Source organism: Semicossyphus pulcher, unplaced genomic scaffold (assembly GCF_022749685.1).
Source record: "Semicossyphus pulcher isolate SPU_LCO1_2020_fin unplaced genomic scaffold, fSemPul1.0.p SCAF_20, whole genome shotgun sequence".
NCBI lineage: Eukaryota > Metazoa > Chordata > Actinopteri > Labriformes > Labridae > Semicossyphus > Semicossyphus pulcher.
Genome location: NW_027211694.1, coordinates 16233499 through 16374732, shown reverse-complemented (window position 1 = coordinate 16374732; position 141234 = coordinate 16233499). Strand labels below are relative to the sequence as shown.

Below are 141234 nucleotides of genomic sequence, written 5' to 3'. Positions count from 1 at the left end.
GTGATTCTTACTCACTTAGTGGCTAGTTACTACTTTATAGGAGTGTGATAGATCCTCCATGTTTGACTCCACCACAAGTTTGACCTGAAAAATGTTTTTGAGGATACACAATAATACACATTTGTCTGGGATTCATTATCAATGCTCTTTTCCAGCCCTCTTGCTTTCAAAGTGGTGGAACCGCTTTGTCTCTGAATCACTAAGAAGCGCTGCATGTTTGTTTGACAGTACAGGTGATGCTCTCGTTCTCGCCACAGGGAAAGAGTTGACAGGTCAAACTTGGAGTATTTATTACACTTGTATGGAGGAACAAGTACCACTGTTTGGGGAAGAACCACAACTATCACATTAACCTAGTTATATTACTCTTGAACAGACTTATTGATATTGCTGTATTGTCCTTCCGCTCTGTTTTTAAATTTAGGTGAATGCAGAATTTAAACATCACAAGCCAGAGCCTGCCCAGCACATTCTACGCTGAGCTTGACCCCCATCTTCCCCGACTGATAAATATGCGAGTAGGTTTTTAGTGTATATATATATTCTGATTGGACTGTTTAAAATTAGGTTTATTCAGTAAACTTCACTTCTATTCTATTCTCCCTATTATTTTAGGGACTTCATGACATCCACACAAGGTGTACCATCCTTCTCCATGCCCTGCCTCTGTATCTGTGTGAGGAAGTCTTTCAGAACCTGCACAGTGAGTCTCCTTGAATGATTACCAATACCACTCTATATTAAGTGAACAGTTCATCAAAATGCACATTTTCTCACTTACCCTTGTTCAGTCTGTCTGTCCATATATTTGGTCTTCCCATTACTAATGAATGAGATCAGTGTTGTTTTGTTCACAGCAATACGGAGGTCTGGTAAAACATTTCCAAATATATGCTGAGCTTAGCATCGGTCCATCTCACAACACAACTCTCAAAAACATTTTTAACTAAAATATAACTTACAAACATAACTCCAAAAGTTGGAGTCAAAAAATATAGCAACATAGGAAGATCTTGTTGGGTAGAGAGTTTTTTTGGGACACTGACTGATGAATTTTCAGAATCTAACTGTCTGGATGTGAAAGTAAATCTGTTGATCTGAAACACCCCAAAAGTACTGCGTAGTAAAGTGTGCATATTTTGTTTTTTTCTTTTTAAACTACCTTCATACGAGCTGGACTAGTTTGTAATTAGTATCTCTCTTTCCTTCATTCAGGACGAGTCTGATGAACCAGAGCTTGGAGATGTTTCTGTGGCCATCCATACCGTCATCAGTGATAATGAAACAAGTCCAGTTCACTACTAAGTGGTGAAAATCTCTGTCGTCATCTGTGTTGTCACAAAGAGACATTGTGGTCAGCCTCACCAGACTTGCTTCTAGTAATGTTTGGACTAATTTGTGCACTATACCTCACCTATCCAAGATCAAGGACCAGATCTACTCTAAAATGTACTCACATTTTCTACTAAAATGTCTTTCTGTGTCTTATCCCTATTAACTGTGGCGTAACAGTGTGTAAAATGGGAGTGGGCAAGAAAATACTGTTCAATAGAAGACATTTACTCAATCTGTTAGTCACATGGTTTTAAGTTTCACAACCAATGTGTTTGTGTTGAGATTAATTAAGAATAATGACAAAAGAGACTAATGAATATTGAGTTTTGTTAACAAAAAAAGAGTTTGTTTGTGTACTCATTTTGTTTAAGTTCTGTTAACTTAATCCCTTGTGATAGGTGAATAAAAACTTTAAGTCACATGAACTAAAAATATTTGAGTTGGCTTGATAAGCACTTTAATTTAACTGTAATCAAAAGGTATGTGTAGCATGTAATCCAAATATTCAAGCTCTGAAAACACTTGACTTTTAAGTTGATAAACTTAAAAAAATTAAGGCAATTGATTGCCTTAAATTTTTTGAGTTCTGCTTACTTATTCGGGTTTACAGTGTGTGGGGGGGACCTGCAGGTACAAGGAAGGTGAGAAATGGGAGGGAGGGGTTGTATGAAGAGACTTTTCTGTGGGGAGGAGCCAGGAGAAGAGTTAGGTGGAGGTGCTGGCGATCGAAGCTGCCGTTTCTCCGCCTCTGCCCGAGCTGTCCGGGGGGGTAGTGGTGGGATGCTTTTTTGGGGGTGTAGATCTGATGACTCTGTAGCTCGGTGGGCCGTTTTAGGCCTCACTGAGGGCTCCGGACTAGGAGTAGCAGAGGTTATTAGTTTTTGTACTGTTATTGTGGGTTCCAAATACTGGGAGTTACCTGGGTTCCCCCCGGCTTCGGGCAGGGCGAGAGGCTGTTCCCCCTCACTCGGGTCCGACTCCTCCCAATACTGCTCCTCTGGGGGATTGTCCAGTTCTCCACGCTCTGTGGGTTGAGGGAGTTGGGGACAAGGGGGGAGAGAAAAGTGCTGGGGAGAAGCATGGAGAGGGGGAGAGAGGGGAGGGGGGGAGGGAGTGAGAGTGAATCCTGTTCTATGTGGTAAAACGTATGTGAATGTGCAGTGGTGAAGGCCTGAGGGTGTAGCCTAGCCCCGTATTGCGGTTAGCCCAACCTTTTGCTACCTCCAGGGCTAGGCTTTCCCCCCAGACCTCTGTGAAAGTGAGAATGATGTTTTCATAGTGGTCCAGTAATAAGTGCAAGTTATTTTCCATCCATTCACGTGTGTCTTGAATAAAGCTTTGGATTGTTGTGTTGGGTGATGATGGTTTTATGGACTGACTTAGTTTTATGACCGGTCGCATCATGCCTGTAGGGAACTGACCTGTAGCTATTGCATCCTTGATGATATGAGAATGGTGGACTGCCTGAATGAGCTTGAAATATTGCTTGGCTGTTGTGCGTGTAAAACCATCAAGTGACTGTATAGGCGGTGAAGGTGGGTGACTGTAAAAGTGCCTGTCTCTGTTTTTCTGTCTGATGGGTGCAGGTATATGCCTAGTAGTGTGGTGTTAGGTGCTAATGTCTGTTGTGTGGTGTATTCTGGACCCTACATCCCTCCTCTGCCCCTGGCTGCGCTGGTGCCCTATCCCTGTCATCAAAACACCATTGTGAACACCCACCTGAGGATCCTGGATTTGCTGGTCTTGGAAGTGAAGACGATGTTGAGGCCTGTAGTTTCTGGTTGTCCTGTTCCAGTTGTGTGTGGCGGCCATTTTAGTCATGTAGTGAAGGCTTGGAGATCCCAGACAGGTAATTAAAGTTCACTTTTACCAATAGTTAAGGATAGTTCGGTGACCCCCGGCTGGGGGGGAAGGTTAAAAGTCCACAGGGACTGCCACTCCGGTGATTCTAAAACTTAACTTTTAATACTCTTAGATTAAAAGAAATGGTGAGGGATAAAAACAGTGCCCGTATTTTTCAGTTTTTAACAATATAATTTAAAAAGAAAAGACAAGGTGTCTCGCTCCACCGCAGACAGGAGTCCCTGACATTTCGCAGCAGATGCTGCTTCCTCAGAGGGGAGTTGAGGAGAGATGAGGTCTGGAGGAGAGAGGCTCACTTAAAATGGTAGATTTTCCCTCCAGTTCAGAAAAGTGGGTGTGGTTCTGTGAAGGAAAATGTACCTATCCTGAGTGAGGGATAACAGGTGGGGGCAGGTGGGGGGTGAGGGACCTATGGTAGGAGTCAGAGGGATAGAGGGGGATGTCCTTCTGAGGGCTCATTGGTGGAGCTGTGACTGAGGAGTCGGGAGGTTGTGCTGGTTGCAGGGTGCTGCTTTGTCCAGCAGATGGTGGCAAAGTTGTTGATCATGGTGTTCTTGTAGTGGTTTGAGGAGAGCAGAGAGGAGCCAAGCTGTGGCTGACTGTGGTTCTGGGTTAGGGATCAGGAATGGGAAAGGTTAGGATTAGGGATCAGGAGGAGGGAATGTTAAGGTTAGGATTTAGGAGGGGGAAAGGTTAAGGTTGGGAGTCAAAACATTAAATAAATGTCAATGAATAGTGATGCTAACAAAGAAGAAGAGTGATAATGACAATCCGGAACATAATAATAATGGGGAGAGAAAATGATAACATACTGATGATAATAATCCTGATCGTGTGAATACTTTGGCATGATGATTGACCTTTTTTCCGTTGTGTTGCAGGTGGGGGGGCCGAGATCAGCACACAGGTTAGGTTAGGTTCTGGGGTGGATTAATACTTGTTTTTCCTCTGCAGGATTAAGGTGCACTGGCCAAGGGGTGTGCCGAGGGTCGAGGGTCATTATACCTGTCATCCTGATGTGTCGACTTACTGTGTCATTATACCTGTCATCCTGATGTGTGGTCTTACTGTGTCATTATACCTGTCATCCTGATGTGTCGACTTACTGCATCATGATACCTGTCGTCCTGTTGTGTCGACTGTCTGTGTCGTTATATCCGTTGTCCTGCTGTGTCGACTGACTGCGTCATTATACCTGTCGTCCTGTTGTGTCGACTGACTGTGTCGTTATACATGTCATCGTAATGTGTCGACTGACGGCGTCATTATACCCGTTTTCCTGCTGTGTTGACTGACTGCATCGTTATACCTGTCGTCTTGATGTGTCGACTGAAAGAAATCGACCTGAAATCTGAATTTGAGTAACCACCCCCCCTGTCGTCAAAAAAAAAGGTCAAAAACGTAAGTATGAATTCGACCTGAAATCTTAATTTAAGAAACACCCCGGCCTTGTAGTTAAAATTTGGGGTAAGAAACAGAAGTCAGAAATCAACCTGAAATCTGAATTTCAGTAACCACCCCCCCTGTCGTCAAAAAACAGGGTCAAAAACTGAAGTCAGAAAATGACCAAAAATCGACTGGAAACCTGTATTTGAGAAACACCCCGGCCCTGTCGTGAAAAATTGGGGTCAAAAACTGAAGTCAGAAATCGAGAACCACCCTGGCCCTGTCGTGAAAAATTGGGGTCAAAAACTGAAGTCAGAAATCGACCAGAAATCTGAATATGAAAAAAAAAAACCCCTGTCGTCAAAAAACAGGGCCAAAAACTGAATTCAGAAAATGACCAAAAATCGACCTGAAATCTGTATTTGAGAAACACCCTGGCCCTGTTGTGAAAAATTGGGGTCAAAAACTGAAGTCAGAAATCGACCTGAAATCTGAATTTGAGTAACCACCCCCCCTGTCGTTAAAAAACAGGGTAAAAAACTGAAGCCAGAAAATGACCAAAAATGGACCTGAAGTCTGTATTTGAGAACCACCCCGGCCCTGTCGTGAAAAATTGGGGTCAAAAACTGAAGTCAGAAATTGACCTGAAATCTGAATTTGAGTAACCACCCCCCCTGTCGTCAAAAAACAGGGTCAAAAACTGAAGTCAGAAAATGACCAAAAATCGACCTGAAATCTGTATTTGAGAACCACCGTGAAAAATCAGGGTCAAAAACTCAAGTCAGAATTTGACCTGAAATCTGAATTTGAGTAACCATCCCCCCTGTCGTGAAAAATTGGGGTCAAAAACTAAAATCTAAAATTGACTGAAATTCGACCTGAAATCTGAATTTGAGAACAACCCTGGCCCTGTCGTGAAAAATCAGGGTCAAAAACTCAAGTCAGAATTTGACCTGAAATCTGAATTTAAGTAACCACCCCCCCTGTTGTCAAAAAACAGGGTCCAAAACTGAAGTCAGAAAATGACCAAAAATCGACCTGAAATCTGTATTTGAGAACCACCCCGGCCCTGTCGTGAAAAAATGGGGTCAAAAACTGGAGTCTGTAATCCACCAAAAATCGACCTGAAATCTGAATTTGAGAACCACCCCGGCCCTGTCGAGACAAAATGGGGTCAAAAACTGGAGTCTGTAATCCACCAAAAATCGACCTGAAATCTGAATTTGAGTAACCACCCCCCCTGTCGTCAAAAAACAGGGTCAAAAACTGAAGTCAGAATTTCACCTGAAATCTGAATTTGAGTAACAATACCACCTGTCGTGAACAGTTGGGGTCAAAAACTGAAGTCAGAAATCGACCTGAAATCTGAATTTGAGTAACCAACCCCCCTGTCGTCAAAAAACAGGGTCAAAAACTGAAGTCAGAAAATGACCAAAATTCGACCTGAAATCTGTATTTGAGAACCACCCCGGCCCTGTCGTGAAAAATTGGGGTCAAAAATTGAAGTCAGAATTTGACCTGAAATCTGAATTTGAGTAACCATCCCCCTTGTCGTGAAAAATCAGGGACAAAAACTGGAGTCAGAATTTGACCTGAAATCTGAATTTGAGTAACCACCCCCCCTGTTGTCAAAAAACAGGGTCAAAAACTGAAGTCAGAATGAGACCAAAAGTCGACCTGAAATCTGTATTTGAGAACCACCCCGGCCCTGTTGTGAAAAATTGGGGTCAAAAACTGAAGTCAGAAATCGACCTGAAATCTGAATTTGAGTAACCACCCCCCCTGTCGTCAAAAAACAGGGTCAAAAACTGAAGTCAGAAAATGACCAAAAATCGACCTGAAATCTCTATTTGAGAACCACCCTGGCCCTGTCGTGAAAAAATGGGGTCAAAAACTGAAGTCTGAAATCCACCAAAAATCGACCTGAAATCTGAATTTGAGAACCACCCCGGCCCTGTCGTGAAAAATCGGGGTCAAAAACTGAATTCTGAAATCCACCCAAAATCGACCTGAATTCTGAATTTGAGAAACCATCCCCCCTGTCGTGAAAAATTGGGGTCAAAAACTAAAATCTGAAATTGACTAAAATTCGACCTGAAATCTCTATTTGAGAAACCACCCCGGCCCTGTCGTGAAAAAATGGGGTCAAAAACTGAAGTCTGAAATCCACCAAAAATCGACCTGAAATCTGAATTTGAGTAACCACCCCCCCTGTTGTCAAAAAACAGGGTCAAAAACTGAAGTCAGAAAATGACCAAAAATCGACCTGAAATCTCTATTTGAGAACCACCTGTCGTGAAAAAATGGGGTCAAAAACTAAAATCTGAAATTGACCAAAAATCGACCTGAAATCTCTATTGGAGAACCCCCCCGGCCCTGTCGTGAAAAAATGGGGTCAAAAACTGAGGTCTGAAATCCACCAAAAATAGACCTGAAATCTGTATTTGAGAACCACCCCGGCCCTATCGATAAATATCAGGGTCAAAAACTGAAGTCAGAATTTGACCTGAAATCTGAATTTAAGTAACCATCCCCCCTGTCGCGAAAAATTGGGGTCAAAAACTAAAATCTGAAATTGACTAAAATTCGACCTGAAATCTGTATTTGAGAACCACCCCGGCCCTGTCGTGAAAAATTGGGGTCAAAAACTGAAGTCAGAAATCGACCTGACATCTGAATTTGAGTAACCACCCCCTCTGTCGTCGAAAAACAGGGTCAAAAACTGAAGTCAGAAAATGACCAAAATTCATCCTGAAATCTGTATTTGAGAACCACCCCGGCCCTGTCGTGAAAAATCAGGGTCAAAAACTGAAGTCAGGAATCGGCCTGATATCTGAATTTGAGTAAGCACCCCCCCCTGTCGTCAAAAAACAAGGGTCAAAAACTGAAGTCAGAAAATGACCAAAAATCGACCTGAAATCTCTATTTGACAACCACCCCGGCACTGTCGTGAAAAATCAGGGTCAAAAACTGAAGTCAGAATTTGACCTGAAATCTGAATTTGAGTAAGCACCCCCCCTGTCGTCAAAAAACAGGGTCAAAAACTGAAGTCAGAAAATGACCAAAAATCGACCTGAAATCTCTATTTGACAACCACCCCGGCACTGTCGTGAAAAATCAGGGTCAAAAACTGAAGTCAGAATTTGACCTGAAATCTGAATTTGAGTAAGCACCCCCCCTGTCGTCAAAAAACAGGGCCAAAAACTGAATTCAGAAAATGACCAAAAATCGACCTGAAATCTGTATTTGAGAAACACCCTGGCCCTGTTGTGAAAAATTGGGGTCAAAAACTGAAGTCAGAAATCGACCTGAAATCTGAATTTGAGTAACCATCCCCCCTGTCGTGAAAAATTGGGGTCAAAAACTAAAGTCAGAATTTGACCTGAAATCTGAATTTGAGTAACCACCCCCCCTGTTGTCAAAAAACAGGGTCAAAAACTGAAGTCAGAAAATGACCAAAAATCGACCTGAAATCTGTATTTGAGAACCACCCAGGCCCTGTCGTGAAAAATCAGGGTCAAAAACTGAATTCAGAATTTGACCTGAAATCTGAATTTGAGTAACCATCCCCCCTGTCGTGAAAAATTGAGGTCAAAAACTAAAATCTGAAATTGACCAAAAATCGACCTGAAATCTCTATTTGAGAACCACCCCGGCCCTGTCGTGAAAAATCAGGGTCAAAAACTGAATTCAGAATTTGACCTGAAATCTGAATTTGAGTAACCATCCCCCCTGTCGTGAAAAATTAGGGTCAAAAACTAAAATCTGAAATTGACTAAAATTCGACCTGAAATCTCTATTGGAGAACCACCCTGGCCCTTTCGTGAAAAAATGGGGTCAAAAACAGAAGTCTGAAATCCAACAAAAGTCGACCAGAAATCTGAATTTGAGTAACCACCCCCCCGTCGTCAAATAACATGGTCAAAAACTCAAGTCAGAATTTGACCTGAAATCTCTATTTGAGAACCACCCCGGCCCTGTCGTGAAAAATCATGGTCAAAAACTTACATCAGAAATCGACCTGAAATCTGAATTTGAGTAAGCACCCCCCCTGTCGTCAAAAAACAGGGTCAAAAACTGAAGTCAGAAAATGACCAAAAATCGACCTGAAATCTGTATTTGAGAACCACCCCGGCCCTGTCGTGAAAAATTGGGGTCAAAAACTGATGTCAGAAATCGATCTGAAATCTGAATTTCAGTAACCACCCCCACATCATCAAAAAACAGGGTCAAAAACTGAAGTCTGAAATCCACCAAAAATCGACCTGAAATCTGAATTTGAGAAACCACCCCCCCGTTGTCAAAAAAAAGGTTCAAAAACGGAAGTCAGAAAATGACCAAAAATCGACCTGAAATCTCTATTTGAGAACCACCCCGGCCCTGTCGTGAAAAATTGGGGTCAAAAACAGAAGTCTGAAATCCACCAAAAATCGACCTGAAATCTGAATTTGAGTAACCACCCCCCTGTCGTGAAAAATCAGGGTCAAAAATTGAAGTCAGAATTTGACCTGAAATCTGAATTTGAGTAACCATCCCCCCTGTCGTGAAAAATTGTGGTCAAAAACTAAAATCTGAAATTGACTAAAATTCGACCTGAAGTCTGTATTTGAGAACCACCCCCCCTGTCGTGTAAAATCAGGGTCAAAAACTCAAGTCAGAATTTGACCTGAAATCTCTATTTGAGAACCACCCCGGCCCTGTCGTGAAAAAATGGGGTCAAAAACTGAAATCTGAATTTCAGTAACCACCCCCCCTGTCGTGAAAAATCAGGGTCAAAAACTCAAGTCAGAATTTGACCTGAAATCTCTATTTGAGAACCCCCCCGGCCCTGTCGTGAGAAAATGGGGTCAAAAACTGGAGTCTGAAATCCACCAAAAATCGACCTGAAATCTGAATTTGAGTAACCATCCCCCCTGTCGTGAAAAATTAGGGTCAAAAACTAAAATCTGAAATTGACTAAAATTCGACCTGAAATCTCTATTGGAGAACCACCCTGGCCCTTTCGTGAAAAAATAGGGTCAAAAACAGAAGTCTGAAATCCACCAAAAGTCGACCAGAAATCTGAATTTGAGTAACCACCCCCCCGTCGTCAAATAACATGGTCAAAAACTCAAGTCAAAATTCGACCTGAAATCTGTATTTGAGAACCACCCCGGCACTGTTGTGAAAAATTGGGGTCAAAAACTGAAGTCAGAAATCAACCTGAAATCTGAATTTCAGTGACCACCCCCCCCGTCATCAAAAAACAGGGTCAAAAACTGAAGTCTAAAATCCACCAAAAATCGACCTGAAATCTGTATTTGAGAACCACCCCGGCCCTGTCGTGAAAAATTGGGGTCAAAAACTGAAGTCAGAAATCGACCTGAAATCTGAATTTCAGTAACCACCCCCCCTGTCGTCAAAAAACAGGGTCAAAAACTGAAGTCAGAAATCGACCTGAAATCTGAATATGAGTAACCACCCCCCCTGTCGTGAAAAAATGGGGTCAAAAACTGAATTCTGAAATCCACCCAAAATCGACCTGAATTCTGAATTTCAGTAACCATCCCCCCTGACGTGAAAGATTGGGGTCAAAAACTAAAATCTGAAATTGACTAAAATTCGACCTGAAATCTGTATTTGAGAACCACCCCGGCCCTGTCGTGAAAAATCGGGGTCAAAAACTGAAGTCAGAAATCGACCTGAAATCTGAATTTGAGTAAGCACCTCCTCTGTCGTCAAAAAACAGGGTCAAAAACTGAAGTCAGAAAATGACCAAAAATCGACCTGAAATCTCTATTTGAGAACCACCCCGGCCCTGTTGTGAAAATCAGGGTCAAAAACTGAAGTCAGAATCTGACCTGAAATCTCTATTTGAGAACCACCCCGGCCCTGTCGTGAAAAAATGGGGTCAAAAACTGAAGTCTGAAATCCACCAAAAATCGACCTGAAATCTGAATTTGAGTAACCATCCCCCCTGTCGTGAAAAATTGGGGTCAAAAACTAAGATCTGAAATTGACTAAAATTCGACCTGAAATCTGTATTTGAGAACCACCCCGGCCCTGTCGTGAAAAAATGGGGTCAAAAACTGGAGTCTGAAATCCACCAAAAATCGACATGAAATCTAAATTTGAGAAACCACCCCCCCTGTTGTCAAAAAACAGGTTCAAAAACTGAAGTCAGAAAATGACCAAAAATCAACCTGAAATCTCTATTTGAGAACCACCCCGGCCCTGTCGTGAAAAATCGGGGTCAAAAACTGAATTCTGAAATCCACCCAAAATCGACCTGAATTCTGAATTTCAGTAACCATCCCCCCTGTCGTCAAAAAACAGGGTCAAAATCTCAAGTCAGAAAATGACTAAAATCGACCTGAAATCTGTATTTAAGAACCACCCCGGCCCTGTCGTGAAAAATTGGGGTCAAAAACTGAAGTCAGAAATCAACCTGAAATCTGAATTTCAGGAACCACCCCCCCGTCATCAAAAAACAGGGTCAAAAACTGAAGTCTAAAATCCACCAAAAATCGACCTGAAATCTGTATTTGAGAACCACCCCGGCCCTGTCGTGAAAAATCGGGGTCAAAAACTCAAGTCAGAAATCGACCTGAAATCTCTATTTGAGAACCACCCCGGCACTGTCGTGAAAAATCAGGGTCAAAAACTGAAGTCAGAATTTGACCTGAAATCTCTATTTGAGAACCACACCGGCCCTGTCGTGAAAAATCGGGGTCAAAAACTGAATTCTGAAATCCACCCAAAATCGACCTGAATTCTGAATTTGAGTAACCATCCCCCCTGTCGTCAAAAAACAGGGTCAAAAACTCAAGTCAGAAAATGACTAAAATCGACCTGAAATCTGTATTTGAGAACCACCCCGGCCCTGTCGTGAAAAAATGGGGTCAAAAACTGGAGTCTAAAATCCACCAAAAATCGACCTGAAATCTGAATTTGAGTAACCACCCCCCCTGTTGTCAAAAAACAGGGTCAAAAACTGAAGTCTGAAATCCACCAAAAATCGACCTGAAATCTGAATTTGAGTAACCACCCCCCGTTGTAAAAAAACCGGGTCAAAAACTGAAGTCAGAAAATGACCAAAAATCGACCTGAAATCTCTATTTGAGAACCACCCCAGACCAATCGTGAAAAAATGGGGTCAAAAACTGAAGTCTGAAATCCACCAAAAATCGACATGAAATCTGAATTTGAGAACCACCCCGGCCCTGTCGTGAAAAAATGGGGTCAAAAACTGGAGTCTAAAATCCACCAAAAATCGACCTGAAATCTGAATTTGAGTAACCACCCCCCCTGTTGTCAAAAAACAGGGTCAAAAACTGAAGTCTGAAATCCACCAAAAATCGACCTGAAATCTGAATTTGAGTAACCACCCCCCCTGTTGTAAAAAAACCGGGTCAAAAACTGAAGTCAGAAAATGACCAAAAATCGACCTGAAATCTCTATTTGAGAACCACCCCAGCCCTATCGTGAAAAAATGGGGTCAAAAACTGAAGTCTGAAATACACCAAAAATCGACATGAAATCTGAATTTGAGTAACCACCCCCCCTGTCGTCAAAAAACAGGGTCAAAAACTGAAGTCAGAAAATGACCAAAAATCGACCTGAAATCTGTATTTGAGAACCACCCCGGCCCTGTCGTGAAAAATTGGGGTCAAAAACTGAACTCAGAAATCGACCTGAAATTTGAATTTGAGAAACCATCCCCCCTGTCGTCAAAAAACAGGGTCAAAAATTCAAGTCAGAAAATGACTAATATCGAACTGAAATCTGTATTTGAGAACCACCCCGGCCCTGTCGTGAAAAATCGGGGTCAAAAACTCAAGTCAGAAATCTACCTGAAATCTCTATTTGAGAACCACCCCGGCCCTGTCTTGAAAAAATGGGGTCAAAAACTGAAATCTGAATTTCAGTAACCACCCCCCCTGTCGTGAAAAATCAGGGTCAAAAACTCAAGTCAGAATTTGACCTGAAATCTCTATTTGACAACCACCCCGGCCCGGTCGTGAAAAAATGGGGTCAAAAACTGAAGTCTGAAATCCACCAAATATCGACCTGAAATCTGAATTTGAGTAACCATCCCCCCTGTCGTGAAAAATTGGGGTCAAAAACTAAGATCTGAAATTGACTAAAATTCGACCTGAAATCTGTATTTGAGAACCACCCCGGCCCGGTCGTGAAAAAATAGGGTCAAAAACTGAAATCTGAATTTCAGTAACCACCCCCCGTGTCTTGAAAAATCAGGGTCAAAAACTCAAGTCAGAAAATGACCAAAAATCGACCTGAAATCTGTATTTTAGAACCACCCCGGCCCTGTCGTGAAAAATCGGGGTCAAAAACTCAAGTCAGAAATCGACCTGAAATCTGAATTTGAGTAAGCACCCCCTCTGTCGTCAAAAAACAGGGTCAAAAACTGAAGTCAGAAAATGACCAAAAATCGACGTGAAATCTCTATTTGAGAACCACCCCGGCCCTGTCGTGAAAAAATGGGGTCAAAAACTGGAAACTGGAATCCACCAACAATCGACCTGAAATCTCTATTTGAGAACCACCCCGGCCCTGTCGTGAAAAATCAGGGTCAAAAACTCAAGTCAGAATTTGACCTGAAATCTGAATTTGAGTAACCATCCCCCCTGTCGTGAAAAATTGGGGTCAAAAACTAAAATCTGAAATTGACTAAAATTCGACCTGAAATCTGTATTTGAGAACCACCCCGGCCCTGTTGTGAAAAATTGGGGTCAAAAACTGAAGTCAGAAATCGACCTGAAATCTGAATTTCAGTAACCACCCCCCCTGTCGTGAAAAATCAGGGTCAAAAACTCAAGTCAGAATTTGACCTGAAATCTCTATTTGAGAACCACCCCGGCCCTGTCGTGAAAAAATGGGGTCAAAAACTGAAGTCAGAAAATGACCAAAAATCGACCTGAAATCTCTATTTGAGAACCACCCCGGCCCTGTCGTGAAAAATTGGGGTCAAAAACTGAAGTCAGAAATCGACCTGAAATCTGAATTTCAGTAACCACTCCCCCTGTCGTCAAAAAACAGGGTCAAAAACTGAAGTCAGAAATCGACCTGAAATCTGAATTTGAGTAAGCACCCCCTCTGTCGTCAAAAAACAGGGTCAAAAACTGAAGTCAGAAAATGACCAAAAATCGACCTGAAATCTCTATTTGAGAACCACCCCGGCCCTGTCTTGAAAAAATGGGGTCAAAAACTGAAATCTGAATTTCAGTAACCACCCCCCCTGTCGTGAAAAATCAGGGTCAAAAACTCAAGTCAGAATTTGACCTGAAATCTCTATTTGAGAACCACCCCGGCCCGGTCGTGAAAAAATGGGGTCAAAAACTGAAGTCTGAAATCCACCAAAAATCGACCTGAAATCTGAATTTGAGTAACCATCCCCCCTGTCGTGAAAAATTGGGGTCAAAAACTAAGATCTGAAATTGACTAAAATTCGACCTGAAATCTGTATTTGAGAACCACCCCGGCCCTGTCGTGAAAAAATGGGGTCAAAAACTGGAGTCTGAAATCCACCAAAAATCGACATGAAATCTGAATTTGAGAAACCACCCCCCGTTGTCAAAAAAAAGGTTCAAAAACTGAAGTCAGAAAATGACCAAAAATCGACCTGAAATCTCTATTTGAGAACCACCCCGGCCCTGTCGTGAAAAATTGGGGTCAAAAACAGAAGTCTGAAATCCACCAAAAATCGACCTGAAATCTGAATTTGAGTAACCACCCCCCTGTCGTGAAAAATCAGGGTCAAAAATTGAAGTCAGAATTTGACCTGAAATCTGAATTTGAGTAACCGTCCCCCCTGTCGTGAAAAAATAGGGTCAAAAACTGAAATCTGAATTTGAGTAACCATCCCCCCTGTCGTGAAAAATCAGGGTCAAAAACTCAAGTCAGAAAATGACCAAAAATCGACCTGAAATCTGAATTTGAGTAAGCACACCCCCTGTCGTGAAAAAATGGGGTCAAAAACTGGAGTCTGAAATACACCAGAAATCGACCTGAAATCTGAATTTGAGTAAGCACACCCCCTGTCGTGAAAAAATGGGGTCAAAAACTGGAGTCTGAAATACACCAGAAATCGACCTGAAATCTGTATTTGAGAACCACCCCGGCCCTGTCGTGAAAAATCAGGGTCAAAAACTCAAGTCAGAAATCGACCTGAAATCTGAATTTGAGTAAGCACCCCCTCTGTCGTCAAAAAACAGGGTCAAAAACTGAAGTCAGAAAATGACCAAAAATCGACCTGAAATCTCTATTTGAGAACCACCCCGGCCCTGTCGTGAAAAATTGGGGTCAAAAACAGAAGTCTGAAATCCACCAAAAATCGACCTGAAATCTGTATTTGAGAACCACCCCAGCCCTGTCGTGAAAAATCAGGGTCAAAAACTTAAGTCAGAATTTGACCTGAAATCTGAATTTGAGTAACCATCCCCCCTGTCGTGAAAAATTGGGGTCAAAAACTAAAATCTGAAATTGACTAAAATTCGACCTGAAATCTGTATTTGAGAACCACCCCGGCCCTGTTGTAAAAAATTGGGGTCAAAAACTCAAGTCAGAAATCGACCTGAAATCTGAATTTCAGTAACCACCCCCCCTGTCGTGAAAAAATGGGGTCAAAAACTGAAGTCTGAAATCCACCAAAAATCGACCTGAAATCTGAATTTGAGTAACCATCCCCCCTGTCGTGAAAAATTGGGGTCAAAAACTAAGATCTGAAATTGACTAAAATTCGACCTGAAATATGTATTTGAGAACCACCCCGGCCCTGTCGTGAAAAAATGGGGTCAAAAACTGAAGTCTGAAATCCACAAAAAATCGAACTGGAATCAGAATTTCAGTAACCATCCCCCCTGTCTTGAAAAATAGGGGTCAAAAACTCAAGTCAGAAATCGACCTGAAATCTGAATTTGAGTAAGCACCCCCTCTGTCGTCAAAAAACAGGGTCAAAAACTGAAGTCAGAAAATGACCAAAAATCGACCTGAAATCTCTATTTGAGAACCACCCCGGCCCTGTCGTGAAAAAATGGGGTCAAAAACTGGAGTCTAAAATCCACCAAAAATCGACCTGAAATCTGAATTTGAGTAACCACCCCCCCTGTTGTCAAAAAACAGGGTCAAAAACTGAAGTCTGAAATCCACCAAAAATCGACCTGAAATCTGAATTTGAGTAACCACCCCCCGTTGTAAAAAAACCAGGTCAAAAACTGAAGTCAGAAAATGACCAAATATCGACGTGAAATCTCTATTTGAGAACCACCCCAGCCCTATCGTGAAAAAATGGGGTCAAAAACTGAAGTCTGAAATCCACCAAAAATCGACATGAAATCTGAATTTGAGAACCACCCCGGCCCTGTCGTGAAAAAATGGGGTCAAAAACTGGAGTCTAAAATCCACCAAAAATCGACCTGAAATCTGAATTTGAGTAACCACCCCCCCTGTTGTCAAAAAACAGGGTCAAAAACTGAAGTCTGAAATCCACCAAAAATCGACCTGAAATCTGAATTTGAGTAACCACCCCCCCTGTTGTAAAAAAACCGGGTCAAAAACTGAAGTCAGAAAATGACCAAAAATCGACCTGAAATCTCTATTTGAGAACCACCCCAGCCCTGTCGTGAAAAATTGGGGTCAAAAACTCAAGTCATAAATCTACCTGAAATCTGAATTTGAGTAAGCACCCCCCCTGTCGTCAAAAAACAGGGTCAATAACTAAAATCTGAAATTGACCAAAAATCGACCTGAAATCTCTATTTGAGAACCACCCCGGCCCTGTCGTGAAAAAATGGGGTCAGAAACTAAAATCTGAAATTGACTAAAATTCGACCTGAAATCTGTATTTGAGAACCACCCCGGCCCTGTCGTGAAAAAATGGGGTCAAAAACTGGAGTCTGGAATCCACCAAAAATCGACCTGAAATCTGTATTTGAGAACCACCCCGGCCCTGTCGTGAAAAATCAGGGTCAAAAACTGAAGTCAGAAATCGACCTGAAATCTGAATTTCAGTAACCACCCCCCCTGTCGTGAAAAATCAGGTTCAAAAACTGAATTCAGAATTTGACCTGAAATCTGAATTTGAGTAACCATCCCCCCTGTCGTGAAAAATTGGGCTCAAAAACTAAAATCTGAAATTGACTAAAATTCGACCTGAAATCTGTATTTGAGAACCACCCCGGCCCTGTCGTGAAAAAACAGGGTCAAAAACTGAAGTCAGAAAATGACCAAAAATCGACCTGAAATCTCTATTTGAGAACCACCCCGGCCCGGTCGTGAAAAAAAGGGGTCAAAAACTGAAGTCTGAAATCCACCAAAAATCGACCTGAAATCTGAATTTGAGTAACCATCCCCCCTGTCGTGAAAAATTGGGGTCAAAAACTAAGATCTGAAATTGACTAAAATTCGACCTGAAATCTGTATTTGAGAACCACCCCGGCCCTGTCGTGAAAAATCAGGGTCAAAAACTGAAGTCAGAAATCAACCTGAAATCTGAATTTGAGTAACCACCCCCCCTGTTGTCAAAAAACAGGGTCAAAAACTGAAATCAGAAAATTACCAAAAATCGACCTGAAATCTGTATTTGAGAACCACCCCGGCCCTGTCGTGAAAAATCAGGGTCAAAAACTGAATTCAGAATTTGACCTGAAATCTGAATTTGAGTAACCATCCCCCCTGTCGTGAAAAATTGGGCTCAAAAACTAAAATCTGAAATTGACTAAAATTCGACTTGAAATCTCTATTTGAGTACCACCCTGGCCCTGTCGTGAAAAATCAGGGTCAAAAACTCAAGTCAGAATTTGACCTGAAATCTGAATTTGAGTAACCATCCCCCCTGTCGTGAAAAATTAGGGTCAAAAACTAAAATCTGAAATTGACTAAAATTCGACCTGAAATCTCTATTGGATAACCACCCCGGCCCTTTCGTGAAAAAATGGGGTCAAAAACTGAAGTCTGAAATCCACCAAAAGTCGACCAGAAATCTGAATTTGAGTAACCACCCCCCCGTCGTCAAATAACATGGTCAAAAACTCAAGTCAGAATTTGACCTGAAATCTCTATTTGAGAACCACCCCCCCTGTCGTGAAAAATTGGGGTCAAAAACTGAAGTCAGAAATCTACCTGAAATCTGAATTTGAGTAACCATCCCCCCTGTCGTTAAAAATTTGGGTCAAAAATTAAAATCTGAAATTGACTAAAATTCGACCTGAAATCTTTATTTGAGAACCACCCCGGCCCTGTCGTGAAAAATTGGGTTAAAAACTGAAGTCTGAAATCCACCAAAAATCGACGTGAAATCTGAATTTGAGTAACCATCCCCCCTGTCGTGAAAAATTGGGGTCAAAAACTAAAATCTGTAATTGACTAAAATTCGACCTGAAATCTGTATTTGAGAACCACCCCGGCCCTGTCGTGAAAAATCTTGGTCAAAAACTGACATCAGAAATCGACCTGAAATCTGAATTTGAGTAAGCACCCCCCCTGTCGTCAAAAAACAGGGTCAAAAACTGAAGTCAGAAAATGACAAAAAATCGACCTGAAATCTGTATTTGAGAACCACCCCGGCCCTGTCGTGAAAAATTGGGGTCAAAAACTGAAGTCAGAAATCGACCTGAAATCTGAATTTCAGTAACCACCCCCCCTGTCGTGAAAAATCAGGGTCAAAAACTCAAGTCAGAATTTGACCTGAAATCTCTATTTGAGAACCACCCCGGCCCTGTCGTGAAAAAATGGGGTCAAAAACTGAAGTCTGAAATCCACCAAAAATCGACCTGAAATCTGAATTTGAGTAACCATCCCCCCTGTCGTGAAAAATTGGGGTCAAAAACTAAGATCTGAAATTGACTAAAATTCGACCTGAAATCTGTATTTGAGAACCACCCCGGCCCTGTCGTGAAAAAATGGGGTCAAAAACTGAAGTCTGAAATCCACTAAAAATCGAACTGAAATCTGAATTTCCGTAACCACCCCGGCCCTGTCGTGAAAAATCTTGGTCAAAAACTGACATCAGAAATCGACCTGAAATCTGAATTTGAGTAAGCACCCCCCCTGTCGTCAAAAAACAGGGTCAAAAACTGAAGTCAGAAAATGACCAAAAATCGACCTGAAATCTGTACTTGAGAACCACCCCCCCCCCCGTCGTCAAAAAACAAGGTCAAAAACTGAAGTCAGAAAATGACCAAAAATCGACCTGAAATCTGAAATTGAGTAATTACGCCCCCTGTCGTCAAAAAACAGTGTCAAAAACTGAAGTCAGAAAATGACCAAAAATCGACCTGAAATCTGTATTTGAGAACCACCCCTCCTGTCGTGAAAAATTGGGGTCAAAAACTGAAATCTGAAATCAGAAAATGACCAAAAATCGTCCTGAAATCTGTATTTGAGAACCACCCCGGCCCTGTAGTGAAAAATCGGGGTCAAAAACTGAAGTCAGAAATCGACCTGAAATCTGAATTTGAGTAACCACCCCTCCGTCGTCAAAAAACAGGGTCAAAAGCTGAAGTCAGAAAATGACCAAAAATCTACCTGAAATCTGAATTTGAATAACCCCTGTCATCAAAAAACAGGGTCAAAAACTGAACTCAGAAAATTACAAGAAATCGACCTGAAATCTGAATTTGAGTAACCACCCCCCCTGTCGTCAAAAAACAGTGTCAAAAACTGAAATCAGAAAATGACCAAAAATCGACCTGAAGTCTGTATTTGAGAACCACCCCGGCCCTGTCGTGAAAAAATGGAGTCAAAAACTGAAGCCTGAAATCCACCAAAAATCTGAATTTGAGTAACCACCCCCCCTGTCGTGAAAAATTGGGGTCAAAAACTGAAATCTGAAATCAACCAAAAATCGACCTGAAATCTGTATTTGAGAACCACCCCGGTCCTGTCGTGAAAAATTGGGCTCAAAAACTGAAGTCAGATATCGACCTGAAATCTGAATTTCAGTAACCACCCCCCCTGTCGTCAAAACACAGGGTCAAAAACTGAAGTCAGAAAATGACCAAATATCGACTTGAAATCTGCATTTGAGAACCACCCCGGCCCTGTCGTGAAAAATTGGGGTCAAAATTTGAAGTCAGAAATCAACCTGAAATCTGTATTTCAGTAACCACCCCCCCCGTCGTCAAAAAAAAGGGTCAAAAACTGAAGTCAGAAAATGACAAAATATCGACTTGAAATCTGTATTTGAGAAACACCCCGGCCCTGTCGTCAAAAAACAGGGTCAAAAGCTGAAGTCAGAAATCGACCTGAAATCTGAATTTGAATAACCATCCCCCCTGTCGTTAAAAATTGGGGTCAAAAACTGAAGTCAGAAATCGACCTGAAATCTGAATTTGAGTAACCAACCCCCCTGTCGTTAGAAACAGGGTCAAAAACTGAAGTCAGAAAATGACCAAAATTCGATCTGAAATCTGTATTTGAGAACCACCCCGGCCCTGTCATGAAAAATTGGTGTCAAAAACTGAACTCTGAAATCGACCTGAAATCTGTATTTGAGTAAGCACCCCCCCTGTCGTGAAAAATTGGGGTCAAAAACTGAAGTCTGAAATCGACCTGAAATCTGGATTTGAGTAACCACCCCCCCTGTCGTGAAAAATTGGGGTCAAAAACTGAAGTCTGAAATCAACCTGTCATCCTGATGTGTCGTCTTACTGTGTCATTATACTTGTCATCCTGATGTGTCATCATAATGGGTCATTATACCTGTCATCCTGATGTGTCGTCTTAATGTGTCATTATACCTGTGGTCCAGGTTGTCATCTTACTGCATCATTATACCTGTCATCCGGATGTGTCGTCTTACTGCGTCATTATACCTGTCATCCTGATGTGCCTTCTTAGTGCGTCATTATACCTGTGGTCCTGGTTGTCATCTTACTGCGTAATTATACCTGTGGTCCTGGTTGTCGTCTTACTGCGTCATTATACCTGTCACCCAGATGTGTCGTCTTGCTGCGTCATTATACCTGTTGTCCTGATGTGTCATCATACTGGGTCATTATACCTGTCATCCTGATGTGTGGTCTTACTGCGTCATGATACCTGTCGCCCTGATGTGTAGTCTTACTGCGTCATTATACCTGTCATCCTGATGTGTCGTCTTACTGCGTCATTATACCCGTCATCCATATGTGTCGCCTTAGTGTGTCATTATACTTGTCATCCTGCTGTGTCGACTTACTGTGTCATTATACCTGTCGTCTTGATGTGCCAACTTACTGCGTCATGATACCTGACGTCTTGATGTGTCAACTTACTACGTCATGATACCTGTCATCCTGATGTGTCATCTGACTGCGTCATTATACCTGTCGTCTTGATGTGTGGTCTTACTGCGTCATGATACCTGTCGCCCTGATGTGTCGTCTTAATGCGTCATTATACCTGTCACCCAGATGTGTCGTCTTGCTGCGTCATTATACCTGTCATCCTGATGTGTCGTCTTACTGCGTCATGATACCTATCATCCTGATGTGTCGACTGACTGTGTCATTATACCTGTCGTCTTGATGTGTCAACTTATTGCGTCATTATACCTGTCATCCTGATGTGTCGTCTGACTGCGTCATTATACCTGTGGTCCTGGTTGTCATCTTACTGGGTCATTATACCTGTAATCGTGATGTGTCGTCTTACTGTGTCATTATACCTTTCATCCTGATGTGTCGACTTACTGCGTCATGATACCCGTCATCCTGATGTTTCGTCTTACCTCGTCATTATACCTGTCACCCAGATGTGTCGTCTTGCTGTGTCATTATACCTGTCATCCTGATGTGTTGTCTTACTGCGTCATTATACTCGTCATCCTGATGTGTCATCATACTGGGTCATTATACCTGTCTTCCTGATGTGTCGTCTTACTGCGTCATTATACCTGTCATCCTGATGTGTCGACTTAGTGTGTCATTATACCTGTCATCCTGCTGTATCGACTTACTGTGTCATTATACCTGTCGTCTTGAAGTGTCAACTTACTGCGTCATTATACCTGTCATCCTGATGTGTCGACTGACTGTGTCATTATACCTGTCGTCTTGATGTGTCGTCTAACTGCATCATTATACCTGTCATCCTGATGTGTCGTCTAACTGCGTCATTATACCTGTCATCCTGATGTGTCGTCTGACTGCGTCATTATACCTGTCATCCTGATGTGTCGTCTTAATGCGTCATTATACCTGTTGTCCGGGTTGTCATCTTACTGCGTCATTATACCTGTCGTCTTGATGTGTCGTCTTCCTGCGTCATTATACCTGTCATCCTGATGTGTCATCATAATGGGTCATTATACCCGTCATCCTGATCTGTCGTCTTACTGGGTCATTATACCTGTCATCCTGATGTGTCGACTTAATGCGTCATTATACCTGTCATCCTGATGTGTCAACTTACTGCGTCATGATACCCGTCATCCTGATGTGTCGTCTTACTGCGTCATTATACCTGTCATCCTGCTGTGTCGACTTACTGTGTCATTATACCTGTCGTCTATATGTGCCAACTTACTGCGTCATGATACCTGACGTCTTGATGTGTCAACTTACTACGTCATGATACCGGTCATCCTGATGTGTCGTCTGACTGCGTCATTATACCTGTCGTCTTGATGTGTGGTCTTACTGCGTCATGATACCTGTCGCCCTGATGTGTCGTCTTAATGCGTCATTATACCTGTCACCCAGATGTGTCGTCTTGCTGCATCATTATACCTGTCATCCTGACGTGTCGTCTTACTGTGTCATTATACCTATCATCCTGATGTGTCGACTGACTGTCATTATACCTGTCGTCTTGATGTGTCAACTTATTGCGTCATTATACCTGTTATCCTGATGTGTCGTCTGACTGCGTCATTATACCTGTGGTCCTGGTTATCATCTTACTGGGTCATTATACCTGTAATCCTGATGTGTCGTCTTACTGTGTCATTATACCTTTCATCCTGATGTGTCGTCTTACTGCGTCATGATACCTGTCATCCTGATGTTTCGTCTTACCTCGTCATTATACCTGTCACCCAGATGTGTCGTCTTGCTGTGTCATTATACCTGTCATCCTGATGTGTCGTCTTACTGGGTCATTATACCCGTCATCCTGATGTGTCATCATACCGGGTCATTATACCTGTCTTCCTGATGTGTCGTCTTACTGGGTCATTATACCCGTCATCCTGATGTGTCGACTTAGTGTGTCATTATACCTGTCATCCTGCTGTATCGACTTACTGTGTCATTATACTTGTCGTCTTGATGTGTCAACTTACTGCGTCATTATACCTGTCATCCTGATGTGTCGTCTAACTGCGTCATTATACCTGTCATCCTGATGTGTCGACTGACTGTGTCATTATACCTGTCGTCTTGATGTCTCGTCTAACTGCGTCATTATACCTGTCATCCTGATGTGTCGTCTTGCTGCGTCATTATACCTGTCATCCTGATGTGTCGTCTTACTGCGTCATGATACCTGTTATCCTGATGTGTCGTCTGACTGCGTCATTATACCTGTGGTCCTGGTTGTCATCTTACTGGGTCATTATACCTGTAATCGTGATGTGTCGTCTTACTGTGTCATTATACCTTTCATCCTGATGTGTCGTCTTACTGCGTCATGATACCTGTCATCCTGATGTTTCGTCTTACCTCGTCATTATACCTGTCACCCAGATGTGTCGTCTTGCTGTGTCATTATACCTGTCATCCTGATGTGTTGTCTTACTGCGTCATTATAACCGTCATCCTGATGTGTCATCATACTGGGTCATTATACCTGTCTTCCTGTTGTGTCGTCTTACTGCGTCATTATACCCGTCATCCTGATGTGTCGACTAAGTGTGTCATTATACCTGTCATCCTGCTGTATCGGCTTACTGTGTCATTATACTTGTCGTCTTGATGTGTCAACTTACTGCGTCATGATACCTGTCATCCTGATGTGTCGTCTGACTGCGTCATTATACCTGTCGTCTTGATGTGTGGTCTTACTGCGTCATGATACCTGTCGCCCTGATGTGTCGTCTTAATGCGTCATTATACCTGTCACCCAGATGTGTCGTCTTGCTGCGTCATTATACCTGTCATCCTGATGTGTCGTCTTACTGCGTCATGATACCTGTCGTCTTGATGTGTCAACTTATTGCGTCATTATACCTGTCATCCTGATGTGTCGACTGACTGTGTCATTATACCTGTCGTCTTGATGTGTCAACTTATTGCGTCATTATACCTGTCATCCTGATGTGTCGTCTGACTGCATCATTATACCTGTGGTCCTGGTTGTCATCTTACTGGGTCATTATACCTGTAATCGTGATGTGTCGTCTTACTGTGTCATTATACCTTTCATCCTGATGTGTCGACTTACTGCGTCATGATACCCGTCATCCTGATGTTTCGTCTTACCTCGTCATTATACCTGTCACCCAGATGTGTCATCTTGCTGTGTCATTATACCTGTCATCCTGATGTGTTGTCTTACTGCGTCATTATACTCGTCATCTTGATGTGTCATCATACTGGGTCATTATACCTGTCTTCCTGATGTGTCGTCTTACTGCGTCATTATACCTGTCATCCTGATATGTCGACTTAGTGTGTCATTATACCTGTCATCCTGCTGTATCGACTTACTGTGTCATTATACCTATCGTCTTGAAGTGTCAACTTACTGCGTCATTATACCTGTCATCCTGATGTGTCGACTGACTGTGTCATTATACCTGTCGTCTTGATGTGTCGTCTAACTGCGTCATTATACCTGTCATCCTGATGTGTCGTCTAACTGCGTCATTATACCTGTCATCCTGATGTGTCGTCTGACTGCGTCATTATACCTGTCATCCTGATGTGTCGTCTTAATGCGTCATTATACCTGTCACCCAGATGTGTCGTCTTGCTGCATCATTATACCTGTCATCCTGACGTGTCGTCTTACTGTGTCATGATACCTATCATCCTGATGTGTCGACTGACTGTCATTATACCTGTCGTCTTGATGTGTCAACTTATTGCGTCATTATACCTGTTATCCTGATGTGTCGTCTGACTGCGTCATTATACCTGTGGTCCTGGTTATCATCTTACTGGGTCATTATACCTGTAATCCTGATGTGTCGTCTTACTGTGTCATTATACCTTTCATCCTGATGTGTCGTCTTACTGCGTCATGATACCTGTCATCCTGATGTTTCGTCTTACCTCGTCATTATACCTGTCACCCAGATGTGTCGTCTTGCTGTGTCATTATACCTGTCATCCTGATGTGTCGTCTTACTGGGTCATTATACCCGTCATCCTGATGTGTCATCATACCGGGTCATTATACCTGTCTTCCTGATGTGTCGTCTTACTGGGTCATTATACCCGTCATCCTGATGTGTCGACTTAGTGTGTCATTATACCTGTCATCCTGCTGTATCGACTTACTGTGTCATTATACTTGTCGTCTTGATGTGTCAACTTACTGCGTCATTATACCTGTCATCCTGATGTGTCGTCTAACTGCGTCATTATACCTGTCATCCTGATGTGTCGACTGACTGTGTCATTATACCTGTCGTCTTGATGTCTCGTCTAACTGCGTCATTATACCTGTCATCCTGATGTGTCGTCTTGCTGCGTCATTATACCTGTCATCCTGATGTGTCGTCTTACTGCGTCATGATACCTGTTATCCTGATGTGTCGTCTGACTGCGTCATTATACCTGTGGTCCTGGTTGTCATCTTACTGGGTCATTATACCTGTAATCGTGATGTGTCGTCTTACTGTGTCATTATACCTTTCATCCTGATGTGTCGTCTTACTGCGTCATGATACCTGTCATCCTGATGTTTCGTCTTACCTCGTCATTATACCTGTCACCCAGATGTGTCGTCTTGCTGTGTCATTATACCTGTCATCCTGATGTGTTGTCTTACTGCGTCATTATACCCGTCATCCTGATGTGTCATCATACTGGGTCATTATACCTGTCTTCCTGTTGTGTCGTCTTACTGCGTCATTATACCCGTCATCCTGATGTGTCGACTAAGTGTGTCATTATACCTGTCATCCTGCTGTATCGGCTTACTGTGTCATTATACTTGTCGTCTTGATGTGTCAACTTACTGCGTCATGATACCTGTCATCCTGATGTGTCGTCTGACTGCGTCATTATACCTGTCGTCTTGATGTGTGGTCTTACTGCGTCATGATACCTGTCGCCCTGATGTGTCGTCTTAATGCGTCATTATACCTGTCACCCAGATGTGTCGTCTTGCTGCGTCATTATACCTGTCATCCTGATGTGTCGTCTTACTGCGTCATGATACCTGTCGTCTTGATGTGTCAACTTATTGCGTCATTATACCTGTCATCCTGATGTGTCGACTGACTGTGTCATTATACCTGTCGTCTTGATGTGTCAACTTATTGCGTCATTATACCTGTCATCCTGATGTGTCGTCTGACTGCATCATTATACCTGTGGTCCTGGTTGTCATCTTACTGGGTCATTATACCTGTAATCGTGATGTGTCGTCTTACTGTGTCATTATACCTTTCATCCTGATGTGTCGACTTACTGCGTCATGATACCCGTCATCCTGATGTTTCGTCTTACCTCGTCATTATACCTGTCACCCAGATGTGTCATCTTGCTGTGTCATTATACCTGTCATCCTGATGTGTTGTCTTACTGCGTCATTATACTCGTCATCTTGATGTGTCATCATACTGGGTCATTATACCTGTCTTCCTGATGTGTCGTCTTACTGCGTCATTATACCTGTCATCCTGATGTGTCGACTTAGTGTGTCATTATACCTGTCATCCTGCTGTATCGACTTACTGTGTCATTATACCTATCGTCTTGAAGTGTCAACTTACTGCGTCATTATACCTGTCATCCTGATGTGTCGACTGACTGTGTCATTATACCTGTCGTCTTGATGTGTCGTCTAACTGCGTCATTATACCTGTCATCCTGATGTGTCGTCTAACTGCGTCATTATACCTGTCATCCTGATGTGTCGTCTGACTGCGTCATTATACCTGTCATCCTGATGTGTCGTCTTAATGCGTCATTATACCTGTTGTCCGGGTTGTCATCTTACTGCGTCATTATACCTGTCGTCTTGATGTGTCGTCTTCCTGCGTCATTATACCTGTCATCCTGATGTGTCATCATAATGGGTCATTATACCCGTCATCCTGATCTGTCGTCTTACTGGGTCATTATACCTGTAATCCTGATGTGTCGACTTGATGCGTCATTATACCTGTCATCCTGATGTGTCAACTTACTGCGTCATGATACCCGTCATCCTGATGTGTCGTCTTACTGCGTCATTATACCTGTGGTCCTGCTGTGTCGACTTACTGTGTCATTATACCTGTCGTCTATATGTGCCAACTTACTGCGTCATGATACCTGACGTCTTGATGTGTCAACTTACTACGTCATGATACCTGTCATCCTGATGTGTCGTCTGACTGCGTCATTATACCTGTCGTCTTGATGTGTGGTCTTACTGCGTCATGATACCTGTCGCCCTGATGTGTCGTCTTAATGCGTCATTATACCTGTCACCCAGATGTGTCGTCTTGCTGCGTCATTATACCTGTCATCCTGATGTGTCGTCTTACTGCGTCATGATACCTATCATCCTGATGTGTCGACTGACTGTCATTATACCTGTCGTCTTGATGTGTCAACTTATTGCGTCATTATACCTGTTATCCTGATGTGTCGTCTGACTGCGTCATTATACCTGTGGTCCTGGTTATCATCTTACTGGGTCATTATACCTGTAATCGTGATGTGTCGTCTTACTGTGTCATTATACCTTTCATCCTGATGTGTCGTCTTACTGCGTCATGATACCTGTCATCCTGATGTTTCGTCTTACCTCGTCATTATACCTGTCACCCAGATGTGTCGTCTTGCTGTGTCATTATACCTGTCATCCTGATGTGTTGTCTTACTGCGTCATTATACCCGTCATCCTGATGTGTCATCATACTGGGTCATTATACCTGTCTTCCTGATGTGTCGTCTTACTGGGTCATTATACCCGTCATCCTGATGTGTCGACTTAGTGTGTCATTATACCTGTCATCCTGCTGTATCGACTTACTGTGTCATTATACTTGTCGTCTTGATGTGTCAACTTACTGCGACATTATACCTGTCATCCTGATGTGTCGTCTAACTGCGTCATTATACCTGTCATCCTGATGTGTCGACTGACTGTGTCATTATACCTGTCGTCTTGATGTCTCGTCTAACTGCGTCATTATACCTGTCATCCTGATGTGTCGTCTTGCTGCGTCATTATACCTGTCATCCTGATGTGTCGTCTTACTGCGTCATGATACCTGTTATCCTGATGTGTCGTCTGACTGCGTCATTATACCTGTGGTCCTGGTTGTCATCTTACTGGGTCATTATACCTGTAATCGTGATGTGTCGTCTTACTGTGTCATTATACCTTTCATCCTGATGTGTCGTCTTACTGCGTCATGATACCTGTCATCCTCATGTTTCGTCTTACCTCGTCATTATACCTGTCACCCAGATGTGTCGTCTTGCTGTGTCATTATACCTGTCATCCTGATGTGTTGTCTTACTGCGTCATTATACCCGTCATCCTGATGTGTCATCATACTGGGTCATTATACCTGTCTTCCTGTTGTGTCGTCTTACTGCGTCATTATACCCGTCATCCTGATGTGTCGACTTAGTGTGTCATTATACCTGTCATCCTGCTGTATCGGCTTACTGTGTCATTATACTTGTCATCTTGATGTGTCAACTTACTGCGTCATTATACCTGTCATCCTGATGTGTCGTCTAACTGCGTCATTATACCTGTCATCCTGATGTGTCGACTGACTGTGTCATTATACCTGTCGTCTTGATGTCTCGTCTAACTGCGTCATTATACCTGTCATCCTGATGTGTCGTCTAACTGCGTCATTATACCTGTCCTCCTGATGTGTCGTCTAACTGCGTCATTATACCTGTCATCCTGATGTGTCGTCTAACTGCGTCATTATACCCGTCATCCTGATATGTCGTCTCAATGGGTCATTATACCCGTCATGCTGATGTGTCGTCTGACTGCGTCATTATACCTGTCATCCTGATGTGTCGTCTTAATGGGTCATTATACCTGTCATCCTGATCTGTCGTCTTACTGGGTCATTATACCTGTAATACTGATGTGTCGACTTAATGCGTCATTATACCTGTCATCCTGATGTGTCGACTTAGTGTGTCATTATACCTGTCATCCTGATGTATCGACTTACTGTGTCATTATACTTGTCATCTTGATGTGTCAACTTACTGCGTCATTATACCTGTCATCCTGATGTGTCGTCTAACTGCGTCATTATACCTGTCATCCTGATGTGTCGACTGACTGTTTCATTATACCTGTCGTCTTGATGTGTCGACTGACTGTGTCATTATACCTGTCGTCTTGATGTCTCGTCTAACTGCGTCATTATACCTGTCATCCTGATGTGTCGTCTTGCTGCATCATTATACCTGTCATCCTGATGTGTCGTCTTCCTGCGTCATTATACCTGTCATCCTGATGTGTCATCATAATGGGTCATTATACCTGTCATCCTGATCTGTCGTCTTACTGGGTCATTATACCTGTAATACTGATGTGTCGACTTAATGCGTCATTATACCTGTCATCCTGATGTGTCGTCTTCCTGCGTCATTATACCTGTCATCCTGATGTGTCATCATAATGGGTCATTATACCTGTCATCCTGATCTGTCGTCTTACTGGGTCATTATACCTGTAATACTGATGTGTCGACTTAATGCATCATTATACCTGTCATCCTGATGTGTCGTCTTACTGGGTCATTATACCCGTCATCCTGATGTGTCGACTTAGTGTGTCATTATACCTGTCATCCTGCTGTATCGACTTACTGTGTCATTATACTTGTCGTCTTGATGTGTCAACTTACTGCGTCATTATACCTGTCATCCTGATGTGTCGTCTAACTGCGTCATTATACCTGTCATCCTGATGTGTCGACTGACTGTGTCATTATACCTGTCGTCTTGATGTCTCGTCTAACTGCGTCATTATACCTGTCATCCTGATGTGTCGTCTTGCTGCGTCATTATACCTGTCATCCTGATGTGTCGTCTTACTGCGTCATGATACCTATCATCCTGATGTGTCGACTGACTGTGTCATTATACCTGTCGTCTTGATGTGTCAACTTATTGCGTCATTATACCTGTTATCCTGATGTGTCGTCTGACTGCGTCATTATACCTGTGGTCCTGGTTGTCATCTTACTGAACCGTTTTCCTAATTTACATTTAAAGCAAACTAAGTTGTGCCTTCATCAGAGTTTCACTGCAGATGTCTTGTGTAACATCATGATGGAGAGAATCAGTCTCCTGAAACTCCTGAAAAAGTCAAAGAGATGTCAGATGGGACTGAAGACGCTGTAGATGCCTGCAGTGAGCGAAACAGGGATCCCTTTGGGTCTGCTGACTTATGTTTTTACGCATGGGGGATTAATAAGGGAGGTTATGTAACATCTACATACAGGTTAAAGGGTTCTGACTGCAGCCCCCTCCACTACATCTGCAGTGGGACACAGAGGAGGAGGGGAGGAGAGGAAGAGGGAAGAGAGAGAAGCAAGAAGAAAGAGTGAGCTGAGGAAAGGGATGAGGAGAGGAAAAGAAGAAGAGAAGGAGAGAAAGTGGAAGGTCGAGAGGAAAGGAGAGAGGGTGAGAAGGATGAACACAAGATAAGAGGAGAGGAGGAGGAAAGTGGAAAGGAAGGAAGAGTGAGGTCAGAGAAGGGAAAGGGGAAAAGAGAGGAGAAGAAGGGATCAGGGGAAAGAGGAAAGAGAGAGGGGAAGTAGGAAGAAGGGGAAATAAGAAGGAGATAAGGGAGGAAGGGATGAAGGGAAAGGGGAAGGAGGGAGGGGAAGAATGGATGGAGGGGAAAGAGGAAGGGGGAGGGGAAGAAGGGATGAAGGGGAAAGAGGAAGGAGAAAGGGGAAGTAGGAAGAAGGAGCAAAGGACAAGGAGAGGAGAGAAACTAGGAGGAGAGGCAGGGGAGAAGGATAGACAGAGGAGAGGAAAAAAGAAGAAAGGGGGGAGGGAAGTGAGAAAGATGGAGATGAGAGAAGGGAAAGGGAATGGTAATGAGATGAGGAGATGAAAAAGAAAAGAAAAAGAGAGAAGGAGGAAGGAATTGGGGGAGAGAAAGAGGGAAGAGAAGAAGGTGAAATAGGAGACACACGGAAAGGGTGGAAAATATATGAGGGGGGAAAAGTTAGAGAGAAGAGGCTATAGAAAAAAATAAGGAGGGAGAAAAGAGGAGGGAAAGGGGCTGACAAAAGTAGACGAGAGGAGGAGGAGAATGCAGGAAGACGAGAGGAGGAAAGGTGAACTAAGGGGAGGATTAGGGGAAGGACATAATGAAGAAGAGGGAACAAAAGAGATGAGGAGAAAAAGGGAAGAAGGGGTTAAAAGAAGGGAAAAGGAAGAGAAAGGTGAAAAGAGAGGGAGAAAGGAGGAAAGGAGAGAAGAAGAAAGACGAGAAAAGAGAAAGAGATTGAGAAGGTGATAAAAAGGAACAAAGAGAGTGAGGAAAAAGTAAAGAGGGGAAGATAAAAAGAGATAAAGGATTAAAGGAAAGGAGGAGAAAGAAGAGAGGAAAAAGAGAGAGAGGAGAAGAGTTGAGAGGGAAGGAGAGGAGATAAGGCAGGATGAGGAGAGGAGGTAAAAGGAAACGAGAAGTGAGAGGAGAAAAACCCATCATATCCGACAGCCACCGTCCAAAGCGGGTGTCAGCTTTCAAATAAGTGCTGATGGCGATGACACCCGACAGCCAAAACAGGATGTTTGTCATCAACTGTCGTTCGACATCACCGACATGTGACGGGAAAGTTTTCACCTGCAGTCAGCGATCACAGTGAGAGATGATCTGTCCGAGCAGCAGGGCTAAGTTTAGCACGCTGTCTCCACGTCATGTATAGCAGGGATCACTGTGTACATACAGAGTGAATTACACTGCAGAAGAGGCTACACATATTTTGTTTGTTTACCATCATGATGATTTTTCTGCTGTTTTTTTGCGATTTTTCTAGCTCAACACATTTTTAATCAACTTTTTAGCAACCATTTGACAGTTTGTTCAATACATTTATTTGTATTCAGTTCAAAAGTAATAAGTTCTAGCTATACCGCTTTGATATCTGTCCAGTAAATACAAAGCTAAAGCTAGCGGAGGGTTAGCATAGCTTGGGACAGAGACATGAAACAGGTGGAACAGCTGGCCTGGCTTTGTTCAAAGGGCAACAAAATCCGCCCACCAACTCTTAAACTAACTAGTGTGTTTCATCTTTTCAAGCACCAGGAGATTTGCTGGCTTACGGGGGTTATGTGCGAGCTTAGACTCTAGGAAGTAACTATACTTACTTGTATTGGATCCTTTCCTCTGCTGTGAAATCAAATCTCAAAAATCTTGGAGTCCTATTTGATCAGTCGATGCTTTTTGACGAACCTATTAAATCATTAACCTGATAATGTTTCCTTCACTCAAGAACTATACTAAAATCTGTTGTCTTGCAAGCTGAGTTAAGCCCCTTTCTCACTGGTCAAAAAACCTGCTAACACCCGGCTTTTTTGCTTCATTAGAAAGGTTACAATCTGCATTCAGACCAGGGTCAAATGACTCTGTAGTAGACCCGGGTAATTAGCGCCTCGGCCCCGATCAGCATTGATGGGAACACAAAACCCGGTTTGACACGCTAATCCCTACCCCTTTGTGGCGCGATGCTGTGCTCCGTCGTAACTTCTGCGACTCCTTGTCATCTCAGCTACAAATACAAATACAGTAGTAATAGTACAATTGTAACTTTTCTGTGTTTTTGGGTCATTTTTATTATTATTGTTGTTGTTATTATTATAGTAATATTTTGCGAAGCACTCTGTGACCTTCCTCTGTGAAAGGCAGTATACCAAATAAACCTTCTTACCCACTTACTACTCCTGCCAAAGAAATAGTCCCACTATTACCAAAAAAACTTAATGTCCTTTTATATGTAGCCTTCAACTACATTATATTGTGTTATGAACCCTTTATTTATTGTTATTATATTGCTTATAAATGCTAAAAACAAAAAGGAGCTTGAATGACGTGTTCTGAAGTGTGTTGATTTTTGCATTATACATTTGAAAACAGTACATCCCCAGTTTTCCCCAAGTGTGAAGAAGGGGTTTGAACGATCATTTAGATTGACCTTCAGAGAGATAGATAGATAAGAATATCATGTTCTGTTTGGAATATATGTAAATTGTACTCCAAACGATCTTTGTACGTTTTTTTTTTATTGTGTTTGGAGACTTGGCCTGGACATTTCTATAGTCCTGGCTATTGCCCCCCTTAGAGATCTCTGTGATTGCTGTTGGTTTGAGGCAAATAGAAAACAACTCAGTGTCTTACTTTGAAGACGTCGACCTTCTGCTTGTTGTCCTTCAGTCATATGTCAAAAGGTCATCCATTTGCCCTCCAGAGCTGGGTGAAACAAACCATGAAATGTGGTGTAAATACAAAGTCAAACACTACATAAAACTGAAGCCATGTTAGGTCTAAATGGATGACTTATAACAAATAAAGATACTGCAGACGCAGGTTTTGTTAACCACACCAGCGGTGTCTCACACATGAGCTAATATCTATGAATATGAACTGTGCTTACTTAAACTGACTTAAAAATATCATCTCAACCAGACATTATCTCAGGATGGACAGTGCCATAATAATCCCTATGCACACACAGAAAAGCCTCCAGGGCTGGTTAATGTTTGGTCAGATATTTCAGATAGTGAGGGGAATCATTTCCTGCAATTCCATCCAAAGAACGGCTGCATACCAGCCTGAATGACTCACTGTTGCCATATAAACCAAACCATGATCATAAAACATTGTGAAATACTCGTCTCTGGTGGGAGAACATGAAAACACGGGCCTCTTGGACAGGGGCCTCGCTGTAGTGAAGAGGGATGGAAATATTTGCCATCGTGTATTTGCTAAATTTAAAGAATCCTTACAGGCATGAGGAAGAACACATCACATTGTTTGCAAGCAGTAGGATAAAACATATTTATTCTTGTGACTTACGTCAGTGCAACCAAACGGTGTGAAGAGGTCTGGTCCTGGTAAATTAGCTTCTAATGCCATCTTGTGGAATGATCTGGAACTGCAGGAGGAATGGGCAGGAGGGCTTGCAGAAGACTTTTCACAGCACACATATTGACATGTTGGAAAAGCACAAGTGTTATGAATAACATTAATTACGACTCACCGCACTTAGGTGATCCAGTTCAAACTTAAGAAAATTAGATTCACCTGTGATTCTCTTTGATGGAAGGAAGACTTGAATTTTATATGCAGCTTCATTTAACCACTACTGAATGCTTTGTATCAAACTAGGGATAACAATGAGTAGAAAGCATTGAAATATTTTATTCAGCTTGCTGCTTCTTTCACTGGTAGAATAAACACTGTTAGATGAACAACAGGGTGCAAATCTAAGGGAACCACATAAATGAAGTTTTGATGAGGTTATTAAATTTGCTATGTTACCCCTTAAATGTTTTGGGGATAAACATGTGGGAACTTTATGCACAGAACTAGAAATGGATTATAAGATCATATAAACCTGAGTTGAGTTTTGTATGTAATTCTTGGTACATTTTTGTTTGCATTTCTTTTGGAATTTTGTGCATTCCTAGTTGAGTTTTGAATTTATTTTCTTTAAGGCTTTGTCTGCATTTGTTGTAGAGATTGTATAGATACTTCTGGTTAAGTTTTATTTGTATTTTTTGTGTCTTTTTTTTGTATTTCTTGCCAAATTTTGTTAGTATTTCTTTTAGTTTTGTTTGTATGTTTTGTGATTTGAGTGCAAATTCTGTATTTCTTGAGGAGTTTGGTTTATATTTCTTGTGTTTTGTTTGTATTTCTTGATGGATTTTGTATGTATTTCTTGTGGACATTTGTTTGTAGTTCTTGTTTTTTATTTTTTGCGGATACTTCTCAATATGGTGTGCCTTATGCTGGCCACTAAAAGCCCACTCTAAAATGTGCAGTTTTACTGTATTGGGGGGGTCAGAAAACCAGTCAGTATCTGGTGTGACCACCATTTGCCTCACACAGTGCAACACATCTCCTTCGCATAGTGTTGATTGTGGCCTGTGGAATGTTGGTCCACTCCTCTTCAATGGCTGTGCCAAGTTGCTGGATATTGGCAGGAACTGGAATACGCTGTCGTATATGTCGATCCAGAGCATCCCAAACATGCTCAATGGGTGACATGTCCGGTGAGTATGCTGGCCATGCAAGAACTGGGATGTTTTCAGCTTCCAGGAATTGTGTGCAGATCCTTACAACATGGGGCCGTGCATTATCATGCTGCAACATGAGGTGATGGTTGTGGATGAATGGCACAACAACGGGCCTCAGGATCTTGTCACAGTATCTCTGTGCATTCAAAATGCCATCAATAAAATGCACCTGTGTTCGTTGTCCATAACATACGCCTGCCCATACCTTAACCCCACCACCACCATGGGCCACTCGATTCACAACGTTGACATCAGCAAACCGCTCACCCACACAACGCCATACACGCTGTCTGCCATCTGCCCTGTACAGTGAAAACCGGGATTCATCCGTGAAGAGAACACCTCTCCAAAGTGCCAGACGCCAGAGATGAGCTTCCCTGAGACGGTTTCTGACAGTTTGTGCAGAAATTTTTTGGTTATGCGAACCGATTGTTGCAGCAGCTGTCTGGGTGGCTGGTCTCAGACGATCTTGGAGGTGAAGATGCTGGATGTGGAGGTCCTGGGCTGGTGTGGTTACACGTGGTCTGCAGTTGTGAGGCCGGTTGGATGTATTGCCAAATTCTCTGAAACACCTTTGGAGACAGCTAATGGTAGAGAAATGAACATTCAATTCACGGACATTCCTGCAGTCAGCATGCCAATTGCACGCTCCCTCTAAACTTGGGACATCTGTGGCATTGTGCTGTGATAAAACTGCACATTTTAGAGTGGCCTTTTATTGTGGCCAGCCTAAGGCACACCTGTGCAGTAAGCATGCTGTCTAATCAGCATCTTGATATGCCACACCTGTGAGGTGGATGGATTATCTTAGCAAAGGAGAAGTGCTCACTAACACAGATTTAGACAAACTTGTGAACAATATTTGAGAGAAATAGGCCTTTTGTGTACATAGAAAAAGTCCTAGATCTTTAAATTCAGCTGATGAAAAATGGGAGCAAAAACAAAAGTGTTGCATTTATATTTTTGTTCAGTGTATTTCTTGTAGTTTTGTTTGTATTCTTTGTGGAGTTTTATTTGTATTTCTTATGTTTTGTTTGTATTTTTTTTGTGGAGATTTGTTTGTATTTCTTGTTGGTTTTGGCTGCAGAATTGTATAGGCATTTCTTGTGGGGTTTTGTGTTTTTATGTATTTTGCATGTATTTCCATTTGGACTTGTGTATTTCAAAGGCTCATCTTAACGACAATACGTCGAAACGTCGAAAATAACGACATAACAAGTGACAGTCGTCCATGCCACATGTCATTTAACAACCCTAATATTGAGATGAAAAAACAGCACAGTATTATGATTATAGTAGGATAATGGAAAAATAAGGAATAAACAGCACTATACAGTACATCGTTTGACTCACTACTGTTAAAGCATAAATGTTTCCCTCAGCTGAAAATAATGGGACCTACTTCCACCGAAGTTGCAATGTAGTAAGCCAAGTGTGAGCGAAGTGTGCTCAGCTGTCTCACGGATGCTTCGCAACTTGATCTGTGCAACATTTGCATGTGCTTGCTCTGATTAAGATTCTATTGAACACCACCCAAGACCCAATTTAATATTGACCTTTAATATTCTCCTTTAAGGGATCACCTCAAACCCAAACACAACATAAACCAGACGAGCCTCTACTTACTTACTCAACTCAGTTTATTTACAGAGTATTTGAAGAGCCATGTATGCAAATGTACTGAAATTACCGACAGAACTCTTCTTTTATTACACATGGGGAGCAGATTCATCAGAGTTTGATGTCTCAATCTTTTGATCTAGATGCCTCAAAAATCCAGTGAGTGACTGTTTCTTGATTTTTTTTTCGATAGCTGTCCCACAGGGGAAACAATAAATTAACCAGGTTTTAAGCTGTGCTCTGTCTTCCAGACTTCAGTAAATGTAGCAGAAACAAGTTGGTTAATAACTCTGGGTGAGATCAAGACACAAACAAATTAAGCAAAAACCAAGCCTGCGGTAATCCAATGAAGAGCAACCAAAACAAAAGGCTGTACCAAAACAGTTTCACTACGAGATACCATCACAGTCCTTCCTCCAGTGAGCTTCTAAATCTGATGTTCCAAATCCCAATCTAATATTCAACGTAAGATTTCACGTGTCCAACAGAAGAGTTGTGATAGCACGATAAGGATCTTGAATACTTTATTTGTAACATCACTTTTCCTGCTATCACAGCGCTCAATCTAGTACACTCACTTGCATAACCGTCACAGATAAGTATCATAGAAGGAGCAAAAAATTACGGTGAAAAAAACTTGACAACTCAGCTCAACTCACAAACAGCCGTTTCCACTGTCCTGATATTGGTTTGATTATGGTACATGCCTCTTACACTGAAAATAAAATAGAGAACAGGCAACACAGATAGCATGGACAGACAGTTAAAAAAGGAACATAAAAACAGAAACGGCTCAGCGTCCGACACCCTTTAAAAAAAAAGCACATTTTCAACAGCAGTCTGCGACGACATTCAGAAGTCTTCTACCTTTCTGAATGTGTTCGGAACGGCTTTTTTTATTAGCATGTGGACGTAATCTGCTCACCCTCCCCAAACTGTCCAACGGGGTTTGAAAGAATTTTTTTTTACTGCAACAGTGGATGAAACAAACATTAAATCCACAGTTTCAGAGGCTGAAGTTGGGAAACTTTTACTTTGACAGGGTCAGAAAACGACATTAAACCGGCAGATTTTGGACTCAGAGATACAAAGTCCCGGCTTCTAAATGCATGCTGGCCTGTCTTATCTGTCAATCATAGACAATTAAGTTTATATTAAATCAGCTAACCAAGGACTAAATGCTTTTTTATGTTAGCCGTGGCTATTCAGAAGTTGGGTTACTCCACTGGCAAACATCGCATCAACCTCTGCAGCTTCTTTAAGTTTGTTTAACAGTAAAAATGATGGAAAACCCTTCATTTACCAGGCGATGAAGCGGTTTTGCCTGTTTTTTCAGCATCTCATCACAGCTTCTTAAAAATAATTTTGCACTGCAGCTACAGAGCGTTTTCTGAAATGCTAATGTGGGATTGAAGAACAGTTTTAGAAAGTCTATTTAACCCTTTAACTCACTTTCAAGTGCAGTTTTACAAACAAGGCTGTCATTGCTGTGATAATGTGTTTCACCTCCGTGCTCCATATTAAGTGCCCCATGTGCTTAACAGTAACAAGTAAACACCACCAGTTCAGTCTTGTGATGTGTTTGTATGAAGAGACACAGGAGTGGGAATCCAACTAACCTCCTTGTCGACTGTAAGGACTACTCTCCAAAAACTCATCGTATTCCCTAAAGAGAGTAAAGAGAAACTTCATCATTCATATTCCCTCACTTAAAGTGGGTAGAAAATCATGCTGTACACTCCCGACGTGATGAAATAACCCAAGTCATCTCTCACAAAAGACATACAGATGTGTTGACAAAAAAATGCATGTGTTAAAAGAAGAACAGCTTTAATGCATGAATGAACATCTTGCAGACGTACCAGTTTGTGCCCGAGTCAGGACAACATATTGCATGTTATTTTTAAGACTGTAGTGGGGAGGGTGTCATTCTGAGTCCATGCATTTAAATAGCAACACGGGAAAAAAAAAAAAAGCTAACACACACTTAACGCGTCTTAGAGAGGAAAATAAGTCACCCAGAGGTCTGCAGCAGTAATTCTCGTCTTTCAAATAGCTTTTGGACTTATAATCTTATTTTTTTTTCTCTTTTTTTGTGTGTCCGTTAAATTTCAAATGTTGACAGAATAGAAGTACATTTTGTGGATCACATTCAATCGCCTCGTCTCTCTTCTTTAATCGCTCTTGCCCGCGTAGTTCCTGGTCCATGATCGGGCTGTGGGAGAGAGATAAGCATGGTGAGAGGGGTGATACTGAGCAGGACTGCGATGAAAGAAAGTGTTGCAGAGTGTACACAGATACAGACAAGCTGCCATAACAACAGGTTAGGTAACTGGAATGCCCCAAGATTTCCAAATAAGAATAAAAAAAAAAGTTAATCACCTTAAAATTCTGTGTATAAGACACATTTTTAATCTAAAAAGTGGGTTGTGTCCTATGTACCGGTGCGACCAATATACTAGTATAAAATGCAGAGACAGGTATTTTATTGTGTTACAGTATTTCACCCAGACGATGCCGTTATACTCTAGCTAAAGCTTCGTCACGGACATGCGGCGTCATGATTACCATTGCAGCCGCTACCCTCACAACTATCAATGTTACCATAGGCTGAGCTCAACTGATGCACTGGTAGCTAGCAGGGCTGCTAACTCGACACGGCACAAAAAGATGGTACGCTACAATTTGAATGTGTTTTAAATGAAATAAATTGCAATAGTGTTGATATAACTTGTAAACACATTTTATATTAATAAATAGCTATAGAAAACAGAGTGCGTCTTATATTCTGGGTATTACGGTACTCAAGAACAGGAAGAAATAGCTTTAGCTTTAACTTAGCTAATAGCTTTAGCTTTTTTTTGGATCAGCTGATAGAAAGTTTGTCAGGAAACAAGCCAAAGTTTTGCAAGAAACTGAGGATTACATTCATTACCATGCTGCCAATTATTAAGTTGAAATAGTTTTCCCAAGCTCAAGATTAAATATTTCAATTTCTTGCCTTGTCACAACAAAAATTCAATACCCATTCATTTAAGGCATTTGCTGTATTAGTTGACAGACTTTGGGTTCTGGACACCAAGTCAAACTAAAGTTTTTCATCACTGGGACCCCTGAGGGAATGCGTTGAACATATTTGACTAGTGTTTTTTAGTATTGTGTAATTTAAAACAATCCCTGATTAATGCATAATTCTTTCCTAAATACTGCAATTAGACTTGCTCTTGAACACACAGCAACACTGTAGCATTCTTTAAGTGTCTTTTCTGATGTACATAAAAGTCACATAATACATTTAGATAAGGTTTGATTGAAAAACATTCATGTTGGGCCCTGTGTCCACATGTGGCCTTTTTCTGAGTGCCAGCGTCTTTTTTCCAACTGATTCCAACGAGGACAGAGCGCATGCAGCTGTCTAGAGAAGAAGCGCTGCACCCAGTGTCTTTTTACAGAGCACTCCGCCTTTTTATGTGGCCGCTTCGAGCCCTTCAAGCTGAAAATCTCTGAACTTTTAGGAAATGCGCTGGTGCTGTCACCGCTGCTTTTTTCAACCAACCAATCAGATGGGGTCCCACTCGTCACCCTGGTTACCATCAAACACAGAGGAGCAACTTGTTTTGGCCGTTACCCAGAGCAAGATAGAGACCGAAAAGCCCATTTGTGGATGCAGATCGGCCGAGCGCTAAATGTTGCTGGCAAGTGTTGTGCTTTTATCGACCTACACTTGCTGTTAGCTGCGTAGTAAGTTAAACGTATTGTGGTCACAGAAACTAAAACCACGTGAGTTTTTTCTCTCACTCTACAAGTGCTTCATCCCAGCGCTCTTCTGCCAGAAAGGGGCACTATGTGGACACAGGGCCTTAGGATGGATTATTAGGGACAACTACATGCATATGCTATTGCTGTGCCTGATTTACAGACTAAATTGGCCTTTTATTAACACTCTATTTAAGGGACACTCAATACTCCCATCATGAACCACAAGCTAAAGATTTCAGATCAAACAAAGCATTTTTCAAACTGGAAATATATGTAAATGAGATGTAACTGGAGAAAAAAGTATGAATTAAACCCTCACCTGTCTCGATGGCATGGCTTTCGTTTTTCTTCCACTGCTCTGCAACATCGTTTGCCAGAGGGTCGTCTGGATTAGGAGCACTTAATAACGCCTGAATAGATAGCAACACTGTACGGATCTGCAAGGCTGGAGACCACTTATCTGCAAGATGGAAAGTTCAGAAACAGATGCAGAGAAAGAGAAAAATTACAGTTTAAAAAGGGTGAAACTGCAAAATGGGGAAGACTTCACAGTGACACAGCATTAGTTTTAATGGGTATAGATATTAATAACAATAATAATAAGGCAAAAAAAGAGCAGTAACAATCATGGATGAGTTTAAATGTTTCCTTATGCTTCCTAATAATGGATAACAACTCTGTTTGAAGGAATTAAAAACAATAAAACATAAGCTAATGACAAAATTTAAGTGCAGTTCCAGATCAGCGTGTCGACAAATCACTCTGTTGCAGTATTTTCTTTTTAAAAACCGTAGCAAGTTTGGCAACACCTCTGCTGTAGTCTGGTTTGCTCTTGCCAATAAACATGAGCTTAAGTTGTTTACCTCAAGACTTGATTTAATGCTTGTAATCACATCTGCTTTCTGCAAATAAAACAATCTGATTTTAAGCCATTTCATGTTATAAAAATGTTTCCACATTTCGAATGCAACAATTAATCTGTCCTTGGATTCCTCACTCTGCTTTTGTGGTAATGTGTAATTTGGCGCTTTGTCGGTGTCAGTCAGGCAGGGCAGCAATTATCAACTACTGTATTTGATGGTTAATTATTACTGCCTTAGCTAAGTTTCTTTGGCAAACTCTTCAACCTAAAGCCATATTTAATTGTGTCACAATTTAAGTAGAGCTTTATCCCCATCTGACTTGACTCAATGGTTTAGGACATATTTTTATAACACTGAATCAAATGACTCTGTAATATGAAAGAGGTGAAAATACTACCAAGGACACTGAGAAACAACAACTAGGTTCAGAGCTCTGCACCATTTTTATCTGCAGCTCCTGTGGGCTCACTAATTACCTTATAGGCAGTCGCTTCTTTGGCTGCCGATAAGTTTTTAGAAAAAAAGGGTAGCTGTGAGAGCTATAAATCATCAAAACACTGTGAAAATACTTTATGCTATTTGAGTGGTATATGTTCAGCACAGAACAGCAGACAAGCAACATTATTTGTGCGTTTCTTAAAGAGACAGTGCTAATTTTTGGCGAACTTTAAGGTTTGCATGCAACCAAAATAACGCCATATGGAGGGAGTGTGGTCCTGCGTCGACTACTCCAAGAAAATTACAAAAAATAAAGTACATCACAATAACTGTCTCAAATGAATTGTTACCAGCATGTTTTCTTACCTTTCAAAATGTCTAAACATATTCTTCCCAGTTTGTCAACATTGGGGTGGTAGATTTTGGTCATGAATCGCACTTTGGGAGCTGCCATGGGATACTCTTCTGGAAGAAATAGTTCAAGTTTAAATGTGCCTCCTTCAAAAGGAGAGTCTTGAGGCCCTGCAATGACCACATGGAAGTAACGTGCATTTTCTTCATCAGGTGTAGCCGTGATCCCTGGAACAGGCTCTGCAATCAACCGCTGTGTCTCCTGAGTGTGGTCAGAATGGGGAATACATAATAACACTGTAAGTGATTTTTCTAAGTTGAAACACTGGTGTAAGTTACATCAACAAAATGTTTGGTATCCAAAATGTCAGATAACAATAAGAAATATCCACCTTATTTCCAAAAGCTAAAAGTTAGTGCTTCAAAATGCTTGTTTTATCCTAAATCCAACATGAAAGAATGGCCTATCTGTTTTCTATGACACAAGGCTAACCAACCAGTTAATTTAGAGACCGTAACTGAATTTCAAGCATTTTTACTCAAATACATTTGTGATTCAAAAAAAGATACAATTTAATTTATCATTCTCAACTACTTGATGAATGAAGTGTTTCAGCTACATTATGATCCACTGAATTACACATTCTGCAAACTAATAAGTACATTGCACCTGGTGTGTATAAAGTAAAGTTGCATAATTTCACTGTAAAATGAATTACGTGTTTTGCCCCATTAAAAGACCATCGACAACGGAAATCAAAAGGAGGAAGTGGAACATTGTTGTCATATTTCTGCATTTAGTCAAGCAGGTGCTCTAACATCTGCAGTCAACAGGAAGAAAACTGGTTTACGCCTGTTGTAAATACCGTTGATTATTTTTGTGAGGACAAAAAAAGAAACATAACAGGTTTCCACAATGACAGCTTGGCCGTGTTGAAAACCTGTTTCAATAAAAAGCTGCTAGATGTGGCGGAAAAGGCTGCTCGCGCGCACTGCTGGGCCTGGCCCCGTGAAGCTGCGGTGAGGCTGAGGGAGGAGACCGCAGCGCAACAGGCCCGAAATGTATGCCTAGTTTTTCCTTAAATTTCAGACGTATAAGCAATACTATTATTTTCGATTAACTCTGGGAATTTAAATGTTTTGACACCACAAGGAGAACGTCTGACACAAGCGGCAGACATGTGTTGTTACCAAACACCAAAGCTACAGTTGCTAGCCTAGCTTCTTTAGCGAACTCATTCATCTGGCAGCTCGGACAAATTGTCAAAATGTGTGGATTCATTCCACAAATTAGCAACCCAGTGCTTTGAAACTACAATGTTAGTATAACAACAGATGTAAACATAAAAATGCAACACATAAGAGCGAATTGTAGAAAACGGAAATAGAAAACAAAACACCAACGAACCAGCGAGCTAGCTTGATAAGAGCTAATCGTGTTAGCCGCTCTAACGTTAGGTGGAAGAGTTATTACGTCACTATTCCCACCGTATATTCTTTCAGTTAATCAAAAACAGGCTCATTAAGACATATATACAGTGTCCGGAGCAAAGTGTACCTTTACAATCCTACGAGGCAAACCGGCCATCTTGTGTTAGCTATTATATTTTTAGCCGTGGACTCGCCTTCTCCTAAGGTTGGATTGACTGAGCTGCCGGGGCGGGGCGGGGACACATATCTCGCTCTTCCGGTGGCTTCAGATGACGTCAAAACTATGCTCGTGCTCAAGATGGTCCGAGTACAATTATAAATGGCAGTTTTCTCTTTACTGCTTAATTTCGGTCAGATGTTGGGGATAATTTTCAACAAGCCTTCTGTTCAGAATGCTATACTTAAATATGAAAGCCATCCAAATGATTTTATTGTTATATTAAATGCTATTTTACTAGAATAAAGCATGCATTTCCATTTGTAATTCAAGTCTTAATAAAGTCTGAAAATACAATAAAAAAGGGTATACAAAGTTAATTGTTATCATTGCATAACACTAATTTATCTGCTTTTACTTTATTTTAAGTTTATTATTTTCTTTTATGCCATTTGATTGCACCTAAAATATAAACTGTGTAACATCTTTATGATAAATAGAAAATTAAAACGATAAAGGTGTCTTACAAAAAGACTTCTTAGATTCTTAGGTAAGATATTAGTCTATAAGTGAAGCTTTGAAAGGCCATATAAAATGTATCACTCTGGACAAGAGCGAGTGAATCCCTGTTCAGTTTAAGGTCCACGTCATTGAGGTTCCTTTGCTAAAAAAGCTTTTACTGTGAAGTGACTTGCACCCCCGTTTTCACAGTACACTTTCATGGACCTTGGCTACTCCATGAAGGAGCAGTTCTTCTTGCAAGCACAGTAAAACCTCTGTGTAAGTGTCCAAATCTTGTGGCACATAAGTGCGGCTAAACTGGTGGTTTCTTGGTATCCAAGAAAGAGGCTTTTATTTTGAATACATGATAAATTAATAATAATGCATTTAAGCTGTGCTGATGGCTGACATTTATTACTGGTCCATTGCTCTTTTGGATGCAGGTTTCATTTCTATTGCAACATTAAAAAAGTAGTAAAGACTGTAAACAAAACCAAGTAAAATCGTATATAAAATCTTACCAGTGATAAGTTTCGATACAAAAACCAAAGGATAGGCCACTGACAACGTTAAAAGGTGATCATGATATAGATTATGGCAAACACAAGGATGTATATGGAATCATTCCTGTTTTGCATAAAGCTTTAAGAATCAAAACAATTTGCATTTTCAAGGTACAATCCATAAAATAAGATTACAATAGAACAGGCCCTAAAATGTGGTTCAGTACATCTAGACAGTTTCTATAGAGTATTAAAAAGCCTCATCACGACTGACTTCATATTTTACAGTTTATTTAACATCATTGTCACAACAAAAACACACATCATTTGCAGTTTTAAAGCTTAAATTATCTGTCCTTTGGGGGATCCTTCTTTCTGCGTCTCATGTGGTACCTGTGAACAATGAATGATATGTTTAGTTTCAGCTCTCATACTTTACAGTGACATATACTGTAGGTACACACATTAATGCTGCAGTGGAAGAACTTTCTACAATACCTCATCAACTACAGCAGCTACATTAAATCAACTGAGCACTTTGCTAAACTAAAAGTAATCTGAAGATCCCAAACATGAAAAATATCCTAACAATCTCTGAATCGTAAATCAAGCCTTTCTAACAAAAGTGTAAAGGCAGTGTGTACTTACTGTCCTACTGGATACCAGCGGTGTTTGGTGGTGTAAAACATCTTGCTCAGCTCCTCTATAGTGGGCCCCTTTTCCTTCAGAATCTCCTTGCTAAGGTGGGCTTTTAAAACCTGGTCGTGGGTCTCAGCTGGGTTGGTCAGGGGGTCTGGTCGTTCAATAGGCTGCAAAGATTTACGATCATGAACAACTTGTAAACATTTAAAACAAATACATATATTCATTTCATGTAATCCTTGAAAAATCTTTCTAGCTTATTAGTAAAAATCATTGAATGCATTATCAGACACCAGTGGACAGAAGTGCAGGATTCATCTGAAACCTGCAGCCTCTGATTTCTCTCACTTCATAAAGTCCTAACCTATGAGATCATTGGTTATAGTTTATGTAATATTATTACTGACGCATTGATATTTATGTAGCAAAAAAAGCCTTCTCTTACCTGGGTGAGCTCATAGGGAATGTCGACAGCGGGATGGTAACACACTACGGTTTTCCCATCTGAAGTGACGCCAATTTCCACATTGCTGTATGCAAGAAAATGTACAGTTATTGGTCATGATGTTTTAAATTAAAAAAGCTATCATGTGAAGGAACGTGCTGTATTTCAAAATTGATTAATGAACTGCAGTTTCGTGTCATGGCTAGACCCAATATTGGTGCTTTTTTAATCATTTTGGACTAGAAGTCATCTCATACCAGTTAGGGTTATCAAGTGAAGGACCACTGATACTGGACTTCTGTCGCAATGGCACCAAACACGCTGCAAAAGAAAACCAAACAGGTGAGACACACACATATCATGTAACTAAACTAATCAGAAGGACAACTTAACATCTTAGCTGGATATAATGCATCACATTTAAAGCATAAATCCACTGCAGACCACCATTAATGATACGTTACAGAGTCAACTTACAGGAGGACCAATAAGTTATGACACCTGCTAACAAATAGTGGGTTGCTCATTATAAGTGGGTTCTGAAAGTAGCTGTGTGCAATCATGTTTTCAAGTTATTTCGATTATTAAATAGGATATTACGCTACTCTGTTACTACACTGTTTACTGTAAATAGAGACTTCCTATCATATTTTTAATAAGAACTACAGTTGTGACAGCAGAAACATAATTAATGCTAGCTTAATCCGAATGCTTTCTCAAGGTTAGCCTCTGTTAGCTTTTTCTCCCAACAACGTTTGGTTAACGGTTATAAACGGAAAACCAGCACGACCTCCAACAATTACTTTTCTAAAATATATATCAATCAACTTACTTTGTGCACATCGTAGTGTCACCCCGCTGGAAAGCCGCGTTAGTAAACTGTGTAGCTTGCACAAGTGACCCGACGCCATGCTCAGTTCAGTTTTTGTGGGGTGTGCATCACTTATATGGTTCCGTGTTGGCCCTCACTTCTTAGATTTTGTTCCGCTATGACGAGACCGGCACAGACATGTGAAATAGAGCGAATCCAAGCCTATTCTACATAAGTTTCTAACAACTGATGAACAGGGCTGGAAACTGTCTGGGCTGGTCCACTAATATTGTTTCTAATTTTAATAGTTACATATTTAAACTCCCTGCCCAAAGGCCTGTTTTTGTATTAGGTTATATAGCTTGAGATGGCAAAAATCCAAATGGCATACATTTCCATATCAGCTTCCCTTTTGACAAAACACACAACAACTTTAAAAGGTGCAGTGCATCTGAGGGTTACAGACTCCAAAAAACAAGAAGATTCACGTCATAAACTGTATGTATTTATTGCAGATACAGCATGTTAACAAGTCATTTCGCAATACTTTGGCCAGATATAAGTACACAGGCTTCTTTTAATGAATCCTTATACCATTAATTACTACCAGGAAACCCAGGTATTAAATATCACAATGTAAAGTACACACTGTTTTGTGAAAATAGTTTTAGTAGCGCATTGCATTTAGAAATAAACACCACCTACAAATTAAAAAATAAATTCCTAGAAATATTCACTTATATGAATATAGGAAACTTCTTGTCTCTTCTTCATACCTCTTTTGATTGTGTAATGCCACTGTTGTTATCTGCAGCAAGACAAGCTAAACAAGTTTTTCAGGTGTTTTAGTCCGTTTTCATTCTGCCACCCTTTCAAATCCTCCACGAGTGCAGCTTCGTTTCGTCCAATCCTTTTACCCAAGAACTGCACAATGAGGAACACAAGCTGAGCAGCAAGATATACATGTCCTCAGATTCTCAGTTTATTTATTTTTACAGGTTGGTGATGCCTCCAGAGCGTCACTAGGAGACTTCCATCTCTGCTGTTGCTGCTGAACTGGATGCCTGTGATCCTGTATTCACCACCAGGCGCTCTCGACTGCCAAACACCTCAGTCACTAAAGGAAAACCATCACAACACGTGAAATTTAACAAATGACTTTGTGAATAAAGATCAGGTATGTTTTTCAAAGAATAAAGTGTGAAATTATTTACAGTAAACAGCAAAAAGTGTGTTGTATTAAGACTTAAGGAAGGAATAATGAACATATAGATTTAACCATACCTGCTGCAACATCACTTATATCCCAAATGCGCAAGCCATCTCTCTGTCCCCCAAAGGCATAGACGAAGGGCAGATCAGGGCAACATGAAGCACAGAACAGCACGCCCTGTTCACAGAAGAGAAAGTGCACTGTTGTAACTCCTTTAACAACCACAAACTTCAAGACTTTCACATGGCTGAATAAGGAAAGGCCGTTTATGTAACTTCTTACCATTTTCATATCCCGAGAGTGCACCAGGTTGGGTTTGTTGCCCAAAATGTCCCAAATCTTTACATGTTTGTCTGCTGACGAGGTGACCAGACATCCTTTAACCTGGCTGCTAAGGTCCAAACCTGCAGAACAGTTGAAGAAATTAGATGTAAACACATTTGGTCCACCATGAGGTAAATATATTACCAAAACCTTTATGGCACGAAGGCAAGTAGCTCAGCTGCCAATCAAAATTTGTCACTAGCAGTTATATTCAAGTTTTTGGAGACATGTTTTCAACTGATTTATATTTTATTTGGGATGCCCAAATTCTATCCCTTCATGAGTACACTCCCTGTCTGAGGGACACCCCTCTTTTATGAACTACAACACCTAAATCGGACACTTACAAAACAACCACATGGAAATTACATGGTGGAAAACCGCAGACAAGTTTCCCTGCGTGTACGCATAATGTTAGCCAATTTTTCCTCCATGATTTCAACAAGCGGTTATTCTTTTCTTTTTGGATGGTGAACTCTTCCTTCTACTTTGATGGTACACACACATACACTTCTACCAACCTGAAACTTCTTCATCATGAGCCCTAAGTGTGAAAACAGGTTTATCTGAACGTGCGTCCAGACAGTAGACAAATCCATCCTCTGTGCTGGCCTGAAACATGAACACATACTGAAGTTAACCACAGGCTTGTGAAAGAAATAGATAAACACATCTTATTGCACAATTACGAAAGAGTATACACAGCAGCTGTATTACAAATCATCATAAACAACAAGCTTAAAAAGGAATGTGACGAGTGGGAGGCGTTTCTTATGTGGTTAACTTTTGAATGATAGATTATTCCTCCTCTTACCAGCACTAATGGAACATTAAACTATGCAACACGGGTCTGCAGGAACCAGATCAAGGAAGTATTAAGGCACACATTACACTGCTATAGATAATTTGCCAGTTCTGCATATTATTTGAGAGGCTGGAGAATAATAACTGCCCCTGTTAATAAAAGGATCACCATTGTTCTGTATTTGTAACAGTAAGTCGTAAGTATTTATGAAAAAAATCACAGTTAACTGTTTTTTTCAAGAGCATTTTCAACGCATTTGAGCACCCACCAGGAAGTTGCACGGTGAAAAGTGGTTCCAGACCAGACGCTCCACCTGACCACTGAACCTCCAGGTCCGGTAGCTGTTGTCTGGACTGCGACAGTCATACAGGACCACTGTCCTGGAAGGAGAAAAAAGGAGAAACATCACATTTTATTTCTTAAATCTTCAGTTTACTTCCTTTCACATCAGTCTGTAAGCTACTGTTATTGATTATTATTTCTCAGTCTGTAAACTAATGTTATTGATTATTATTTCTGTTTTTTTTATACTTATTTATGTCATTATTAGTTGGTTCTTTTCTTTTATGTTGTGTTTTGTTATTGTTAGGTCCTTTTGTCTTAGTCCTTTTCTATAAATGTAGATGATATATTGGTGTATATTTAGTATAAATCATGTTCATTATTACTATTATTATTATTATTATGATCGTTATCAATAGTAGTATTTCTAAGGAAGAATAGATTTATAGATTTATAAATAATTGTGCAGGGAGAAGGGGTGGGATTAGATACGTTTCGACTTCTTCCCACTCCTTTTTGAACAAACTTTTCACTGTCTGTGTTGTTGTTTTCTTTTCTTTCTTTTTTTTGTTCAAAATAAACTTTCAAAATTCAAAAAAATTCAAAATTCAATACTAACTAAAGACAAAACTAGATAACACTTACTTGTCATATGAGCCTGATAACAGAGTTTGAGCCTCAAATGGGTGGAATGCTAACGTCTGGACCTGAAAGACAACACATTTGGTTCATCCAGAAGCATGAGCCTCCAAATTCTGAGGATGTGACACCAAATATATTCTTGGAATAACATTCACAATCTTTCTCTCGCTTTATACCTTATCCGTGTGCCTGCGCAGAGTGGTGGCCGGCTTGCCCTGAGTAAGATCCCACAAGATGACTGTGTCGTCTGCTGATCCACTGGCCAACACATTTCTGAACAAGAAGAGAACATTGTCTTGTGTTATGGTATAAAAATCCATTTGATTTCTGTACACATACGCATAGATGTACATAATCTAACGACAGCCTGAGAATACAGACCTGAGCAGTTTGTTCCAGGATAAATCCAACACGGCATCTGTGTGCCCCTCGTCAGGCTCGGCTGCTGCCCCCTGATGTCAACGACAGCAACAGACAGCAATGTATTAATAGTAGCTAACAAAGCAGGGATTCTAAACAGGCTAGAAATAGAAAGGCCAACAGGACAAACATATAATTTATCAATGAGTAGACCTGCTCTCACTGTAAAGGTGATTGTGTTGGACAGTATGAGAACACACTCGCTCTTACCTTCTTGCTCTTCTTCTTCTTCTTGGAGGCCTTTTTGCTCCCCAGGGAGAAGGCTGGCTCTAAACAGTCCACCACATCCAGGTCCCACACATCTATCTGAGGAGTCATGTTGCCCACGGCGGCATAGTTAGCTGTAGTAAAGAAGGACAAGGTCAGGAACAAACACATTAAACACGTAACACTTCTAAGGGTTGTATTGGCCTAAGATGAAATATAGCGCTTTAATCAAAACTGAATTTTCTCACCTGGTCCTTCTCCAGGATTGGGGTCAAAGTTTAACCACTCGATACACAGCGGGTAAGCTGGCAGCAGGATATCATGATGAACATACATAGAGTCCTCCTCTGAGTTATAAACTGTAAAGCAAGAGATCAATAGTTAAATATGTGTTTGAGAGTTCTGTGGTACAAAAAAATTGCAGTTAATGTTTGTGGAAGGGAGTCAATGTATAAACACATCTATCTATTTCATTTACATCAACACATGTTTATTATTTAGCTTTTATTTTAAGCTTAAACAGTTGATATATATATTTACTGTGGATCTCCAAATTGCAGCAGTCCTTCTCTGCCCTTCCACTGAGGATGAGATTGTCACTGGGCTTGATTTGAAAGTCGTCTCGTTCATACTGGTCCTAATAAGAGGAAAAAATACAGCTGAGCAATTTTACTGTGATGAGTCAAAATAACTATTTAAGTATGACTATATTGCATTTGCAAGCATGTAATCATTGGGGGCACTCACTGTGTCTTTGATGGTGATGTAAGGATCCTCCTCATTAGAGCAGAACACTGTGAGCCCAGCCAGACTGTCGCCCAGATTAGTGGTCTCTAATAAAAGACAGTAGATGTGTCAGTCTAAGCTACATTTAAATAGACAAAAGCAAGTAACTAAGACTACTATTCACCAAACTTCCTCACCTGCATCCTCTTCGTCATATTTATCCAAGCCGTACTCTGCTAGCTCGTCATCTTCCTCCTTTTCTTCATTTCCATCATTTGGGGCTTCAGCATTGTCTGCTGTATTACTATCAGGAGGATCAGAAGCAATACCTTCATCCTCCTCTACTTCTTCTTCTTCCTCGGCTGCCAGTTCTCTAATTCACCAGAGCAGATTAAAAACACACAAGACATTGGCTTCAGGGAAGAAGAGTAATATTGTATTTATTATTCAGCACTCACTGACTGGAAAATGGCAATGGTTACACTTGTAACATTTGGTAAACCAAGAGATAAGAGATGCACAGCTTACCCCAGCTCCTCTTTCGCTTCAGTAATGATGCGCTGTAGCTCCTCTTGGCTCAACTCAACCTGTAAAGGAATTTAAAAAGTGGTAGAAACAAGTTTATCACATATCTCAAACACTCAGCAGATAAAAGAAATAAGGGCAAGAGACTGTGCCTTCTCCTTGGAATACTTGGTAAAAAAAATGTCAAATCAATAATGAATAATAATAATAATAAATAATTTTATTTTGAAAGGCTGACTGTCTTTAGAATAAACTCCTAATATTTTCATATTTACTTAATTTGACAACACAAAAAACTTCCACTTGTTCCTTATCCGGATTTCCAATTTATGCTACTTTCAATCATATCAAATGTAAAATTATTCTAATGCTGGGATCGTTAAAACTATGATAAAGTAGCAGTATTACAAAGTGTGCCGCTTAGCTATAGCAGAAGTAGCTAACATCTACTTCTAACAAAAACCGTAAAATAATTTTACCAGACAGTTTTGTGTTGACAGTAAAGTTACACACTGAAAATATTAAATACAGATAATTTTAATTTGGAACTTTCATTTCAGTTAGTATGGTAGCATAGTGTAAATGCCATGTTGACAAATTAGCCGTTGGTCGGCTAACGTTAGCAAGCCGAACATGTCACTTACTTTGTCCGGGGTTCCCTTGGCAACGCCTCTGCCCACCCATCCGACACAAGTAATCTGTGAGCTCATTCTGGAGAAAAAGTGTGGTTTTCTTTTAATAAAATCTATAAACGCGTATTGGTTGTCAGAACTACTTCACCCCAGGCATGCACACATTGGGCGTACTTGTGTACATGTGAGCTAAAACGGGTCCTGTGTCGCATCTAGATGACGTCAATAGAGTGTTGAAAAATCTGCCTGATCATAAATGCTGGATGTTAACCATTTGGTGCAGCTGACATATCACTTAAATAAATTCGTCAAAGCAAGATTTAAATTTGAAGTAGAAAACTGCTACCTATGCGACACAAATTTAGAAACATCAGAACACCTGTTCTTTGCTTGTGACACAACTCATCGTTTATGGAAATCTGTGCATGATTGGCTGACTTTTAAGTCCATAAACATAGACTTCTTCTTTTCCAATCCAATCCAATCCACTTTATTTATATAGCACATTTTAAAAACAACAAGGTTACCAAAGTGCTGCACAACAGATAAAAACAGCAAATAAGTCAAATTCAAATGTTAAAATAAATACATAAAAAGTAAAAGATTGGGGCGGCTGTGGCTCAGTGGCAGAGTCGGTCGTCCTTCAATCGGGTGGTTGGAGGTTCGATCCCCAGCTCCGTCAGGCTACATGTCAAAGTGTCCTTGGGCAAGACACTGAACCCCAAATTGCTCCTGGTGGCATAGACAACAGGCATGAATGTGGTATCTGATTGACAATTGGGCACTTTATGTAGCAGCCTCTGCCATCAGTGTGTGAATGGGTGAATGTGATATGTAGTGTAAAAGCAGCTTTGAGTGGTCGCAAAGACTAGAAAAGCATTTTAACTACTGAGTTTATCTGTTTATCAAGTTTAAAATCACTGTCCATTTTGACGCCGAGGTTTGTGACTATGGGTTTTACATATGACTGCAGGGAGCCCAGGTCTAGAGGAGGGACATCACAACCTCGACTGGGTCCAAACACCATGACCTCAGTTTTGTCTTCATTTAAGTTTAAAAAGTTAAAAGCCATCCATGCCTTGATGTCCTTTAAACACTCTAGTAGGGGTATCAGGGAGCTCTTATCATTTCTCTTAAGCGGCAGGTAGATTTGGCAGTCGTCCACATAAAAATGGTAAGAGATGCCATGTTTTTTAAAAATTAAACCAAGGGGGAGCATATATAAAGAGAAGAGGGTGGGCCCAAGGATTGAGCCTTGGGGAACTCCACAAGATAGGGTGGCAGAAGACGATGCAGAGTCACCAAGACTCACTGAAAAGCATCTCTCGGACAGGTAAGACCTGAACCACTCAATTTGAGAATTGTGTGGTCAACTGTGTCAAAAGCAGCAGTAAGGTCTAAAAGCATAAGAAAGGCAGAGTCACCGGAGTCAGTAATGAATAAAAGGTCATTAAAAACCCTTAAAAGTGCAGACTCAGTGCTATGAAAAGCTTTAAAACCAGACTGAAAAATCTCAAGAATGCCATGTACTTCTAAAAAGGACTGTAGTTGTACAAGTACAGTTTTCTCTAAGATTTTAGAGATAAAAGGAAGCTTTGAGATAGGTCTATAATTTGATAGAACCGAAGTGTCCAGATTTGGCTTCTTCAATAGGGGTTCCACAACTGCTTCTTTAAAATATGTTGGGACAACCCCTGAAGCAAGACTGCTATTAATAATTTTTTGGACACAAGGTCCAATAGTCTCCCAGACCTCTTTAAAGAGGTGAGGAGGAACAATGTCTGTGGGACAGGATGAGGGTTTAAGTTGAGTGACAATTTTTGCGAGAGATGAAAGTGACACACACTCGAACCGATTTAAAACAGTTGAGCAAGTGACGGCTAAGGAAGGTTCAAAAGAGGGGGGTGAGATATGAGTTCTGATGGTTACAACCTTATCAATAAAAAAGCAGAGAAAATCTTCACAGACTTGTGACGAAGCTTCCAGACAGGTGGATTGGGGGGCATTTAAAATCGAATCAATAGTTTTAAAAAGAACACGTGGTTTATTAAGATTTTGGGAAATAATATCAGAAAAATAGATTTTCTCCAGCTTTCTTTTAGAATTTCATAAGACACATGAAGCCTATCTTTTATCCATCTGCCCTCAGCTCTCCTGCACTCGCGCCTGGCCGCACGGGTGGTATCATTGAGCCAAGGCTCAGATTTGGGTCTGGGGCGCATCATTTTTTGTGGGGCGACAGTGTCAAGAGTGCCGGAACAGGTGGAAAGAAAGGTTGTAGTCAATTTTTCCGTGTCAAGGTAGGCAGAGGGCATTGTGTCAAACTGATTAGCAATGATAAATGCAGAGGAAAACTGAGCAGCGGTGGAAGGTTTAAGCATGCGACAGTAGCGCACAGAAGCACACGGTTTAAAACTATGAAAGGGCAAGTTAAAATCAAATAAAACAGGCATGTGGTCAGAGAACACTGCGTCACATACCTGAACATTTAAAATAGGCATGTCATGTGATAAAACGAGGTCTAACGTGTGTCCATGTTCTTGTGTGGGTCGAGTAACATATTGTACAAAGTTACGTTCTCTTACAACATGATCCAACTTGGATCCAACTTGGAGTCGTCCTAAAAGACAAGAACATCGAATTCCTTGATAATAATTTGATCATCGTGACAAAGTTTTACATACATAAATTTAGGTTTGCCAAATCTCCCCCATTGTGGATTGCACTAAAAAAATGAACTTATAATACTACACAAATGTATAAAAAAGTTGAAACTGCCCCTGCCAGAAAACGTCCACTTATTTTATTTCTGATTATTTTAATGGGTCAATTTCCTCTTACACACTGATTTTTACAAGAAGTTTATGAGGTCTGTGTAATTTTCTCTTTTGGACAGGTTTTTTTTTTTCTCACACTGCGACACTTATACCTACTATACAATTGTGCAATCTTTTTTCACAGGAAATGTGATCCTTTGTTGTCTCTTATATATGGATGAAAATGTGAGTATTGTCACTGTATATATTGTGATACAAATAAAATAAAAAAATTAATTAAACAAAGCTGGTACAGCTGGAAAAAAATTCAAATGGACGGATTCCAAGCCAAATTTGGAACTCATTTTTTAAGGAACTGCTTTGTTATCCCACCAAAATAAAAGCCTTAAGAATAAGATGGCAGTTTAACTGTGGATAAATTTCATATGGAGAATTAATTAATGTATGTATCTCAATTGTGGCTAAAAACACACTGTAGGCCAACTATTCAATGTTAGTTATTTTTTAGAAGTTGGAAAACTATTATATAAATTAATATTACCAGGTGCCTGTAACAGCACAAGCCTAAGTGGCTTCATCATTAGAGCGTCAGAGATATGCCTTGCTAAAGGGCATTTTGGAAGTTAAGGAACTGTGAGTGTAACATCAAAGAAAATGTCTTTCTTTATCCCAAATGACCAAGGTTTGCATTCCCAAGATACTGAAGTGGAACAAAGTTAAAAACAAAACACAAATAGCAGGAACAAAAATACTGTGCGACACAAATAGTCTGTATGAAAACCCCATCAGTGCTGCGAAGCCGTTCCAGCCTCAGTTGAGCATGAATATGTCAGCATTTTAGAGTGATTTCATAATACAGGTGGTCAGCGCCACCTGTCTGTCGATTTAGGGTCTACCAGAGCATGTCTTCTTGTAACACAACCTCCTGACCCTCTGGGCTGATGCCATCAGTGCTGTCTTTCCGTCAGCTGTAATGTTCATTTGATCAGATGTTAAGAGCTCTGGATTCTGTAAGAGGGAGGAAGGAGTTGATAACACCTTGTTTAACTTATGAAATAACCGGTTCTGCTGGTTGTCTGTTTTCAGGTTCCTATCGGTTACCTTTCACTTTATGGCCTTTGATAGTACCCATAACAAGGATTCATGCAGGAGCGTGAACAGCCACTCTATTGTTTATACTCTGTAAACCTCAGTGCAATCCAAAACAGGACATGATTTATTCATGTTATATCTGATTTAAAGGACATGATTACTACCTCAAAACCTGCTGTTAGAATGTATGTGCCGAGTTTTCCTATTAATCTCTTGCTGACTAAATATCTTGAAACATAAACAGATTCCTTCATCATAAAATATGTGTCCTTGCATTGTGCATATATCATACGGTTTCCTGTAGACATAATAAGTTGTAACATTATTTTATATACATATATTTTTTATACCATGGTGCCTTTTTACGGACTGTTTTGTTAAATAACAAAGTGCGACTGCTTTATTTTGAGGTCATCCCCAGCGGTCAGTACACAGTTGTGTTTCATTACAGTGCAGTTCTGGCTATAGCAGAGGTTAAAATCAGAGAGTAAAATGAAATAAAAGAACGTTTTTTATGTCTTTTAGAAAACTTTAAAGCACAGAAGAAAAACATTTTATAAACAATTTTATGAAACTCTAAATATCAGAAAGACTCAATAAATGCATTGTCAGATATTGCTGGTGTATGATCCTGTTTACATACATGCTGGTTATGGTACCATTGCTAAAGCACAGCGGAGGTATTGATCTACAATTTTAGATTCGACACAGGAGATTAGATGTCTGTACTGCCTTTATCACAGGATGTAACATGCAGTCACAATGTTGAGCAGTGCAGTGGTCATGGCACGCGACAGTACAGTAGAAGTGAGTACACAAGACTATGCTCACATCATCAACTGATACACTTCACGGGGACAAAATTGAAGCATTTCAAAAAATAAAGCTAAACTTTACTCCAATAAAAAGAAGCATTCAGTTTATTTAGTTACATTTGTAAACTTGTATACAACACACCTGCTCCATTTGTTTAGGCAATGTCTTTTCTAACTCCTGGTATCTCATACTCTTAATCATCAACATTGCATTGAAAGTGCTGCATTTTCTTTATGATAATACTGATTTTTCATGACAGCATCAGTTGATAACAATCACCCAGCAGTGACACTGCAGTGCCGATACAGCCAAGCTAAAATGTATTGTAGTCATTACAGTGGAGACTCTGGCAGAAAATATCCATCAAATGTTTTAGAAAAAGCTTTAGGCTTTTTTCCATCAGCTAATGAAAACTGTTTAATGTGGCTTAACAGCTGGAAAAGGACCCTAAGTAGGACTGCTACAATTTGATTTACATTCCTGCTTCTCTTTTTCTCTTATACTGAAACCAGACTGAAAAGGGAAGTCAGTCTCGCCGACGTTCACTTTCAAACAAAAGATACATTTAGTGGTGATAGAGGGCAGACGCACTGTTCTGTTTCCTTTTATATGCATCGGCTCGATTAAGTCCAGGGTATGAGGAAATGAGGCACAGTCGGAGACGTTAGACAACGCCTGTTTCTCCTTTCTTTGCCTTAAAGTCCCATCGAGTCGTGTTTCTTACATGTGAACACCTTGTTTCAGGTCTTAATGAAGTCACTGGCTCCAAAGTGTTGTGCAGTATTCAAACAGATGTGGGTAGGTCATGTATGTACAGTGTCAGGGATATACTTGGGTTTAATTTCAGTCTACTGTCAGAAATCCAAAGAAAGCTCCATCTCGTCCTTTGTCACTCCTGCATCTTTCATAGTGTCTTCTATAGCTGGTTTCAATCGTTTGGTCACCAGCTTGAGGTTGGTCTCGTGGAGGATGACCTGGGTCAGGTACTTCTCTCGTTTGATCTGTTCCTTGACGGCGTACGGGACGTCTGGGATCACGTACGACAGGATGAACTTTGTGAGGTAAACGATGTGCTGTGAGGAGAAGAGGACAACCCCATTAATATATATATTAATAATTCATGTTTTCATAATGTTGTTTTTAGAGTAAGAGTGATTTCCTGTGTTCATACCCACCTCTACAACAATTATAAAAGCCATTTTGGCAGCGATTACATGCCAGTAGTAGACATTGAACTCATACTCTCTGGGATGCCCGGGAGGATACCGAAAGTCTCGATACCTAGAAGAGAAGTTGGGAAATACTTTTAAAAAACAATTAAAAGTATTCACGTATATTTCGATTAACGAGGTAAATTGAATACATCACAAAGAGAGGGTTGAGTCTTTGTACCTGCACGTGGTGATGTTGTCAGGTGTGCTCAGCGGCCTGCTGAAGTCGGAGAAATCAGTGATGTTGAATGTGGACAGCGAGGTGTTGATGTAGCCCTGCATGGTGTGATTTCCGTACTCTCCGTATGGGTACACAGAGAAAGACCAGTAGTAGACCAAGCGTGGAATCATGTCTGATGTAAAAGCAATGATCATGGCCTGTTGAGACACAATGACAACGAGTTAACGCAGTGATTCTTCATGCTGTTATCATGCATTTTACTTAGTTGGGAAACAAAGAACAAAGAAAGGTTCAATAAAAACTTTGCTGCGACTTTCAGTGAGCTCTTAAAGCTGTACCGGAAAAGCCACTACCTCAGTGTAAACAGTGACTTACATTTGTTGCTACAGCCAGTATAGCCACGCCCTGAAGAATGGGCTGCCAGGCGCCGATATCCTGTGCCTTCTCCGGCATGATGCGTCGAAACTGAGTGGTTATTTTCCAAGCATCAACCCGAATCTCAAACAAGTTGTTGACCAGAGCCAGGATCGGAGCCAGAGGGAAGGAGGCCACGAACAGGGTGACAAAGCCAAACTGGATGACTGTAAGAGACAAGATACATATATGAATAAAATATATTGTTTTCAGTTGCATCAAGTTTTTTTATAATGACAAATACTCTTAACCCCAAAGCACAAAATAGTGTTTGTGTAGTTTAGAGTGAAAGGTAAAGATCTACAATAATCAGAGTTGTGTTGCTTATGATTATGCAGATATTGGTGTGCAAACACCTGCCGTAGTTGACAACAGAGCAGTTGTAGTAGCTGTTGGAGTAGTTGTTGTGACTGGCTGTCTTAGCTTACAACAAATATCTTAATAAGCTCCTCCTCTAAAACAGTAAATCATTTCTTGCACTTTTTGTTTGAATATTGCAACATGTGAATTAGCTACAGAGGTGCTGGGCGGTATTTTGAGCTTGAACTTTTTTTTCAGCGAGCTGTTTTCTCAGGGCGACCATTATTTTCATTACCTCCAAATAGTGACACTTTTGTTTTTACCGCAAATGTATGAGCTCATGGTACAATTGGATATTACAGTGCCTCAGCAAATGAAAAATCATGTCTCCCAAGATCAACCGAAACTTTAGGCCTATTTGAAAAACTGTAATAACACATGTAAACACAAAACATATTAATTTATTTATTGCCAGATCGGTAATTTCTGTAATGTTTCTGTTTGTAGCACGCTTGTAGTCTGAGTAATATTGACCAATTAGCCGGCTGCTACATATGCAGGAAAAACAGTGTGTGGAGAGCAAAGCAGGTGGATCTCCATAAACAGATGTCTGCATGTAAGTTCAGCCAACAATCCGTACAAGATCTAAAATTCAACTTGAGACAAATTCCCTTGACGCTGTGTCACGAAAGCCGATCAGATTTCCCGACCTCCTTGAATGCATCATCAGATGATCGATCCGACCTCCGTTCAACAAACTAGCATTTTGAAAGTAGTTATCTTCTCCTCTTGAGGACAGACCTGACGAAGCTTCACTTTGACTTTTTACTAATCTGCATCATGATGTTGAAATTTCGGCAAACTGTAAGACCTGTTAATTATAGTACATCACAGGAAAAACTCTTTTCTTGACTGGAAGTCGTTTTAACAAAAACAAGGTAGGCCTGGAAATATCTTGAGGCCGATATAGCTTAAACAGAAATATGAAAACATAAAAATGGCATGACAGTTGGCCAACCTGATGTAATGCAGCAGGTCCTGTCAGTATGAAATATTGATTGACACAAACAAATGACTACTGAACTTTGGCTGGTGGTGAACCAGTGATGTTTTCTATTGGTTAAAACAGCAACAGCCTTGGCAGCGACATTGATTAACATATATATAGCCAAATCAGTGTTGTTAGCATGGTGCATTGCTTCTATTTCAATTGGTCAAAACCGGGACATATTTGTGTTTTAGAGATATTTGTGGGGACTCGGGACGCGGAGCTTGAAAACAAGGCGGTATGGTCACCCTATGTTTCCTGTCTTGTCCTTCCTGTCTTTACACAAGCTAAGCTAAAATCTTAGCAGTAGCAAGAAAGCCAAGACATACTGTATGAAACCCAAAATGTCCTTTAAGACCCAAACTATTCCTTTAAACAGTACGTGAATATTTCAATCAAATCAGTCAACACTTATTTAATATGGGTCAGGTATTAGCCAGCTAGCTTAATTTGCTAGGCTCCAGTTAGCCCTTGCAGTTTGGTGTAATGTACTAAAAACTCACTGTATAGTGTGTGTTTTGTAATTTTTATGGATACCAAAGTCTCAGTAAACCCTTGCTCTATAATTATGCTCAGTTTGAACTAAAGTGTGTGCCTTGTGCAACCAGTTCCGGGTGTGCAGCTGTAAATATGGCAGATAAAGGGCCTGAAGAAGACTCCCCTTACCCATCTCAAGATACTCATAGAAGAGTCCTAGTTTCGACATGGGCTGGAGCCGGTAGTCCTGCTCCCAGCGGGGAATCTCCTTCTCTCGGTCCACGCGGGTGCAGTAGCGGGAAATCAAATTCTTCACCCACCTGTGGAGAGGTGGAACAGAGGATATACAGTAACAGTGACTCAGCATGTAGCAAGAGCTGTATCCAAGAGCTGTATCTATGAGCTGGTAGTGTGTAATTTAATTGTATGACTTGATTTCCAATTTTCTCTGACATCTGACTTCTTACGGTAGCAAGACCTCTTGGATGTTGTTCCAGATGGCTTTTCCTCCCATGATGATAGATAGCTGAGTCGTCAACTCAATCAGACAACCACCAGGATCACACTGCAGGGCAACAGGACACAAAGCACGGGTCATCAATAAGAACTAAATGACTTAGACACAGCTTAATGAGCAACCAGTACCTCCTCATTCCGGTACTTCCCCAGCAGATAAACAGGCTTTCCAGGAAAGCCGACCACCTTCCCTTTAGCGAAGGCGATGTAGAAACAGGAGGAGTAATAGTTGACGAACTGAAACAGGAACATCTTCAGAGTCAGGCTGTTCTCATAGTCGGTCTTGGTCCGGGGAAGCTCTGTTATTGTGCATCACATAAGAAAGGATTTTTCATTAAACCACATGCAAGTAAATGTAGGAAACCGGGCAGAAGCATGACTCAAACTCACCAAAGTCGGTGATCCAGATGGCGACCCGCTCATAGAGGATATTTAGGATCATGATGACAACAAAGCTGATGAGGGAGGCTGTGACAGAAGTGGCCATCTGAGGCGTCACGTACTCCTTTAAGGGTTCCAGCTCCTTCAGGTCCTGAGTTTTTTGTGCGAAGGCAAAAAACGCAGCCAGGCGGTAGACGGTGATGGCCACGATGGACGCCACGATCAACAGAATCTAAAGGAGAAAATTTAATAAAAAAGTCATAAATATTCTGCTTTGAAATTGTATTTTTTCTTCCTATTTACATTGGCTAAATGTATATGGACCTTTTCTTTTTAAAAAAAGTAGTATTTTCTCTATGATAAGACACCAAACAAGTGTAATTCTTTGGAAATTGTTGGTGACAAAATTGCATAAAAAGGCAAATATACTGAAATAAAATGTATTTACATTACCCAGAATAAGACAGTCGAGATTCCTATCGACACCCGAACACATCGTCCACAGGCTGTGTAAGGCACTTTTTCTTTTACCTAAATCACAAACACATACTATTAAATATTGGCCAACAACATACCAAGGTATAGAAGTACCTCGAACTATTATATTTCAAACAAAACTGATAAAATCTGGTTGAATTCTTGTGTGAAAACTACGGAAGCCCTGAGCAGACATGCATTCATACATTTTATCGGTTTTCCCATGATAACGAGACATTTCTGGTCGTTTTCTCAAGACCTGGACTAACTTTTCCTGTTATCTCGAGATAACAGAGCTGGTTTTCCTGTGATAACGAGTTCATTTCAGTTGTTTTCTGGAGATCTCGACATGGGAAAACAGAGTAAATAAAATGTATGGATGAATGTCCGCTGAGGGCTTCCGTAGAAAACCCATAGATCCAAAGAGTTAAACAGCTGTGTGACTATGAGAGACAACATTTGCTCTGTGTGCTTGATTTACCCCTGTGACGGGGTTTTTCCTCTCATAGATACACTTGGCTTCAAATTCTGGCCGAGGTGGCTCTTCCTGCTCCAGGAACTCCACCGTGTCCCACTCGTACTCTAACTCCGCCTGGTAGCGCTTCCAAAACTCCAGAAACACGGTCACTGCAGCCAGGAAACAAACAAGAGCAGGAAATAAACAAAGTGGGGCAAAAATTAGAACCTGCGTCTTCTTCAATAAACATTTATTTCCTGTAAAAAGTGTCGACATTAAAATTTTCTTTAATAATGCCAGAAAAAAATGGTAAAATAGTAAAAATCTTACCCCAGATTGACATGAAAACTGCAAACACCAGCGTCCCAAAGTTATCAAATATACAAAGTTTCTACATGATGGAGAAAGAAAAGAGATCAGAGGTTAAAATTGCAACAGTTGTGTCCTGTTTTTGTGTGAGTCAGTTCAAAACACAGAAGTTAATGTGACACAGGGGACAAAAGCAGCCGTACGCATTTAAATATGGAAATCCTGTAACTGTACTACAGTATGTGCTGGTGCAGTAAGAGTTGTCTTTAACACACATGAAGAGATTCACCACTGTGGTCTTTAGTGCCAGATATGGAATATATGTAACAGTAGCACAAGTAGAGAAAAATGTAGTGACTCTTATACATATATCTGCTAATACTAGCTAGCATTAGCCATATTATGCTACTGGTAATACTAAAGCAAATCCAGCTGCAGCAGCAAAACCCCAGAGGGTGAATTTTATTGCTAACGGATTCAACTTTTCGTGTCGAAGAGAAATAATTTATTATTCTGGCGTAAATGCTTCTAAACTACAGGTTAATAACAAATGTGATCACTTGATTAATTGTCTCTTTTCTTTGTCTGTGAGCTGCTGGTAACACGTGAATTCCCCCCTTATCTTATCTTATGAAAGTCTCACTTGTACAAATGATGTATATTCACTGTTTGATTTCAAATTAAATAAATACAAATACAATGGTGTCATATCTTTTTAAATACATGACATTATAGTTGCTGACAAAAAGGTAAAAAAGACATTATTATAACATCTTACATATTTAAGAGAGCCTTTGCCCACACTGTGTTTGCCTTCTCTTTAGAGCCGTGGTTCTCAACTGGTGGGTTAGGACCCAAAAGTGGGTCATGGAGCTGTTTTCAGTGGGTCACAGATGTGTGCTCGAAAATAAAAAAAAAGGTGTGGCAAAAAGTCTATAATGCGCTTTTATTTTGATGTGCGGGCAGTGTGTGGGTGTGTACAGTTACATTCTTGAAACTTGATGAGCCCTCATGAAGTTGAAGTTGCACTTTTTTCGTTTATTTCAGTTCTAAAAAGGCTGCTAACTCAACTAATAGTCGCGGGAATATTTTCCTCTTATGCACTGCGACCTGATACTCATTTTCCTCGACCATTATACCGTTGTGTTTTGTGATGTTGACGTACTGTGATGTTTTGTTCCTTCCGTCCCTTTTCATTAAATACATTTAAGTGGTTGAAAAATGAAATTTGGGTTGCGAAACACAGTTGTATGAACGATTGATATAAAATAAAACTCACTTTTGAAGCTTCACAGGTGCTGTTCAACCTCCAGTATTTGCATGCGTTGTCACACTGAGGACACATCAGAATTCGTCCTCCTATCTCAGGGTCGCACACCTCTTTGCTGCAGGATTTTAAACACACAACAGAGATTATTAGACAATGAACATGAACCATAGAGTGACAGATGAGGATTTGGGGTAAGGATATATTACAAAAAAGTGTACCTCCAGGTGCTTGTTTCTTGAGTCTTGTACCCGTAAATGAAACAACCGAGTCCCACGACGGCAGCCAGAGCGAGCATGATTGTGTAGAAACCCAACCAGGCAAAGTAAATGCCAATCTTCTCCCCGTAATACTTCCTGTGGAAAGAAACTATTGTTTTTTAAAACAATGCTCACACAGAAAAAACACTAAATTTGCAAGGTCAAAGGCATAAAGATTCCACAACTTTCTTGTTTAAGATTTAGTTCACCTTATGAGGTCAAGTGGCTGCATCTTGTAGAAGCTTTTGGGATGAGCCCATTCTTCATAGAGCAGGTATCGCTCGTTGGGGCAGCCCTCTTCGTTGGACTTGACGTTGAACCTGCACTGAAATAGCCAACAGGGGAATTATGAAAACACAGGAAACTTAGGTTCAACTTTTAGCTTTTTATTAGCATCAATATTTATTAAAAATGACTTAAACAATAGAAAAAAAGACAACAAATCCTGTCACTTACGTCATGGAGGGGATAAGCAGCTTTGTACACTCCCCCATCCAGCAGCTTGGTGATGCCAAACTTCTTCACGGGGCCTCGTATTTCATAGGGAGCACGACTCAGGATGTAATACGCCTGAAGGAAGAGATTTTATATCCAATCTGTTAGCATACTTTACACTCTACCATCAGAGTATAAAACATGATTATTGAGCTTAAGTACTTGCCATCCTGCTCCTCATGGAGGGAGTGAAGAAGGCGTCCTTGTCCCTCACGTGGAAGTACTCCAGACGGGACTTCTCAAAGGGGGCCGTGAAGAACTCGGTCTCTTTTCTGATCAGGTTCTCGTTGGGGTAGAAGTGCTTGGTGATGAAGGAGAAGTAGCGCCACGGGGACGGACGGGAGGACAGGTCGTTGGGCTGGATGGGAAGCTTGATGTGAAGGACCTCGGCGTAGGTGCAAAGAACGTCCCACGGCATGTGGACTTTGACAAACATCAGTTTGTCGTCGATTACCTGCAGAACACAACAGGGGATTTAAAAAGAACAGTCTAGAAACCTGTGAAAAAAAGATGTTGGGGGTGATATACTTACTGATCTTGTTGCCTCAAGCTCTATTCCCATCCTCATCAGGCTGGCTTCAAAGTACTCTCGCCGCCTCTACAGAGGAGAACACAAGATTAGCTTTGGGGACATTTATTAAACTTTATTGAAACACATCTGCAAATAGTGAAAGTGAAAGTTCAAGACTGAAGTGCCTATTCTGCCTCTGGACTATCACCTTTATTTGATCCAATTCTGTCAATATTGTAGCCTTCAGATGACCTCTTTTTGTATTTATATGAAGCAGTTAGTAGAGTTGACAGGTCATTCCATTTCCAGAACACAGTCATTATTTACACTGCACAAAGTGGCAAAACAAATTGACGACACTGCGAGCAAGTCAGAGCAGGTTTTTGTTGGTTGCATGCCAGCAGTGAACTGAACCCTGGATACACGCCAACACATCCAGTGTGTCTGAACGTATACAAACACCTGTATAAGCATGCACTGAACTGTGTTGTTTTAGCTTCATTCTGAGGAAGACTAATGATGTTTCGAATGAGAAAGGAAATAGTGTTTGCTTTCACCGATCTTGTTTTCAGGACAAACAGCTGATGAAGATCAAACATCATAAAGTATTTAAAAGTTTGACCTTTCGAGACAAGGATGCGAGCGCGATCAAAAGGTAACCACGCCCTTTCAGCAATCAAAGTCGGAGTAGAAAAAAGGTTTTGCAACTAAAGGGAGTGCCTGGAATTAGTTTGCTTTGGGATTACTATGCATGAGGAATTGCTACAGTCCTTGTGGATCTGTGGCGATAAAGCTCCTGAGCCCTGACTTGCAACAGCTCTACGAGCTAAAAGGGAAGTGGCTGAAACTGGCTGATCAGCTTCTACACATGCAATATCTTCAGAGATAACATGTTTTTAGCTTTGCATAATTTTCAAATGGTGACAACTGCAGTCCCTTAGCCCTGTGTGGATCTACAGTATACCTTAGCATTATATTACACCTTCTTTACTGTTGCGCTATTGAGAAAGTTCTTGTTTAAAAAAAGACACTAATGGACGAACTGATCTGGCATTAATATTAAAGGGTTGTCATTTCTCATCATTTGCATAACTTCCCTGATGGAATCGAGCCAGCACGCAAAGAGAACAATCCATAACTCGCAGAAACAATGCAAATAAGAAAAATCCCTTCACAAACACGCAAGAGTAATTGTTATATTTACACAGCTACATCTACATCACTTATTCAATATGATTAAATAGCGAAAGACCTACTTTGTGCCGCTGGAAAACGTGCCTCTTCTCAAAATCCTTCATTTCCTCATCTTCATACACCAGGATGAAGTCGATCCTCCTGACCCCATCATTGAAGAATAAGGAGTCCGGTTTGTCATTAAACTCTGCCTGAGGACAAAAACAAGGATCATCGGGTAACTCGACGGCCTGGAACTCGTACTCCTCTTCCTCCATGATGTCGTACATAATGCACAGTGTAGCAAAAGAAAAGGCCTGTACACTCTGTAGAGAGGTACTCCTAAATAATGAAGACCTTGACCAGCCTATTTAACATGTGATGCGGGCCATGCAGGAGAAGTAGGTAGAGTCAACAAACATTATAACACCCGCCCTTCATGTCTGTCTCTCTTGCTCTCTCTCTCTCTCTCTCTCTCCGCACAATCACCTTGTGGCACAGCTCGGATTTACCTAAGCTCTTGCAAGCAAATGTAAGTACTTGCATGATTTTTTGTATTATATTTTGTGTATATGCGACCATACCTAAAAATGTTTACTCACCAGTTGTGCTTTGGCAACTATTGCTCCTTCTTTAATACTTTCATATGTGGGTAAAAACTCCTGGGGATACACTGTAAAAAAACAAGACACACACATAAAGAAGAACGCAGACATGAGAATCATTTAGGAAACACAACACTAGATGTCAACTTGAGAAATAACTGTATCTGTAGTTGAATCTTCTCATGTTACTTTCATGTGTGACAACTACGGCGTGCTGCAGATGATCATTCATTAATCTCTAAAAGTTAAAAAACATGCAAGTAACACAATCATACGTGCCAAATTGTAACTGTATCTAACAACACGTAATCTCAAATTATTTTATGAATGGACTCCTGATTACCTGGTCTGTTTGTTGGCGGTGTCGGTAGTTGAGCCACCTGTGAACTATTTTGTGCCCTGAGGCTGTACATCAGAAAAAACGTGTTTTGACACTGCACTAGATTGAAAAAGTAATAGTATAGTATATTTGTAATTGATGTATAAACTGATAAAATGGATTAAACGATAAGTCGGCTACATTGTTCCAAGAGTTACTTCTATAATGATATAGTCAGCTGAAACTCATTAGCTTAAGTACCATTTTTTGATGTGCATTATAATGCCGTTCTCTTCTGAATAAAATGTGTAGCACACACTTTTTAAGGTCACCTCATCATACATGTTCTGCTTATGTGAGCTGTAACCTAAATCGATCTACAACAAAGCAACCACATCCGACATGGCAGCAAGCTAATGCTTTCTAAGCCTCTAAAGTTGCGGTTTGATTGACCTTAACTTAACCACAGCTTAGCCATGAAATTGCTAGGTGACAGCAAGTACAACACAGTTATGATGTGTACATAAATTAAAAAGAATAGCAGATAATTTGTTATCAAATTTTGCTTAGTTTCAAGTATTGATATCAGTATTAGCCTCAAAAATCTAGCATCAGTCAGGCTCTGATATTAAAGGATGACAAAGTGTTGTTTTAGCCATGCTAGCAGCATGGTGCTAAGGTTAGCAATGTAGGTGTATTTGTCTTACAATTCAGTCTAAAATGTTAATTTCTACTTCAGACATTATCATTATCCTCAGTTTGTACTTAACGAATGTTAGCATGCTAACACGCTAAACTAAGATAGTGCACATGGTAAACATTTGACCTGCTGAAGTTCAAAATGTCATACATAGCATTCACGTGCTACCTCAGTGGTGCTCACTGAACCAGAAACTCTGATTAAGTATATTAGAGCCCTAGGGCCTACAAGGAGCCTCATTCACCTTCTTTAGACCTCAAAAATACATCATAAAAAAAGTGTGATGCAGCGCTGAGAGGGGGAGAGCACGAACACAGAGGGAGGTCGGGACTGAAGTGATGACGTGATATACAACTTAGTTTGATCAGGTCTGTGTGACAGACGGAAAGTTACATGTGATTAAACGTCTATGCCCTCCCTGCGCTGCGTTATTATAAACTATGATGAAATGATTGCAGGTTACAGCTCCTGCTCGTGTCAATCACAGCATGGAGACGTACTTTATACTTTATATTAATATTAAGGTACAGAGCATGAAAAACACACAGATCTGTGATCTCTCTTCAGTTAACCAACAGCGCAACTGAGGGGTCACAGACAGAGATTCAACTCATCGACTTTAAGGGGGCATTCCTACTGTGGACCCTTTTTTCCCTCTACAATTGAAGGTGCTGCTGACTTTTACTTGTTGGCAAAGTTAAGCAAAGCCCCTAAAGTTCCAGTTTGACTGAAGTATTGACATCAGTATTAGCCTCAAAAATCTAGCATCAGTCAGGCTCTGATATGCAGAAATATTTTGCGAGACAACATTGTTTGTGCTAATGTTTAAATCCAAAACTAATCCAAAAATTATTATTAAAGTAATGTTTTAGTCATACTAACAGCATGGTGCGAGGGTTAGCAATATTTGTCTATTTGTCTAACACTTCAATCTAAACGTTTAATTTGCACTTTCAAGACATTCTCATTATCCTCAAATGGTACTTAGCGAATGCTTAGTATAGCATGCTAGCATAGTAAACATTATACCTGCTGAAGTACAACATGCTAGCATCGTCACTGTGAGCATGGTGGTGTTAGCATTTTGCTTAAAACACAGCTGTGCTCAGGTATAGTTTCACAGGGCTGCTAAAAGGACCCCCCCCCTACAAGTGAAGGTGCTGCTGACTTTTACTGAACTGTTGTACATTCAAAACCATTCATGCGCTACCTCAGCGGTGCTCACTGAATCAGAAACAGCACACTGGTTTCCAAAATAGAGAGTGTTTTATAGCTGTTACACTCCTATTCAAAGCCTGTTTCACCAAACCCCATGCTTTTTTCTGCTGTTTTTTTTACTGCTTGCACTCACACAACAAAGTTATATCACTCCCTGGAAAAAGAAAAGAATATGTCACCCCTCTGGCCTTTTACAGTATGTAAATGTGGTGTTTCCCTGTCTGCATTCAGGATTCCCACCACTGTCTTCTTGTGTGGAAAGTCCTGCAGTTTTTTCCGTATAAAGTGGAGCACTACGACAAAACTAACCGAAGACAGATGTTGTTTTCCCAAACACTGGCCATAGTAACACCATGGGAAACTTAACTGTGGATTCACTGTTCAAATAATCAAATAATACATTCCCTTGGCAGAATCCCAACCAGCTCTGACAGTCTAAACTCTAACTTGTACTTGAAAGTCCGTTAGTATTTAGACATCAGACGCGCCGTTAAACCTTAATCCTTAATGACTGTTCCCTATGGCTATTGTTCTTTTGATACAGACTTATTTGTAACATACTGGAATCCAACTACTCTCTATTTTGTTCCATAAAATAACTAAACTGCGCACAAGCTACGACCTTAAACCCAATAGAAACGTCATTACAAAACCTATGAAACCCCCAGTGAGTCATTAAGTATGATTCTTATTGAAAAGCATGTTGAGTCGATGCCCACAAGCTGTCTGCAATAAAAATCTGCTTTCCTGCCACAACTCACCCACCCAACTTCCTCTCTAGAGAACATCCTCCGTAACAACACACGAAATAAAAAAGCAGACCAAACAAACAGGAAAACTACATTCCTGAACAGATAACGCTGTGCAGAACTAGATTTTCTTTTTACTTTTGTGCAGAATAAAGATGCATTATACACATCTTGGTTGACCTAATCTTACCGACCCCCACCATGTTAGGCACATGTTAAAAAAAATGACTTCCTGTATCAGAATAGTGTTACATTATTGAGCTGCAACTAAGACGTTAAATCTATGTCAGTATTTATAGTTTTTCCGATTTTATCACAGCATACATGGCTGTAACAACGCGTGAACATTATTAATTCATTATGAAATAACAGACAATATGTCACTGGGGAAAAATTTTGCTTATACCTCACAAGCATGTGAGTTGACAACTGTGCAAACATTTCAACATACTGAACTGTAGGTTTCTATTTCTCTATGCCAACGTGAATATGCGGTTTGAGATTGTAGCTTCAGGAATGTAAGAAATGCAAGACTGTAAAGAGTGTGGAAAGATGCAACCAGTTTGAGCCTCTATTGTTGTTGTAGCCTGTCAAAGACGCCTATGAGACAGTTAAAATCCCTTTTTGTTCATTAGATGAGTTGTTATTTTAAATGAATGATTGCCCAATATCTGTTATCTGTATTTATCTGTTTAGCAGATATGGTGGTGTGAGCTTGTGCCCTATTAAAGATGTGTGCGCCACACCCCCACTGATTTTTCAGTTGTTCTGCTACACATGCTTTGTGCATGATCTGAATTTTAGACTATTTTACTTTTAAATAATCCATTTCTATATTATTATCTACCCTTTGAAGTTGGCAGCACACATGGGTCATGTTACATAATGGCAGAAATGGGAAAACACTATTGCCTTTGTGTTCAGAAGGGAAATCACGAACAACCCATGAACGCATCACTGTTACAAAGTTTAAAAAAAGAGTGATGAATGACCAACTGCTCCTAACCTTAAATCAGATGTACAGTAAGTATTCCCAAGTGGCTAGAATAAAGTCAAGACAGTGCCCATGTACCCACACAACATGCAAACCAATGAAACAGACAAGAGCCAAAGCTGCTCTCTTACCTAAATCCTCCTCTACCATGCCCGAAATAATATCACCGTCCATCTCCTCTGTCTCTGTCAGGGACTCCATCTCCACGATGTCGTTGCCGCTCATAGTTCTAAACGGAGAGCTGAAGTCACATCACCGAAAGCAGATAACGTCTAATATCCTGAAAGCCCACTGTGTATTACAGCGGCCTAGAAGCGCAGCCCCGTCTTCCGCGCATTCTTACTTTATTTCCCAACAGAGATAACAGATTCAGACGGCTGAAGTTTTGTTCAAGTTGTGACTTGAGAGAGATCAAAAGGGTGGGGTCGAAGGAGAAGGAGAAGGAGGAGGCGGCGGCGGCGGCTGTGAGTATTGTTCAGCCACATTTGACAGATCAAGTTACGCCCACTTTACATTCTCAAAACTTTGTTCATCTACGCACGAACACATGTGGTATCTACGAATTAATACAGATAAGCACGTTTACATTGTTTTGTCCATTTAAAATGTAGAGAACGAAACCTTTTTTTAACTGCTTTTTGTTTAAGAGTTTGGCATTCGGGTAGCATCCCCAAGTTATTACGTAATGTCATTCACGTAATGTTTTCTACGCAAATTTGAGGGAGAATTAACCGTTACCCGATTAACGGCAGGAATTGGAACTTCGCCTCATGAATTTATTAAAAAAGGTCCTGACTTATATTGAGATACTAAGTCATTCTTTTGAGATACTAAGTCGAAAGACTGAGAAAGTATCTCAACATTATGAAATGACATGATTTTTTTTCCCATCCAAGTGGCGGAAACGGACTTCCATAGTTGTCAGTCTATAAATCTTACAACATGTTTACCTTGGGCGAGGTAAATGTTTAAATCGAAAATTTGTTCAGACTTCTCAGGCCGTTCACAGTACAGATGAAGAGGTCGACTGAGCGCATAATGTAGTGTGAAAAAGTTGGATTTACCCTTTAGCTTAACCTCAGGTTCCAAACACACAAAAGATGTCTGTTTGACAACGAAGTTATTTATTTATTTATTGATAATTACTCTTTTTATTTCATATTTTGCATTTTAAGCACAAGAACAAACAATAAACAACACATGACTGTGAGGGTACATGAAATCGTACAGCCTATCCTTTTCACCAAGTTTAGAATTATACACATAACAATATAGATATATATGCACACATACAATGATATAAAATACCTGCGAGTGACTACATGGAAACGCATGAAATAATCATATACATGCACATAGTCACCTGCATGCAACTACCAGCTAAAAGTTCTCCTGACAATATCCCAGTACCCACACAGGCTTGTCAAAGCCTTTCAGCAAACCGGCTGCTCTCTCCATATGAATCAAATCAAGATAATCCTCCAGCCATACCTCTTGAAGTTTCAATATTAGAAGTAAACAGTTACAGTTCTATTAGTTTGTTCGTTGTATTCACTTAATAATAACGTAACCTGACAGAGTGCAGCAGGGGGGTCTGGGAACCATTTAACTGGGCGGATCAGCATCTCGCGGAATAAATTCGGTGACGGAACCCTAAAGGACATACTTCCGCCAATAACAAACCCGCTAGCTTGGACTGGCTTGAAGTGTATTGTTAGTGCTTGTCATTCCAAATGTGTAAAAATTGCTAGGTAATGTTTTTTTTATGAAGTAGGTTGGATGTTAATCATTCAGCGTCGTATTGCACAAATGTCATAAGGGTTTCATGTTTTTGTCGCTGTGATAAACTGGAATCAGCCAACAAATGATTCCTAGTGTTAGCTAAAAGGCTAACGCGGTAGTATGCAACATGCTCCTTTCGTAAGTAGTCATGTTAGCTTGCTAACGTCTTGGTACTGGTACTGAGACTCGTCAAAATTTGACCTATAGAGAGCAACCACGAACTTCAGCCGGCTCAGATCATTTCCTGACTTGGAGGCGTTTGGCGAAAAAGATTTTTCCAAGGTGAGTTGACGTTTGCTGACAAACAATCAATATTTATAAATGATGAACTTTGCATTCTATGTCAACAGGGCTTTTAATATCAACACTAACAACATCGTAAAAAAAGAATAATTTCAATAAGATGTTAGTAATGGTTATTTTACTTCTATTGGCCGCTGTCATACAGATTTCAAATAATATAATTACAACATACTGTGACACTTGCTTTGTTATTTTTTTCATTGATATTTATTTTGGGTTTTTTCTTACATTTATTTAAGACTGTTGAATAAATATTAAAAAGGAATAATCTTGCAGAACATGTTTTTGGATTAAGGTGAGAATGGATATCGAATTTTGTTGTGTTGGTGAAAGTGTCTCATAACTAATCCCTGGTTAATAATCAAAGTGCATTCAAATCACTTAAACTATATCCATTCTGGAGAATAAAGGGTTTGGGATTAGCTTACACTCTTCCAAACCCTGATTATGTCGGAGGTGAACAGAAAATGTATATTAGCATAATGCTTAGCAATTTCATCAGTATATTAAGCAGTTGAAATACTTTCTAATTACTGCTTTAAATAAATATCCAGAGCTTAACTTGTTTATTTTTATTTATCCATACAGATCAGCACACTCTGCAAAATGAAGATTTTCTCAGTGTCTCACAAGACTGTCTTTGTGGTGGACCACTGTCCCTACATGGCAGAGTCAAGTCGTCAGCAGGTGGAGTGTGACGTGCTGACGAAGAGTCGAGCTCAAGGGGTCATTCCTTTGGCTCCTGTGTCCAAGTCTCTGTGGACCTGCGCTGTGGAGTGCTCCATGGAGTACTGTCGGATCCTCTACGATATCTATCCAAAGGACAAACTGGTTAGCTTCTGGTTTTTTGTTTCAACTCTGGATAAAATGTTTAGCATACTCTCTGTTTCTAAGTATGTAACCGAGTGTACATTCAGACATTCTTGATCCAAGGTATGAATACTTGCACTGTTTAATTGAGTGTAGTTACAGTGCAACATCACAATTAACATTTTTTGCCATCTCTTGATTTTACAGATCAATTACATTGTAAGTGATTCAGAGTTCCACATCTTAAATAGCTGGAGACAGGAAGACCAGAGCACTCATGAGGTAATCCACTGCCCATAACAACTTCCCACTGTCCCCAAGTAAAGCAATGAAACCAATCATACAGTCACTGTCAATGTTGGAGCTGTGTTATCAGCAGCTCCAACTCACCACATTTTGGAGAAGTGCAATATTTCTTGTAAACATCATGAAACACATTGCACAAGTCTTCTTCAGAATTGGACCGTCAATATGATTGTGCATGTTCTCCTTTCTGGCAGCTCATGTCAGCTCTGGCAGCTGTTGGGCCACCCAACCCACGCGAGGACCCGGAGTGTTGCAGCATCCTGCATGGGCTGGTGTCTGCTGTGGAGTCTTTATGCAAGATTACAGAGTTGCAGCACGAGAGGCGCACCACTCTGATGGACACAGCGGAGAGGGTTGCAAATAGGGGGCGTATTATCTGCCTCACCAATGCTAAAAGGTAAACACTGTCAACCACATGACGGAAAATCAGCTGCAGCCACCCGCCAGATGTGATGAAATCTAGTATTATGCAAAGGTGCTTTACATGTTCTGTATTTGTACAAGTATCTTCTTAAATTAGAGTCTTCATTAGGCCATATAGTTGACATTTGGTGTGTGTTTTATATTATTAAAGCCCGTGCTCATTCAGTGCTTTCTTGTCTGTTATCATACAGCGATACTCATGTGCGCATGTTGGAAGACTGCATCCAGGAAACCATTTTAGAACAAAACAAGCTGGCAGCAGGCTCAGACAGGTCGGTGTTTTGTCAACAAATGTATCCATCACTTGTTAAAATGATATAGGCTTCAGTTACACTGAAATAGGTTAGCTTTGTGGTTATAGCTTTGCTTTCTTATTTCTAACTGATTAGACTGATGGCCATCCAGCAGTGTGACCTGGTTCTAGTTCACATCTACCCACAGGGTGAGGACACACTGGTGTCTGACCGACCTAAGAAAGAGGTGGGTGTTAATGAGGGGCAACAACTCTAATTATATTCACTATGTCAGTGAATAAATGAGACAAAGCAGGTTACAAAGTAAATACACTTAAAGCTGGATTTTGCACAATAGTTATTTCTCACTACATGTGTGCGTTTTGTTTCCTCAGATCTCCCCTCTACTCACCAGCGAGGTTCACAGCGTTCGTGCAGGCAGGCACCTGGCCACCAAACTCAACATTCTGGTCCAGCAGCACTTCGACTTGGCCTCCACCACCATAACAAACATCCCCATGAAGGTAAGGGGCCTCTCACCCTTCCCCCTGGCCTTGCACATGCGTCGCCTAAATTAAAACTCACAAACTTTAGAAACCATTTTTTATTTTGGTAGCACATAAATGTCATTGTAGAATGCACTCCCTCTTCACATGATTATTTTCTCTCTTTCTCTTACTGCCTTTACACTTTTTTTTGTGCTTGCTTAATATTCATGTACGAGCCCTTCCTCATCTTTAATTTCTTTACAGTCTCACCTTTTTTGTTCATCTCATCTGCATGTTGATATGACTGTGAATCTGCTGCTGGTTTCATGCTGTATTTTCTGTTTTGCTAGCCCACATTAAATGTTTGCGACCAGGTTAGTACTCTTATCACACACACATCAAAGTGAGGAAGGGTCAGAGTTTACATCACATAGTGTGCAGTATACATGTTTTGAGCTTTACTGTTGCGAAAGGCTTCCAGTGTCATTCATACATTTCAATGTGTCATTTGGTCTAAGGATTTGCTGGTGAGGCTCCAGTAAAGGACAGGCAACTCTGGTCATATGTCACCCGGGAGATGCACAGTTTGGGTTTATGTCATAACTTCATTAAATCAATATTTTTGGACAAAGAAAAATCTATATTTTTTGGCGAAAAAAAAAAGAAAAAAAAAGGTATTTCTGCCAAATGATCTTAAAAAAAGAACATAAACACAACATGTTTTTATGATCTAAACTTCTGTGACCAGCGTTGCCTCTCCTGAGTTATTAAATGCTGTCAGTGTCTGTCAGGTGTTTTATACCTAAAAAGTTGTCCAAACTTTCCCCTGGTCTCCGTTTTTCCCCATCAGCTCCCACTCATCCCCCTTCTAGAGTCTTGATGTGATCCATTGTGCTGTCTGGATAACTAGTTTTTTTTATAAACCTGATCTTTAAATGTTAAACATAATTTAACCCTTAGCTGTCCTAAAGCTTCCTTTCACTTAAGTGTAGAAAGTTTGTGATTGAAAAGAATGAATTTAAATTAGCGATAGAGTTTGGGCCTCGACTATACAGATTTGGTTTTGTAAGAATAAAAATCCCTGATTTATGTCCAACAAGTGAAGCCTAAGTACACGAAAAAAAAAACATACTTGAGTCACCCAGAAAGCGAATCCTTTTCTTTTGCCTTGTCCATTATCATTTACCCTTTGGAACATGAAATCAGCAGTGTTACGTGTGTTCCTGTCTGTGTGTGTGTGTGTATGAGTTTGCACATTTTAAGAGCTGACTGCACACTGACCTGTATTTGTTACTGTTTCTGCGGACGGACAGGAAGAGCAGCACGCCAACACGTCGGCCAACTACGATGTTGAGCTACTGCATCACAGAGACGCTCACCTGGAGTTCTTTAAGAGCGGTGGGTTCACGGTCACATTGGTTTGCTCTGTGAACCAACATACAACAATTAATCTCATGGCAGCTTTCATTGTTTGAATTATAATCACTATCAGTTGTCATCAAAATTGAACTCTTATGTTGTCTTGTGCAGGAGATTTACATATGGCTGGCACCAGCACTCGAGAAAATGGACTGAAAGAGACAATCACACTCAAATGGTGCACTCCACGAACCAACAACATAGGTGGGCAAAGACTGCTGAAAATTTGTCATCCGTTTCCGACCTTAAGGCATTTGGTCTTTTAGTTTCGAAAATGGTTGAGATCTGAGAGTCCTGATGTAATTGTCCTCTAATCCTCTATAGAACTGCATTACTGCACAGGAGCCTATCGCATCTCCCCCACAGACGTAAACAGTCGTCCCTCGTCATGTTTGACAAACTTTCTTCTCAACGGTATGTTCGATAAACTGTCTTTTCAATCTGCACATATCTGCTAACATTGTTCGGCTTCTTGGTCAACTACCTCTCTTTCTGATTGACCCCAGGTCGTTCTGTGCTACTCGAGCAACCGAGAAAGTCAGGGTCAAAGGTCATCAGCCACATGCTGAGCAGTCACGGAGGCGAGATCTTCCTACATGTGCTTAACAGCAACCGTTCCACCCTGGAGGACCCGCCCTCCATCAGCGAGGGCTGCGGTGGCCGAGTGACAGACTACCGCATCACCGTACGTTCAGCTCACGCCGGCTGTGTTACAGTTCACAAAAATAATCTTCAAACACTGACGGTTTTTGTCTGTTTTCAGGATTTTGGTGAATTCATGAAGGAGAACCGGCTCACTCCTTTTCCAGAGTCTTCCCATGATCCATCGGGGAAGCTGCCAGCTGAGAGGGCCAAAGCCCAGCTGGAGCGCCACACTCGATACTGGCCGATGATCATCTCGCAGACGACCATTTTCAACATGCAGGCGGTTAGCAGAATGCACAGATGCTCGTTTTATTCTCATTTTCACTCTACTTCTGCCATCACACAAGTGAGGCTTCCATCAAAACTTAGTGTCTTCCTGTTTTCGTCCACTAGGTGGTTCCTTTAGCTAACCTGATAGTGAAAGAGACTTTGTCTGAGGAGGATGTTCTGACCTGCCAGAAGACTGTTTACAACCTGGTGGACATGGAAAGGAAGAACGACCCTCTTCCTATTTCCACTGTGGGATCAAGGGGCAAAGGCCCCAAAAGGTATTGATCAAAAAGGGAATTAGTCTTTTCTTTCTTTTGGTCATCAACATTACAATTTCTCAACAGTCAGCTGAGTCTATAACATTTTTTGTTGTTGTCTCCAGAGATGAGCAGTATCGCATTATGTGGAACGAACTGGAAACATTAGTGAAAACTCACGCCGGAGCCACAGACAGACACCAACGGGTGCTGGACTGCATCATCGCCTGCCGCAGCAAACCTCCCGAGGAGGAGGAGAGGAAGAAGAGAGGCAGGAAGAGGGAGGACAGGGAGGACAGGACGGAGAAAAATGGCAGCAAGGACACGGAGGACAAAAGCTGGCAGGACTCTGAAAGGTCAGTAAGGTCGCGCAAAAATAATTTTTATCGTGGTCCCAAAACTTTCTGTATTCTTATGCTTCACTGTCTTTCTGTTGCTAAACTGAAGACTAAAGGGCTTACTGGATAAAGAAGATCAGGAGGCAGAGGTGATCAAGGATTCCCCGGATTCTCCGGAGCCTCTTGCTAAGAAGCCACGCTTGTCCACAGAGGAGGTTCAGCCTCCAGAGAGAGCAAAAGGTACGAACTCTTTTCTGCTCAGAATAAAAACCAGTTTCACAAAATACCCCATGATGACATCACTATGGCCCTGCTTATTATCTGTGTTATTTTTACCTGTGTATTTGTCCCGCTGTTTCCGCAGGTCCTGTGTCACTCCTCACCATGTGGACCAATCGCATCACTGTAGCCAATTCCAGGAAGCACCAGGAGTTTGTTGGAAGAGTGAGCTCTGTCAACAACAAGTTTGAGTTGTACCAGCAGCTCAAAGAGGAGAACGGGTGTGTTCCTGTGAAATCCAAATTTTGTGTTACTTTTTGTACACTCGATAAATACAGTTACACATGCTTACAAGCTGGTAAAAGAGTTGCTTTAGTGCCCTTTAACAAGCATGTATCAATCTCTTCTTTTAGTCTGCTTCATATACTTTGTATTAACCTTAACATTTTCCCCATTTCAGGATGGAAGTTCATGAAAACGGCAAAGCCTCCAGATGATGAATATGTTGTTTCACTGCTGCCAAGGATGAGATTGTGGACCACAGTGTTTTTAAGACTTGGGCGTCACCTTTATACTTCCACAACAAGGACATCAAATACAATAGAAAGTGAACTCTAACAGGGAATTTATATTTTTTTTTACCCATGAATTTGTAGATATGCTGTTCACATATTGCGTAACACAATAAAAGCTGTCAATAGAGAATTTTGCTGTTGGCTTTTGCACAAAGTACATCAAATGTGAAAGTTAAAGGGAATAATTTGGATCCTTATCTAATAATTAACATGACATGGGACAAAAATAACTATATAATATAACTAATAATTGTAAAATAGTTAAATAAGCCAAACATTTTTGGATACATTATATACAGATTTTGTCAGATCATATTTATTTCTCACCAGTTTTTCTTTTTCCAAAGTTACAAAAATGGCTGAGTGTTCGGTTGTTGCTTTGGTCTGAGAGGAGAGTCCATCACATATCTACATGTCCCTTTATGAACTGAGGTTTACAAATCTTGCTATATTTTTATCTGATTTATTTTACAGCCACTAAATCTACACATCTGCCTATGCGATAAATATTACATCATTTTCTCATTGCATTTGAGTGTTTTAGTCGCATCATTGCTGTGCTGTTTTTAAAAGTTTAAGAGACATCGCCTAAAGTTCTATTTTTTCTATTCAAACCTATTTAGCAGTTAGCAGACTCCATCATTTCTCCCGTTTTATGTTGCAGTCTTATGCTCATAATAAATATTTCTCGCCAATCTACAATCAAAGCTCATTATAGCTAAGCAATAATAGGTTTAAAAATGTCTGCAAATGTATTAAAAATAAACTGAATTTCATTGACCTGTGTATTGAAACCTTTAGCTCGGTACTTGGTTGGAGCTCCATTGGCAGCAATAACAGTCTTCCTGGATATGGCACAAAAAGCATTGTTTACCTGGATTTGAGGAGTTTCTTCCGTTCCGCTGCAGATCCTTCGAGCTCAGTCAGGATGGATGGGGACTGTCCGTCCAGGGGCCAGTTCAGGTCTCTCCTGATAGAATTGATTAGTTCAGCAAAGGAAATTTACAGAGTTGTTTCTGAGTCACTGTCCTGTTGGAAAGTGAACTTTAGCTCAGTCTGGAGTCCTGAATGCTCTGGATCAGGTTTCCTTAGGATCTCTCCGTAGGCCACCGCAGCAAGATGCTGCAACCACCATGCTTCACCCTTCTTATAGTGTTGCACAGATGATGGACGGTGCCTGGTTTCCTCTAGACATGATGCTTAGAATTGAAATCAAATGGTTTAATTTTGGTTTCATCTGGCTGGAGAATCTTGTTTTAGTAGATCCCCAGATCTTTGCCTTTAAAGAATCTTGTCCTTCGACCTTTTGGCTTGGTGTTTTCTCTGGTTTGCATTGCTAGCTGTGACACAGTTGTTTGCCATTCCGAATCATGTCCAATCAACAGGGTGTTTTACATAATTTTGCGACTTAACGAAAAGCAGACAGCTTGGAGGAATCTTGTACATGGATGTTGAAGATCTCACAATGACTCTTATTTAAATTATGAATCTGTTACTTCTGTAAGAATGGAATTGAAGATTTGTTGTCACGTTTTACAAATCCCTGTGGAGGTTTCCGGGCACGTCCAACTGGAAGGGGACCATGGGGCACACCCAGGAGCCCGCTGGAGGGATTAGAATTCCCACCTGGCCTGGGAACACCACGGTATCCCTCAGGAGGAGCTGGAAAATGTTGCTCGGTAGAGGGACGTCTGGGCTAACTTGCTTAGCCTGCTACCACCACGACCTGACCCCGGATAAGCGGAAGAAAATTGATGGATGGATGGACTTTACAAATCATGAAGGGGCTTTTTAGCTATTTCTTCATGTAATATACTTGAGAAGTCATATCTTGGAGTATAAGGCTGCAGTTCCTTGATGAGGCCTTCTGTCCTTGCTCCCATGTTGATGAAAGTTGCTGCTCATCCCTTTGTGAAAGGTTAATCCACATTCCGAGCAGCGGCGGTGGAGGAGGCTCAAGTTGGAATATTAGAGGCCGCCTTGGTCTTGTTTCTTTTAGATCCCTCCTTTAAACCGAGAGGACTCCACTTGCAGGCCACATGGTGTCTGTTCTTGACCTTCCACTACCTTTGGAGAACCACAGCAACTAGGACAACGATAAGGATGAGAAGACAGACAACAAAGACGGCTGTAAACATGGCCGACTTCCATTGACAGTGGTTCACTGGCTTTGAGGTGGCAGTGATAGCTGATGATGGTGAGACCTAGGTGTTAGAGGTGGAATTTAGGTAAGTGTTGGTGCCTAAACATGCAGGGGTAGTTTCAAGGAGTATGGGCGGTGGAGGGACAGTCTTGTCTGTAGCTTAAAGACGGGCCTTAAATGATAGGGAACCCAGTGTTGACTGAATCACCTACAGACCTCATTGCCAACAACATTCTCTGTATCTGACCGACATAGCACATTGTGTGGCCATGCACAAGCTGTTGTTGTACTAGGACATCACGGTGGATCCAGGCCTCATGGAAACAACAGAAAGGTGGTGGTAGTTAGATCTGTTAAAGAAGCAAGACAGCTTTCTCAGCAATAGTTCCAGCCTGTGGCGGTTACGGAGGATGGAGTCGAGGCTGCGTTGAGGTGTCAAAGTCAAAATATGACAGGGGTTGACAGGGCTACAATGAAGAGCCAAGGTAAGAGGCAGCCAAGTGTTCAGGCCTTCCCTGTCCCGGGCAACCAGGAGGAGGTGCTGAGGAGCAAACTGCAGGTCCATCTCAAGAGGATCACCATAAGCTGCATACCGTCCCATCCAACCAGGTTCCAATGCTGACCGGAGGGCCGTAAATCAGCCTGACTGAGCGTCTGAGTCTTCTGGGTCTCAGAAGGTTTGAGGCGGGATTGAGTCACGGAAGGGGAAGCCAACAGTGACCATCAACACTGGAAGCGCCTGCAACACTTTGGGTGGGAAATGCATGGAGCCTGAAATATAAAAATAAAATGCTTAATAAAATTCTTGCACAGAAATATTGAATTTACATGTCCTTTAACACAAAACATACTTTATATTTTAGATTATAAGATTAACCATTCATTTGCAAAACCCAACTCAATGTTGGATGATAACAGTATAGGAGACTGGGATTGGGTCGGTTGTCTCACGGGTTGGTTGTCACAGTGCTAATACAGCCTATAGGGTGCCGTTTCAGCATGTTTATGTCACACATTTGGCCTGATGCCATGTTAATTTCTATCTAGCCATTTTGTGGAGCGTACAGGTAAGATGATATTTTGTTATTTTTATGGGTCAGAGTAAGTGGAAGGTAATAGCTTTGAGGTTCGAATAGATTTGAGCCTCGTTTAAGCTAGCTAGCTAAAGCCATGTGGTAGCTAGCATAAAATCTTTATTAAGAGATCAGGTGAGGGTGGTTGTTACATGTGACAGATGTTGGACATACGATGAAGGCAATACTTTTAAGGTCGTCTTTTAAACCCATGTTACTTTTGGTCTTTTTTCGACAAATCAGTTCAGAAAGTCAGTCGGCATAGCAAATGATATAAGACAGTCCATATGTTCTCAAATGTTTTTGATAACAAGGGACAACCAACCCCATACACTGTGGATACAGTCTGTCAGAGAGTCTTTCAAAGGGAGACCCATTTCAGCACAAGACCTAAAGCTTCCATCTAATTTAGGAATAACCACTGTAAGATGTATTGATCGTGAGTAATTTACACGAGAGTAAAAAGTGTGACAACCAACCCCTGTCTCCCCTACCCATTGGAGTTTTGACCGCAAGCAGCGCAAGGTAGCAACGTTTTGATGCATCTCTTCCTGTCAGTATGTAATGTAGAGCCATATCGATAAATGGATACATAAAATAAATGTATATACATAACTGCATTGTAACTAATCAATTTTGTGACAGCAAGAATAAAATGGATGTTTCCAACCTGTCAAGTGAGAGAATTTGACACTCTCTATATTTTTTTCCATTTCTCAACTGATTGACAGTTGGTGGTTGGAATGCATCCAAAAAATTACTAAAATGCCAGGAAAGGCAGAAGAAAAAAATCCTGCAAGGCCAAAAAGCAAACATGGATTGAAGCAATACATATTTAAAATCATTTAAATGTTTAAAAATGTGCTTTGTCTGGTCTTAATGATACAAATACACATATATAGAACTCTGTTGGGTTACAGACAAATGTTCCATGTGGTATTTCCAAAGGGATTTTTGCTTAAGCTTACAAACCATGGTCTGCTGAAATATCACTAAACAAATTTTATTGGACACAAGTTTCCATCCGTCCATTATCTACAATGCTTATCCTGTTCAGGGTCATGGGGGGCCTGGAGCCAATCCCAGCTGTCATTGGCGGGAGGTGGGGTACACCCTGGACAGGTCGCCAGTCAATCACAGGGCTGACATAGAGACGGACAACTACTCACGCACACACTCACAACTACGGGCAATTTAGAGTAATCAGTTAACCTGACGAGCATGTCTTTGGACTGTGGGAGGAAGCTGGAGTACCTGGAGGGAACCCACACATGCACAGGAAGAACATGCCAACTCCACACAGAGAGGCCCCCTGCGTCTGAACCGGTATTCGAATCAGGAACCTTCTAGCTGTGAGGCACAGTGCTAACCACTGCACCACCGTGCAACCCGGGTACAAATGTATGTACTAATAAAATGCACTTTATTAATGTATATAATGTATATATAAATGTTTATGTATTTAGTCAGTTGTTCCCCTTGTTACTTGTTTGAGATAGAAGCTGAGGGCAGTGTTGGCTGGACTGAGCTCTGTCTTCTACATAAGGAAAGGCCTTCATTCTGTGATGATGTTAATGATGTGGTTACAGTGCCATAAAATAGACTCAAAAATGTGCTCGGAATCTGCTGAGTGGGACGCCCTTTTGTGATTAGCCCACTGCTGTCTGTAGTAAATAACTAGCAGATTAACAAGGAATTCTGCATTGTGACACGGTCCCAACTCGGGGCGGACGTTTTTGGTGCTAATGATGGACCTACTTAGAAGCAAATAAGAGCAGCTACTGTGTGGTATATTTCTGTAGTTGTACAGGCATACAAATTCCTTGTTGATGCCAACAGTAAAAGACATAAATTAATTTGACTCTGCTTGTTCTCTTGAAACAACTTCTGGTGAGAGACTGTTGGGATGCATGGACACATACTTCCTGGACGTAAGGGTTGAAAAGTGTTACTTGAAACATCATTTTTGGAGAGCAGTTTTCTGCTTCACATCTTGCAAATTACTTTTCCAAGAGTCTTGAAAGTGCTCCAAGGTAGCCACTTTTGATTTCTGGGACACAGCCATTTGCCACCAATTGGCAACAGAAAGGAAACAAGGAATCAAGATTCTGCATTGGATGAATTGGGATGTAGTGTATGAATCCTGAACAGCAGAGGGAGCAGTTGGATCAAAATGGTCCTTGAACACAACTCTAGTGCTCCCGCAAGAGGAAGGCGATTGGGCTTGGTGTAATTGTAGTCAGGACTGCTGTATTGAAACAGTGTTTGTTGCATTGGTGGTATGAATTGACTCTTGTGAGCTAATTTGACAGATGGTTGTCCATTAGAGGGCTTGTCTTTGAACATAGATGATGGAAGAGAAATGATATGAACGGTATCTCTCATTTCAAGAGCACAAGATGGGTATGCTGGCTGAGCTTGATGCCTGAATTTTGGTAACTGTATTAGTTCTCTCATGTCGTCCACTAAAATAGCCTAACTCAGAAGGTAAAGCTGGTGTAAATGTTGTCAACAAGGGCTCCAACAAAGACATTGAGAGCAAAGACTCCAATTCAGTTTGTCCAGACAGTGGGTGGCTGACCGGTCCATGTGGCCGATGACTCCTTCTGAGTTGTAGCGTTTAGCTGAGACATCACATCCTGATTCAAACCCAAGGACAGATGTTGGATTGTATCAGAGTGAGAGTGAGTTTTTGATAAGTGGTCGGTCGTTAAATATGAGGTTGCTGACACATCTGGAAAGAGCTGAGTAGATGGGAATTTGTTTGATGGTTGTGGTGACAGTTGTGTCTTAAATCTGGTTAGTTCAGTTCCAGGACCTTGATACAACTCTGTTGGAGGTTGATGAGAAACAGATGGGAGGTTTTGGAGTGGTGGTCTGGCAGTGAGTTGGTTTTTAATCGGCCATTGTTTATGGATCATGTGACCTATGACAGAAAATGAAACATTTCAGAATAATGGAAATTAATCCAACACATGAATGCACTAACAAATTGAATTCATATTATCAATATCATTTAACTGCTTAAGAGCAACAAATGTCCCGGGAGTGGAGGAGACCAAAACAGAGCCAAAAGGGAAATAGGGACATGAATACTAGACTTTGATATAAGTCAGCATAGGTTTAAAAAAATGTTTGATACATAATTCCCAATTCTTTATGTGATCCTCAACATAACACAGCTGTAACAGTCATTTGTTTTCTATTTCGTTCATGCTTCTCATACTTCCTCCCTACATTAGCCCATATGTTCTTCTACTCACTGAGCTTCATTCAGCTGTAGGCGCCCCTTTCACACAAGGTCAAGTCATTACAACATATGACTTGAATGACTAAGCACCCAGAACAATCACATACAGTCATATAGAAGTCAACAGCAGGAGACTTACTCAGTGAGCTCACTGAGGGTCAGCTTTCTGAGTCAGTGTGGCAGGCTCTATATCTTTTTAGTCTAGGGGGGGGTTTCCTTTGGGTGGGGTCGGAGGGTCAGACGAGTGGGGAGCGATTTTTTGTTGACCGCCTCTCGTGTCAGTGTGGAAGTGACACTGAAAGAGGCTGGGGTCAGCAGCTGTGTGAGGTAAATACTGATGGTGGCAATGAGAGTGGCGTCATACTGTTGAAGTATGCTCAGGAAAAAGGGGAAAGAAAATAAAGTCTGTGGTCAAGAAATACTCCTGATGTTGTATCTGATGTGATCTCTGATCCTAATTCACTCCAGCAAGACATTTTGACATATTAGCGGTTAAATCGTGCGTCCCATGTACAGAGGCTCAGTCCTCACAAACATTCAGTGTGCGTGGGACTGGATTAGCAGTGGTCAGGTTTGTCTGGTTGTTTCTGTTCAGCAGTGTGACTGAGGTTGGAAGGACAGAAACCTGAACTACTACTACTACTTCTATACCTTCTGCCTGAAGGTGACAAGTCCTATTCAGAAAAAGCACGAGAGACAGGTCCTTTGTGAAAGTACGTGCCTGTGTGACCAGGGCTGGAATTTGTCAAAATAACTTTGCCACTAAATACTTGTTGTTCCAGGAGAGGGTTTGCATTCCTTTTGTATGATATATATAAGAGAATGTGAGGACACCTCAATCAGCCCTTTATCAGCCTTTTCTATCTTTCAAATCAAAAGAGATCAGCAGTCAGATAGATTCGGACAGAGTGTAACAAGGCAGCAGTGTTTCATCTTCACATAAACAATGTACAGTAAGGTGCCACTAACAGTGTATGTTTACAGCAGGGTAGAACCTGATCCTAAAAGCGGTCACAGACTGAGCTCTTTCTCGGCTGATTCTTTATGTCACTGCAGGTCCAGTTACAAGCCAGTAGTGGTTAACAGGATACCTGCAATAGTACCGGAGACTCTATCATGTACTTTTGAGCCTGAAGGTCACAGATGGCTGATCTTATTCAAGCCTCTTGGACCATGAGATCAGAAACGTATTTTTATGTTAAGCTAGCTTTGAAATGAAACTTCTTTTTGAAGTGATGGGACAAGTTTTGTTTTAACTGTGCTCTTCACTTTACTTTGAGGCCTCTGAAAACTTGGCTTAACAGTAAGTATTTTTCTACTACACTCAATATTCATCACTTAATCACCGTCATTAAGTCAACAACCGTACAAGTGGTTCTGTGAGGCTGTGTGCCAGTTTGATTTGATGTGTGCCAAATGGTAACATCAGTATTCTAACATGCTAATGATGACAACGTGGATATAATGTTTAGAGTGTTTACCATCTTAGTTTAGTGCGTTAGCATGCTAACATTTGCGAATTACAAATAAGAATTTGAAAAAGTACAACTATAGCTGATGGGAATTTCATTAGTTTAGTAGGTATCTCATCAAAAATAACAAATTGAAATTGTGGCCTGAAAAAGTTGGGGGATCAACAAAGTGGTTATAATTTATCCTGAAAGGAATATTTGTCTTTACAAAAATCTGCACAATATTTGTCAGTGCAAGTGTTTAACTTAAATATGCTTGTCTGCTTCATGTGGTTTTATCAGATTATAAAAACAGTGACAAAACCATCCATTAGCTGTCATCAAATTCATTTCAACTGGTGCTGAACTGTGAAGTGTGCACAGAAGGATGCAACATCCTTTTTTAGTTACTGAGCCCCGCCCACTTTAGAACAATAAGAGAGCAGTGAAACAAAGAAAGAAAAAATATCAAGTTTAAAATAAACAAATCTGTTCTACTTTTGGCAGAAAACAGTGCGTTATTTAAGGAACCCACCACTCCGAAAGAGGCAGATTTAAATTCCAAAATAAAACATGTTTAACACAATAGGGGAGGGTTTTAACGGTCCTGTCCACAAAGTGTAACCATCACTGTAATGTGTAATTCTGTGTTGTCCTTGTCAGGACACTACTACTTAGAATCTGCCCTTAGGTTTGTCCTTGTTCTTTTGTAACAATGACAAAAATGTATAATCCTTTGTACCGAGAACACTTCCACTGTGTGTCAGAAAAGCACCCACTGGCCAAACAGCTACTTAGACCAAGACACACCTAAGCTGAAGGTACAAGTTGTAACAGATAAACACATACCAATGTCACCATTTGGCACATTCTGTTATAGCAGAAAGATGTTACAAATCACAACCAAAGGCTTTACAGCTTAAACTCAGGAGAAGCTTGAACAAACAAGATTTACTTCGCACATAACAAGATTTGTTGTGGATTAGGACAATTTTGTTTGCTGTTTTATTCAATTTAGATCCCAAAGATCCTACATACATTAAGTCAGTTAAAGCTTTCTCACAGTCAATAGGCTATAGTTTGAATCAAGTGGTAGCAGCTGTTGAGTGAATGTGATTGATGACTTATTTCAGGGTTCCCACTCTTTTTAATAAAAAAATAATTGACAATGATCTTTCCAGGACATTTTTCAGGAGTTTTTCCTCAACAATACAGGACAGCACTTGCTCGCAATTGGTCATATAATTCATGGGTAGGCCTAGTACTGACACATTTAACCCCAGTTTTATTCCTCCTTTTGTGTCTCAAGCCCCTTTTACACTGCCAGTTCAAGGCGGGATTATTACACCACTGTTATGTTCCGTCTTCTGTGTAAAAAGCACAGAGGCAGGATGGGAGAAGTTGTTCATTAAGCCTACATCTATCTAAGTTACACCAGAAAGAACATAGCAATACATTGAAAAAATATATTTATAAAATTCAAGTGTCATACTTTTCTATCATCTTTAAGTTGATTAGAAAGTGGCTCAAGGTGGCAATCTTATATCGCTCGCAGGACTCGATTGTGAATGTGACAGCTCTGGGAGCCTAGCCTGGAGCTGAGGCGGCAAACTAGAATATGCTAAGTGTGCTAATGGAAATTAGCATCGCGAGCGCGATAATATTATCTAAACAAACAACCCATTTTACTTCACACGCTTAACATAAAATGACGTGTGCACATACTTACAGGAATATAACAAGCTATTAGCTGCTGCCTTTACATTGCTAACAATCTGCTGCTTCAATACTGCACACTAACCAGGTACAGCAACCTCAAAGGGTCAAAACTCAGAAACGCATTGGGTTTAAGAATACAGCCACCACGAGGATGAGACATTGCGTCCCAGGTGACGGCAAACCTGTCATACCGCACAGCTTATCCTACCAACAGTCAAGTTTCAAATGAAAATATGCACCTAGGTTTATATATGCAATCTGAGGGGCTAAATGAAATTAAAATTTTCCAGGACAACATACATTATTTCCAGGATATTTTGTCATTTAATCAATTTCTAGGTGTTTCCAGGACTGGAAAACTAGTCTTTAAATTTCCAGGTTTTCCAGGATGCGTAGGAACCCTGTTATTCGGCATTGCATTATTACCATGACACAGAAGAATAACAACTACAGGTTAGGTGTGGGTGTGTAGGTATAGGTGTGGTTCTTTAAAGTGAATCTTGTGTGTTCTATACACATTCAGATAACTTAAAAGTATGACACAAAAGGAAAAAAAACATTAAATAAAATATAAAATAGATATTAAAATATATATAAAATAAAAATGAAATATTCCGACTGTTGTTTACAATTCATATGCAACTAAAAGGCAGACAGAAGCAATTAGAGATCAGACAGCTTTGGAAACATCTCAAAGCTAATTACAAAACTACAGGTAGAATATAACAGACAAACTACACAGCTCAAGTCTTCACAATGAACAATAACAGACAAAACCCAGACTACATACAAGCTAAGAATTTTTTAATGTTTTTTTTGTAGGGGATACATTATAAAAGGTGGGTCCTAGCTTGCTAACTTTGACTAATACTTTGCTAACATTGCTGACTGCTAGCTTGCCAAAATTGCTGACTGCTAGCTTGATAACATTATCGACCGCTAGCTTGATAACCTTCCCATAAGCAAGCCACGAACAACAACATATCCCTCATGTTATGCCAGCTTACTTTTAAGTGAGCTAAGTAACACTTTACTTATGCCTGCATTCACTGAAGCAAAATGAAACACTGGAAAGACATATTAGTTTGAAGATGTTATTATTTATATATAAAAATAAGTAGCCTATTTACACATCCAGCAGACACAGAATAACATTAGCATTCATTTAAAGTCAGGTTACTAGCCATTTGGTAATTATACATTTAGAGTAGTAATGCTAAGTTTGGTCAGAGGTGCAAAGTCTCAAACTTTGAGGGAGTGTTTAGTCCACCCACTTTTTTTTAGTTTTTAGTTCCCTGTTGAGCAACTAAACCTAGCCTCCCTTATACCCAGAGGACAAGTAGGCGTACCTCTTCAATGTTGAGATTTTTGGCTTTTAGGATCTTTGTGCATCCTTGTAACTATCTCTACATTTTCAAAGGACAATACAGGTAATGAAAATACTCTATAAAAACATTTTTGAAGAGATATTTTGCTTTAATGTCTAAGTGATAGAAAATGATGAATGTCAAGTAACAGGGTTTCTTTCCTTTTGGACTATTGCTTTTGTTATTGATGTGATTTTTTTTATGTTTCATTGCAGAAGTTTGGACCAATCCCAATGAAACAATTAATTTCCAAAAACATCTACAGTTTACAGTTACATTTCCTGAATGCACAGTGCTGCTAAATGTTCAATTTGCATCTTGGTTTTATCTGCATAAAAGTGTGAAAGTGTGAACTGTCTAAACCTCAGAAGAATCCTGCTGAATCAGATAGCAAATGTTAGATGGTCGTCCTAGCATTAATGTGCAATACTGTACCCACAATGTGTGTATAGGCAGAAATATTTGACAGTACAAATTGAATTTAAATTATTTGTATTTTAATTTGAAGGGTCAGAAACAGTTACCAACTTATTTTGTGGAATGTTTTTTTAGTAAACATTCAGACACAGAAAGAGGAGGGGATGTTAATTTAGGCAGGTGGAATATTGCAACACTTCTGCAGAATAATTCACCTACACTATTTGTTTACTATTTGTAGCCTAATTAAATTCAATCGACTTTTTCAGAGTTTGGCAATAATCCGCATTCAAAAACACAACACACGTTTTAGTCAACCATTTAAAAAAATGAATTTAATGTTAATACAAATTAAATTTGTGATTCAAATTCAAAGATAAATAATTCAAATCCAGTTTTTCCTGACATATTTCTGTCCCATATGTGTGTACGTATGTTTGTATAATTATTGGGTTTATGTGTTTATGTAGGTAATGTTGCAGTTTTGAGTAATACATTTCGAGTACATTTATTCTGCCTTCTGTTACTCTGTGAACATTTAAAATGTCATTAGATCTGGTGAAGTGCACATTTGTTTAGTTAATAATCAACACCAGTTCCCAGTGTGATATCAAATGTCTGTGTTCTTGGGAATTCCATAAAGGAGTCAGGCAACATGTTGGAACAGGTGGGGCAGGGTGTTCGTGGGAATCTGAGGTGGGACACAGAGTTCAGCAAATTTCTTTCTTGGTTCAGTAGCTACATTTGATCTGATATTGGATGCAGTAGCTTCTATGCAGAAGTCAGAAGAGAGAGAGATGGGGAATCACTCGTCCTTGTCCTTGAAGCACTTCACTGGCTTTCAATGCGTTTCAAAATAAGGCTATAGTTATCAATTTTTTTGCGAACTCAGAAGAAGAAAACATTTAAAGATGACAGATACTTAGCCTAAACATGCACCGATCAGCCACAATGTTATGACCACTGACAGCTCGAGTGAATAACAAGATTATCTTGCTCCAACGGCATCTGGCAGTGGGTGGGATATGTTAGGCAGCAAGTGAACAGTTTGCCCTCGAAGTTGATGTGTTGGAAGCAGGAAAAATGTGTAAGGGTCATGTGTGGCCCAGGCTCAGTGATGCGCGTGGGGAGCGAAGGTAGGCCTGTGTGGTCCGATCCAACAGAAAAGCTCCTGAAGCTCAGGTTGCTGAGAAAGTTGATGCTGGTTCTGATTGAAAGGAAACACACAGTGTTCACCTCAGCACACCTTCCGAGGTCTAGTGTAGTCCACGCCTCAACGGGCCAGGGCAGTTGGTAATAAAGTTATGGCTGATCGGTGTATGTAGAATCATCAATCATTAATCTACATTATTTCGGTTTTCAATTCACAGACCAAATGATGAATAACAATCATATTATCAAAAAAATCGCCTTTTTCAATCAATATTTTGGATGAATCATTATTTTATTATATAGCTGAAATTTGACCCTACAATAGGTTAATCATAAGCAGTTTTTAATTTCTCCCCTTTTTTAAATAAAAAAATAAGTTACATATTTATAATTAATATAGTTATTACGAGTACATTAACATGTCTATTTTTTTTCTGGTTTTAAAAAACACAAAAAGAAATATATTTTGACTGATGTACTTCGTGTATTGGAATTGCATTGTAAATATTAGCTTCCTGCTAATAAAAACAAATATATAAAAAAATTCTGACTTTATGAATCACATTTTTTTATATTTTAATAACTACACTATTTGGAAATTCTTACATTTATGTAAATATCAATGGCAAAATAAACACACAAACTAGCACAACACAATCTTCCTTATTTGTTTTACTGTCTCAAGTATATTCTTGGCATAACGCCCATGTTTTGTGCTTTCAAACCTGTAAGCAATGCATGCTAAGTGTACATCATTTGATGAAAAGGGAAAAATAAACATTATTTTATTTGTGTCCTTTTCCCACAGACAGCGAGGATGGCAGTCAATTGGCCTGGCCTGCTGTCGATAGGAGTCTTTTACCTGATCGTACTGGGCACGGGTATCTGGGCGTCCAGGAAGTCGAAACGTGAAGAGAAGAAATGTACTGGGAACCGCAGTGAAGTCACGATGGTCGGAGGGCGAAACCTTAACATCGGGGTCAGCATCTTTACTATGACAGGTAGAAGTAACACAATGATAATTATATCTTAGTCAATCAACAGGGCCTTAAATGTTCCTTATAGCAGTTAAACAGGGACTTTTATTTTGAAAGCAGAGGCCCAAGAGGAAATGTTTTCAAAATATACATTACAATAATTTCGATGACTGTCTTTCTCATTGTAAGTATGCTGTTACTCTGATTGCCTGCCACCTACATGATGAGCAATAAATACCCTTGTTCTTTGATGTTTTGCAGCCACTTGGGTGGGGGGAGGCTATATTTTGGGTAATGCTGAAGTGGTCTACGATCCAACTAAGGGGTTGGTGTGGGCGACCGGACCCATTGCCTTCTCTATAAACATGGTTATAGGTGAGTAATCTATAAAAAGTTACTACCATAATTCAATTACTTTTCACAATTCTGGGTGTTTATTATGTATCTACTATGAATAAGGACATTTTACTCGTTATAACAATGTTCCGTTTGCTGTCTTTTTACATTTAAACTTTATTTTGAAGACTTGCCAGACTTTTTTTTCTCAAAATAAAACAAATGTTTAAAGTGTTCTTTTTGTGTGACTTCAGGTGCACTCTTCTTCGTCAAACCTATTCGCTCGAAGAACTATGTCACCCTCATGGACCCGTTTCAAGAGAAATACGGCAACACTGTAGCTGCTATTGTTTTCATTCCCGCTCTCGTTGGCGATATCTTGTGGATAGCATGTGTTCTTGGTGCACTAGGTGAGTCAGAAACGTATTCTCTCTAATTATCAGTTTGTTGTACTTAGTAAATTGCTAATACATTACATCAATTTTAGTTTTGAAACTTGTGGGTGTCTAACTCTGTTTATATCTTCATGGTTACAGGAGGGACAGTAAGTGTGGTCATGGATATTGCTTCCCCGCTGGCTGTAAGCGTCTCTGCCGCTGTGGCAATCTTCTACACATTAATGGGAGGACTATATTCTGTGGCCTATACCGACGTCATCCAGCTCAGCCTCATGCTCCTTGGCTTGGTACAAACATTAGATTTACAAGAAAAATTCAAAGCATTTACGCATGTTAGTCAGGCTATTGGTCTGTGCAACACTTTGGTCCAGACTGAAATATTTCTAACTATTAGAAGGATTACGATTATTTGCAAATGGGGATAAGTCTGGAACCTCTCAGTTTCCTTTGAATTACAAGGGACCTTATCAACAGTATAGACATGTGACATTGTGATAGCTTGCTACACTATGAAGCTAGTTTAACCATCCAATTAATTAGCTTCTCTTTCAACATAATACACAGACATTTTAGTAGCCAGCACTTAACATTTGTAGGTAACATAAACTACTGTTTGTTTTAAACAGAGGCGAAAGCATACTAAGGATATTCTAATTCAACGGCAGCCGTCGCCAACTCAACGCCAATCAAAGGCTCCCATATAACTTAAATGGTTGTGATGGGCCCAAACTGAATAAGGTTCTTTACAATCTTTCAGAACTTGACAGGGACCAGATGTCTCGGCCAGAACAAGCAGATTTCTCAGGTTCCCAGGCAAGGTTAATGACCAACTAGTTCCAAACTACTAAGGATATTCCCTTGAACCTATTACTTTGTGTTAAATGCTAATTAGCAAGAGGTATCATGCTAATAATTTAACCTCACACCTTGCTTTAATATTTGGCTAAAAGCACCACGTATATACTGTATTTGTAACTCTTATTTTCACTCCTTATTTCAGTGGCTCTGTGTCCCTTTTATCCTGACAAGCCCCACCTCTGCTAACTTCACTGTTGCTGCAGTGACCAAGCTGTACCAGGAGCCATGGATTGGCACGCTGGAGCTGGAAGATACAGGTCGCTGGATAGATGACATACTGCTACTGGTAACTGACAGTTTTATTGGCCCCGAATGACATATCTGGAAAATCTAGAAAGACTACACTGGTATGACATAAACCAATTCCTGTCTTTATTCCTCTCCAAGGTCTTTGGAGGGCTCTGCTACCAGGCTTTCTACCAGCGAGTCCTGTCCACAGCCACAGATGCCCAAGCTCAGATCACCTGCTATGCTGGAGCAGTATTATGCCCAATCCTTGGCATCCCATCACTAATCATCGGAGCAGCGGCGGCATCAACCAGTACCTACTTTTAGCTATCTTCTTCAAACTATCTTGTTGTATAATCATCCCACTCAGAAATAACCCTTGGACTCATGTTTGTTTTTTTATTTACATGTGCTTAATGTCCATCAGATTGGAACCAGACCAGCTTTGGTTCTCCCAGCCCGTACGAACAGGGCAAATCTGGGATGATCTTGCCGATTGCCCTTCAGCATCTTTGCCCCTTCTACGTCTCGCTGGTTGGTATGGGAGCACTTGCTGCCTCTGTGATGTCATCGGTTGACTCTGCGCTACTGTCCGCCGCCTCGCAACTGGGCCGAAATATCTTTAAGAACATCATCTACAAACAGGCATGTCTTTAAAGGTTCTCAGTCATCCAGGTCATGGTATTTTGAAGCTAAACCCAAAAGGGCAACTGGACTTGTTTCAAGTTCTTGAAGACCTCTCATCTGAAAGACTTCTTCAGTTCTAAACTGACTGGTTGACGGAGCTAGAAATATAAGCCTCTGTAAGCTACTAATGATCTACAGAGGCCTATATTTCTAGCTCTGGAACTGAATAAGCCTTTTGGACGAGAGGTGAAACATCTTCAAGAACTTCAACCAAGTCCAGTTGCCCTTTTGGCCTTAGCTTTGAACCTTACATGACCATTATTCATGCTGTGGCATCAACAGGGGGATCCAAATTTTGGTTGAATAAAAGTATCTTGATGGCTTATAATTGATCTCTGTTTCAGGCATCAGAAAAAACAATTATCATGGTGGTTAAAGTGTCAATCCTTCTGTGCGGAGTGATGGCAGCGGGCCTGGCCATGTCAACAAGGTCCATCCACTTGTTCTGGATTGTCAGCGCAGATGTTCTGTATTCCATGATGACCCCACAGGTGACCTGCATCTTCTACTTATCGAAGTGGGTGAACAAATACGGGGCCTGTTCTGGCCTCACTTTGGCAGTACTACTCAGAGTTCTGGTCGGGGAGCCCCTGATAGGCCTTCCTGACGTGCTTCCCCTGCCGTGGGACAAGATACAGGACGATGGTCACCGGTACCGCTTGTTCCCTTTTCGCACTGCCATCATGCTCATCACCACTGGAACAATTATACTTGGTTCGCAGATTGCTGTGTGGTTGTCTAAGATGAGGAAGCCTAGAGATGAAAGTGAAACGGACACAAACTTACATGTCATGGCTCCACTCAAAACGGATGCAGAGGATCAGGAGAGACTGAATAAAGAACAGACCTTCTTGACCTTGCAAGGAAGCAATGACGGCAGGGAAAAATGTTGATGTGTTTTATGTCGTTGGTGTTTAAGGATTTCTTTAGGGGGTCAAAAGGGAAACTGTAATATTTTCTTTATGAGTGGTGTTTAATATTCTTTTATTAACAGAAAGTATTGGTACTTGTAATTACTACTTTACTTGATACTTGAAATAAGCTGAACCAATATTTAATGATAAAATAAAACTGACTTCACTGAATTATATTTGGTTGGAGTGTCGTTAAATTCTTTGTGTGCCACTTTTTTTACAATCAGTTTGTGTATTTTAGAGACACATAAGCAGAAGTTTCAAAGGGCCTAGATTTTAGAAAGCTCCCTTCAGAACCCAAACAGACACAAATATTGCACTTTAACACAGTATGGCTTTCAAAGTTAAGAGCAATAAAAGACATTTTTTTAACCGTTAAGTGACTTTCATGAAGCAACTTTCCACATGTTGCCCAGTGCTGACATGACATGACAAGTTTTAAAATTCCAGTGAGCAGAGACGGTGAAATGTATGTCTAAGCCTAAAAAGATGTAACACAAAGTGCGTAAAGCTCAAACTTACCGGTACTTCAACCATGCAAAGTACTAGATAAAAGAGTAGGTTTAACCAATTAAAATAAAAATAAAATAACCAGTGCAAATAAGTGACAATTATTTTCAAAGCTGTGAGACCGTACATCAAAGTATTTTCATCCGCACTAAACTGGGGTCGAGGTTGATATTTCAAAGCAGATACACCAAAGGCGAGAATAAAACCAAAACTATTTGCACAGGAAGATACCATTTAGTGAAATAAGTAACAGTAATTGATGGTTTGAACCATAGACTGTATAAAAAGATGGACGACATGACAGCTCCCTAAAAGTGAAGCCAAAACATTTTGGGCGCCCCCTGCTGACTGGCTGCAGTATAGGTCATAAAGCCCGCCTCCTTCATGTTAACAGGTGGGACTATAAAATCAAAATACACGCCCGGTAAATTTTTCTCAAACATGGCTTCTGTCATTATAGCTAGTTCTTATCATGCTGATTTACGTCCAAGTGTTCATTTTTCTGTTTTTTTTCCTGTTTATTTTTAATTAGTAATTCGTTGCTGTCAAAATGATGATTGACAGCTCCGTTGACAAATTCGGCTCCTGCAGCCGATCATTTCTGGGTTAGCAGAGTAGAGGACGATCCGTGAATGGAAACGTAACTTAAACAATCACTACAGTCATTGAAGTTTCCATACCTGTGGAAGTGGCTACGGCCGCTTCACTCGCCGTTCTCGACTGCGCAGTCTTTGGCTCCGTATGACGTCACCATCGCAAGATGGCAGCGCCTATCACAGGGGCTATTTTGGCATCAATTACGTACAATGGGAACAGATGGAGACGCGTTGTCCATCTATTTATACAGTCATTGGTTTGAACCAGCTCTGCAAGGACTGTACTGATTAAAAGAGTCTGTAGTCAAACCTTTATTTCCATTGTTTAATTTTGACTTTTAGTCAATTTGAAAAAATACTTTTAGGGTGCTTTCTTTGGTGTGGACCTAACAACCGGACCACGGTCCGCCAGAAAAGACGGGACTCGGTCTGTTTCCAAATGAACCACGGTCCGGTTTGATTTAGGTGAGAATGTAATCAGACTTAAAGTAGGACCTAATACAGGAAGCACACCAAAAAACTGTGCATTGTGGGTTGTTAATATATGTTGACACTTGCAGAGACAGCCAGGCATCAAGATGAGTAGAGGACAAACAATTTCACAAATGCTTATGGAAACGCACAAGAATACGGAGGTATTCAAACTGTTCAGTGAAAAACTAAAGGAGAATGGAAGCGTTTGAACTGTGGAACAATATCCGTTAAACGTAAAAAAGAATTCAGACAAGACATAAAAGTCCGCCATTCTCTCTCTTCTTGTTCTGTCTCTTTGTTTTCTTCAGGGAGTTTTCCCACGTGGAAATTCTGACCAATCAGAAAGCATTTTTCTCGCAGATCAAAACTTTCGGTCCGCTGGTAAAAGTTGCCTTGTGAACACAAACCAAACTCAAGGCAAAATGCAACATTGTAACAATTTGGTCTTTGATTCGGATCAAACAAACGGACTTCAGGTGTGAAAGTACCCTTACTTTAACCAGGCGAATACTACATAAAAGAGGTGGTTTAACCAAGAAAAAGTTGAAAAAAAAATCACAGCGCAGGTGATAATTGTTGTCAAAGCTGTGAGACCATACACCAAAATATTTCATCTCAGAGTAGATAAATCAAAAAGTGGGAATAAAATCAAAACTATATTAAGTTAGCATTTCAAATAAGTGAGTAAATGTCATTGGTGGTTTGAAACAGCTCTGCAAAGATTGTACTCAGTTATTTTGAATAAAAGAATCTGTAGTCGAGCCTTTATTTTCATGATTTTATTTTGACTTAGTCAATTTAAAAAAATACTCTTAATCAGTAATGAACAACAGTATCTCATAATATCTGTATCTCAGATAAACCCTTCAGATTAACATATTTTGAAAGATTACCTTTGCATACTTAAAATGTAAAAAAAATAACTGCTCCTATTCGGTGAATTACTGTATCACTATTACTAAGCAGTAACTATATTTTACACTTACTAGATAAAAAAAGTCATCCCTGTATTAAAACACTCACTTCTACTTTCATGTGTGTGTCTGAAGATGCAGTTTAAAAGTGTCCTCTTGCCTGAATATTTTACCACATTTCAAACACTGGAAAGACTTTGCATTGGAGTGGATCTGCATGTGCTTTTTCTGCGCCCTCAAAGTGTGAAATGATTTAGGACACACTGCACACTTGTAAGGACTCTCTCCTGTATGTCTGCGCATGTGAACCGTCAAAAAGCACTTTGCTACGAATCCTTTCCCGCAGTGTTTGCACGTGTACGGACGCTCGCCCGTGTGATACCGCATGTGTAGCCTCAACTCCCCGGAGGAGAGAAAAGCCTTCCCGCATTCTGTGCACAGGTAGTTCTTCTCCCCTCGGTGCATCCGCATGTGTCTCGCCAGGTGCTGGATGGAAGTCTTTCCGCAAATGTGACACTTGTAGCGTCTCTCTCCTGTGTGTATGCTAACGTGCGAACTGAGGCTGTGTGAAGTCCTGAAGCCCCGGCCACAGTGCGAACACAAATACGGCGTCTCACCCGTGTGATTCCGGCGGTGCACGTGCAGGGACGCCATCGAAGCGTACTTCTTGTCGCACCTGTCGCAGTGGAATGGCAATGTGTGTGTTTTTATGTGGCTCTGCAGTGTGGACACATACATGAAGGCCTTCCCACAGTACTCACAAGCATTCGGCGTCCCGCTCTCAGAAGGGCTTGTGTCAGTGTCCGCTTTCTGACAGCCGTTATCAGTGTCAGGTTCTTTAGACTGGAGTCGGCTGGGTTCCTGGATCATATGAGCCTCTCTGATGTGCTGCATGAGACCCGACACTTGGCTGTCCGAGTAGGAACACAATGAGCAGGTGTGCGGTCTTAAAGGCGGATGATTGTTTAAATCTGAAAGATGAAACAGGAAGAGGGCATTCAGAGCTTCAAAAATGAAATGTTTGAAATGAAGATTATAGATTTTTCAAAGTACAAACTCCCTCATGCATGAATATTCAGTGGGAAAACACTCATTTTCAATGGTCTTTTAGACTTGATGCTGCCTTACTTGAGCAGTTAGCACCGGCTAGGTCTTCAATTTGTTCCTCTTTCACTTTCAGGTCTTCGTCTCCTCTGCTGCAGTCGTCCACAGTCGGGGTAACATCAGTGTCCTCTAAAGGCTCCTCATCCTCACTATAATAAAACTCTCCTTCATCTTCGTCTCCCGCAGAGAAAGCTTGTCGCTCTGAAGGAAGCTTTGCGTTTTGTTTTGGAGGAAGAGAGAGTCTTGGCAAAAACATATTCTGGGATTGAGAGAAGCCTGAGGACAGAAGACATTGTTAAGTTAGTTGCAAACACGCATAATATGTTGAGGTGTACATTTAATGCAAAGAGCCAAGACTCCACCTCCTCTCATTGGACGAAAGTGAAGACAAACATCTCCTTTAGTGGATGCTGCCAGCAACACTTGGAGAGATAAGCTGGTGGAGACGCAGTATTGACGTCCCGCCCCTTCTACTAACCAAAACACACACTTAACTTACTGAAAAAACAGGGGAACTGACTGTAGTGATTGTTTAAGTTCCTCTGTTTATATTCCTCCGTCGCTCCTCCTCTACTCCTCCTCTACTCCGGGATCAAAGTGCTGCAGGAGCCATATTTAACGACACAGCTGTCAATCACGACGTTACACCCCCTTTTTATAGCATCAAATAACTAATCAAAACACTTGGACGTAAATCAGCATGATAACAACTAACTATAATGACAGAAACCATGTTTGAGAAAAATGTATTTGATGTGTATTTAGATTTTATAGTTTGACTCATGTCCCATCTGTTAACATGGAGGAGGCGGGCTTTATGAGCTATACTGCAGCCAGTCAGCAGGGGGCGCTCGAAATGTTTCAGCTTCACTTTTATTCAGCTGTCATGTCATCCATCTTTTTATACAGTCTATGCTGAAGACACATGACTTAATATGGATAATTGCCGACATTTAAATGATCTGCATGTTAGTTAGCATAACATGCTATAGCTAAAGAATGTAGCTATAGCCGACCAGCAGCAAATGACTAAACAGGCTTACCATTTCTTTTGGTGCTATTACAGCACACTGTTGTTCAGATTCACAGAAGGTTTCATGAGTTGAGGTATTTTTCAACAACTTAAAATGTTGTCGTATGAACCAAGCTCAAAACAAGGTTTCCATGTAAACACTCCATTATTGTCGGGATCAACAACCTTGTAGAACTCGATTTGAGCTATTCGATTTTTTTGGCGGGTACTGTTCTTTTAAAGAAAGAGTCCAATGCATGATGGTCAGATGCAGGAGAAATTTTAAAACAAATGTTGATCTTATGGTCGGCTAGTTTTGTTGTATTGCCATGAGGTTAACCACTTAAACACTAAGCATGTTTTGTATTCAGATATCAGTCCTAAAAAATACAAATCCAGGAATGACTTTCAAGGTATCTGAAGAACTGCGTCTCCTAATAATCACTTGATGCTTTAGGGTCATGCTGAGGTCATTTTTACCTTCTGTCTTTACCACTGCAGAAGATCACTTACACTTGTTTGTGCTTGCTGATTGTTTTTGTTGGAAATGCAGAAGCTCCTTCAGCTGATCTGGTTCCAGAACCAGCTGTCCACATTCTTCCATGACAGAGGGGGAGGAGCTGAGCCACTCTGCCGTCTTTGAAGTACATATAAAACACATTGTAAACATTTACTGCAAAACGAAAAGCAGAACATGTTGACACTTGTAACTGTCTCTTTACTTTATATGTGTGATTAGATTTAAACCCCAGCACTCTATGGATCATTTCAGAATGAACGGCACCTGTTTAATATCTGGAACAGGCAGAAGATGATCCAGTCTAGAGATGAACTTCCATACTAATGTTTGCAGTGCAGCTTGATACTGCTGCCCATAATGGATATGAAAGATCTCCTGGAAAAAAGGAAAGTGAAATGTCAGTACACACTGCTCGGTTCAGTCTTCTTGAGAACATTCAGTCAGGAAAATGTCCACCAATGAATCACAAGTAACTCTAGGTGAGTCAGTTCACTGTCAAATATAGCTTTAATTCAGGTAGCAGTGGTATGAATGTCACACCTTGAAGAACAACATTCTTTCCTCTGCGTCCTCAAGCAGTCTCTGAACGACCTCCACGAAGTTCGACTTTGAATTCTCCAGCTCCTCCAGGTCCTGTTGAGTGATGTAAAAAAGTGACAATAAACAGATTGATTCTGGGTCCCTTTTGAACGATAAACAGAATGCACTATTGGTTCTCAGTTTCATTCAAATCAGGACATCGCTTAGGAAGTTAAAGGCAGTCTGGACCTTTCATCCACACAAGGTTAAGACGAAAGACCAGGGTGAAGACGTTTAGAAACTCTGTTTCTGCAGAGACGTGTAGACGGGGTAAACAGCGTTTTTGGCTCATGATGTCAGGCTGTGCGCCGTTATCTCCATGGTGATACGTCACTAATGAGGAGACATTCTTTGCAAAACGACCGGCGTGACAAAAACAGTGATGCTTTTTACAGTTTTACACATATATGTACAGTTACTCGTCTACTTTATCGAGGAACAGAGGCGTCGGGATCGATTTTTTTCTGACTTTTGACTGGTTGCGATTCTTTTTCTTCTTCGCATGACGCGGTTATATCGCCGCCTGTTGGTGTGGCATCCTCATGACAGCGTTTCTGTTGTGTTTTCGTTTGGACGGGGATTTTTTATAACCGTGCTTGTGTGGACAGGTTTTTTTTTTTTTTAAACAAAGGAGGCAAAAACTCTGCCTGAGGTTGAAAATCGGCAAACTGGCCCTTAACTTATGCAGGGCGTGACTATCATCAAAGCGAAATTTTAAATAAAACAAACAACCTTGAATCTAAACATTCACTGACACAGGAAATGAAATTAAAGATCAAATGACACATCTCTAAAGCCACCAAATGGCTCTGCAAAACCATCTCTTCCTGCATCCTCACTGAAGAGCAGACGCATGGAAACGTCAATTAAACATCACAGAGAAACCTGCCCGCACTGAAACCCTATGGGAATAAAGGGGGGCAGGGGAAATCAAAGAAGTACAATTAAGTGCAGTCATAAAGACTAAACAACATGGGGCCCTTCCTGAGCATTAGAGCGGAGATGATCATTGCCTCGGGCAAAGTGAGGCGGGGACATCCTCGATGATCTCTCAGAGGACCAAAAGGGTTAAAGGAGTAATGCTTCCTCATTCTGAGTTTGACATGTCGGCCATTGGCCTTGCAATATTTAGTAACCTTTCCCTTCTGTCCCCTAAAACAGAGCATCCGTTTGGTGTCTCTCACATACAGTGAAAGCCTTGCTGAGGTCCCAAAGGTGACAAATGGAGTGTAGTAATGTCTATTTTATTTTACTTCAGATCAGATCAGAACTATAACTGACCGCATATGGCTGTGATATGATTGCTGTCATTCTTGCAGGGCTAGGCTCAGGCTGAAGCATGTAAAACATGTACAAATACATACAGGGAATGGATGCCATCGAACGCTCTTTACTCATCAGGTTTGTCCTGATGGTGTCCGCAGAAGAGCGTCAGAGAGACAGACTTGTTCGAGAAAGGAGACCTCTGGTGATAATTTGTATCCCATTAAAAACCTTGCGAACGATGAACAATCAGAGCATCCAAAAACAAGCTAAGCTATTGTAAGCAGCAGCTCCTCCTAACATGCTGTGTCCTCCAATGCGTCAGAGAAAATGTTACTGTTACATTCTCCACGAGCACAGCACTGTTTGCTATGTACTCTTCACTGCTATAAAATCGTAGTTTCCCCTTCAACAAGAGGACGTTAACGGTGGCAGACATGATGCTTTCATAGTGGCAGCAATGATCTAGTAGTGTGTCTGGCAGCCGTACAGCCCAACTTGCTGTGTGGGCTGCTGTTTCTTCCCAAAGAGGAAGTTGTTTCAGTATCAGGCTCCGTCTATACGTACACGGGTATTTTTCAAAAGGGAGTTTTTCCCTGCTTCATTTCCAAAAAGAAAGCCCCATCCACACAAGCACGGTTATACATTTAAAAAAAAAACAAATGAAAACGCAAAAACACAACAGAAGAGCTGTCATGAGAATGCCACACCTACAGGCGGGGATATGACCCGGTCATGCTAAGAAGAAAAAGAAAATCGCGGGCAATCAAAAGTCTAAAAAAAATTGTATTGCTGGAAGACTACCTGGCGGACTGCAATCCCCATTGCATCAAGGATCATATGTGTGGACTGATAGTGAAGTGGAGTTATTACTCAATATCACACTGGAATATAAAGCAGTGACCACCATAGTGCCTTCTGACGCCTCTGTTCCTCAATATGGTGGAGGAGAAACTATACATATGTGTAAAAATGTAGTCCGTCATTTTGCAAGGAATGTCACCTCATTTGTGACACCTCACAGAGGTGCACAGCCTGACGTCACAAGTCCGTCTATACGTTTCCGTGGAAACAGAGTTTCTAAAAGTCTTTAGCCTGGCCAGAGTCTTACATAAGATCTGTTTTCAGTGACTTAAAACGCTGTTTGTGTGCGGACGAAAGTTTTGAAAAATACCTGTGTACATGTTGGGTTCAATATTCCGCCACACCTGCAAACTTACCTTCTGATCACAGTCGGAGCCAGATGTGAGGTTCTGAATGAGCGTCAGGTGAGGCTGGATGTTCAGCATGTTGGCTGTGCTCTCACCGCAACACAGTTCCAACACCATCTGAAACAGACGTCACAACAGACGCTTAGATTTTGTTCTCCTGCTGTTTGTCTAATGTAATGTAAAGTTACAAGACAAAAAAACATATAGATAAGAAAAAATACTTTGATGCTTCTTACCCTCGCCCTAAGCCTGAGCAGGATTTGCACTCTCTCTCTGGGCGTCAGCAGCTCTGGTGCCAGCTCCGTCACCACCCTCACCAGCTCCTCCACCTTCCCATAATGCAGCACGTTACAACTCTGGACCACTTGCCAGGCGAAGGCACACATCAGACGCAGGGTAGGAACCAGGAGGCAGAGTGAGGAGACGGACAAGCTGCAACCTGCAAATGGGATCAGAAAGCCCCATGAACTTGCAATTAAAATAATTGAAAGGGGCTCTCTAAGTTTGTTTAATTAGCAAGAGGAATAAATACATATCAGCTCTTTCTCATGAATTAAGTTACCCATTTTATTTATGGTGCATGTTGTAATGAGAGTAAAAACCCAACCTGACAGGCTAAATTCAGGGTAAAAGATCCCTGCAGAACATACATTTCCTGACTGTGTACTGCTGTCATTTAAGACCACCGTAATTTACAAGTCTGTTTTTTTCCGCTCACAAAAAAAAAGAGAAATCCTGCTTAGCCTGTCTGGAGGTTTACTAGAGCAGGATAACTCGCATTCTAGATGTTCAAAACCCAGTTTAAGTAGAAAAACATTCCTTTTTTTTTTACCTGACTTTTCCACTGCGTTTGAAAGCTCTCGCGGTGACGTCTGCAGAGATGCACAGGCTGAATCTCTGACTCGAGCTGCTTGTTTGGTCTCAGCCTCTGACATTCCACGGCTGAGGACTTTATCCATAATCTGAAACCATCTTCCTTTTTGTTTTTTAGAGTCCTTCTGTTCCTTAATCATTCTGTATTTTTCTTTCAGCAGTCTTATCTTCGACCTGCATTGACTCGTGGTCCTATCGAAGCCCTGAGTGGCGAGGTCGGAGCTCAGCTGAGCAAACACTCTCTCATTTGTCGGATCTGACCCGAGCTGCTCCTGGACGCTCTTCTGCGCCCATCGCGTGAGAAGAACTTTGACTTCATCTGATGTCCAAACAGCTCCAAATGTATCTGTTGAAAACATAACTTAATTAAAAAACAAAAAAGCTCTCAAATAGCCAGATAAACATTTTGTAATACAGTTTAAAACAACACACCTTTTGTGTCATCATATTCTGGTGATTTACTTTGTGTCATCACAGCAGATGGAGCCACATCTGATGAAGTCGCTCCACCAGCACCAAGGACGCCATCCAAAATTGCAAACCAGGATTCCTCAGTGTTTTTACTTCTAACTTCCACTTCTTTGATTTTTCTGTACTCTTCCTTTAGGTTTTTCACTTTAAGACTGCACTGATGTGGTGTCTTATGAAACCCCACCAATGCCAGCTCACTGCTGAGGTACTTAAAGACTTCAGTTTTGGTTTCTGCTGTGAGAAGCTGTTCCTGAATGTTGGGTTGTGCCCAGAGGGTCATGAGCACCTGGACTTCATCGGGCAACCACTGGGTTACATCTTTGGGAGAACAAAAAGCAAAATAGAACAAAGAAGTTACATTAAAAAATATACAACAGTTAGTTCTGACCAAGTAATCTGATTGGATAACAGGCATTATAGCAGTGCTGATATAGAGAACAACAGCACTGGGACTTTTTTTACTCTGTGTATCACTCCGCCTCAGCCAGGTGTTCTGAATACTGTTAATAAACGTTACAGCAGACTGTGTATGGTACCTCTGAATCACACAGCAGACTCTTATTTCACTGGTTGATGATAAATTAAAAGAAACAGATAAATGTACATGATAAATGTGAGAATGTTTGGGTTGCTTGGCAACAACAGTCCAGTTTCAGTTAAGTTGTGGAACTATTTGAGCTGGTGGAGCAAAAAATAATCTGTTGTTGATTATTACTGTTTATTACTATTTGTATAACTGTTGTATAAAAGCAAAATCACACTCAAGGTGATGTTATACTGAATATCAGCACAGCTGTGATATCTGCGACCAAATCCCAGCTGTGATGATATTCAGTATAACATCACTCCCTCTTGTGTGATATTGCTCAACGATAAAAATTAAGATGACAATTAATTCAGTCTAAGTTTAGTACTTTAAATGACTGATTCTTTGTTCGACCAGGTCAATACTCTGTGGGACATGAAACAATGTTTGCAAGGAGCAAACCTACACAAGCTACACAACCTACAAGATGCAGAATTTCGTATACAATTAACAGTAAATGGAAACACAATATTGGTCAGTATTAAATATGAATCTGTAAAATACTAAATAAGAAAGCACAAAAACTGACATTTTAGGTTTGTCTGGTCGAACTTAAGTACATAACAAATTATAAAACTTCTTAATTTGAGATATTTCATCTAAGATTTAGACGGTATTTAAGATGTTAATAATCAGATATTGACAGTAACTGTGGCCCAATAACATGAGATGGGAGCTAAAAAAAAGTCCCTCCCTTTCTACATCGAAAGAGGCCGTTACTGCAGAAGGTTCTTCAGAAGGACATGACAAAGTGCTTCACTTGCAAGCTGATTTGTTCTCTAGCAACACCTGCTGTAGCTTGTTTGAAATTGCATAAATGAAGAAAAGAGCAAACTGAAAGCAATCCTCAGATGTCGACTAATGCTAAAAAAAACATTTGGCTAGCTTTTAGGATTTTATTTCTAGGCTACTTACCATCAGTGTCCACATCCACTACTGTTGGTTCTGAATATCTTCTTGCTCCAGCCTTGGAGCTGAGGACATCATCCATAATGGAAAACCAAACAGTTCTTTGCCGTCCAACCCTGTGTTGACTGTTTTTCATTCTCTTGTAATCCTGCTTGAGTTTTTTGATTTTCTCCCTGCACTTCTGTGGGGTTTTGTGGAATCCGAGTGTTTCTAGTGCGGCGCTGAGGCGAGCGTACACTTGATTATTTCTCACGTTGAGGAGAAGCTCTTTTTGAATTGCGGGATTTGCCCAAAGTGTCAACAACGCTTGGACTTCTCTCTTTGACCAGGAGCACCAGCGCGAATCTGCAGGTTATAAAAGTGGATAAACAGAGCATTAAAACTTTTAGAAAGTTAATTCACAAATGAAGACGATGCTCTACAGCCAGTTCAGTATACTCATTCAGCATTTAGGTGACGTACATTTTCTTACACTGTATCTATCCAAAGACTACTTTACTTGCATTTGATTGATGTTTGCATTGCATCGGAGGTCACTGTGGTACTTGTAGATGGACCATCAACATCTACTAGTTGAATGGAGTAAAAGTCAGGGTCTTGTGGGTTCCCTGGGTGGCAAGGTGTTAGGACTGGTGCAGGGCAGGTTATGAGGGTGTTACTGTAGCTTCCAGGAATTTCCGTTGCAGTGGATGAATCTGAAAGAGAAATAAAAATGTGATAGTTATGAATGTACTTTATTGTTTGGTACAGTCAAAGAAACAATTTGTTACACTCTATATGCACCGTTTTCTTTTTTTAAAACCTAAATCTGCCACGGCTCAATACAAACAATAAAGTTACAAATCATGCCACTGACATTATTATTAAAGGCACTACAAGTAAACACGAACATCTCTTTTACATTAATATTGGTCTGTAAATGTGCCCTGACATACTGTATTACCCAGGTGTTACATTCAAACAAGATGACTTTCATTTGTCGGCACTAGAATAAGCTAAATATGATTATTTTCTATTAGAATAACAAAGATAACTTACTTGTTTCCACATCAGAAATCATGAACTTTTGTATCACAGTGGCTGACTGTACACTGATGTCTGCCGTAGCTGGACTCAAGATAGAGTCCAAAGCGTCATACCACCTGAAGTTCCTTGTGAACTCTTCACTTCCGTCACTTTGTTTCTTTAATCTCCTGTATTCCAATTTAAGCTTCTTTATCTTATCCCTGCACTGTTTTGCAGAGCGAAACATCCCCATGGCAGCCAGTCTGCGTGATACTTCACCATATACTTTCTCATTTCTAACAGATTCCCCCAGGCCACACTGAATTTTCTCTTCAGACCACACTGCAATGAGCGCATGGGTCTCCTCATGAGTCCAGTTCACATGAGCGTTCATGTCCTTTTCTTTCTTTTTCTTCTTAATTCAAGAACAGCAGTTATCTGGTGGAGTTTTTTTTTTCCAAAATGGCGCTCCTTCCTCTTGTCGCTTAAAATACGTCATGCTATTTGAGCCAATCAGAGTACAGTTTCATAGCTACACGGCTCGGTTGAAGGCGGAGACGTCGGTTGTTCCCACCACCAGCGTGATGACGAACTTAAATTCTTGATAACGCTTTGGCTGGTAAAGCAAGGCAGAGCCGTGCCGTGCCGAGCCAGTGGAAATGTGCTATTATACCCTCAAGTGGTCTCCGTAAGTGCACCTTACTTAAAACGAAGCGAGTGCTGTCAGCACTTCGTGTGTCTCTACCGTTAAGTCAAAAGAGAGGCACAAGAACCTTTCCCGGACATGTATCGCCGTTTTACAAGAACGTCAACATGGCAGCTATCTTACATCACTTTAAACATTGAAAGCGTATGTTATGTTTCTTTATTTGAGAAGGGACAATGCACAACGAACATTAACCTTATATAAAATAAGTTAAGATGTATTATACCGGGTTTTAGCAAATTGCTTTTTTCCGCACGTACTGTCTTTACATAAACACCTTCCATTACTTTAATTACATACAGGTTCCAGTTCAGGACTCGTGCTTTGGGTCAAGACTCGAGTAGAATAAAATCGATTTTCATTATATTAAAAAAGAAGAAAACAGTCCTTTCTCCATTTGTATTTATTTCCCCTCCGATTAACAACAAAAATTAAACACAAATGAGAATATGGTACTTACCAAATGGCTCACATACATAGCTGCTCACAGGATAAGTAAAGCACAACTTCATCACATATTTGCATTATGATTAGGTTGTTAATTATCTGTTTTCTTGAGTCAATTCCACACTACTAGAGCAACAAAACGGCATCTATTACTGGTTAAAAATTGAAATTGTAATGAACACAAATAAGTCTTTTGTGACTTAAACATAAGCAGTAAAGTGTAGTTGTAATGTTAACAGTTCAGGGTTATATAAGAAAGCAAGATCTAAAAGTAGTTTGAATCACTACAATTTCCACAAGGATACAGTAACAAAGATAAAAATGCTTCCTCGCGACACTACAACAATTTATAAGATAGCACACAAGCTATTTACAGTCACATGCTTCGTAATACTTTTATTGTATTGTTAACATGATGTTCTTCTCTTAAATGTTTGTGCTATGTTCAGGTAGACAAATGAAAAAGCACATTATCTTTGAAAATAATATGTATCTTAAACCATCATCGTTTTTTGTAATGAAACATATCAACCATTAAAACTCCAAAAAGAAAAACATCTATTGCTATCTGACATTTCTCATCATGTGGAGGCTTAGGATAACTTCCTGACCCTAAACTCACTTTGTCACATCATATAGATACATTAAAAACAGCACTGATGTGCAGTTCAACAATGGTCTTTATTGGTTGGGATGCTCCAACTTGCTGGGCAGCAATGAAACCCAACTTATACCTATTATAACTCAAATTGACAGTCTTTAAATTCAATGATCAAAATAAAGGATCCAAATGTATCTATCACCCACAAAGTCATTTACCTTGAAGATGTACATATTACATGGTTCAAAGGTTCATTTTGTGTAGTAGCTTTCCAAATTAGCTAATTTTAATAATGAGTGATCTGCTGTTATTAGCATTAGCTTTGAAACGCCTGATCCAAGCAGCCATATTTATTACAAAATATGTTTCTTTGATCAATAATCGTCACTGCCCTCATCTTCCTCATCATACTTCCTCTTGAGGGAGTGCTTCTTGTGCTTCCCCCTGTGTCTCCGTTTGCCAGAGAAGTCGGGGTTAGCGTCCCTCGTGTGCAGCTGCTCGTGCTTCTTAAGAAGGCCGGGGACGGAGAATCCCTTCCCGCATGTCTCGCACGTCCAGGGCTTCTTGCACGTGTGAGTCCTTTTGTGGACGTTCAGGTGGGACGCCAACTTGTAGGTCTTCCCGCACACGTCGCAGCTGAACGGGCGCTCGTTGGTGTGTAATCTGATGTGGACCTTCAGATTCCCGACCTGAGTGAAGGTCTTCTCGCATATGGAGCAGCGGTATGGTCGCTCTCTGGTGTGGATCCTCAGGTGAACCCTCAGGCAGTACTTGCTGGAGAACTTCTTTTGGCACACGGGGCAAGGGATCTTTGCTTTGGGTATGTGGTCTTGCTGGTGCCTCTTCAGATCAGACAAGTAGACAAAGGTCTTCCCGCACTGGGAGCAGAGATACTGGCGGTCTCCGATGTGGTAGCCCATGTGTCTCTTCAACAGGCTGGGGACGAGGAATCTCTTCCCGCAGCGCTCGCACATGTGAGGACGATCTCTGGTGTGCCAGCGCTCGTGGTTGGACAGCTTGAAGGCAGTCGGGAAGCTTTTGCTGCAGTGCTTGCAGGGGAACGTCATCTGGCTCGTGTGGCACTCCATGTGCCGCTTAAAGTAGGTGGACTGTGTGAAGCCCTTGTTGCAGATGTTGCAATAGAACGGCTTTTGGCCGCTGTGGGCTAGCATGTGCTTTGTCAAGCTCTGCAGTTTGGTGAAACACTTGCCGCACTGGCCGCAAGCATACGGACGCACTGTGCTGTGGGTCTTCAGGTGGTTGTTGAGGAACGCCTGTGTTCTGAAGCTTTTGTTGCATGCCGTGCAAACGAAAGGCTTCTCTCCCGTGTGAATGCGCTCGTGGTCCATTAGCTTGGACTGGTACGGGAAGCTTTTATCGCACACACTGCAGGTATATCGGTCAGCTGGAGGCCTGATTTTCTTCTTTCTTCTTATGCTCGGCTTCATGTCGTCCCCTGCGCCAAATCTAGGCGGAGGAAGAGGCGGCAGGGCCGGGAGTGAGAGCGAGTTAGTGGCTATCTGTGACACCCACTGATGCAATGTGACGCGCTGAGTCTGGGGCTTTTGGCCGTCAGTTGTTCCTACGCTGCCAGCTTTCTGTAAGGGGGCAGTTTTAATCGGCACTTTAACGACCCTGAAAGGGATTGATTTCAAATCAGGCACACGCTGCGAATCTGGTTTCTCGGGTGTTTCATCCTCTCTGTTTTCTAGAGTTGAAGCAGATTCTTCCTGTGTGATCTTCTCTTGCACCATATCTTCGCTCTGAGCAGTTGTCTCGACACTCTTTTCATTTGCAGTGCTACCATCAGCCGTTTTCTCGCTGTATTGCTGTACAGCCTTTGGTCCAGCAACAGGAGCTGCTGGGCCATCAGAGTCATCCGACATCACTCCTAAGTCTTCTGTGTCATTGAAGGAGGCTGGGCTTGTTTGGTTGAGGGGGACCTCTAATTGCTTTGGTGACTCAAGTGGTGGAGGTGGGGGTGGTGGAGGTGGAGGTGGTTCTACAGGCTTGGGCCTGAAGGCGAGTGAAGAGAGCACACAGTCGCCCACAGAGGACGAGATGGTTGCTGTACAAACAGAAGGATTTGTCAATTTCAGTTTGTCTGCAATAAAAAGTGTCATTATTTTTTCCTCCTTTTTCTCTGTTTCCTCATGTGTTCATACAAACGGTCTCAAATATACCTTTAACACCAAGCAGTCCTTTGGCCTGCTGGTGCAGGAGGAGACTCCTCAGATCCACCTGGGTAGGGATGAAGCCTCCACAAGCCTCCAAGACGGCGGGCTCCGTTGAGATCATGGCACCAAGCTGAGGTAAAGACGAGATGTAAACAATGAAATTGCAGAATAGATTTTCTTCTTAGTTCCGATCTTATTTTAACATGTCTTCATTGTACGATACACACATTATGACCTCAGGAAGCCTTAGGATGCTACTTTAACTATTTTATGTCACTCAGACTGCTGAAAAACAGGTGACCAAAACAAAATCCTTAATCGAGGTCCTAAAAAAACTTTTCCTATCTCCCCCCATTTGCCCACAATGCTGTGACTGCCACGGAGGACATGTGAAAATGCAATGACAGCACATGTGCATACCTGGGAGAGGTTGGGAACAGGAAGAAGTTGCTCCATTTTGCACACCAGACCCGCGATCAGAGCCTGCAGCGCTGTATCGAACTTTGTGCCATACTGAACAGGGAACACTTCCTGCAGAGAGGGAATGTGTGAGTGTGAGCAATGCAACTATGACACTGTAATGGCTGAAAGAAAGATACATGAATTTAATGCACTATGTATCACTATGCACTGTTTTATGCATCTGAATTTGTGGTGTTGACAAAGGAATAATTGTATAATGTAATCACAGGAATTAACACTATGTTGACCAGATGTCATTGCCAATATAACATATTCAAATACATCCACAAAGCCTCCTTTCTCAAATCAAAATGAGCTAAAATAGCTTTGTCAGATGACCATATTAATGTAGATGTGGATACCTGGAAGAAGCGCTTCCTCTCAGCAGTGCTTTTCAGCAGATTCTGGACCAGCACCATGAAGTTTGTTTGAGATTTCTCCACTTCTGAATCCTTCTGTAACAGGAAATAACGGAAACCAGCTGTAATCTATACTGTGCAACTGTATTGTTATGTTTCTCAGAATAAAATAAGTTTCCATTCTTACCCCTAAAGACGCAGAGACCTTCAACTTGTTTACGAGAGTTTGGATTGCCCTGGTATCGGGTGGGCCGTCTTTGTGAAGCAAATCCAAAATGATCTACATAAAAGACACAGATTATAATCAGAATCAAAATTAGGTGAACATCAAGTAGGATTGCAGCTATCCTAATAGAGGTTCCTGGAAATGCTGTCAATGTTTTTCTAAATAATAGCTTTTCTTTCTCTTACACACAACAGCAAATATGACAAAGATAAAATCACCCTTGCTCTCAAACCCAGGAGGAGCTGGGCTGTCTGCTTGAAACTCATGAGCTCTGGAACGGTCTGCGTCACCATGGTCACGAACTCCTCCACTTTCCCGTACAGCTTCACGTTTCTCTGCCGTATGACCTGCCATATGTACGAGTATGTCAGCTGCAGAGGGGAAGCCATCAGGCGAAGGGAGGCCAAGGGGATGGCACCTCCAGCACCTGTGTAAGATGATGTAAGAAAGGTTTGTTGGGAGTGTGTAAAAGAAGGTTGACGGGTCTTTGATGTCAACGTTTATAGATATTTTATTGAATCCATTCAAGTATTTTAAAGGTTGCACTGTTTGCCTTATGACTGTCAAAATGAAGTATGTACAAAATAGGGTGTAACATGCTTGTTCTCATTCAGTCTGTGATACAGTATAACGTGTGTTGTATTATATAACTTTATTTTAACAATGTATATTTTCCATTCTATCAGATATAATGATATGGACCATTAGATATGCAAGATGTGTGTGCAATCTGCAAACAGCAGAGCTGGTTTAACAGGTGGAGACGGGAGCAGTTGTAGGGGGCGCAGCAGCGCTCACAACACGCTTTGATTATTGCAGCTAGCTGCAGAGGGGTTGAAACGATGTGCACGTTTGCGTGTGCACGTGCAGTAGTGAAAAGAATGAGCGCCAAACTGCAGCTGAGTTACAGTCAAACTTTAACTAGATGGCGTGGGCGGTGTATATTAGTTAACAGAATCATCGTAGTGGACATTCCACGTTGCAGCGGCCGATCAGGACATCCGGATGGAGGGATGGTTTCATTTAAAATCAAGCAGCCTGGACATTCGCTGCTAACGCTTGTTAGCCGGCTAACCGCCAAACATCACCAAAATAACTTAAAACACACTGCTACACGCATGTTGACTTGCGATTAAAAGCAAACTGTCAGTTTGCTGCAACAGATGGCTTACGTTGCCTCTTATTTTCCGACTGCCATTATTAGCGGCAGCTGCTGACAACTTGCTAACGTTAGCTTAGCAACTTACCAGTAGCATCAGATCGTTTCTCCATTCCTGGGTCAGGTTGTGTCGCTAATTCATGAGTTAATCAACCGACTGCACCGATATACGGACTATGTTGCAGATCACCCCTAAATATAATGTTTTAATGTATTTAATCGTCTTTTCGCGACCGTCAAGCCACGAAGAATAATGGCGACCGCTGGGTAGCGGCTTTCCAAAACAAAAGTCCTTGTGTTTCCGGCGGATGTGTTTATACAAAATAAAAGTTCAGCCTATTTCAGGAAGGAACAAGAAAATCCATCGGCTACATGCATTATAAACTATATGACCTAGTTTAAAATGATTATGTTTTCGCCTTGTGGGGAATTTTAGTTCATGTTTAAATTTAGTAAAAACAGTAAAAAAAAAAAAAAAGGCAAATGTCCAACAATTAATGCAATATCAATATAACAAATTAAATCACCAACACATTTTTACATTTAATTGAGATATACTATTTATTTTATTGGTATTATTTGTGCAATTGATAACCATAGAAAAAAAAAACTGACCATCAAAAGCAGGCCTGAGATGACCTGACAATGAATGTAGTTCTTTTCTGTTCTAAGATGGTCGTGATCAAGTAACCTTAAAACACAAAAATGGGGGACTATTATGAAGTGAATTGTGTACTTGTGTTATTCTATTCTTTTAATGATAAGAATTTCAAGAAAACATTCAGACTCGATCTTTCCCTGTTTTACAAACAATAAATTGTGCGAATACATCGTTTTTACACTGCTGACAAATAATCTTAGAATATACATATAATATTGACATGATGTGCCACTTGCAGGGGGTGGGCAAAATTACATCTGTAAAAGAAGACAAAAAACCAATGGCAATTTTAAACTGCTACAAGGCGTAAACCATTTGACGCAAGGCTTTTATATGTGAATTTTTAAAACAGCTTGAGACAGATACTGTAATTAACAAAAACGCCAAACTGAAGCAGGTTTGGGAAAATATAGGTATAGCAAAAGAGTCAGAGAAATCATGACAAAGACAACAATCATATACGGTCTTTGCATTGAGGATTTAGTATTAAAAGAGTATTTTGTCCTCCCCCCGTACATTCATAACTTGACATAATCTTTTTCCTTATTTGAACTTATACCATTGTAGAAAATGTACATTTCTTAGGTGGCTGTCTGTAAACAAAATAACTTAAATATCTCACACACAATACAAATACACATTTTCACAAAATACAAAAAAGACAATTATACAAATTGGTCACCAGAAAGACAATAAAACACACAAATTGTAGACTTTTTTTCCAACAGCAAACATCTCAATTAAAGTGTGCTTTCCATGTTTCGATGATGCGTTTTGGAAGTAAATCATTAGAACTGTTATTGAAATACTAACAATCCTCTGTAGATAAGGCTAGCATAGCCTGCGGTCTGGAAAGATTTTTCGCCTGTTGATTCATAGGGGATCTGCCGACTTCAGTCGTGTTTGTAACTGGTATTTCCTCCAGCCTACGGCCAGTCCTTTTGTGACGAGAACAAGCCCTCCTTATGCTCCTCACTGAGCTCATCCGTCCATCCATCCATCTATCCCTATCTCCCTCACTTTCCCTCGTCCTGTCTGTCCTGTCTCGCGCTCCCTCCCTCTGACACATACAGTGCGAGAGCGCTCGCACTCGGGGAGTCATGTTCTCATGACTGAACATGATTGACTCAGTGAATGAGGCATTAAAAACTCTAACACACTCGCTGTGGCCCGAGCAGTAGCTATAGATCACTGGGCAACAGCTTTGAAATACAATGAGGGGATTCAAAGTGCCTCTGGCCATGGCTATCTGCCATCTGGTCAGATCTTTGATACACAAAGTAGGTCGCTTGTTGAACTGCAAGGCGTGTTGTTTGCGACCAGCAGGTCTGCATGTTTTTTGACGGATCCAAATCAGAATAATGTCAACAAGTTGAAGTTGAAATGGCTGCTTTGCTAATAGCTGTATCAGTGGATTTCAGTAATTTTCAGAATAAAGGAGTGTTTGGATTCAGTGTATTGACTCGACAGCAGTTAAATAACGGTCTCTGTTAACACCAATACACAGCAAACAAACTTCTAGGTGTCGCATCTTAAAATAAAAAAAGCTCCTCCAAACAATGTAATACCATTCTATTTTGGGGCTCCAGTAATAGTTTTATTGCATCTCAAAACTGGAGAACGAAAACTCTATGATGGCAACAGCTCAAAGACGCAGGCCTGAAAAAAAATCAACTTGGTCTGCACAGAGATGGCTGTCAAACACTTGCCAATTCGAGACCATTCATGTGCTTCATGTTGGCAGATAACCAGCCATTATGTCGAGCGTTCTTCCTCTGGTCCCATAAAATCTCTTAACATGGTTAAGTGCGAGAACAATTCAGTGATACACCTGCCTTCGCAGCAGGCGTGTTTTCCCTCGTAGCCCAGTTCCATGCAGTCGGGTAAGAGAAAGCAGAAGAAGAAGTGTCAGACCACGCTTGTTTATCCGGCAGGCTCCCGCCAATAACAACCTGCAGAGTGTTAACACTGCTGTGTTAGAGATTTCTCTCTGCTATTAATCATGCCTCATCCACTCTCATGCTCAGGGATGGCCTCCAAAGCCGGCTGAGTGTCAGCAGCGTGGGTGAGTGTTTGAAGTGGGATGGAGATAGACACACTTGGGATCATGTCAGAAGGTGCCATTGGGCTATTTTCAGTGTGGCACGCTGGTCGACGACCTCCAGACTTCACCTGCAAATTTAAATAAAGATAGAAAATTACTCTCAGCCTTAACATGTTTTTATTTTCTGTTTTCTATGATGAACTAATGACCAAAGCGGAAATCATTACATTAGGGAAGTCACAGAGGCCTCAAAGTACTCCTGAATATTTCATGAGCAGTTGTTAACTTTACAAGAATTGCCTTCCAGGAAGTGCTCGTGAAAGTGAAGGCATTATCCTGAATTAGACAGATCCACAGGGACGAAAACACACACAAGTCAGTGTGGTTGATGGAAGAATTACCACCAATTAAAGTTGTTTTTTTAAATGGGTGCTCTTTGGGTTTTCTCATGTTCGTATAAAAACCACTAGAACCACTTTAATTTGGGTTATATACAGTCTGTTTATCCGGGGATATATCCGCTCTGAATAAATGATTGTAAAATGACTCCAAGCTGGTTTTCATTCATGAAGAGGCAGGAAACACAAACCATGTTAAAAATGGCAATAAGTGCTCATTGCGGTATAGAAGTTATCCATATCCATTGACCTTTTATGCAGCCTGAATAGTGTCATAATTTCTTTCCAATACATGCAGAAAAAGAGGAAAAAAGGAGCTTTTACAGGAGCAGGACGCGAAAAAATTAAGAGTCTATAGCTTTACTACAAGCTCTGTGAGAGGTGTTGTGCTAAATGCTAACATGCTGACATGCTCACACGCTGACATTGAGCATGTTTGTTTACCATATTCAACATCTAAGTTTAGGGTGTTATCATGCTAGCATTGTCTAATTAGCACTTAACATGACTGAATATAAAAATGGACAACGTGTCTCTATCTACTTTCTAAATTGAAGCCAAAATAGCCCTCGTGATGGGCGCTGCCATCTTGTGCTAATGACAAAACACGCATGTAACTTAAGGAAAAAAACAGCAAAACCCGCACTTCGCCGTGTTTAACAGCAGAACAGCTTCTTGTGTTGGTCTGAAGCAGACGTTCACAGATATGTAACGTTCAATGACTGTAGTGATTGTTTTAGTTACGTCTCCTCTCGTTGTTCCTCCCCTACTCTGCTAACCCGGAACAGATCCGCTGCAGGAGCCGGATTTGTCAACAGAGCTTCATTTTTTGGGTATGAAGGGGACGGAGCCTCTTGGTTTTAAAAGTAAAGCTAAAGTGCCTGAAAGCTGTATTTATTCTAATGGCCAGCAGGGGGCGACTGCACTGGTCGCAAAAAGGATTCTGCTTGCAACCAGATGAGAAAAGAACTCCACTACGGAGTTGATTTATCAGCTCATAGCCCTTTTCCTACTGAGTTTATGGTGACACTCGCTAGTGTCACGCCTTCTTCAATACAGCATGATGTTAAGTTTGTAAATTAAGGTCCCATTTAGAGTCAAATAAATTATAAAGCAGGGTACGTTTAAGGGCGGGGCTACTTTTGATTAAAAGGATGCTACCAAGGCGACCTGTCAACTAGGACATATATGTTGCAATGCATCATCACCTTTTGGTCAAATATGGTCACTTCTTTCTAAAAAGGTGACGTCACGAGGGCTACGTCCACTTCTGCAGAATATACTGTGTGTGTGTGTGTGTGTCTGTAGCTTCATATGGACTGTTAGAGAATAAAAAACCCTCACTGGTTTGGATGACTTCACTTACCAGCCACACCAAGAGAACAACACAAGCTGTGAAGGGGATGAGAGCCAGAAGCAGGGGAGTTCTCTTCCACCAGCTGTATTCGCGACCCTCCTCCTGACCGCCTGGAAGAAGGAAATATTATTGGAAATGTTCCTGACTACAGTTACACCTCAGAAATCTGATAGCGGCTTTATTTATTGAACTTGTATGGAAGATTCTGGCGGGATTTCAGCTGAGTTACAGGCGCGTATACGTTTTTTTACTCACTTTAATTCCCTCTGGAAATGTCAGGCAGTGTTATAACTGCATGAGGCTTTAATGCAGCTTTTGTGTAACTCCTTTAATTACTTGTATTGGTTGCGTGTTCAAGGTTACATATCTGATTCCTGACCCCAGCTGTGCGTCACTGACCCCAAATCAATATCTGCCCACTAACGGGCTTCTAAGCCGCATTAGCGTTTGATGCATCCATTAGAAATTAAAATGCAAATGACTGATGTACCTGGTGTTTGTTGTGGATTAAGGCACGGTGGCGGTTTGCACGAGAAGCCGGATGTTCCCTGAGAGGCGGCGTGCAAGACGTCTTTGATGTAGTCAAAGTAAAGACCGGAGATTAAGCTCCCTTCTTGGTAGTGACACTGGAAGACTTGCATCGCCGTTTCCTGGGGGATCAGACAACAACAAGCAATCCTGAATGAAGTTAATTATGCAATTTATGTGCAAAACAGGCCCTAAATATCCTAAATACTGCATGCTGTTTCCTAAAACTGAGCTGCAGTGCGTATATTTGCACGATCCACGCTTCAGATTTTCCCCTTTTACCTTCTCTGTAAAGCATTTAAGGCAGTAAAATCTATTTCGGCAGTATGAGAGCATTTAGTGTTGTAGTTGCTGATACTCACAAGTTCCTCGTGGTCAAAGGTGAAGCGTAAACTCTTCAGCATGGCTATGAAGACAATAATGTTTTCTTTGTTGGAGGAGATGGCGCCAAACATGTTGGCCAGCTTCCGAAGACTTTGCTCCAAAGGATAGATATTTAACACCACCCAGCACGTGCCAGCCTGGAAATGCAGGTGACATAAAGAAAGTCTCTTCAATATCAAATCTGGTTACCGCCGCTGGTTTCACACGATTTCAGCTTTCATACATACCACTTCTTTGGGGATGTAACTAACAGGAATCTCATAATCAGAGGGGATATTCTGCTTCTGCAAAGGAGATAATCAGATTTAAGCAACACGATGACAGTGACCCCTTAAAAAACATTACATGATATAAAAACTGTGATATGTATAAATAATCTCACCAATACCGACAGGCTGCTCACATCATCAGTTATCGGTGTCCCAAATTTTGCGGAGCAGAGATTCAAACTTGTGAACACACTCAAGAGGAGACAAGGTGCTTTCAAGATCTGACGGGAAAACACAAAACATATCAACAACATGCTGTGTATTTGCATCGCAGAGCATATAATATATTGTTTCATGCATTGAAAATGTTTCACTGTTATTTACGCTTGGAAGTGACTGTATATGAGCTGATTTAAATGAATGCAGTTATACATAAGCACTTAAAGGCTGACCAGTGAAACCACAGTGACACCCATTTCCCCGGCCCGTTTCCTGATGGGGTGGTTTTTAGATGCCCTCCCAGCTAAATAAAAACCTTCTATAAAGTTTTATATTAAAGCAGATACATCTGATTCATTTTCCAACCTTTTAAGCTTCTGATAATCTCTGTGTATCTAATGTACATGTATTTTGTGTCAAAAAGGAGGGAAAGCGTGAATAGCAAAATGCTGCTGTAGGTCTGTCTGCAAAAGTTCCAATTAGTGCACGAAGAACTCAATTCTTATACATTTATTATGAAAAAAAAACTTCATAACAGAGAAGCCAATTTATAAGACTTTTATTTTGAAAAATGACTGAAAAAAAAATTAAGTGAATATCTTAAGGGTTTGGACTGTAAGCTAGACAGAACATGCAAACTAAAGCCATCACACAGGACTCTGCGCAATGTACATGGCACTTTTATACTGACTTTTTTCTGACTATAACAGAATAATTAACCAAATAATCAGCTAAACAATCTGCAATAATTTTTTTTTGTTACTGTCATAATCCAGAATAAAACATATTTTGACCTCTGATGCTTCCTGCCCATTAGATCTCCTTAAATGAACTACTGCAGCCCCTTTACAGACAGTCACTAAGATCATCTTTGCAACAGCTGGAATGACTATATGCCACATTTACGAGATAATATTTTTAATTTAAAACAGACATCAATCGGCTCAATTGTGATGAATCAACAGACTTCAAAGTGGCCAGTGTGACAGGCAGGAATGTATTTGCCTCAAAGGAACTGTGTCATAAAATATTTTCTAGCAGCACAATAAAGAGGATGTGCAGTTAGACTTCTGGGAGAACACGTGGTGATGTTACTCGTTCAATATATTGACTGAGGAGCAATTACTGCAGACCTATTAACACTGTAACATACCTTAATGTTATATTAATACAACTCTTAAAGGAAGTCTCTCCATTATTAAACACTACAGGAATATTACTGCATTGTAGAATTAATTGGTAGTTATAGTTATAGATTAGTTAGTTATACATTTCACTTCATTAACATTCATCGTAAGAATAAAGCTAAGAAAGAATAAAAAATAAAGAATATACAAAAAGTGTTCTCTCTTTGAATGCAAATATTCTGTTATGAAACAAGCACAACACAAGCAAGTTAAGCCATGTGGTAAATCTGCATCTGTATATAGTCCAAACGTTTTAACATCACATAATTAAACCAACTATTTGAATTAAAAAAAGGAGAATAAAAGATTCTACTACTTACTTTCTTCCTCATATGGAGCAAGAATCCGTGGTTGCTCAAATCCAGTTCATGAAATTAGGGGGTTTCAGTTCAAAGACAGAGCTCATTGTGTGCATGTGTGTGATGTCCGAGCGTGTAGTGAAACTTGAGGATGGGCCGGCAGTCTGCTTTCACTCCAGACAGATTGGTGAAGTCGTTTTTGACGCGGTGGAGAGGCCGCCTACAGGCTGAGTCACTGTGTCACACACTGACGCTGTCTGAGACTTTTCCATAAACTCCCACGTATCAATTTGTTCGTCAGGAGAGAAAGTGGGTGCTTGTTCTCTTGAGGGAATATTTCGCTTAGAAATATGTCAAGGTTATTCCCCAAGCTGTTGTTGGGGATCTTTGATTTATTATATTATCATTTTTTTTTAAATTATAATAGTATATGTATGACATTTTTTAACCCATTCTTTTGCTCAAAATTTGGTATTTTATACATATTGTCATTAGTGTGGATGCAGAGAAAGTACAGTTGCATGATATCATTTAGATGTTAATAAGTTAAAACGTTTTAATCGATAAAAATTGATTGAAACATGGATTTTCTCAGAGAATGATGCACAGATACTACGACGGAGTATTAGGGCCACGTAAAAAAAAATAAGTCTGAGATAACGAGAATAAAGTTGTAATATTACGAGAATAAAGTTGTTACATTGCGAGAAAAAGTTGTTACATTACGAGAATAAAGTTGTAATATTACAAGAATAAAGCTGTTAGATTACGAGAAAAAAGTCGTAATATTATGAATTAAGTTGTTATATTACGAGGATAAAGTCATAATATTAAGAGAACAAAGTCGTTACATTATGAGAATAAATTCACAATATCACTAGCATAAAGTCGTAATATCACGAGAATAAAGTTGTTGCATCATGAGTACAAAGTCGTAATATTACAAGAATAAAGTCATTACATTACGAGAATAAAGTCACAATATTACAAGCATAAAGTCAGAATATTAAGAGAACAAAGTCGTTACATTATGAGAATAGTTTTTACCTTAGGAGAATAAAGTCGCAACATTAGCAGCATGTAGTCGTAATATTACGAGAACGAAGTTGTTGCATTATGAGAACAAAGTAGTAATATTACGAGAATAAAGTTGTTACATTCGAAGAATATAGTCGTTACATTACGAGAATAAAGTCGCAATATTATGAGAAAGTCATTACATTAGAAGAATATAGTCGGAATAAAGAGAATTAAGTCGTAATATTACGAGAATAAAGTCACAATATTATGAGAATAAAGTTGTTGCATTACAAGAATAAAGTGGTAATTTTATGGGAATAAAGTGGTAATTTTAGGCTATTGTAAGCCTATATATTATTATGAAAGGGAATATCAGAAGAGCAGCCAGCCGCCAGAGCTAAAATGAGGAAAGAGTAAAGTATTACTTCACAATGAGCATCTTGTGAAGTTATGCTTGTAAATGATTGCACAGGAGGCTGAATTGAAGATTTTTTTTGTAACGTGGCCCTAATACTCTGTTGTAAAATATCTGTTTTTATAAATGAAAAATGTTCCCTTCTCATCCAATGACTTTACATTTTTACTTTATGTATTAGCAGTGGATAATTGTATGTATTTGTGTAATGGATTTTTTTTTGTGATGTAAAAGGAGGATTTTTGTAAAGAAAATTGTACAATACTATTTTTTTTAACTGAATAATTATTTGTGAATGTTTATGTGTGGATGTGTTGATGGTAAACCACACCTGCCATCTAAGAGCTTAAGACCCTTTAATCAACATTATTAAGAAAGTTTGAATATTTTTCCCTGGAAATAAAGTGTAATAGGTACTTACAAAAGTGTATCATGCATTTTGTTTGGTTAGACGAAATGAGCAGCATAGCAAACGTTGCTAAGGTTAAAGTTATTTCTGTGGAGTTAAAACTGAAAACGTGATATGCACAGTCTGAGATGAGTCAGGTCGTCTAAAACAGGTCACATCTAAATTTAACCCAGGCATTTAAGGACCTCGCCAAAATAAAAACACATTAACTGCAGGCTGGAGTGCTCCCAGGAACACTTTCATATCAACAGGTGAGATGGATCAATATGACTAACAAAAAATGCAACTTAATTTTGTGGGTCCTCACTTACACTAATATTCTCACATTCAAGCACAAAAATGGGGGCCAAAAACACCGTGCCAGCAGCCCTCTACTGATGAATGGCTTGCATGTCTGCAGCTAACCACAAAGATGCGACTTTAACGGGTTATAAGTTACCTGAATATTTCACTTAATTTTGTGCATAACATTTATCACATAAAAGAAGCTCAGTGTTAACAGGGGGAAACCCATGTAAACCTGTTTTATAATGTCACTTGATATAGAAATGGATTACTTTGAGCAGGACGGAATAAACGAGGAACTCGTTGAGCATGCCATCCGTGAGAGCATTCAAGATGCCTACAAGCTGCCATGTACAACACAGATAAACAGGTTTGTGGGTTTATGCATATATCATAAATATTTATATATCAATATTAAAAATACAAAAGTAATTATTGATGGTATAGTTAACATTTTTCGATTATTTGACCTACTATTCTCCTTTTGTTCATTAGAAAAGAATCAAACAGTGAGGAGTTTATGAACATAATGGCAGCCATTGAGAATGGTAAGGTTCCAATTGTACTTTGTGTGTCATTGTTTTGGCATATAAATATCTATGTAGAGTAATTCCATACATACTTGTTACAGTGATATGAGGTAAAGGTGTTTTTGTTGTATTCATGTCTGTGTGAAATATCTATATTTACTCCATGAATATTGCAGATGTTTCTCTGTTTTACCTGTATGGGTCCTGGTTGTGTCTCCGCAGGTCATTTTTGTGTGCTGCACATACTGTCAGGTTGTCCATCAGCCTTCAGAGAGAGCGACAGCAGGGGATGGCAGGCTCTGCACGCAGCAAGTGCACAGCCACAGGTGGAAATCCTGCATTTGGTACTGGATGGTGAGAGTCACAGGCCGGGTGTAAAGTCTAAACAAAAGAGAAAAATGTAGCATCTGCAATTTAGAGAACCATTTACGTAGATACAAATTAGAAGAGGTGTATTTTTAACTTTGACATACTGTTTATGGTGTCTTTGTGGCAGTGTTGAGATCTACTGACGTGACCCTGGAGGAGACGACAGAGGATGGGGACACACCTCTCACTCTGGCAGCAGAAGCAGGCGCGGTGGAAAATGTCAAGCTGCTGCTGGAGCGCGGAGCTTCACCATACAACACCAACGGCAGGAACGAGACTCCTCTGGTGATCGGTAGCTACAAACAAGCTCAATAGAACCCAAACAGCCACAAACACTTCTCCCTCACTAACAGGGATATTTACCACGTGTACTGTTACATTGTTTGTTAATGGTTTAACAGGAAAATTGGCTATCTTTGGTTGGTGTATATTCTCTTCTTCTGTTGTTAACTTTTTGAACTTAAAATCAATTTCTACTTTTAGACTTTCTTCTTTTAAACATCTATATTTAGTTTGTGGTCAGAGCTAATTATCCAATGTTAGCATGCTAATACACGCCAAAAAATGAACATTGTAACCATTATACTGCATAAAATTAGCAAGTTATCATTAGCATGCTAACGTCATCACTTAGCTGATTGCACCGCTTTCCCTAAATGCTGCCTCATAGAGCTGCTAGCATAGCTATAGTCTTGTTAAAAAATTAGTAACGGCTGTTAGCATTAGCCTAAGAATGTTTTTAATTCTTTTACTAGCGTGAGTTTTGACACTTATTGTCTTCTATTTTCTATATGATGTAGCAGTGAGACAGAAATTATACGACATGGTGCTGTCTCTCATCTTGGGTGGGGCCTTCGTGGAGCAGGTGTGTCTCACTAAGTGGACGGCCACCCATGAAGCTGCGAAGGTAAACAGCGCAATTAACGCTGGCTTTTAGGCATGGAAGAATAAGACTAAGCATCCAGGAAAAATTTCACATTCCTCCTCCCTTCTCTGCTTCTTTGTGTTTTTGCTTCTTGTCCCTTGCATCAGGTTGGTTGTCCAGCTATCCTGAAGCTGCTGCTTCGACACGGAGCCAAAATAAATACCAGAGACGGTCAAGGGACGACTCCTCTGGGCATCGCAGCAAAATATGGCAACGCTGAAGCTTTGGAATTATTCATAATGCAAGGTACAACACAAAAATACTGTTAAATGCTTTACATCTGTTATTTTGATACCAAACAACATGTCTTCTCATTGTCAGACCTAATTGTAATTTTCCTTTGCACCACTAGGGGGGGATGTAAATGCCCAGGCCAGCAATGGAGGCACAGCCCTGTGTGATGCAGCTGGAAGTGGAAACATGGACTGCATCAAGCTGCTCCTGCAGCACAGAGCCAACCCGAACGTAGCCAGCTACTCCTGCCACCTGCCCATCCACAGAGCCGCATATGAGGGACACACACTGTAAAACGACTTCTATTTTCTGAAGCTGTGGGACTTGGCAACCCAATCATCCTTACGCCCCAGATATGGCAATATTCTCATGCGAACAGCCTGAGAAGTTTTCAAAGATAACCCAGTTCCACACGAAAAACTTACTACAGACAAATTAACATTCTTTTCCTCCAATTTTAAAGCCAAACTGTAGCCTGAAACATGTCTCTATGTGCAGCTCTGCAGTGATTTCACTCATTTCCACAAAGAGCCTTCTGTTTATCTGTTTTTCACTGTTGCTCAAACCACAATCTAATGAACATTTTTCTCAATGTCCTGTTTTCTTCTTTTAGCATTTGTTTTTCACTGTTTCTGTCCTCTTCCTGTTTGCCTCCCTTCTCTTTCTCTTTTTCTGTAGAGCCCTGAGTACCCTCATCCCCCTCACCACAAAGAAAGCCATCCGTCTCACAGGCCAGAACCCCGTCCACTCTGCGGCAGACGGGGGACAGGTTGAGTGTTTGAAACTGCTTCTTAAGAGAGGATACGAAGTCAATGCCTTGTTAGACGCACACATCTCTGGTAGGATCTGCTGGATGCTAAATCTTCTTGCACAACCATGAATGTCTAACCCAAGACAGCCTAAAGTCTCATCAATTTATGATAACAGTGTCCCTAACTTAAGAGTTATGTTATAGGACTGCTTCTTTTACTATCCTCATTTAAAACCAGCCGCCCTGATTGTACGCAAATCTTGCTGCAGAAAACTACGGAGACCTCAGGAAGTCTGCTTTGTACTTTGCTGTTTCAAATGGTGATATTGCCTGTGCTGAGATCTTGCTAGCGTACAGAGCGAGAACTGACCTGGACCCATTGCGGTGCATCCTGGTCGCCGTACGTGCTGAGAGGTGTGGGACAAACATACATACGTTTGCATATGTTGGCAAGGTTGCGTACCAGTAGCCTCTGACGGACGTCTCTGCTGGGTCATTTACAGGCATGACCTGGTGCGGCTGCTGCTGTCCTATGGAGCAGAGGTGAATTGTTACTTCAGTGTGGTCAGCAACACGCAGTTTCCTACAGCCCTGCAGTACTGCCTGGGGGACCATGTGATGCTGCGACTGCTGCTCAACAATGGATATCACGCTTACAAGTACATCTATAATCTCCAAAATGAAAAGAGTTCCAACATTTCTGAATTCAGTAAAGCGGAAGTTAAATTATTTTGGGCTCACTTTTTCAAGTTGCATTCCATATTTTGGTAGGAGAGTAAAGGAGGTCATGTTGAAAATTGTGAGACATTTTCATCCCTGTAACACTGTAGGTGTTTCCTTTGTGGCCACGATAACTGTGAAGAACTGGACAGTTCATGGACTGAGCTCATCAACCAGTTCCAACAGATTTACAGTCAACCCAGTGCCATCTCAGTAAGAGTTACTTCAGTCTGTCATACATAAATATATACTGCTGAAGACTTGGGAGTTATCTGTTGGGGCTGATAACCCCACAGGTACTGTAGAGTATATATCACAATAATTTTTCTCTCTTTCAGTTCTGCGAGTACGTCTCGGTGGCATGGCTGACACATCTGGTTGGCGGTGTTGTAAGGATGCTCCTGGACTACGTCAGCCATGTCAACATCTGTGACAACCTCAAACGCATCCTGGAGAGGAGCCTTGAGTGGGAAGAGATTTCTGACATACTAAGTAAACATTTTTTTAATGCATTTTTTTAATCTTAATGTTGTTTTTTTGGAAGTAAATAGATTCTATATGTTTGCTTCTGCGTCCACAGGTAATCCCAGGTCTCTGCAGCACTTGTGTCGCCTGCGTATCAGAGGTTTCATAAGCCTCAGGATGCTAAATAGCCCTAAAGCCATGGCTAAGGCCCCTTATCCTCCGGGACTGAAGAACTACCTGACGTACAGAGACTACGACCTGTATGGCGACCTCGCCTCGATGTGAAACACGTTATTCATACCTGTGATTGAGACACTAAAGAAATTACACTAGTCACTGTTAAAAATATGCCAACTGAGAACATATTTTTTCTCACAGTATTTTTGTATTTCAGTTTTATATATATCACAAGCTTGAGTGCGTAGCAGTGTGAGAAACGATTTCTATTATGTATGCATCTCCTTGTTCAGATAGATATTGGTACTGTCAGCTTACAATAACAAACAACTTTTGTTCTAGACTGCATTGTAAACTTTAAAAGATGAACAGCTGAATGCATACAGAGCAAATAAAATGATGTCTCACAAACCCTAACTCATCAGTACACCCACACAGGTGTTTCCACTTCTTGCTAATTAGAGACTCTGATCAGGGAGAAGTTGGGCAGGGACTTGTACGAGGTCACCAAACTACATCAACCAATCAAAACGTTCTAAGTTTAAGTCGTCCTGCCCTAACAGGTGCGACAGTGTGTGAGAAAAATGTAAATCAAGCACAGTGTGTACAGGCCCACGCTGTCCTCTGCAGAGGTCTAATCAGGCAGGTTAAGTGGAAACACCTGTGTGGGAGTACAGTGTTATTCTCACTTTTTGTTGGCTTTCAGCAAACACATTTCAAATAGTGAGTGTGAAGTTTGACAATTAAAAACGTTATACTTTTTTTTCCCCAATATAACATGTGTTTGTCACAATGTTAAGTTATTTTGTAATATACAATGAAGCTGTTTAAAAGCACTGATAAATTCACGACTTGTTGAGGTTTTATTTCTTTATCATGCAACGCAGGAAATTCTGCTTTCAATCAGCAGTAAAAATAGACAAAAATAGAAACAAAAGAAAAGTCACTATTGAGTCAAGGCACTTTACAACACAAATTCAGACACAACAGCTCTTCATTCCATCTCAAAATGATTAAATGGCACAACTAATTCGTATTACTGTCTGTACTTTAAGGCAAATGCAAATGGAGGCATGATAAAGGTGCTACATGTGTATTGGAGTGTACCAAAGTAGTGGAGTGACTGACAGATGATTGCCATGAGAGCCATGCTGCTAGCACGATAAACAACAAGCGGCAACCTCAAGGGCAAAAAAATTAAGCAACCTGCCAAAAACTGCAGTTCCTCAAGTGGCCACTTGAAGCTAGCCCCAAAAGCAAGTACATGCTATCGATATTAATTTGCCCACCTTTACATAAAAGACACAAATATCTAAAGCCTGGTCCAAAACGGTCTTTACAGCTCATATTCCCCATTCATGACAACTGTATGTGGGAGATTTCTTTATAACTCACTTGTTTAAGTTATATGAAGGCTTTACATGGTAAGTTATATTTTCCAATTTTCCAAGCAAATATATGACTTATGGCTTGCTGTGTGGTTAATCATTTTAACTGAATGAATTACACTAATACGCTTTTCATGAAGAGAATTCTAGTATCAATATTTTTGCAATAATAATCAGGTATTGAACTCTGTGCTCACCATAGTGGTCTGGTTTGCCCTGATTTGATTTATTTTTGGAAGGCCGAGCTTGGGAGTAAGGATTGTTGGGTTTTCAGTAGACAAGACAGTGTGACTTTAGGTGCTTTTCGACAGCAGGAACTTTCCCCAGGAACTAGGAATCTTTTGAGGAACTATGCACGTTTCGACAGCAGGAACCAGTGTCTAAATTTAGTTCAGAGTATTTGACTTATCCCCTGAAAAGTCCCTGCTCAGGGGATAGTACTTTCCAAAGGTCCAGGAACTTTCAGGGCAGGGCCTGCAGTGATGATTTTTTTCTGATTGGTCGAGTGCTCGGCATTTTATTTCACACACTAGGCTGCACAATAATGGAAAAAGAACTGTGGAAACGCATAGAGTTCCTGAACAAGTTCCTAGTTCCTGGGGAAGTTCCTGCTGTCAAAAAGCTCCTGGAAGTTCCTGGAACTAAAATTTCCTGGAACTTTTGGTCAAAAAGCACCTATAGTGATCAAAAGGCCGGTTCTTTTAAGTAATCGAGTTCCCGTGTTCACCCACGGCTTTCCAACCGGTGGTGTTTGCCAGCCCCTTCCTCCTCTCCAGCTCCACCTCGCGTCTAAATATGGTCACTTTGTCCCAAAAAACAAGATGGCGACAGCCGCAATGCAGAACTCTGACTTCAAAATGACAGTGTTATGGGTGTAATCAAGGAGGCTACGCTGAATACAATCCATGCTAAAACCCCAATAAGCTGGATTCTTGTACAAAATGCCCACATCTTCAAAATCTGTTATCAGACAGCCACAGTTAAAGCGACAGGGACATATAGTGCCCATATCCTTGTCCTGCAGTCACACCTATAATCTGTTGCAAAAACGCTCAAAACACATCCATAAACCTATCATCTCCAAGCTATCTTCTTTTTCACTGCTTTAACTGACCAGAACAACATGCCGACACATCTTAGCTGATGAACATGCGGTGATGAGGCCTGTGCTGTTTTTTGGGTGATACATTATCTCTGTTTATCTTTCTGGTTCATCTCTGTTGGGTCCAGTTGGTCTTTTTTGGCCATGAACAAAGCCACTCAGGCCCTGATGACAGACTGCTACGCTGACAGGCCCCAGTCTCTGAGCTCACATGCTTTTTGTGGCTGTGTCTCTCAGAGCACTACCTCCCAAAAAAGACACTGCATCATGGGGCCCACACTTTGGTACTCTCCCCTCTGATCCCTCTCTTAAGGCCTAAACAGCAGCTGAGGAGATTACAGAGGAGAGGACACCGACACACATGCACATCGGCTCCCTCGCAGCAACACCACTGGGAGGATAGATCTGGTTCAGACTGGAGTTCTATCTTGAATCTTCTTCTTGATCAGAAGCCCCTGTTTGACTGGACCCACTACATCCAACCATCTAAAACCCAACAAGTATCACGTCAACTGGACTCTGAATTTGGGCACGCTCTTTTGTCCGTGGATCTCCAGCAACCTTACAGTGGACTTCATCTTCTGTCGGAACCTCTATCTCCGCACGGCTTCTTCATTTGACTAAATCTATGCAACTCAACAAGTGGTCTTTCTGTGGTAGTTTGAGCTCATACTGACTGCTGTGTCCCAAACACGCTTTGGCCATGAGCTGTTTCGGGTACCGCCGAGAGCTGAGTAAGTACGAAGATGTCGACGAGGACGAGCTTTTGGCGTCCCTCAGCCCAGAAGAGCTGGCTGAGTTGGAGAAGGAGCTGGCGGACATTGATCCTGACGGCAATGTGCCAATAGGACTCAGACAGAGGGACCAGACGGACAAGACCCCGACGGGCACCTTCAGCAGAGAGGCCCTCACAAAGTATTGGGAAAATGAGACCCGGAGACTGCTGGAGGACGAAATAGGAGGAGGAAGCCCGAAAATGGTCAGTGGTGATGTTTAATTTGATTTGCTTGGCATTTGGGTATTGTGCCAGAGGCAAAGCAAGCTTGTTTGAAGTACCAGATGGAACTCCAGATTCCCTGATAAGCTAAAAGTAACAAGTCATTTGAAGTAGTAATTGGAAAGAAGATCGTAACAAACTGCTCTTTTCAACAGATTTTGTAAATGTCAAAAGCTTTTAAATAAAACCCCTGAATACAGCATTGAATGTCAACACTGACTTATGTATAAAAATACAGGATGAAGAACAAGAGGAAGAATGTGTGACAGAAGAAAGCAGCGGAGAGGAGGATGACAAAGATGTTGCAAATGAGAAAGAACAGAAGGAGAAGGAAGAAGAGAAGGATGATGATGATGAAGAAGAAGAAGAAGAAGAAGAAGTGGAGGAGAGTGAGGAAGAGGAGGAAGCTGTAACAGAGGAGGAAGAAGATGAGGAGGAGGAAGAGGAGGAAGAGGAGGAACAAGATAATAAATTAAAACCCGAACCCTTCAGGGATTCTGGGGCGCTGACGCCACGGGCCATCACCCCAATGTTACTGAAGCCGCAGAGAGTGGAGCCCATGAGACTAACTCCTCCCCCTCCACCTGTCGACCCAAACATGACCGGAAACCCAATCGTTGTTGATGAAGCTCTCCAACAAGCTCTAAGCGATGACCCTGAACTCACAGAGGTTAACCTCAACAACCTTGACGATATCTCACAGGTAGGAATACATAGAAAGTTTAAGACCAGTAATAGCTGTAAGTTTTTGGTATTCCGCTACCTTACGCGCTGACAACCAAACTTCTATCGATTTACTACCTCCTTGATCCAAGACTTTCATCAAAGTTTCCCTGATTTCGTCACAGTGGTAGATCGAGTTTTGTCACTGGTATACAGCCATTAGCGCCGTTCTCCTGACTGTTGAGTAACTTTGATGCATGCCAGCTTATTTTTAGAACGTGGCATCTTGGCATGGTTATATAATGGACCACATAGTTACACATTGAGTACAAACACGATCTATGATTGGAAAATAAACAAAACATGGGTTCTACAATTACAAGCTTGGACAAGGTATTACTCTTTCTTGGTTCTTCGAAGGAAGTTTGGGTGTCAGTTGGTTTACTGAATGGCAAGTAGGACCTAAGAAGAAATTGATATTTTAAACAAGGACTCTCACCCCTGAATCCACTTGGTCACCATTGGCCTTACTAAATTCAAGTGTGGTGATGGTGGTGGGGGTAGAGTTTTGACGTAACAGTTTGGTCAATGTTTTGTTTGAATCAAACGACTTTCTACTCGCCTTCATTTCCGAGAAGTTCTGGAAAATATTGACATCCTAATTTTCTTCTTAGGAAACCCTAATTCGATTTGCTGAAGCACTGCGATCCAACACGCACGTAAAGGTCTTTAGCCTCGCAAACACCAAAGCAGACGACCCCGTTGCTCTGGCCATTGCTAAGATGTTGAGGGAGAACATGTCCATCATCAGTCTGAATATAGAGTCAAACTACGTGACTGGAAAGGGCGTGATGGCGCTGGTTCAAGCACTTCCAGGAAACAACACCCTGACCGAGCTTCGTTTCCACAACCAGAGACACATGTGTGGAGGACAGGTTGGTGCAAACATCTTGTTAGCAGTTCTTTTTTGCTATCCGCATATGCAAGTTATACTCAGGTGTTAAAAAAACAAACAACTTTGCCCTACAGGTAGAGATGGAGATGGTGAAGATTCTGAGGGAAAACCACACCTTGATCAAACTGGGCTACCAGTTCAACCTCCCTGGTCCCAGGATGAGCATGACAGGGATCCTCACCAGGAACCAGGACCGCCAGAGACAGAAACGGCTGCAGGAGCAGAGACAGCAGCAGCAGCAGGGCCAACAGGGGGCACCCGAGGGAGCCGTTAACCCCAGAACGACTGCACTGGTACATAACTCTGCTCCACTGTGAAATGTCAAATATAATACCACTATTTTTGGAGTGGTGTGGGTGGACAGTGTATTCAGTGTATTTTTTTCCATCACTGTTTTCTAAGCAAACATTTCTGTGACAAACAGTGAAAGCTTGTCATTTTACAAGCTATATGCTAATGTCTTACAACTTAGCCAAAGGTTGGACTATTATAGGAATACTTCTAATACAAGCTACCTGTATCAATGGACAGTTAAGAGCCAAATGGTGGTCAATGGTGGTTTGCCAACATGACTAACCTTAAACTTAAATTTCATATTCTTTTCCAACTTATTTCAACTAACATTTTATCTGCTTTCATCCTGTTTCGCTCTCGTACCCTTTCACTGCTGGTTCAACTACTGACATTTTAACTGTTTCAGTTCTAAACGTCAACAGATAACGGACTTGCTAGCTTATCAAATGTACTTTAAATGCTGTCAGTGTTTACATGACATACAACCATTTTAACTGCTTTCATTGCTTCACTTCTATTAATAATTCAACTGCTTTAACCTCTGACACTTTAACTGACATTTCAACTGCTTTCATTCACCATATTCATACACCGATTCTTCATTGATCAGCAACTAAAATAACAGTGGATATTCAAAATCCAGCGGGACTTCAGGCCATATTTCAAGGCAATCGAACATATTTGATAATTTAATAGCTACTGATAGCTAAGTCATAACAGCTGAAATTCCAGCATGCATTGCTGTAAGCAAACTAATGGTATCTTTAGCTAGCTAACGGTTAGCTACCAATTTAAGCCTTTCCGATCGTATCGTATCACAAAATTAAATGGTAATGTTAGCTAGGAATTGGTTTAATGCCAACGTTAGCCGTTGTTTTAAAGTAGCTTTTAGGTTATTTACAATGTAGTCGTAAATATCTACTTTGCTCTCTCTATCGCTAGAAAGGAACTCCTCGTTCATCACCTTACAACTCACCCAGAGTCTCTCCATGGTCCTCACCCAAACTACCCCGGATTGAGCTGCCCAAAAAACAGACTCCTCCTGCTCCACCCCCTCCCCCACCTCCACCACCTCCTCCTCCCCCACCTCCTCCACCTCCACCTCCCCCCCCACGGGAGAAGAAGAAGCCCACAAGGATGATAGCGGAGGTCATCAAGGCACACGAGGCAGGCGGCCAGAAGGTTAAAAAGACAAAAGGTAAGAAGAGCAAGAAGGGGAAGGAGAAGGAGTCGGGGAAAGACGAGACGAGTAGCATCCTGAAGGAGCTGAAGAACGCGCTGAGGCCCGTGTCGGGAGAGAGGAGAGGGGAGGAGGGCAGCAGGCCGTCCACGCCAATGAGGTCAGCCCACGACCAGCTGATGGAGTCAATCCGTACAAGCAGCGTCGGCAACCTGAGACGGGTGAGTACAATTATTTCTTTACAACAATTTGGACAAATACAATTTTTTTTTACTCTGATGTTAAGAATATTCTCTTAACTTTGTTCACTTCTAACTTTGCCATCAGCGTTATCAGTCGTATGGTCCCCCAAATCGTGATATTGAAGCTGAAAAAGTAAAAACATTCCTCCCCCACACGCAGTCAACAAAGTACTTATTGCAAAATTGCAGAGTGCCTATAGAGGCAAACTGAACAAGTAGGAAGCTTAATTTAGAAGAGGATGACACAGAGTTAGCAGTGTCTGAGTCATCTCTGTTGCTGACATAGTATGTGCTCTGTCTCTACAAAGGGGTAGGCTGGCAAAAGGCGGCTTATCACCAGCCAGCAATGTGGTATGATCACAATGCTTCTACAGCCACAGACACAGATACAGAATAAGCAAAATATAGCCAATAATAATTTCAGCAAAGCCAGTATTCTTAGCCTAAAGAGGAAGATACGCTGACATAAAGAAAACAGAAGAATGGATAACAAGGACAATAGGACAAACAAATAAAAGAGCATACAGACATATTTCATGATGAAGTGTTTAGTGTATTTTATCTTTGGAATAGCGAAGTATTACATCGGCTGAAGTGTTAGCACAGCTTGTTACACTGTTAGAGTGGAAAATCAGCTCTGCCCTCAGATGGCGGGGTCTCCTAGCTGTGAAATTCCTGCCACTTAGCGCGCGTATTTATAGAAGCTCTTCAGGGGAGCTCTGATAAAGACAGACATAACACGTTACCAAAGCAAGCACCAACAACACACATTCAACAAAACAGCCCACTAACACTTCATCTGTTGACGCAAGGGAGGACATTATGTCCAAAACTTGATGCAAGATTGTCACGAAGTTCTGATAAGTAGCCCATTTAAATTGTTGTATTGAAGAACACACTGCACCCATGACTCCTGGAGTGTATCTGCAAAGTATTAGTCAAAAATCATGTTTAAAGAGCCAACAATTACAAAGATGTACAAGGTACAGGTAGCTACGATTAGCTTATTGTAGTATACAGAACAGAAACAGGGGAAAACAGCAAACCTGTTTCTATACATAGGAAATGAAATCCAGTTTAATAATGAACATGTTATATCTATTAAAAGTGATACCCTTTTAATTTACACTGGCTCAAATTAAACAAAGATTTAACATATTAGCTAGCTAAAAACAAACTGCTTGCTAGCTATAGCTTCATACAGTATTGCATATTAGACATGAGAGAAACAGTTACCTTTAATCTAATTCTTCTCAATAAAGCAGCCTTCCTAAAATTTAAAATAATTTATTTAACTTGCTTGTAACTTACTTGCTTAACCGCTGAGCTAAACCAGTGCTTCGCAAACCTGTTTCCAATTATAGGAAACAAAATCAACCAATTAGCTTCTCTGAAGTTTACGTTGTATCTAGAAAAACCCGACTGATTTACACTTGTCCAGGTGAAATTAACAAGATTAAACATTAGCTAGCTGTTTCCAATCTAAAAAATGGTTGGAAAGCTAACTGGCTGCTAGCGAAAGCTTCATGTATACAAACAGAAATCACTTCAACAAATTCTTCTAAATAAAGAATATTTCCTAAATGTAAAAGAATGTACTTAACTTTCTTGTAACCTTCTATGGTGTAAGATGCCAACAGCTGTAAAAAAAAAGAAAGTGGTGTAAGCTGCCAACAACTGTAAAATGAGCCAGAACAATTTTGATTGACTTTTGATGAAAGGAAGTCATTTCATGGGAAATGTGTTTGAAAACTACATTCTTGTACCCATGGCTCTGAAGTCATAATTGCTCACTCTTTGATGTGACACACTCATGACCACTGGCTCATGCGCATTCCTCTCATTCCAAGCTCTGCCATCACCATCATCATATTTCTAAGAATGAATGCCTTATACATATTGTTTGGCCTTAAAAACTGACATACCATGTCATTTTCCAGGTGGAAATCCCACATCACCTACGGTGAAACAAGCAGGAATAAAAGAGGTCTATTCATCGCGATGGAAAGTGAGAGAAGTCTGCATAATGATGACGATGGAGTAACCGACAATGATGAAAGACCCTGGAGAAAACATGTTGGCATTGCTCAGAAGGACAAAACTGAATTCTTACTCATTTAAAAATATACTGGAAATTTGCACTGCAATAATAGATTTACATTTTTTGATTTTTTAAAAGTATTTGATCATAATTAAAAATGGTGTTTGTATGTTTCATTTTAAAATGAGCTGACTGAATTGCTTACCGATACATTTTCTAATTCACTGTTATCTTGTAAAATTGTAAATATGATCTGTTTTTGGTTGAATTATGTATTGATTTCTAAATATAGCCATTTGGTGTTTACAATACTACTTGTCTAAGTATGTAGACTGTTCTCTTTGTCTTCGGTTACTGGATGAGTTCCATTTAAAAGAAAAGAGTCAGCTGTTATGTAGCAGGATAGGAAGCAAACAAAGCCACTGTTTTTTATCAGTGAGTCAGCTTACTGGTCAAGCACTGCACCGCTGATGCAAACTCCCACTCCGACACACTCACAGTACACCCACTCCAGTTAGCACGTATTAAAGCAGGGCTTTTGCGCACTTTGTTTGAACAATTCACAATGCATGACAAGAGAGGGAAAAGAATAGACAAGCGCTACTAGAACATCACAGAAGGCAGCACAGACAAGAGATGAACTTAGAAAAATCACAAGATCAAATACAAAGCTATGAGCCACTTGAAAGGCTGTGATGCTTGAAAGATGACGTAACATATACTTGCTTTGAAAAAATAGAAGGTTGAATTCATAAGTTGTAAAATACAACTCTGTTCAGTTTAATTCATTCAGGGGATTTGCAGCAACAGACTTGCTGAGCTTAGGGCTACTGTTACCTAATGTTGGCGTAGGTAGAATTGCTAGCTTAGGTTAGGGCGGCTACTGTTACCTAATGTTAGCCAACTTAGTACTTGGTAATTGAGACACTTGCTATATTTAAAGCAAGACTATTTTTTTTTTAAAGACAAAAGAAGACATTCATGCTTTAAAAGCTAGAAGGTTGAACTCAAGTAAAATACTGATTTACTCTGTTAAACACACTCAGGGGATTCGCAGCGACATACTGAATTGCTAGCTTAGTTTAGGGTGGCTACTGTTATGTAATGTTAGCAAGTATTACTTGGTAACAGACACTTTGCTATCTTTAAAGCAAGACTATTTTTAAAGAAAGCAAGCAAGAATGTCTTATTTTATAACTCAACTGTGTATTTAACTCAGCAAAGTTGAGTTAAATACACAAAGGGGATTCTCAGCTACAGACTCAATTGCTAGCTTAGGGCGGCTACTGTTAGCAAACTCATAACATTGTAAACAACGCTGTCTGTCTGACTTTGTCACTCTTATCTCATGATTTTCATGAAAACTTCTTTCACATATTTTTTAGAGCAATTAACTGGTGCTAAACTGCTGTCACTATGGCAACAAGCGACAATTCTGGGCTAAAGCTAATGCTAAAATACATCACAGCAGAACAAGGGGACACAAATGTATGTTTAAGGAAATATCCTACAGTTAACAAATAGCAAACTTTAGCTACATAAAAGTGTCAATGTTTAATTGAATGCAGTCATGTTACATTTTCTTGCAGTATTTACAATAACCTTTCAAGTTAATAGTTATAGTTGCAGTGGTTCCATTCAAATCTACTCCAGACTTATTCGAGGTCAGTGGGATTACATTTAAAGGACAAGATTTTACAGATCAAGAGACTGGGATGCTCAGTCAAGACAGACAAATTGACATGAGAGAAAGAGAAGGAGGGACAGAGTGAGGGAGATGATGATCAGCCCTCTCCAGAGAGATGGGTGACGAGTCTGGAAGGGGACACAAACAGCATGTGAGAGGAAGGATGGCAGATGAGAGAGTCAAAGCAAACGACTGAGATATGGAGTGACTGAGTGAAGGGAGCTATTAGTATTGCTGCTACTAATCCTGGTTGTGTATTTGTTTATGGGTCTTGGAAGAGTTCCCTGACTCCTAAATCCCCAGTGCAGCTGTTCAAGACGACACGCACAGGGGCACAGGGGCGGCAACAACAAGAAAACTACCGATTGTTTTTAGGCAAAATTAAAAAAATACATTTCTCAAAGTATAACAGAAGTTTTTAGAGGGGCTTGCCATGAGTCTGAGCGTTGTTAATATTTAAAACTATGTTGAAAGTTGCACCAAATTTCATGGTAGTACAACTGAAGTATAGATTATTTTGCAGGCTTGCATTATGATGCATTCAAGTGCATATGAGGAGCTTTGACACTGAAATCGTTTTTTTTTTTAGTTTTTTAGTTTGTTTTTTGTCAGTTAAAAATAGCATTTTAATTTGCTGTGTATTTTGAAATAGTAGATGCTGGCGCTTCCCCTCATATATACATATATAAAGAACATAATTTTAACTATGATGACATTCATTGAAAAGTATGAATTACTAAATATTTAGCTTGAAGTTTTTTAATTTTCTTGACTTAATGGCTACCTGGAGGCTTGATAAAACACATTAATTTGTCCAAACACTATGATATGAACACAAAAATGGTGGGCAGTAATGATGAGTACATGTAGAGTACACAGAGCTTGGGCAGATAACATTTCCTGTGCCTTAAACCAGTCTGTTCACTGGCATCTCCGAGACCAACCGCCGAGCATGCACAATGCATTCCTAAGGCAAAGTGTCCTATGAATAAAACTTCCTCTGCTCAAGTACGGCACTTTGTCATATCTGTCAGACTGTCAACAGGGGGATCCTTCCATGGAAATCATTCATAAAATGTTCAGACTTCCTGTATGTAAATAGGGCCTCTGCACTCACAGAGCTAAATGCATTGTCCTCCTATAGAATTCAATATAATCATGGGTTTACATGGGGCTTTTAATGTGTGCACTCTGTGTCTCTAAACCACAATTGTTAACTACATGAGTTTGCATGTATAACTTTAAGACTTTGCTACAGCACATCCAGTAAACCTGTCACAACACTCATGCCCTTTGACCTCTGCATTCATTTCCCAAGTATTCACGCAATGTGGCTGATTCAAACTGCAAAATACAAATCTATCCTCAAGTGCATTACAGGACAATTTCACTAGATTATTGACCTAATATTGTATTCACTTTTGTAAGACATCTATCTGAAGTATGTTAGAGACAGAAATCAACAAGTTTTAACTGACATAAGCCAAACACAATACTATGAGTAAGAATTAAGAGTCAAGACAAATCATACCGTCGCTTCTATAAGTGCTTTTGTTTTTGTGCATGTGTTTCCCGGGTCTCTATGGAAGCACTATATCCAAGTAGTGCAGCAACACTAGGGGAAAGTGCCATACCTGCTCTAATCCCTCGCATAAACTCTGCAGCAGAGAGAGCTTGTACAGGGTCAGTGTGGTGTCAGCTGATGTGCACATCTACTAAAAATAAAAGGTGGAGGCGTTAAATTGTTGTGGTTATTATTGTGTTACTCTCAGGGTCAGTTCTCGCAGTGATGTTCGAGTTTATAGTCAGGACTGTTACGTTACACACTCAAACAAATTGCTACTGAGAGTTATCAGTTATACTTGTTGTCCATCACTCACCCGGTTTTCATTTCTACCTGGCTCAGCGGATGGCATGGTAGTGGTAAAGGCTGTGATAATCCTCTTCTCAGCTGTTACCAGATCTGTCAGACTGCCTGTCTATTGCAGGTGATGAAGGCCTGTATTTATCATGCAAACACACCCACACATTCAGACACGTTGACAAATAAATGAACACACTCAAATTACAATGCTTCACTTACAGACTGTCTAAATAAAAAAGTAAGCGAGCTAAATGCAACATTTTGGGAAGGAACATAACACTGTGAAGGTAAAAGAAGCCCAAATACCAAAGTAAGTAAATATGAACCTTTTATTGGAGTGTACACTGTAAAAGTTCACCATTTGTCAAGCCTCTAGATAAGGCCTGGCATCCATAACATCTTATTAACCTACAGAAGCTAACATCAGCGTAAACATGGATAAGTTTTCCCCCAAAAGTATTTTGATATTTGACAAGAGGTCAGTTCTTACATCAATCAAGTGGCAATTTGTCTCTCAAAGACAGAATTTAAAGAAAAAACTAATATACCTCTTTTGGAAACTGGCTAAACAAAAGTTTTACACATTTTGACAGGTCATGTTAAATTTTCCTGGAATATATTTCCACTGTACTCTGTTAAAGACGTTTCTGTAGTCTACTATACTCCCTATAACTCACCACATGTAAGCTACATTAGCATGCTACTTACTAGCATGTGCAAAGATAGCATCCTAAATTCTAGGCGGCTACATTAAGAGCTAAATTGTTAGCACTATCAACTGAAGGCTAGGCAGCTTATTAGCTTGCCTACAGTGGTAATGTTACAAATTGTTTATTTGACGGACAGTACTTTAAATTAATGCTACATTTAACTTCTTGACCTGCCAAAGTGCTAAGACAAATGCTAATATGCTTTTGGGAAATAAGTTGAAATTCACTTACCCATGTCAGCTCATGTGTCAATTGGACAAACTAAGACTAAAAAAAATTAAAGATTGAGGAAACTGCAGGTAAAGCTCC

General features: G+C 40.7%; 12 protein-coding genes and 1 long non-coding RNA gene across 13 annotated transcripts; 4 read left to right on the top strand and 9 right to left on the bottom strand.

Annotated features, from left to right (window-relative positions):
* Positions 1–36589: 36589 nt before the first annotated feature.
* On the bottom strand, positions 36590–43647 carry ube2nb (ubiquitin-conjugating enzyme E2Nb). Its single transcript, XM_069671018.1, has 4 exons — positions 43560–43647; positions 42017–42263; positions 40669–40809; positions 36590–38805 (listed from the first exon to the last, which is right to left on the bottom strand). Exons 1-4 carry the CDS (start codon positions 43587–43589, stop codon positions 38765–38767), a joined length of 459 nt encoding a protein of 152 aa, XP_069527119.1. The 5' UTR covers positions 43590–43647; the 3' UTR covers positions 36590–38764.
* A 1220-nt stretch (positions 43648–44867) lies between these two features.
* Positions 44868–46598, bottom strand: mrpl42 (mitochondrial ribosomal protein L42). The gene is made up of 5 exons (XM_069671475.1): positions 46513–46598; positions 45938–46001; positions 45681–45765; positions 45242–45402; positions 44868–44986 (listed from the first exon to the last, which is right to left on the bottom strand). Exons 1-5 carry the CDS (start codon positions 46589–46591, stop codon positions 44941–44943), a joined length of 435 nt encoding a protein of 144 aa, XP_069527576.1. The 5' UTR covers positions 46592–46598; the 3' UTR covers positions 44868–44940.
* Positions 46599–46988: 390 nt separating this feature from the next.
* On the bottom strand, positions 46989–52431 carry pwp1 (PWP1 homolog, endonuclein). Its single transcript, XM_069671253.1, has 15 exons — positions 52280–52431; positions 51639–51697; positions 51308–51483; positions 51132–51217; positions 50925–51021; positions 50633–50743; positions 50388–50518; positions 50139–50209; positions 49934–50030; positions 49761–49822; positions 49102–49213; positions 48550–48640; positions 47987–48108; positions 47776–47881; positions 46989–47608 (listed from the first exon to the last, which is right to left on the bottom strand). The coding sequence occupies exons 1-15, from the start codon at positions 52343–52345 to the stop codon at positions 47514–47516; spliced, it is 1482 nt and encodes a 493-aa protein (XP_069527354.1). The 5' UTR covers positions 52346–52431; the 3' UTR covers positions 46989–47513.
* Positions 52432–56851: 4420 nt separating this feature from the next.
* On the bottom strand, positions 56852–71454 carry ano6 (anoctamin 6). The gene is made up of 20 exons (XM_069670695.1): positions 71146–71454; positions 67032–67102; positions 66513–66641; positions 65278–65343; positions 64912–65199; positions 64707–64820; positions 64460–64575; positions 64212–64346; positions 64003–64108; positions 62745–62805; positions 62439–62584; positions 61934–62011; positions 61490–61712; positions 61229–61398; positions 61051–61148; positions 60773–60903; positions 58720–58925; positions 58345–58541; positions 58128–58233; positions 56852–58025 (listed from the first exon to the last, which is right to left on the bottom strand). Exons 1-20 carry the CDS (start codon positions 71237–71239, stop codon positions 57807–57809), a joined length of 2754 nt encoding a protein of 917 aa, XP_069526796.1. The 5' UTR covers positions 71240–71454; the 3' UTR covers positions 56852–57806.
* On the top strand, positions 66918–96171 carry LOC138599196 (high-affinity choline transporter 1-like). The gene is made up of 9 exons (XM_069670697.1): positions 66918–66961; positions 92463–92655; positions 92893–93006; positions 93222–93377; positions 93504–93652; positions 94366–94509; positions 94611–94764; positions 94879–95096; positions 95483–96171. Exons 2-9 carry the CDS (start codon positions 92472–92474, stop codon positions 96029–96031), a joined length of 1668 nt encoding a protein of 555 aa, XP_069526798.1. The 5' UTR covers positions 66918–66961; positions 92463–92471; the 3' UTR covers positions 96032–96171.
* ints13 (integrator complex subunit 13) lies at positions 71363–79833 on the top strand. The gene is made up of 18 exons (XM_069670696.1): positions 71363–71478; positions 73004–73078; positions 73688–73930; positions 74117–74191; positions 74410–74612; positions 74830–74910; positions 75028–75118; positions 75267–75395; positions 76673–76757; positions 76890–76982; positions 77103–77192; positions 77285–77463; positions 77542–77706; positions 77817–77971; positions 78076–78306; positions 78398–78528; positions 78653–78788; positions 78968–79833. The coding sequence occupies exons 3-18, from the start codon at positions 73706–73708 to the stop codon at positions 79002–79004; spliced, it is 2106 nt and encodes a 701-aa protein (XP_069526797.1). The 5' UTR covers positions 71363–71478; positions 73004–73078; positions 73688–73705; the 3' UTR covers positions 79005–79833.
* Positions 96172–98486: 2315 nt separating the features above from the next.
* LOC138599730 (zinc finger protein 624-like) lies at positions 98487–101745 on the bottom strand. Its single transcript, XM_069671485.1, has 5 exons — positions 101723–101745; positions 101447–101557; positions 101176–101299; positions 99675–99926; positions 98487–99517 (listed from the first exon to the last, which is right to left on the bottom strand). The coding sequence occupies exons 1-5, from the start codon at positions 101735–101737 to the stop codon at positions 98664–98666; spliced, it is 1356 nt and encodes a 451-aa protein (XP_069527586.1). The 5' UTR covers positions 101738–101745; the 3' UTR covers positions 98487–98663.
* Positions 101746–101762: 17 nt separating this feature from the next.
* Positions 101763–104595, bottom strand: LOC138599729 (uncharacterized). Its single transcript, XR_011308729.1, has 3 exons — positions 104472–104595; positions 104245–104352; positions 101763–101815 (listed from the first exon to the last, which is right to left on the bottom strand). It is a non-coding gene; the product is annotated as an uncharacterized lncRNA (long non-coding RNA).
* Positions 104596–105526: 931 nt separating this feature from the next.
* On the bottom strand, positions 105527–108548 carry LOC138599834 (zinc finger and SCAN domain-containing protein 29-like). The gene is made up of 4 exons (XM_069671589.1): positions 108113–108548; positions 107578–107769; positions 107081–107419; positions 105527–105897 (listed from the first exon to the last, which is right to left on the bottom strand). Exons 1-4 carry the CDS (start codon positions 108471–108473, stop codon positions 105527–105529), a joined length of 1263 nt encoding a protein of 420 aa, XP_069527690.1. The 5' UTR covers positions 108474–108548.
* Positions 108549–109096: 548 nt separating this feature from the next.
* On the bottom strand, positions 109097–114477 carry LOC138599542 (zinc finger protein 184). The gene is made up of 7 exons (XM_069671259.1): positions 114305–114477; positions 113276–113484; positions 113019–113111; positions 112835–112927; positions 112431–112541; positions 112017–112140; positions 109097–111901 (listed from the first exon to the last, which is right to left on the bottom strand). The coding sequence occupies exons 1-7, from the start codon at positions 114327–114329 to the stop codon at positions 110208–110210; spliced, it is 2349 nt and encodes a 782-aa protein (XP_069527360.1). The 5' UTR covers positions 114330–114477; the 3' UTR covers positions 109097–110207.
* A 242-nt stretch (positions 114478–114719) lies between these two features.
* On the bottom strand, positions 114720–120273 carry LOC138599833 (uncharacterized). The gene is made up of 7 exons (XM_069671588.1): positions 120250–120273; positions 119971–120078; positions 119816–119872; positions 119567–119725; positions 119167–119326; positions 118686–118786; positions 114720–117049 (listed from the first exon to the last, which is right to left on the bottom strand). The coding sequence occupies exons 1-7, from the start codon at positions 120271–120273 to the stop codon at positions 116885–116887; spliced, it is 774 nt and encodes a 257-aa protein (XP_069527689.1). The 3' UTR covers positions 114720–116884.
* Positions 120274–123894: 3621 nt separating this feature from the next.
* asb15b (ankyrin repeat and SOCS box containing 15b) lies at positions 123895–127910 on the top strand. The gene is made up of 13 exons (XM_069671587.1): positions 123895–124001; positions 124127–124179; positions 124384–124515; positions 124658–124822; positions 125331–125437; positions 125563–125701; positions 125808–125979; positions 126368–126528; positions 126710–126854; positions 126944–127099; positions 127271–127373; positions 127499–127652; positions 127741–127910. The coding sequence occupies exons 1-13, from the start codon at positions 123895–123897 to the stop codon at positions 127908–127910; spliced, it is 1764 nt and encodes a 587-aa protein (XP_069527688.1).
* Positions 127911–130645: 2735 nt separating this feature from the next.
* lmod2b (leiomodin 2 (cardiac) b) lies at positions 130646–136869 on the top strand. The gene is made up of 6 exons (XM_069671142.1): positions 130646–131271; positions 131528–131992; positions 132627–132887; positions 132982–133200; positions 134144–134602; positions 136564–136869. The coding sequence occupies exons 1-6, from the start codon at positions 130996–130998 to the stop codon at positions 136588–136590; spliced, it is 1707 nt and encodes a 568-aa protein (XP_069527243.1). The 5' UTR covers positions 130646–130995; the 3' UTR covers positions 136591–136869.
* Positions 136870–141234: the final 4365 nt, after the last annotated feature.

Bases quoted from the DNA above. Each gene is read 5' to 3' on its own strand.
- LOC138599834 (XM_069671589.1), bottom strand. From the start codon at position 108,473: ATGAACGCTCATGTGAACTGGACTCATGAGGAGACCCATGCGCTCATT. The intron at 107,420-107,577 runs GCAAGTAAAGTA...TATAACCTGCAG, and splicing joins AATGCAAACATCAATCAAAT to ATTCGCGCTGGTGCTCCTGG. The intron at 105,898-107,080 runs GTAAGTAGCCTA...GTTCTCCCAAAG, and splicing joins AGTGGATGTGGACACTGATG to ATGTAACCCAGTGGTTGCCC.
- asb15b (XM_069671587.1), top strand. From the start codon at position 123,895: ATGGATTACTTTGAGCAGGACGGAATAAACGAGGAACTCGTTGAGCAT. The intron at 124,180-124,383 runs GTAAGGTTCCAA...GTGTCTCCGCAG, and splicing joins AATGGCAGCCATTGAGAATG to GTCATTTTTGTGTGCTGCAC. The intron at 127,653-127,740 runs GTAAACATTTTT...CTGCGTCCACAG, and splicing joins AGAGATTTCTGACATACTAA to GTAATCCCAGGTCTCTGCAG.
- lmod2b (XM_069671142.1), top strand. From the start codon at position 130,996: ATGAGCTGTTTCGGGTACCGCCGAGAGCTGAGTAAGTACGAAGATGTC. The intron at 131,272-131,527 runs GTCAGTGGTGAT...ATAAAAATACAG, and splicing joins GAGGAGGAAGCCCGAAAATG to GATGAAGAACAAGAGGAAGA. The intron at 133,201-134,143 runs GTACATAACTCT...CTCTATCGCTAG, and splicing joins ACCCCAGAACGACTGCACTG to AAAGGAACTCCTCGTTCATC.
- mrpl42 (XM_069671475.1), bottom strand. From the start codon at position 46,591: ATGGCGTCGGGTCACTTGTGCAAGCTACACAGTTTACTAACGCGGCTT. The intron at 46,002-46,512 runs GTAAGTTGATTG...TTTCTTTTGCAG, and splicing joins GACACTACGATGTGCACAAA to CGTGTTTGGTGCCATTGCGA. The intron at 44,987-45,241 runs GTAAGTACACAC...CATTGTTCACAG, and splicing joins CGCTGGTATCCAGTAGGACA to GTACCACATGAGACGCAGAA.
- LOC138599542 (XM_069671259.1), bottom strand. From the start codon at position 114,329: ATGGAGAAACGATCTGATGCTACTG. The intron at 112,928-113,018 runs GTAAGAATGGAA...TTCCTGTTACAG, and splicing joins AGGTCTCTGCGTCTTTAGGG to AAGGATTCAGAAGTGGAGAA. The intron at 112,542-112,834 runs GTATCCACATCT...CCCTCTCTGCAG, and splicing joins AGAGGAAGCGCTTCTTCCAG to GAAGTGTTCCCTGTTCAGTA.
- ube2nb (XM_069671018.1), bottom strand. From the start codon at position 43,589: ATGGCCGGTTTGCCTCGTAGGATTGTAAAG. The intron at 40,810-42,016 runs GTAAGAAAACAT...TCCATCTTGCAG, and splicing joins ATGTTTAGACATTTTGAAAG to ATAAGTGGTCTCCAGCCTTG. The intron at 38,806-40,668 runs GTGAGGGTTTAA...TCTCTCCCACAG, and splicing joins AAGCCATGCCATCGAGACAG to CCCGATCATGGACCAGGAAC.
- LOC138599730 (XM_069671485.1), bottom strand. The intron at 101,300-101,446 runs GTGCCGTTCATT...TGTACTTCAAAG, and splicing joins CTGTTCCAGATATTAAACAG to ACGGCAGAGTGGCTCAGCTC. The intron at 99,927-101,175 runs GTAAGTGATCTT...TTCTGTCCTCAG, and splicing joins ATCAGCAAGCACAAACAAGT to GCTTCTCTCAATCCCAGAAT.
- pwp1 (XM_069671253.1), bottom strand. From the start codon at position 52,345: ATGAGCTCACAGATTACTTGTGTCGGATGGGTGGGCAGAGGCGTTGCC. The intron at 51,218-51,307 runs GTGAGGAAGTTT...GTCTTTTATTAG, and splicing joins ATATGACGAAGAGGATGCAG to AGACCACTAATCTGGGCGAC. The intron at 47,882-47,986 runs GTAAGAAGTTAC...TTCTGTGAACAG, and splicing joins ACTCTCGGGATATGAAAATG to GGCGTGCTGTTCTGTGCTTC.
- LOC138599833 (XM_069671588.1), bottom strand. From the start codon at position 120,273: ATGGGTGTCACTGTGGTTTCACTG. The intron at 119,726-119,815 runs GTATGTATGAAA...CTGCATTTCCAG, and splicing joins GTTACATCCCCAAAGAAGTG to GCTGGCACGTGCTGGGTGGT. The intron at 119,327-119,566 runs GTGAGTATCAGC...CTGATCCCCCAG, and splicing joins CCTTTGACCACGAGGAACTT to GAAACGGCGATGCAAGTCTT.
- LOC138599196 (XM_069670697.1), top strand. From the start codon at position 92,472: ATGGCAGTCAATTGGCCTGGCCTGCTGTCGATAGGAGTCTTTTACCTG. The intron at 94,765-94,878 runs GTACCTACTTTT...AATGTCCATCAG, and splicing joins AGCAGCGGCGGCATCAACCA to ATTGGAACCAGACCAGCTTT. The intron at 95,097-95,482 runs GCATGTCTTTAA...TCTCTGTTTCAG, and splicing joins AGAACATCATCTACAAACAG to GCATCAGAAAAAACAATTAT.
- ano6 (XM_069670695.1), bottom strand. From the start codon at position 71,239: ATGAGCGGCAACGACATCGTGGAGATGGAGTCCCTGACAGAGACAGAG. The intron at 66,642-67,031 runs GTGAGTAAACAT...TTTTGTCCTCAG, and splicing joins TAGTTGCCAAAGCACAACTG to GCAGAGTTTAATGACAAACC. The intron at 65,200-65,277 runs GTAAGTATATCA...TGTGTTCTGCAG, and splicing joins AGCTTGAGGCAACAAGATCA to GTAATCGACGACAAACTGAT.
- ints13 (XM_069670696.1), top strand. From the start codon at position 73,706: ATGAAGATTTTCTCAGTGTCTCACAAGACTGTCTTTGTGGTGGACCAC. The intron at 74,613-74,829 runs GTAAACACTGTC...GTTATCATACAG, and splicing joins TGCCTCACCAATGCTAAAAG to CGATACTCATGTGCGCATGT. The intron at 76,983-77,102 runs GTGGGCAAAGAC...AATCCTCTATAG, and splicing joins TCCACGAACCAACAACATAG to AACTGCATTACTGCACAGGA.